This window comes from Ovis aries, chromosome 2 (genome assembly GCF_016772045.2).
Source record: "Ovis aries strain OAR_USU_Benz2616 breed Rambouillet chromosome 2, ARS-UI_Ramb_v3.0, whole genome shotgun sequence".
Lineage (NCBI taxonomy): Eukaryota > Metazoa > Chordata > Mammalia > Artiodactyla > Bovidae > Ovis > Ovis aries.
This window is the reverse complement of record NC_056055.1, coordinates 62,527,150-62,671,328: the sequence shown is the minus strand read 5'-3', so window position 1 is coordinate 62,671,328 and position 144,179 is coordinate 62,527,150. Positions and strand designations below refer to the sequence as shown.

Here is a 144,179-nt window from a genome sequence, read left to right as displayed (position 1 = left end):
TGCCAAACTATTCACTTCAGGGATGATTCTTTTTGTCTAACACCATAGAATCACCAGAAGAAGACATAAAAGTGATCCTTATTTGTAGCTTTAAGAAAAAAAGATTTGCTGATATATTTCTATCTGTTTTGATTAAATATTCAAAAACTGTTGGCATGTGCATTTTAAAAGGTGATTTTTGTATCTCAATTTCTATATGTCAAATAAATATTTGGTTTCAGAGATAAGTTTTAGTTATAATTTACTTGCATGTTTTTTATGAACACTGAAATCCCTTTCCAATATTATCTTTCATGTTATCTGCAAAGTATAAGCATAAATTTAAATGGTTTTATTTTTTACATTCCTTTCAGAGATTTTTAAAAGATTGTTATACATTTCATTTTTAAACCTTACAACGTCTTATGTATGATCTCACGTATTCCAACATACTCAGAACATTTCACAAATTTATCATATATATATTAACATAAATATCACTCTTATACAGTTCTCATCCACTGTTAACTGATACAAAATCCCCCAATCTCAGTCCTAAGGATTTGCAGTAAATGTTTCTATAATATTTAAAGCCAGCCAAATTATTTACGCTAAAGTATACTTACTGAGCGACTTCACTTTCACTTTTCACTTTCATGCATTGGAGAAGGAAATGGCAACCCACTCCAGTGTTCTTGCCTGGAGAATCCCAGGGACGGGGGAGCCTGGTGGGCTGCTGTCTCTGGGGTCACACAGAGTCAGACACGACTGAAGTGACTTAGCAGCAGCAGCAGCATGCCTAACTTCAGCTTTTTAGAACATAACATAGTAAAACCCTTATTTTCATTATAGTCTTTTAATTTTTTTTTTCATTTTAAACTGCTGAGATTCATGTGATCTGTTATTTTGTTAATGCTTTCATAAATTACATGCTTCCATCCCTTTTCCTCTAACATCAGGTCTGGGTTGATTACATTTTTCAACTGTTTTCTTTCTTTTAGTGTTTGGTCAAAAACATTGGTCCTACTTTCTCCATGAGTTTTGAAGCACCACTGATCTTTTATATTTCCAAGCAGAGCCTGGTTTTCCATGTGTTCTCTTTCTCCTTTCCTCTGTGACAGCTAACTTCTCCATATTGTTTCTCCTTTGGTTCCTTGTTCTTCTCTTAGCTTTCCTGTCACCCCTCATTCCAAACTTAGCACCAGCTCTTTGTAAAACCATTGCTCTTTCAGTGAGAGAATTTCATAGAGTTTCTCTGAACTGAATTACAAACTCAATTGTCCCCCTTCTTGTTTCTTTAATTCAGCATCTCTTTTAATACAACATGCTCATGAGCAATTTGTATATAGCCCATTTTTACCTCAGAATTTATAGACAAATTCAATATTAATGTTTATAGAGAAAATTTTTAATGTGAAATTTTCCATAGCCTACCAACCTAACTCAGCAGATTTCACTTCTGAGCATCTTTCTACAACTTTGACTCAATATTTCACATGATATTAGTCAGAGTGTTCTCTTAATTAAGGAGTATGCTTTTATTTCTTTATGCTACCTTGAAATATTTTTACTGTGTGGCATGGTATTTACCATGATGGTCTATCAATTTGTTATACATTAATTTACTTATTATATCTCTTAATGATAACTGTTAAAGTTTATTAAGTAATTACATTGCATAAGCAAAGTGAAAGTTGCTCAGTTGTGTCTGACTCAGAGCGACCCCATGGACTGTAGTCCACCAGGCTCCTCTGTCCATGGAATTCTCTTGGCCAGAATACTGGAATGGGTAGCTATTCCCTTCTCTGGGGTACATTGCATAAACATTGTTCCTTAAACTCTGTACTTATTAACTCAATTATTGCTCATGACAAACCTACGAGATATATGTTATCATTATCCTCATTTTAAACATATTGATTTTCCCCTCGACTTCCCTGGTGGCTCAGATGGCAAAGCGTCTATCTACAATGTGGGAGACCTGGGTTCTATCCCTGGGTCGGGAAGATCCCCTGGAGAAAGAAATGGCAATCCACTCCAGTACTATTGCCTGGAAAATCCTATGGACAGAGGAGCCTGGTAGGCTACAGCCCATGGGGTCGCAAAGAGTCGGACACGACTGAGCGACTTTACCTTTACCTCTGACTTATCTTTTCTCCTTTATTCTACCTTTGTTTCCTATATCCCTAATGAACCAATTGCCTAAACCTAATTTTGGTCCTCTTAGATCCTTCATTTCCCACTTCCACCATATTCAGTCATTAAACATTGCCATTTCCACCTCTGAAATAGCTCAGGGCTGTCCAAACATTTCAGTTGTTACTACCACAACACTGGAGTAGGCTACTCTATCTGACGACAGGTACACAATGCATTCCAGCCAAAGGATGCAGCCTTCTTATCTACTCAACCCTCGTATCACAGTTCAAGAGTTATGTCTTTAATGAAACTTTCTCTGCCTCTCCTGGACATGTTAATAGAGCATTTCTCTGTGCTCCACCAGAATAACTACTGCTCTCCTCATAAGTACAACAAAGCATTTTTTTCAGTAAATCCATAGTTTCCAAAGGTCTTTGTCAGATAATCTATTAGACTATTGCACACAAAGTCTTAGCTTATCTTATCTTAACTACACAAAGTCTTATCCACACTACTCTTATCATACTGGATGTTGACTTTCCTTCCTTCTGGAGCCAATTTATTCAAGGAAACAGGATTTAAATCTCAAAAATTGCAACACTATAGTGGCAAGGATAATAACCAATAGCTATGGCATTTAGAAGTGTCATTAAAGTCAACCAAATAGGAATAACCACTCCTTAGATCAGTGACTATCCATAGGACAGCCTGGCAGTACTTATGGTTAAATGGTATATCTTAGCAAAAAGTCAAATGTATTCATCCCTTGGGCACCTGAATCCATCAGGAAGCATTAAAATCAATAAATTTCAAATTGCAAATAAATGAGTAAATACAAAAATAAATGTCTGTGAATGCTTACAGGTGTGAAAGTTCTCAAAAAGTAAATGAAGACTTTCTTTATGTGGAACAGATTCCTAAAAGAGTGAAATATCATAATAAATTGTATTTTTTTAATATTCTTTGTTTACATCCAGAACACTGCTTCTGGTGACACATTATACACACTATACATTATTTCTTAAATCTTTTAATAGATTTGTCTTTGTCTCAGGTCCCAATAATAACCTTCCCTAATCATAAATGAGAAAATTCTGAGAGTAATGTAAGTTCATTCTCTCTCACCTCAGGTGTCTCTCAACCTTATTACTGTCCTTTAAAGCCCAATACATTTGTTCTTCGCATTGTAAGCTCACCACAGCATCTTTAGGCGCCAGACCATACCTAGATAAAATTCACAGACCATTTAGCCTGCAAAGTGGAATTATCTCCAAGTTCTTTAAGTAGCTTTGGTTTTCTGTCTCTTATTCAGTCACCAGATAAAATTAGTCCCTCCACTGACCTGAATGAAACATGGTGTGGGATCCCTAACTCTTGAAATTTAAATGGATTCAAATATATCCCTTGACTTATCTTCCCACCTGAATCAAGAACACTACAACATAATATCTTATTGAGAAACTGCTTATCCCTGTGAAAGAAAATTAAAGTGTTCCTTACAAATTTAATGTTAATATTTTTCTGGTCTTCACTCATCTTCTTAGGGTTGTTATAAGAAATTCAATCATAAGGAAAAAAAAAACACTTTTTCTTAATATTTTCCCATTTATTTTCTTATTCTCTTCTTTATCCAATCCTACGGTAAAGGCTCTCTTTTTCCCTTTCCTCTTCCTGTCCTTCAATTCTCTTCTTTTCTTCTTCATTTTTAGATTTCTTTTCCTTAATCTAGTCCCTATTTGCTTCAGACACCTTAAACTTCAAATGGTTCCTATAACTGAATCTAGGCTCAGCACATCTGAACTGACTGGTTTTATCTTGCATGTTCTTCATTGCTCTTCTCTCCCTCTCCTGATTTTCCTTTACCATGTGCTGGAAGTAACTGCCTATATCCTGCGGAAGCCGAGTCTACTCCCTATAGTACTCCACACCCAGCATGCATGCTGATGCAGCCCAGCATCCATCACTCATTGGTGATGTTTACCACAGAGCAATCACATACATAAAATCTCTTGTTCCAGAGCTCATGTTCAAATCCACACTCTTTTGTTAGTAGTATACACTTCCTTCCTTTTCAGCAATCACATCAGCAGGAATAACTTTTTTTCACATTTACTCAAATTTAATGGCCTCAAAAATTTTAAAGCCCATGAGGACAGAAATGATGTTGACTACACTGTCTGTAGACACCAATACATCTTATGATATCAGACACAGATACTAAAATTACATTTACATATATATATATATATATATATCACATATATTTGTTGAAAAAAATGAATGAATCTAGTAAGGGTTGTGGCAAGAATCAAATGAGATTTTTGCAGATAGTGATAATGTTAATTGATGATTACTGAGTTGGAATGATGATTAACATTCCAACGCTGTATTAGAAGGACTTTTTGCATTATCTCATTTAGTCCACCCAGTAACTCTATGGAGGTTATTATTAACTCTATGGAGGATATTATAATTTCCTCTGCTGCAAAAATAAAGAAGCTATGGTACATACAAGTTAAGTCAACTGTCCTATATCACACAGACAGTGGGTGACAAACAGAGAGCCTCACTATGGAGTTTCTACTCTTAACTGTCTACACTAGACTATTTCCTGACCTTAGTATTTAGTGTTCTACTTCACAAAATACTATGGCTTTCCAGGTCGGCATTACTGGTTAAAAAAACAAAAACCCTCCTGCCAATGTAGGAGATGACGTAAGAGTAGTGGGTTCAATCCCTGGGTTGGGAAGATCCTTTGTGGGAGGCCCAATCCAATATTCTTGCCTGGAGGACCTATGGACAGAGGAGCCTGGTGGGTTACAGCCCATGGGGTTGCAAAGAGTTGGACACAACTGAAGAGACTTAGCACACATGCACACAAAATACTAGATAAGTAATACTTTCAGAATTATCCTTATCACAAATCGGATGAGCTTATAAATACCTTTCTATATATACTATATATCATATATATAATTTAAGAATAGCAATATGGATATAGATGAATAAGCATTTCAAAATATTTTAGGAGATAATGACTAATAGTAGATAAATCTATTTACTACTATTTTCCATATTAGCAAAGACTAAAGAGAGAAAATAATATGTCTAAGATCAGGTAACTTGCTAATGGCAGAAAGATTTCCAACTTACAAGTATTTTGTTATTTCTTCATTATCAGTGAGTCATCACTACTAATGAAGATTTATATCTGTTGTATGTATATATACATTCATTCAATTTGAACTGATTATAAGTTGTTTCTACTATAACTCAATGAATGGTCTGAAGAAGTATCATCAAACAGGAATTTTAAAGATAATTTATTGGATGTTGGTTTTAGAACATATTTATTACACTTCAGTTTACACAATTTATTACACAACTTAAATGTATATACATGTTTTTTGTCTATTATTCCAGAAGCAGTAAGGAAATAGTATTGATTTACCATGATACAATATGAAAAACATTTAAGTGAATTGTTTTTTTTTGTTAACTATAGGCACTTGTACTTGCATAATTACAGCTACATATAAACATCTTTTACAGAGTATACAATACAGGAAAACTCCAACTCCAAAATGGCATTTAAATTCTTGATATTAAAACCTCCTGTAACGTATTTTGCTTTACACACTAGAGAAAAATTGCTTGTGACGTCACCTTGCCCCAGGAGACACTGTTTTTTCCTATTTTGTCTTTAAAATGTCTCTTTTTCTGGTTGTGAGTAAAAGAATTTTAAATTTACCTCTTTTTTTTTTTTTTTTAATGGTTGAGAGTGAGAAGTAGATTTTCTAAAGCAATAATGTTTAACTTTGAGGCAGAGTAACTTTGAGAGCCTTGAGTAATTCACTCTGACATTCCTGGCTCTCTGAAAAGTGCCGAGGGCAGGAAGAGGTACCATATTGTCTTACAGAGTATACTGCATTGTTTTCTTTGTCATCACTAGAGATGAATCTCTAGAATGTTACGAAAGAAGTACACAACAAAAATTTTGCAAATTAGAATTTTTTTTTTTCCTGAGATCTCAATGAGATGTGACATAAAAAAAAATCAGGGCAATATACAAGCAAAAGTATGATTGTCTTTGACTTGTTAGAAGTCACTTGATTTTTTAAAATTTTATTTCCCAGAACCCCATTTCTAAGACTTAATTATATGTATTTATACCAAGCAGATGGTTAGGAAGTGCCATCTACCGATCACTTTACTTTCTAAGTTGGAGCCTCCATAATGCCCTTTCATACATCAAACGATAATTAAAACAAAGCACATGGGAAACAAAGCTAAGTATTACTTCAATGGCTTGAACATTTATGGTTAGTACAGTTGATATTTTCCTTTTTGTTTTCAGAAGCTTAAATACTGTAAATAGAATCCTGCAGCAAGCTGTGTTTCAACTGTATAACAGAGGCCTAGACTCAGGAATTTTAACAATTTCACTTCAAAGGAAAGCAGACTAGTCAGTAGCTCAATTTTTGTTCTTTTGAAGCAATCAATAATAGACTTGCCAGTTTACAAAATGTGCACATATGTATAGTGTATCAACATTGTTAAATAAAAGGTTACTGCATTAAATAAAATGACCTTGCTACCTTTTAGTTTCAGTCTTAGAGAGCAAACTTGTTTTAATTAGCAGTCAGCAAGCAGACTGTAACTTCACTGAAGGAGCATTGAAGAATCACTGCCTATTAACAACCCAGCGGTAAGTAAGCCAGCACAAATACTTATAACCAAATAGTGTGCATTTCAGGAGTGGAGAGGATTAGCTATTGGGCACACAACACAGTGGAGGAAATTGCTTTATTCCCAGTACTGCTGGGTACCAGGAGGCAATCACTGTGCCTCTAGCCCATTAACAGCATTCAGAGTGTTGCTTCCCATAGAAGGGGTTATTGGCTAACCACTGGGTGACCAATTAAATGCTATGAATAAGTCCCAAACCCAGCAGCATGGGGCCTGTTTGTGGCACAGTGGTATCATTACTAAAGTGAAAAACTTGATGAGAAAGGAACATATTTAATTATAGAACTATACAAATGGCTAATTAGGACCATAAAGTGAAATGAATGACTTTCCAGTGGATTTTTGAATGTTACTGATAACTGCTTAGCTTCTTTGGAGACCATGAAAGTGATCTACAGCTAGAGCTTGCATGTCATGGTAATGGATGGATCTTCATTACAGGAAGCTTTTTTGACCTGGTTGCTCAAGGTAGCATGGGTTCTAAAGACAATCCTTGATTCCTTTCACTGCAAGGGTTCCTTCTCTCTAACCCCCTGGTCTCTCATGAGTTCTGCTTGCTTTCACAATAATTCTTGTGGGCTTAAATGCAGAAACATTATCTGAGATAGTCACTCCATATCAGTTGGAAAACTGAATTGCAAAAGGGTGTCACTAATTTCTGGAAAACACTGATCCATGCCTAGTTTAGTTTTTAAACTCTGGGATTAACCTGAAATCTGATGTCATACTTTCCTAATCTAGACATCTCATTTGCTAAAAAATATATGGAGGCTTTAAATTGAAGAAGTAAAATTTTAAAGGCTGGCTCTAACTTGTGTCAGAGTTCATATTCTTTAAAAAGGAACACTGAATATTGATCAGCAACCATAAAAACAGAAATAAATATGATTGACTTCCAGCTATCATATGTCAGAGCAAGTATTTGTTTTTGAGTGTATGCTAATTTGGTAAGTACATGTTTAATGAAACCTTTTTTTTTTCATTTTTTTTTCATTTTTTTCATTTATCAAACATTTAGTAAGCACCTCTTCTGTGTATACTAACTATTCACAGAATAGTCATACTAAATAACTATACTACAGATGTGTAGAAACATGGCCTTTATTTAGAGTAAGAAACAGTGGATGCCAGCAAAGGATTATACACTTCTAGTCATTTAAGTATTCAACAGACATACTGCCAGTCACTTAATATTAAATGCCTGCCTTTGTTTTAATTTTATAGCTTCATTTCATCTTTATTAAAAATACTATTGTTCTTTTAAAAAAGTAAATAAGTGAAGCAGTATATGCAGTGAAAATTAAAATCTTATCACCCCAATCTGTTTCTCCAAAGTGTGTTAGTCATTCTTACATTGTTAAGTGTTTAGTAAGTACCTTCCTGATAATAAGGATTTACTGGAAAATACTGAGACTAGATGAGTTTATAACCAATCTGGCTAGGATTTTAAATGAAGGTGTCTATACTTGTAAATATATTTTATATTCCTAGATTATTTCATTAAACATTAATGGAAGCTTCATACATGTATACAAAATCTAAGAATGCTTGGAATATGGAAGTGATAAGAATACTTATCAGCTCTACCTTCACTGATGACAAATATACTTGTCCTGAACATGCTGACTGATTGCCTAATCAGAATTAATATAAATATTATTTCACTTTTAACCTAATCACTGAAATGAGTTGGAGGTTTCTAAAGCTGCTAGGGACCTCAGAAGATCATCTGATGTGGACTTATCTATTCAGGCAGGATATACTCTATCCATCCAAGGAAACTATGGCTCTTCACATTCAAAATATCTTCAGTCCATGATCTTTCTTCCAGCCTCATTTTCATCTTGATCACACCTATGGCCAAAAATAGATTCCACCTCTTACCTCCACTTTCTCTTGCTAATATTTAAGCCTATTTGTCTACATCTGCCCTGGTATTGATTAGAGACCTCTGAAAACATTCCTCACCTGTTAAAATAAGGCAAAACCAAGAGCACTTACTGAAAATTTTTTTTAAGTTTTTTTTGCCCTCTGAAAGTTGTATTTCAAGTGATTGTTATTTTTTGCTTTTTCCTTCACTATCTTTTCCCTTTAAACTGCAGATTTAAAAACATACAGAATGTATAAATGATACATATAAATTACTTATACCTGATATTTACTACTATTCTTAAAATCATATTGCTTTATAAATACATGTCGTGTTTTTCATGGCACATTTATCTAAGTAGTATCTCTCCATTTTATTCAGTGACTCTTTTCTTGGTTGTTCCTATTTCTAAATATATTAAATTTATCCCTATTGGGTTTATTTCTATCCCATTATTGGTTAGGTCATTTTTAATTTCTCTATATCAGATAATACAACCACACCAAACTTCTTCATATTCAACTTACAAATAGCATTTTCAACTTTACTACCTAAAGGTAGTAATAAAGGTACAAATAAAAGTATTAAAAACATATCACTTAGTTTTATTAAAGATTTTCCTATACTTGTAAGCTAATAAGGGAAAAAAACTAAGGGTAAAACAAATATAGAGGTTTTTTATATGATATTTTTTTATTTCCTGAAGAAATTCAGATTGGATTACAAAGGCTTTTCTGAATCATGTATATATTCTGAATGTATTCTTGAGAAGTGAGGAAGAAAGAATTATTTTACACAACAAATAACAAATCTTGCCAAATCTTATATCACAGGCTGCTGCCCTCAGTATTCGCTCTCTCTCTACCAGGATAAAACTCTAGTCTCAAACAACTCTCCTGTTTTGCTTTCCTTTCTCTTTCTAGTTCTACTCTCTTACCTGTCCCAGTTACCCCCTCACTATATACTCAGACAGTCATAGAAAGATTTAAAAGTCATCAAACAAAAATATAAGAGACAAACAGAGAAGGGGAATGCTTTTGGATATTTATAGCTTAATATCTTTATTATGTCACATTAATGTAAATAATAAATTATAGTTTACACATTTGAAGGAATAGTATCTGACATTAAATTAATAAAAATGATGACTATAAAACCATACTGATAAATATTTATGGAATAACGTCAACTGAAAAAAATGACAGATTTTTAAATCAAAAATTTTGCCAAGAAAAGTACTGTAAAATAAATGAATACATATGTAGTGTTAGGTTTAAAAATGTCCATGACAGGTGAATGAATAAACAAATTGCGCTTACAGCCATACTCTGTAGTATTGCTGAGCAATACATAAGAATATACACATATTCATACATATGGGACTATGGAGAAAGAAGGGTGATAAATAAAATGAAACCAGAAGTTTGATTAATACACAAAATTATACTTCAGCCTCTAAAGTTTTTAGCAGGTAGTATAAACTGTAAACGTGATCAGTTCTACAACTCAGTGTATGCATCAGACATAACAAATTAGTTTCTTAAGAGAACTGCTAATCCTAAAATTGGGACAAGAGAAAAAATTTGGCTTTGGGTTATATTTGATATTCCATTAAAAATCCAAGAATACCCTCAATAGCATACAATTTTTAAATACAAGGATATATTTTATATGAAAAATTTTCCAAGTTTCCTCAATATATGCCAAGCACAATTCAGTAAAGAGTATTAAAAGTGGTGGGAAAAGAGACCTGGTATTTGATGAAGTGAGAGAAATAAACAATGAGGTCCACATAGGCAGCAGAGGGCTAGTACAGTTTAATATAAAGCCACATTTTAATGCTTCCAGAGGAACAATTATATATTATACTCCCTAGGTAATCAACTAGATTTCGTAGACTATTAAGATCAGTTCTATTTTTGGACAAGTATCAGAGATGATATATTATTCTATATTGAGTTAGGTTAGATCAACATCCTTTTTTGAAAACAGTCTAATTTAACGATATCTTATCCTTAGCCAAGTGAATAACTAACTTTAAGCAGCTATATATAACGGCTATAACTACACAAGTATTTATAAGATAATCTAGGGTCTTATTTTTGCAAGACTAAAATATGGGAATGTGTTAGTTTGATATAAGTACTTGCTATTGACAAGTAGATGCCAAGGCAGGATCAGATGTGTATAAGGTGTACTGGAAGAAATGTCACTTATTGAGAAAACAGGGGAAGTCAAGAAGGCATAGAGAGCCTTCAGAATGACACAGATCTAGCACACGTGCCGTGGAGATAACACATGAAGATTACGTTAGGTAGGAAGAATTTTAGACTAAAGCACAGTACAAGACAGCAACTTTGGTCAGGTCAATGGAAAATCAAAGAACCAAAGTCAGTTGAAGGGGTCTCAGATCTTGCATAAATAGGCCTGTACTAGTATTTTCGCTGTGCTCAGACACTGATTGGGTGTATATCCTTAGTTCCAAAGCAGCCATGTATTCAAAATCTTAGCAAGGGGACCATCAATCAATTATGCTCCCTGTAGCAGGAAATATGAGTGGGACATTTTCATGGCTACTACAGAAGCTTTGTGATGAATGTGGAATAATTGTATTTCCTGTAATTTAGTAGCTACAATAATCCATGTGTTCAGCCTGAATTAACACTGTGGAATTAACATGGGTGGTGAAATAAACTTCTTAGGAGAAGCTTTAAATATTTCCAAATTTTAAATATTCCAGATTCGCATCCTGAGAATTTACTGGAAGAAAACCTTAATTTTCTGCAGAATGATATAATTTTATTCCAATCCCTATTGAATCTTAGGGAGAAAATGAGAAATACAGAAAAAAATCACAAAGCACACAGGTGAGCAAGGAACTCTGAGTGTAAGTAGAAGCAACAATCATTAGAAAAAAAGTATTGAAAGAAAATTAAGATATTAGAATATCAAAAAATAAGATATAAAATAATTGCATGTAATATGCCTAAAATATACCAAAAATTACTGACAATATCTACAAGCTACAAGAGACCATTAGAAATATAAAAGAAGACTTGAAAAATGAGAAGAAAATGGTACCTCTAAAACTGGAAAATAATTTTAAAAACTCAATTAATAGACTAAAATTGGAATCAACAAACTATGGTCCACTGGCCAGCTGCCTATTTTGATAAATAAATTTTATTGGAATGCAGTTAGGCCAAATTGTTTAGTATCACCTCTAGTTACTTTCAAGTTCCAATGGTAGAATAAAATGATTGCCACTGAAACCATATGGCCCCAAAATCCAAAAGATTTATAACCTGGCCTTTTAAGAAAAAATTTGCTGACTCTTGAATTAAACACAATTAGCCTCATCTACATAAAGAATTTGTTAATTGGAAGAGAGAGTAAAAGAAACTACCCTGCATGTAACACAAAGAGATGGACTATATATTAAAGGGAAGTTAAGAGACAGAGATGATGAAAAGAAAATATGATACATAAGATACTTAAAATTACAATGATAAAAAAGTATAGAGAAGAGGCTCTATTCAAAAAGAAAGAGGCTGATTTTTTTTAACAATTGCTAAAAGAAAACAATCTTTAGCTCTAAGACTTCCAAGAAATCACAAGAAAACATATTACAGATGATGAAGAAAAAATTTCAAGTCAGCCAAAGAGAAATGAGTGATCAACTTACAAAGGAATGAGAATTAAACAGATGGCAGGTATCTCAGTAACAATAATTAAAACCATAAGACAATGTAATAAGCTTCCATGTGATGAGAGAAAATATTTATAAATATAGAATTTTATACAAAGAAAAATAAATTTTCAGTAGGGACAAAATAAAGACTAAAGAATATACTTCAGTCCAGAAACTGGATATTTGATAGAAAAGAACACGAAACAAAGACTTTGGCTAATACAGAAAGTGAAAGTGAAGTTGCTCAGTCATGTCAGATTCTTTGCGACCCCATGGACTGTAGCCCACCAGGCTCCTCCATCCGTGGAATTTTCTAAGCAAGAGTACTGGAGTGGGTTGCCATTTCCTTCTCCAGGGGATCTTCCCGACCCGGGGATCAAACCCGGGTCTCCTGCATTGCAGGCAGATGCTTTACCATTTGAGCCATAACTCTAAACAAACACTGACTCCAATTAAAAAAAAAAAAACTTTTAATACATATAGGAGTTAAGAATCAGGATAAAACTTTACTTGCAATAAGAGCATATAATAGTATTTAGTATAATAGGGGCAAATAGGTATTAAAGTATTGTAAGATCTTTGATTATTAAGAAGAAGACAGATACTGTTTAACTTCAGATTTGTTTGAGTACATAAGTAAAAAACAACTAAACCATAAATTAATGGCATGTACTAACTTCAAAATAAATAGGGGAAAATGGAATGGAAGAAATAAATTCATGACTTAGTGAAAAAATAGAAAAAAAGATTAAAATTAGTTGAAAGCACATAATACAATAGAAGTGATCAGTCCAAATATCCATTAAATGTAAATGGACTAAATTCTCCAGTTGAAAGATAGATGTTTAGAATGAAATTAAAAAAAAAAATTCTTAGCATATACCATGTATGCTATTTACACTTAAAATCAATTAAGAAGAAAATCTGAAATCCAAAGGATTGAAAAAGATAGTGGAAATATGTATCCACAAGAAGGCTATCATAGTTTTTTTGATGTCACTGGAAAATATATGTATATTTTCAGGTAAAAATCAATATTGAAAATTAAAAGGCCAATCCATGAAGATAGATTGCAATTGAATATGCAATATGGCAATTATGAACTTGTAATTATCTAATAACATAGCTACAAAATGTATTTTAAAAATATTAACACTAAAGCTAAACTGACAAAGTTACAGTCTATGTAAAATTTTAAGCATATATCTCTATGTATACCACAGAGCAGGTTAACCAAAATTCCATAATGATATTATTTGAAGCACACAGTTTAAAAGTCAACATGCCCATAATAAGTACTGAACTTACCAGTTGGAGAATAAACATTATCTCCAAGGACATTGCAAAAATTAAGTGTGTATTTGACTTAAAGCTATCCTTAGCAAATTTCAGAGACTTGAAATTAGTCAAACTAGGTTAGGTACATTTATTCAAAAACAAAAAGCTTGGAAAACAGAATCTATTTGGAAATGTACATACATACTTCCAAAAAACTGAAAGGTCAAAGGGAAAATTATAATGAAAAACTGCAAATATTTTAAATTGAAAATACTTTATATCAATACATATATGATGAGGTCTTTGGGAAATTATATGGAGAATTTTATATTTTCTAATGTATACTCAAATGATTATAATAGAAAAGGCCAACTCAGAGTTAGTGTAAGAATTAACAAAGGCAAGTCATACTTTGAGCTTTCTCGCTCAAAGTGCATATGAATTCTTTGCAGGCTAAACCAAATGACAAAAAGGTAGGGAAATTTTTTTTTTTTTTTTACCTCTCCAAGATATTCCATTCTAAGGACTGATAGTAAGAAGAGAAAATAACTGTAATAAAATTCTGGTTGATTTTATCATATAAATATAGAAAAGGCCTATTCAGTATAAAATATAACCAAGCTTTGTTAATAAATAATTTTGGTAAGCAATTCACCTGTTTACAACCATTTTGGGCAATACGATAGTTACTAACCAAATGCAGCTATTTAGATTCGATTTTAAATGAATTAAAGTAAAATTCATTTTACAATATGGTTTCTTTCCCTTTCCAGCCACCAGCAACTAAGAAACTAAAGTTTTAATCTAATTTGAATTTAATTATTTTAAAATTAAATTTAAATAACCTCATATGACTAGTGGCTTCTATATTGGACAACTCAGATATAAATCATTTCACCATAACTGAAAGTTCTACTGTACAGTACTGGTCTACAACAGAAGTTAGAAATTTTTTTCTGTAAAGGTCAGAAAGTACACATATTTGGCTTGCAGACCTTTTGGTTTTTGTCACAACTGTCCAATTCTGCCTTTGTAACACAAAAGCAGCAGTAGACAATACAAAAAATGAATGAGTGTGGCTGTGTTAAAATAAATTTTATTTCCAAAAACTACAGCCAGCTCACAGACAAGTTTGCCAACCTCTAGTCTTAGGCGAATATCAATCAGAGGAAAACAATCTTCTCAGCTGTCAGTAGACAGAGTAAGGATCTATTCTTGTCTAATGCAGTGAAAAAAAATGAGTTCCCAATTTGTGTGCTAGGGTGAAATACACCACTGGTATTCAAAAAAACACTGTAAGCTGTTCTACAAACAAACAAAAGCAAAAAAACTCAGAAATGGATACATTAAAGAAAAAATAGAATTTCAAGAAAAAGGACTTGAAAAACTCTAAATCACCTCATTAATCTCCCTCGTGTTTGCATATTCTCTTTTCTCCAAATCCAAACCAAAACCCATTGCATCATTACAGGAATCTTAATTATAGCCCTCTACGGCAACCCACTCCAGCATTCTTCCTTAGGAAATCCCATGGACAGAGTCTGAGCCTACTGTGTTACAGCCCATAGGGTCACAGTCGGACACGACTTAGCAACTGGGCACATTAGCTTCTCTTTTAGCTACATTAGCTACCTGCTTTTCAATAAACCTGTGTCTTCTCTATTTAATGGCTGTATATAACATATTTGGCTAATGTTAGCTTGAAAATGTTTAGATTTACCTTTGCTACACAGTGATGGATGAGGAAAGGTGGACAAGACAAAAATTACTTTATCCACTAGAAAAAGTCCATGCACAGGTAAACATTAATGGTGAGGCAGGTCCCTGAGCTGCACTGAGGAGTTACTACTCCTCATAGACTGGAACTATTAGAAAACAACAAAACCTTGAAAGGCATACGTGGACAGAGCCTATGAGTGAGTGTCCAGTGGGGTAAAAGATATGTACGGTAACTGTCCTGAAGGCTCTCCAGTCTTGTTCTTTGGGGCCTAAATATGTCATTTTTTCAGATGCTGATGAGAAAGCTTATTCTGATAGTCTATGCTCTTGACATTTTTCTTAAATATTGAATCTGCCCCCACTGCAAAGATTTGATAAGCCAGATTATCTTTGGAGAGTCCCATTTTATTTTCCTTAACTTGTATTCTGGCTCTTATTCCGCCTTGTTTAACTTAACAAGAAGAACTTAGTTCTCTTTATCTGAAAACTAATAATGGAATGATTAACTCTTTATTGATTATTATTACTTATATAAACTACAAAGCAAGATTTCCTTGCTTCCCTCTAACTACTTTCACTTACTTCTTTCACTTACTGATAATGATTCTCTACCTGAATAAAATGGGCAAGCAAACATAGCACTATTCTCAATATTTCATATAACAAATTTCTCAGCAAAGCCCAGGTTCTAAGCTAAGCAAATAATGATTCTTCACTGTAAAACAACAAATAGCTCACTAGACATTAGTTAATTTGCTAATAGCTGTCTGCTACTCATAGCCTTAGATCCTTTTAATTTTCCTTTTACTACAAACAGCACCAGATGCACAAAATATTTTGGCTGTATTTGTACTGAAATATTATTCAATAGTGAAAAAATGTATCAAAATTGCTATCTTTGAGTAATAAAACTGACTTTTTCCTTTCTTTCAAGTACTTTTTACATTTCACTACTTAGAGCATGTAACTTGGATGACTGGGAAAAATTAAAATAGTCCTAATTTTTAAAAATGGTCAAAAGTCAAATGCTGAATTTTCAAACAATATTTGTATGTTGATATAATTAGTTTTCTAATATCACCTTTAAAACATGTGAATTGCACCAGAAGAAAAGGGCCTATTTTTACAAGAATGGCAGACATTGGCATGTAGTTCTGAACCTATAAAAAATCTCATTTTATTTTCACTTTTATAATCACAGTACAAATATAGAAAAATTAAAACTTTTTTCAGAATATATAAGTATATATTTACATATAATGCACTATTAAATATATATATATGTAAGTATACGTGTGTGTGTGTGTGTGTGTGTGCATATACATAAAATCAAGATTCAGGAACCAAAACTTGGAATCAAGATTTCTGAGAAAAATATCAACAACCTCAGACATGCAGATGACTCCACTATAATGGTAGAAAGTGAAAAGGAACTAAAGAGCCTCTTGATGAAAGTGAAAGAGGAAAGTGAAAAAGCTGACTTAAAACTCAACATTCAAAAAACAAAGATCATGGCATCCAATACCATCACTTCAAGGCAAACAGATGGAGAAACAATGGAAACAGCAACAGACTTTATTTTCGTGGGCTCCAAAATCACTACAGATGGTGACTGCAGCCATGAAATTAAAAGACACTTGCTCCTTGGAAGAAAAGTTATGACCAACCTAGACAGCATATTAAAAAGCAGAGACATTACTTTGCTGACTAAGGTTCATCTAGTCAAAGCTATGGTTTTCTCAGTAGTCATGTATGGATGTGAGAATTGGGCCATAAAGAAAGCTGAGTGCCAAAGAATTGATGCTTTTGAACTGTGGTTTTGGAGAAGACTCTTGAGAGTCCGTTGGACTGCAAGGAAATCAAACCAGTCAATCCTAAAGGAAATCAACACTGAATATTCATTGAAAGGGATGACTGATGCTGAAGCTGAACCTCCTATACTTTGATACGAAGACTTGACTCACTGGAAAAGAACCTGATGCTGGGGAAAGATTGAAGGCAGGAGAAGGGGATGACAGAGAATGAGACGGTGGGATGACAGAGGATGAGATGGTTGGATGGCATCACCGCTTCTGGGAGTTGGTGATGGACAGGGAAACCTGGCATGCTGCAGTCCATGGCACTCTGTCAGACACAACTGAGCAACTGAACTGACTGACTGATTTCTTTACTTAACAAATATGTACCTGGTACTTTCAATTGTCAGGAACTCTTCTAAGTATTTTAATGAATATCAAACCAATTCATTCTCACTTAAGGCCCTTTGCTGCTGCTGCTGCTGCTAAGTCGTTTCAGTCGTGTCAGACTCTGTGTGACCCCATAGATGAGAGCACATGAGGCTCCCCCATCCCTGGGATTCTCCAGGCAAGAACACTGAAGTGGGTTGCCATTTCCTTCTCCAATGCTTGAAAGTGAAAAGTCAAAGGGAAGTCGCTCAGTCGTGTCTGACTCTTAGCGACCCCATGGACTGTGGCCCACCAGGCTCCTAGGCAGATACTATTAAACCCACTTTTGCAAATGAAGAAAGTGAAGCATAGAAAGGGTCTATGTAACAGGCCCATGGTCAAATAGCTAGGAAATGGAAGGATACACAAGAAACAGATACAAATGATAAGCTGAAGGGGATAGGATGGAGCACAGTGGGAGTAGATGGAGCAGGCAGAGGTAAGAGAAAGGTCTCTATGTGTACCCGCCTACATTTTTTGTTTTCAAACTGTGTGGATGAATTATATATTTGGACAAACAAAAGATAGAATTTTTAAAACCATCTAGCATTTTTTCGTTGTTTTCAGTGGAATGTATTTAGCTTGCCATACTGTAGGAAAGAGGAAATTCCAAGGCTAATTTATAAATCATTTTTATTTCAGCCTTTACTTTCTGACACAGAGATGAAAAGAATCTTCTCATTTAAATAAAATACTCTTTCCTATACCATTTTAAGTTAGAAAACGGTGATAGCTTTTGTGTTTGAGGAAGCTCTGGGAGTTGCTGATGAACAGGGAAGCCTGGCATGCTGCAGTCCATGGGGTCACAAAGAGTCGGACACTACTGAGCAGCTGAACTGAACTGATACATAAAATACAAGGAACGTTTCATGTAAAATATATCCTAATTTATTGATTTCTCTTTAAGAATATATATACAAATGACTGTGTATGTGTAGAAATATAAATATATGTGTATGTATGTATACATATATATACATACACATATTTATATATATGCATAAAGAGAAATTAATGTTTCCTACATTCTTTTTGTTTTAAAAAAGCAACAAATTTATAGAATTTTTTATTAATTTTTATTGGCATACAATTGTTTTACAATTTTGTATTAGTTTCTGACATGCAGCAAACTGAATCAGCTATATATATGTGTGTATATATATATGTGTATATATATACTCTCCTTTTTGGATTTCCTTCCCATTTAGGCCACCACAGAGCACTCAATAGAGTTCTCTGTGCTATACAGTAGGTTCTCGTTAGGTATTTAGTTTATACATAGTAGTGTGCACATGTCAATCCCGTTTTCCCAATTCATCCCACCTCTCTTCCTCCCCTGCTATCTATACATCTGTTCTCTATGTCTGTGTCTCTATTTCTGCTTTGCAAATGAGTTCATCAGCATCATTTTTCTAGATTTCACATATAAGTGATTTTATACATGTGTTTTCTCTTTCTGACTCATTTCACTCGGTATTGCCGTCTCTAGGTCTATCCACATCTCTGCAAACTGCAGTTGCATTTCTTTTTATGGCCGAGTGATATCCCATTGTACATATGTACCACACCTTCATCCATTCTTCTGTTGCTGGACATTTAGGTTTCTGCCATATTCTGGCTATTGTAAATAAAGCTTCAGTGAACTTTGGGGTGCATGTATCTATGGAAATTATGGTTTTCTCTGGGTTTATGTCCGGGTGTGGGATTGCTGGGTCATATGGTAGTTCTATTTTTAGTTTTTTAATGAATCTCCATGCTATTCTCCATAGTGGCTATATCAATTTACATTTTGAATAACAGTGTAAGAGGGCTGGTTCCCTTTTCTCCACATCCTCTCTAGTATCATTGTTTGTAGATTTTTTGATGATAGCCATTCTGACTGGTGTGAGGTGTTACCTCATTACAGTTTTGATTTGCATTTCTCTAATAATAAGTGACATTAAATGTCTTTTGATGTGTTTGTTGGCCGTCTGAAGTCTTCTTTGGAGAAATGTCTGATTAGGCCTTTTGCTCATTTTTTGATTGGATTCTTTTTTAACATTATGCTACATGAGCTATTTTTATATTTTGGAGGATAATCTCTTATCAGTTGCTTCATTTACATAATATTTTCAATAGCAAGTTGCTCTAGAGCAGCATTCTTAAAAATTAAAGGATTTTTTTCTTAATTTAGTACTTTTTCATCCACAATATACTACTCTGAAACTCTATCTTATTAGAAGCCCCTGTAATGGAAGTGGTTTCCTGCACAAACTTCTGTGTACTTACTTAAGTGTATCTACACGTGGTATAAGAGGAAAAAATTGTAAAAAGCACAAGACATCTTCCCTCATAGAGTGTTATCTCATGCTTATTAGTAGCTAATGCAAAATTTCAACTTTGCCTTTAAATACTACAGAGTTAAAAAAAAAAAGAAAAAAAAAAAGAGAGAGAGAGAGAGAGAATATCCTTCAGTTCCTAAATATGTGGTCCACACGTTTTTACTTTCAAAAACATCACCATTTCTTTTCCAAACTTCCCAAAGCAAAATATATATTCTTGAGAGCCAATAAAGGCAAACTCTCCTAATTTTAATGGATACTGTAGTATCAAATAAAGTCTACAAAAAAGTATTCACATAAAGACAGACATACTAATTAAAACAGGAAGAAAAGTTAGATTTTATAAACCTTTAAATACTGAGCTATATGATGAATTCTTCAATAGATAAGTGGGGTTTCATCTTCACTGGCTCAACGATGGCAACACTGAATCCATAATTTTCTTATCAATGAAGAGATGATACTGAGTGCTCTCTACATTCTTAAAAGATATCTGGATCACCTCAGGTAGCACTGAAAAGTCTTAAATAATCCCCTTGATAAATGCACTTTTCTTAAAATTGAAGAAGCAGCAGAATCAGGACTAAGATATGAGCAGGAGAAAGAGGAACTATGAATCCGAAGACAGATGGCCCAGGAGGGCTAGATTCTAGTAGGGGGAATAATCTGCAAGAGAATAGAAGGAAATGTGAATAAGTAACAATGCTTCTGTCACTCTGATACTAACCAAACATTATGGCTCTCTCCAAGCCCTTGTTTATCAAAGACATTCTGCCTGCTTGTTTGAATCACTTTTCAGGCATTAGCCTGTGTGACCTCACTTCTCCTTACTTCATTATTTTAAGGTAATTTTATAAATTTTTTATGTTATCAAATGTTACAGACTGAACTATGTCCCCATAAAATTCATGTTAAAGCCCTAACCCTCACTACCTCATAATACATCTTTGTTTGCAGATAAGGTCTTTATAGGTCTTAAAGTTAAAATGAGGTCATTAGAGTAAGCACCTACCCCACTATGACCAGAGTTCTCATAAGAAGAAGAAATGTGGACATAGGCATGTATAGAAAGATAATATGTCAAAACTCGGGGAGAAGATGGCCGTTAATATCCCAAGGAACAGATCCTCCCCTCATAGCTCTCAACCTTGATCTCAGGCTTCCAGTCTCCAGAACTGTTAAGTTAAGCAGTCTGTGGTACTTTATTATGGCAGCCCTAGCAAACTGATATATCAAGTTTTCTAAATTGAGTAAAATTTACATGCCATTAGTTGTATGTCAAAGAGGGTCTATCTATCAGAATGCCTTGATTTCTGAAAGTGTTGGGGTTAGGTTAGAGTATGAGTAGCTCGGGGCAGAAGGCATGATTTTGCCCCCAGATGGACAACTGTATATGGCATTTGCTATGTGAACATGAGAGGTAAAAGATGACCAGGGGATAACAAAAATAAACCAGAAGGTTCACCATATGTTGCTATTACAAATCCAGGGAAAGCATCTTCTGTGAGACCCCAAAGGAGCAAATCTTAGTGAGAGAGTTGTCACTTGTTTCTATTATTGGGTAATATTGAAATGCAATTGTTCCCAATTTAAATGAAGTCAGGTCTTGGAAAATGGCTAGTAATGCAAAATAAACTTAAACCTAAAAGAATTTTTTTATAAAAAAGAGGGAAAGCAGACCATGCTGTATTCTAGTATGTTGAGAAAAAGGACTGTTTTATCCATGGGGTCGCAAAGAGTCAGACATAACAGGGCACACATGAGCACAAGCATGAACATCTTTTTTGTTGTATTTCATTTAAAATCAACATGAAAGTCTACAGAAAATGGAACGAAATATTTATTCATGAAATGAATCAAAAAGGTCACTGACAGAGTTCAAAGGAGTCAAATAGTGGATTATAACCATTAATTACCTCTTTCTCCATCCTTAACATTATAGAAATATTGATGCAAGAAATTTTTCTTACATTCTTACTTGTTACTTGTTGTGTATTGTTCTTACTATAACTTATAGAAGGTAACACATGGGACAATGTTGGTAATCTTTTTGCTTTTCAAAGCCAAGGAAGGTTTTCAGTACATGAAAATATAGGCTATCCACTTATACTTGTATTTCCAATAAACTAGAATAGGTCTTCAGTAAAAGTATGTCCCATGAAACATTTTGGACATATTTTAAAAAGACTTGTACCTTGTTTGACTGATTTAAATTTAATTTGGCACTCCATATTTTATCTGGCAACCCTATGTATAACCTCTATTTTGACTTTTAAGGCAATCACCTTTCACTAGTTCCTCATCAGAAGCCTCGCTAAATATGTTAGCTGAACTTTTCTAGCTTTACCTAAAATCTTAAAAAAAAAAAAAAAAAACCTCAAGAAACATTTGAATTAACAGAGTTTTACCTTACATCACCTGAATATTAAGTAGCATGTCACATGACAGCCAATTGATTATTATCAGTGGTAACCATGAATATTTCAATGAACACTTTAAATAATGTTATTCTGAAATTAATTCATATGATGTTTCTAAAGGTATGAATGTTAATTCCAAAACCATGTCAACTCAGTTCAGTTCAGTTCAGTTGCTCAGTCATGTCGGACTCTTTGCGACCCCATGAATCGCAGCAGGCCAGGCCTCCTTGTCCATCACCATCTCACGGAGTTCACTCAGACTCACATCTATCGAGTCCGTGATGCCATCCAGCCATCTCATCCTCGGTCGTCCCTTTCTCCTCCTGCCCCCAATCTCTCCCAGCATCAGAGTGTTTTCCAATGAGTCAACTCTTTGCATGAGGTGGCCAAAGTACTGGAGCTTCAGCTTTAGCATCATTCCTTCCAAAGAAATTCCAGGGTTGATCTCCTTCAGAATGGACTGGTTGGATCTCCTTGCAGTCCAAGGGACTCTCAAGAGTCTTCTCCAACACCACAGTTCAAAAGCATCAATTCTTTGGCGCTTAGCTTTCTTCACAGTCCAACTCTCATATCCATACATGACCACAGGAAAAACCATAGCCTTGACTAGACGGACCTTAGTCGGCAAAGTAATGTCTCTACTTTTGAATATACTATCTAGGTTGGTCATAACTTTTCTTCCAAGGAGTAAGCGTCTTTTAATTTCATGGCTGCAATCACTATCTGCAGTGATTTGGGAGCTCCAAAAAATAAAGTCTGACACTGTTTCTACTGTTTCCCCATCTATTTCCCATGAAATGATGGGACCAGATGCCATGATCTTCGTTTTCTGAATGTTGAGCTTTAAGCCAACTTTTTCACTCTCCTCTTTCACTTTCATCAAGAGGCTTTTGAGTTCCTCTTCACTTTCTGCCATAAGGGTGGTGTCATCTGCATATCTGAGGTTATTGATATTTCTCCCAGCAATCTTGATTCCACCTTGTCAACTAGCGATGTCAACTAGCCATGCAAAAATATGGATGCAAGCATGTGAATAATTAGACACAGTTTTATATTTTTAATCATAACCTTTAGGGTTCCAAAATGAAGTTGATATTTATATTGTCAAACTTCTACAAATTATAAATCTTTCATCTGTCTGTCTCAAATTAGCCTTTTCTTTAATCCCAAACATGGATCTCCCCATTGCAGGGGGAGAATTATCCTAAGCTAGAATTGATTTATATCATACATTTCTGTCTTCACTTTGGTGAGGACATAATTCTGCTTATTAATTTTTCTTTTTTATTATTTTGTATTTTCCAATTTTTCTACATATGTAAGCATGCACAGAATTTACGATTGGAAAAATAGCTTTGTTAATTTAAATAAATATCTTCAATACACCAAGTTAATCTATTTTTATATAACATCTCATTACTGGTTTAATTTGTGGCTTCTGAAACAAACAGGCAAATATATGATGATCCTTTTTAAGCAACTGAAAATGTCTGTAAATTTATCTATCTTCTTAGATTCTTCATTATTCTTTCTGTCAGGATTTCCACATTTCAACCATTTGGATACTCAGATTTCTGTTAAAATGTGATGCCCAAAACTAAACATTGTATATTCATTGTGCTCCAAGTAAATAAAAACAGCAAATAGTTGATAAATATTTTTTATCAATAACACAAATTAGCATAACTTACTTTTAATCCCTACACTCTGTTTTTCTGAAGAAGTTTAGCTTAAATTGTGAAATTTTAATTCAGGAAGTTATTAATGGAGACAGCTCTCCATTTTCTGAGACACCAAACTTGCCTATATGGAGGGCTGACTATAATAAGCCATTTTATATAAGGGACTGGAGAATTTACAGCTTTCAGTATTCTCAAGGAGGTAGGGGTGGGAAATTCCCCTGGAACCAATCGCCCTGCCCAACCCCCTAGATACCAAGGTATGACTAAACATAAAATGATTTTTATTTCAGTCTTTGTCATCAAATCTTCTATGTAACTACTTCTTTTCTATTCCTCAATTGTGTCTCAATGAAGGTGAAAGAGAGTGACCAAGCTGGTTTAAAACTCAATATTCAGAAAACTAAGATTATGGCATCCAGTCCCATCACTTAATAGCAAACAACTGGGGGAAAAATGGAAGCAGTGACAGATTTTTATCTTCTTGGGCTCCAAAACCACTGCAGACAGTGACTGCAGCCTTGAACTTAAAAGACACTTGCTCCTTGGAAGAAAATCTATGACAAACATAGCACATTTAAAAGCACAGACATCACTGTGTTGACAAAGGTCCATCTAGTCAAAGCTATGATTTTTCCAGTAGTCATGTGTGGATGTGAGAGTTGGACCATAAAGAAGGTTGAGCAGTGAAGAACTGAAGCTTTCAAACAGTGGTGCTGGAGCAGAATCTTGAGAGGCCCTTAGACAGCAAGGAGATCAAACTAGTCAATCCTAAAGGTGTGTGTATGTGTGTTAGTTGCTTAGTCATGTCTACTCTTTGCAGCCCCACAGACTACAGCCCACCAGCCCCTCTGTCCATGGGATTCTCCAGGAGTGGGTTGCCGTTTCCTTCTCCAAAAGAAACTATAGAAAGAAAGAAAGTGAAGTTGCTCAGTCATGTCCGACTCTTTGAGACTCCATGGACTGTAGCCTAACCCATCCATGGAATTTTCCAAGCAAGAGTATCCCATTTCCTTCTCAAAATCCTAAAGGTAATCAACCCTGAATATTCATTGGAAGGACTGATGCTGAAGCTGAACCTCCAATACTTTGGCCACCTGGTGTGAAGAATTGATTCATTGGAAAAGGCCCTGATGCTGGGAAAGATTGACAGCAGAAGGAGAAGGGGGCAACAGAGGGTGAGACGATTGGATGGTATCACCAACTCAATGCACACGAGTTTGAGCAAACTCTAGGAGATAGTGATGGACAGGGAAGACTGGCATGCTGCAGTCCACAGGATCACAAAGAGTCAGACACAGCTGAGTGACTGAACAACAACAGGATCAGCCAGAAACCCTAACTTGGTGGTGAGCTCCAATTATTAGAATGAATAATACATCCAAATTTAAAACTTCTCATGTCAGTTTCAAAGTTCTGTCTAGTTCTCAAGTACACTGAGGCAAGGAGGAAGGCCAGAACTGGAACTCTTTTCTTGTTTAGTCTCTCTGTTTCTTAGGCTGGTCAGCTTGATCGAGTGGCTCTTGTTAAGAACATTAGTTATTTCTAGTAGTATCCTGAATAGTTTCTTAATTTGGGAGATCCAACTTTTCACTTTCATGCACTGGAGAAGGAAATGGCAACCCACTCCAGTGTTCTTGCCTGGAGAATCCCAGGGACGGGGGAGCCTGGTGGGCTGCCGTCTGTGGGGTCACACAGAGTCAGACACGACTGAAGCGACTTAGCGGCAGCGGCAGCAGCTCTGGTTTACTACTTCCTACCCTCTTCTATCAGCAGAAGGCACTATAGCTTATTACTGCTGGGCTATCATCCCTGGTGGAAAGAGCTCTTAGGTGGAATCTAGCAAGACACTTCAGGCTCACATTCTTCCTTAAGTATCCATTTTGTCAACAGGAACTCAACTATCTTTATTAAACAGAACTTGGGGATATTGAAGAATCCTTGCATCCCTGGGATAAAGCCCACTTGGTCATGGTGTATGATCTTTTTAATGTGTTGTTGGATTCTGATTGCTAGAATTTTGTTGAGGATTTTTGCATCTATGTTCATCAGAGATATTGGCCTGTAGTTTTCTTTTTTTTGTGACATCTTTGTCAGGTTTTGGTATTAGGGTGATGGTGGCCTCATAGAATGAATTTGGAAGTTTACCTTCCTCTGCAATTTCTGGAAGAGTTTGAGGAGGATAGGTGTTAGCTCTTCTCGAAATTTTTGGTAGAATTCAGCTGTGAAGCCATCTGGACCTGGGCTTTTGTTTGCTGGAAGATTTCTGATTACAGTATCAATTTCTGTGCTTGTGATGGGTCTGTTAAGATTTTCTATTTCTTCCTGGTTCAGTTTTGGAAAATTGTACTTTTCTAAGAATTTGTCCATTTCTTCCACGTTGTCCATTTTATTGGCATACAACTGCTGATAGTAGTCTCTGATGATCCTTTGTATTTCTGTGTTGTCTGTTGTGATCTCTCCATTTTCATTTCTAATTTTATTGATTTGATTTTTCTCTCTTTGCTTCTTGATGAGTCTGGCTAATGGTTTGTCAATTTTATTTATCCTTTCAAAGAACCAGCTTTTGGCTTTGTTGATTTTTGCTATGGTCTCTTTTGTTTCTTTTGCATTTATTTCTGCCCTAATTTTTAAGATTTCTTTCCTTCTACTAACTCTGGGGTTCTCCAACTCTTCCTTTTCTAGTTGCTCTAGTTGTAGAGTTAGGTCAATGTAATTCACCACATTAACAAATTGAAAAATAAAAACCATATGATTATCTCAATAGATGCAGAGAAGGCCTTTGACAAAATTCAACATCCATTTATGATAAAAACTCTCCAGAAAGCAGGAATAGAAGGAACATACCTCAACATAATAAAAGCTATCTATGACAAACCCACAGCAAACATTATCCTCAATGGTGAAAAATTGAAAGCATTTCCCCTAAAGTCAGGAACAAGACAAGGGTGTCCACTTTCACCGCTACTATTCAACATAGTTCTGGAAGTTTTGGCCACAGCAATCAGAACAGAAAAAGAAATAAAAGGAATCCAAATTGGAAAAGAAGAAGTAAAACTGTCACTGTTTGCAGATGACATGATCCTCTACATGGAAAACCCTAAAGACTCCACCAGAAAATTACTAGAGCTCATCAATGAATATAGTAAAGTTGCAGGATATAAAATCAACACACAGAAATCCCTTGCATTCCTATACACGAATAATGAGAAAGTAGAAAAAGAAATTAAGGAAACAATTCCATTCACCATTGCAACGAAAAGAATAAAATACTTAGGAATATATCTACCTAAAGAAACTAAAGACCTATATATAGAAAACTATAAAACACTGATGAAAGAAATCAAAGAGGACACTAATAGATGGAGAAATATACCATGTTCATGGATTGGAAGAATCAATATAGTGAAAATGAGTATACTACCCAAAGCAATTTACAAATTCAATGCAATCCCTATCAAGCTACCAGCCACATTTTTCACAGAACTAGAACAAATAATTTCAAGATTTGTATGGAAATACAAAAAACCTCGAATAGCCAAAGCAATCTTGAGAAAGAAGAATGGAACTGGAGGAATCAACTTGCCTGACTTCAGGCTCTACTACAAAGCCACAGTCATCAAGACAGTATGGTACTGGCACAAAGACAGACATATAGATCAATGGAACAAAATAGAAAGCCCAGAGATAAATCCACACACATATGGACACCTTATCTTTGACAAAGGAGGCAAGAATATACAATGGAGTAAAGACAATCTCTTTAACAAGTGGTGCTGGGAAAACTGGGCAACCACTTGTAAAAGAATGAAACTAGATCACTTTCTAACACCCCACACAAAAATAAACTCAAAATGGATTAAAGATCTAAATGTAAGATCAGAAACTATAAAACTCCTAGAGGAGAACATAGGCAAAACACTCTCAGACATAAATCACAGCAGGATCCTCTATGATCCACCTCCCAGAATTCTGGAAATAAAAGCAAAAATAAACAAATGGGATCTAATTAAAATTAAAAGCTTCTGCACAACAAAGGAAAATATAAGCAAGGTGAAAAGACAGCCTTCTGAATGGGAGAAAATAATAGCAAATGAAGCAACTGACAAACAACTCATCTCAAAAATATACAAGCAACTTATGCAGCTCAATTCCAGAAAAATAAACGACCCAATCAAAAAATGGGCCAAAGAACTAAATAGACATTTCTCCAAAGAAGACATATGGATGGCTAACAAACACATGAAAAGATGCTCAACATCACTCATTATTAGAGAAATGCAAATCAAAACCACAATGAGGTACCACTTCACACCAGTCAGAATGGCTGCGATCCAAAAATCTGCAAGCAATAAATGCTGGAGAGGGTGTGGAGAAAGGGAACCCTCCTACACTGTTGGTGGGAATGCAAACTAGTACAGCCACTATGGCGAACAGTGTGGAGATTCCTTTAAAAATTGCAAATAGAACTACCTTATGACCCAGCAATCCCACTTCTGGGCATACACACCGAGGAAACCAGAATTGAAAGAGACACATGTACCCCAATGTTCATCGCAGCACTGTTTATAATAGCCAGGACATGGAAACAACCTAGATGTCCATCAGCAGATGAATGGATAAGAAAGCTGTGGTACATATACACAATGGAGTATTACTCAGCCATAAAAAAGAATTCATTTGAATCAGTTCTGATGAGATGGATGAAACTGGAGCCGATTATACAGAGTGAAGTAAGCCAGAAAGAAAAACACCAATACAGTATACTAACACATATATATGGAATTTAGGAAGATGGCAATGACGACCCTGTATGCAAGACAGGGAAAGAGACACAGATGTGTATAACGGACTTTTGGACTCAGAGGGAGAGGGAGAGGGTGGGATGATTTGGGAGAATGACATTCTAACATGTATACTATCAAGTGAATTGAATCGCCAGTCTATGTCTGACGCAGGATGCAGCATGCTTGGGGCTGGTGCATGGGGATGACCCAGAAAGATGTTATGGGGAGGGAGGTGGGAGGGGGGTTCATGTTTGGGAATGCATGTAAGAATTAAAGATTTTAAAATTTAAAAAATAAAAAACTAAAATTAAAAAAATAATAATAATAATAATATGGTCAGACAAGAGGTCAGCAAAACAAATTTGTATTGTTTTGAAAGGCTATTTTCACAACCTTAGTAAGGTAAATCTATGATTCCATCATTGTGTAAGTTTACTGAGAAAGAAAATGCAGGTAGTGTATGTATGTCATACATGAAGAGATAATTATACAACTTTATTTGGGGATATTTGATTTTGTACATAAGAACTGAATTATATATCCAGAATGTATAACTCAGATATAATTCAGATATAATGTATATTTCAAATATAATCTGACTGTATAAATCAGAATGTATAATGGGATGGGTGTATATATAATATGTGTATGTGAATGGGGGATGTGTGTAATAAAACACTTGCCTGATAAAAAAAAATAAATAAATAAATAAAATAAATAAGCTACAAGGATATATATACACACATAAAAAATAAATAAATAAACAGAACTTGGAGAATACATGCTACTCCACAGCTATTTCCTATTTTTGATCTCTTATCTTTCCTTTCTCTTTTTTTTTTTTCACTCAAGTATGCATAGGGGAATGTAAAGAGTTCTACTACCTTCAAGTCCAACTAGCAAAGAGTATATTAATCTTTATAAATGAATCTTTTGGACCATCTCCCACAAACACACAGATCTTGCTGGTGGAAACCTAGATCCTTGCTCTTCTTAACTTTGAGTCTACCCATAATTCTAAGATGATAGGAAAATACTCTCCCAGCACCCTATTATGTAATTTAGCACTATTTTAAATACTTTATTGGATTCTTTAATAACCTATATGTCAAAAATAATTTTCTTATAAAATGCAATGATGAAAGAGCTCATTCTATCTGCTCAGGACACATTTCCCCCAGCTAGTTATTTGCCTGTTAATAGGTTAGTTTATGGAATTTTCAAGACAAATTCATTCTCTACCTCCTCAAAGTTACCATCATATTAGTATATACCATTTTTATATTTTATGTTTATGTTTTTCATGTTACCTTTATGTCTTCAAAAAAATAAAGAGTTGTAAGATTGAAGACCATTCTGAAATATAAAGCATCCCCAAAAATACATTAGAAAGGGATCCTATCTCCCAAAAGCTTTCCATAATAACTGCTAAATGTTCTATCAACATGTAATGTTCTCCATATACATATCCTAACTTAATTTTCATAACAGATTTATGAAATAAAAACTATTGCTGTGGCCACTCTTTAAAAAGTAAAATAAGACTAAAAGAGATTAACAATATTTTAACAAATGCTTAAAATCACATTTGTCAGAAAGACTATGTTCTGTCTGACTCCAAAGTTTGGGACTTTTACTTATTTTATATCAGACTCTCCTGGAGCTCCTGCCCTAAAGCACTGCCAATGGTCCATAGCTCAGAGAGTCTTCACTCCCTTTTCCAGCAGATAGAAGCAAGAAACAGTGGTAAAAGAGGAACAGAAGTCCTAATCTCACCAACATTGTTTGGGGACATTTGAATTTCTTTAGTTCCTACAGTAACATGGTGTAATGTGGTGGGTAAATTCTATAACACCATTAGCACAGTAATAGGGTGCTATCTTTTATTTATTTGTTTATTTTTAAGTTATATTTGTTAAGGAAAAATTTACATATATTAAATTCACTCTTTTTAAGTTTACAGTTTGATGAATTGGTGCTATCTTTTAGATGTAACACATTTTAAACAAGCTTTTGCTATCTGGCTTGGAATCTACCCTAATTGCTTTGGGGGAAAGATCAGGTTAGAATAATTGACTCGTACATATATATAATCCATTCACAAATTGGAGTCTGCCTTTGATGTACTCTTGCTTATTTCTGTAAATTACACAAGATTTGTGTGCATGCTCATGTATGTTCCTTTGTATAGAGGGAAAAAAGGTAGATTATAAGTAACTTGAATTACATATTTGCAGGTATGATCAAGAATATGGGATCTGGAGTCAGGCTAGAATCAAGTTAGGGCTCAACCACGTATTAGCTCTGTGACCTTGGTCAAGTTCCTGAACCTATCCCTGCTCTAGCTAACAGCTCTTCCTTTTGAGACTGTTGTGAAGAGTAAATACAATGAGACAGAAATAATTTTAATGGTTCCTCATACACAGAAAATGCTTCGTAAACATTAGATAACCTTATTGTTGTGGCTGTTGTCACTGTTGTCACTGTTGTCAGGTAACCTTACTTTCTAAGAGAACAAGGAGAGGAGACCCAGGTATTTGTACCTATGCCTTGTAATGCTGTTTGCTTTTTTAGAATGTAACTTTCTTTATAGAATCAAGGAAACCTATACGTTATTTGCTTGCATATGTGAGCAATTTAGAGAGAAGCAATCCAACAAATTTGGTTTAAAAAGTCTAAAAATAGATATATGTCCTGAACTTTTACTTGAAAATGAATTAAGAAAAGGCAGGCCATCCCCAATATCTTGAAGACACAACTTGTTTCTTACTTCTGAGAGACTGAAGAAAAACATTCCAGCTGTATGACCAATCTCATTTCTTAATTCTCACTGAAATAAACTGAGTATATCTGTAAAAACACATCATTTTAGTAAGAATATTAGGAAGCCTGTAACAAAGTGGGAAGTCAAGGTTATATATTAAATGCATCTAAATTTTGGAATCTAGTAAACAAAATGTAGACTTCCATCACTATCTCTTCAAAGATACATTAAAGAATATTATAAAAATACTATACAACAGAAACTATGATTACTTTTCCACATTAAAATGAAAAATCAAATCAAGCTGAAATGGTGCATTAGCTCTCAACAGGAATGTATTACTATACCACTTCTTTTTAAAGAGATTATTTTCTAGTTATATAGTACTACAACTAGGAAAACAAAAGAATATAATTGAATGTAAGCATATTTATTTGATGACAGCAGTACACTAAGCAACAATATATTTTTCTTTGTTTTTGATTGTTTAAATAATGTACCCTACACCTTGTTCTTTTCTCTCTGACCCTTTATCCCTTCCTGGTGATTTAACTGAATGCTGATAATGCCAGTAAGTAACTTATGAGAATGGTTTGTTGTCATATTTTATAAATACCAGGCACTGCCATATGAAAACAGAATGCCCAAGTCTGGTTTCAATCCCAACATTCCATCTGTTGTTTAAATAGAAAGAAGTGGTCATTGGTACATCAATCTGTAGCATATTTCAATAAATGTAAAGAGAAAATCATCGGATGGTTAGTTGGACTAGAAATAAGAAGCAGTATTAAGAAGTGCTATCTTAGCTATTCTATAGCACACATACACATGTGTGCATACATATAAATGTATGTATATAGATTCTTTTCCAGATTCTTTATATGTATGTATATACATACACACATATGTATATATATATGTACACATGAATTAATCACTCCGCTGTACACCTGAAATTAACACATTGTAAATCAACATCAATTTTTTAGAAAAAAAGAAGTGCTATCTTTTTCAATTACATTCATAAAAATAGCCTAATTCTCTTGGTTACATAACCAATCCCAAAATTATCGTTTATAAAAAGTTTGTATTTATGCAGACTATTTTTGATGTGTTTAAAAGAAATCCAAAATTCATCTGGTTTCTTATATGATAGGTCTTACTATTTATTTATAAGGTTTTTATGCTTTAAAAACTTAAAACATCATTCTAGCACTTACTATCCTATACAATATTCTGATGTATAAATCTACATACAACTATGACAACAAATTGAACAACCTAGAGGAAATGGATACATTTATAGAAACACACAACCTATCAAGACTGAATCATGCACAGAAATTCTGAATAAACCAGTAACCAGTAAAGAGGTTGAAAGCAATAATCAAAACCTCTCAACAAACAAAAGTTCAATACCACATTGATTCACTGGTAAATTTTTCCAAACATTCAAAAGAGAATAACGATATGTTTCTTACTCTTACAAAAAATAGAAAAGAAGGAAACTCTTGCAAACTCGTTTCATGAGGCTAACTTTACCCTGATACCAAAACAAGACAAAGACATCAAAAAAATAAAGTTACAAGCCAATATCCCCGATGAATAGATTTAAAAATCCTCAACAAAATATTAGTAAACTGAATTCAACAATACATAAAAAGGTTCATACACATTATCAAGTGGGACTTAATTCAGAGATGCAAGCATGATTCAACAGCCACAAACTAGTCAATATGATACTTCAAATTAATAAAATGAAGGATAAAATCATATGATTATCTCCATAGATCCAGGAAAAGCATTCAACAAAATTAATCATTCATTTAAGATAAAAACTCTCAACAAAACAAGCATAAGGGAATACACCTTAACATAATAAAGGCCATATATGACAATCCCACAGCTAACATCATGCTCAATTGCAAAGAGCTGAAAGCTTTTCCCCCCAGACCAGGAACAAATCAAAAATACCCACTCCTGCCACTTCTATTCAACATAGTATTGGAAGTCCTAGCCAGTGAAATTAGGCAAGAAAAAGAAATAAAAGGCATCCAGATTGGAAAGGGAAAAGTGAAATTGTCAGTATAGTATATTATATACAGAAAATCTTAAAATTTCATTAAAAACTGTTAGAACTAAGAAACAAATTCAATAAAATTATATAACATAAAATAAATGTGTAAAAATCTATTGTTTTGATATACTGTAATAAATATCAAAATGAAAAATTAATAATCCCATTTAAAACTGCATTAAAATGAATAAAATATTATTCATTATAATAAAATATCATTATATTATTCAATATAATAAAATATCTAGGAATAAATTTAGCCAAGGAGATGAAAGACCTGTTTATTGAAAACTGCAAGATGTTAATACAAGACATTGAAGAAAACACAAATAAATGGAAAGATATTCCATGCCCATGCACTAGAAGAATATTGTTAAAATTTCCATAGTACTCAAAACAATATACAAATATATGGTAATTAAAATGCTATGATATTAGTATAAAAGAGACACATAGGTAAGTGGAAAAGAATAGAGAGCCCTGAAATAAGCCCGTGAATCTGGGAAATGCGATTCTAAACAACGAGATATCACCTCACACCTTTTGGAATGACTATTATCAAATGATAAGAAATAAGTTTTGATGAGGATGCGGGGAAAAGGAACTCTCCTAAATTATTGGTGGGGAATGTAAATTAAAGCACTCTTCCCACATCCATCATACCACATGATTCAGCACTTCCATTTCTGCGTGAGGAAATGGCAACCCACTCCAGTACTCTTGACTAGAAAATTCCATGGATGGAGGAGCCTGGTGGGCTACAGTCCATGGGGTCACAAAAGAGTCGGACACGACTGAGCAACTTCATGACGATAAAAACACTAACTCAAAAAGATATCTGCACTTCCATGTTCATTGCAGCAGTATTCAACAAATGAAACAACAGAGAAGATGAGACATATGTGTTATGTATGGATGTGAGAGTTGGACTGTGAAGAACGTTGAGCACCGAAGAATTGATGCTTTTGAACTGTGGTGTTGGAGAAGACTCTTGAGAGTCCCTTGGCCTGCAAGGAGATCCAATCAGTCCATTCTGATGGAGATCAGCCCTGGGATTTCTTTGGAAGGAATGATGCTAAAGCTGAAGCTCCAGTACTTTGGCCACCTCATGCAAAGAGTTGACTCATTGGAAAAGACTCCAACGTAGGAGGGATTGGGGGCAGGAGGAGAAGGGGGCAACGAAGGATGAGATGGCTGGATGGCATCACTGACTCGATGGACGTGAGTCTGAGTGAACTCCAGGAGTTGGTGATGGACAGGGAGGCCTGGCGTGCTGAGATTCATGGGGTCGCAAAGAGTCGGACATGACTGGGCAACTGAACTGAACTGAACTGATACACATACAAAGAGATATGACCAGGCAACTAAACATAAATACACACACACACATACACACACATTGTTGTTGTTGCTTTTTAGTCACTAAGTCGTGTCTGACTTTGCAACCTCATGGACTATAGCCCGCCAGGCTCCTGCACAGAGCTGTATACACAGAAACACACATACAATACTTCATAGATCTTTGAAAATTTAAAACATAGTTTCACACTACTCAATTTTTACTTTATTTATACACCTTAGCACTTTAGCATATCATGGTAAGATCATGATAATGATAGTAATGGTTTGTCTACAGCTTACCTGAATTGACAAAAACTATCCTAAGCAGGCTACATACAACTCACAGAAACTCCTTAAGGTTTCCATTTCTGATATCCACATTTACAAATGAAGAAACTAGGGCAGAAGAGTGTTGACAAACTTGCCCAAGATGACACAGTTGTAAACTCTAAAGCTGGGATACAAATCCAGGCAATATTATTTCCAATGACTCTCTTGACCATTATCTTACACTACCTCCTTTCCAATGCTATTGTACTACTATTATCAGAAGTTTGCAGATGAAAATAACTGAGCTTAGAGAAGGGAAGAGATTTGCCTAAGGTCACAGGGTTAATTGTGCCAGGAAGGAGACTGAACCCAAAGGATACACTCTTTTTAAAAATACACACACACATATATATATATATATATATATTTATTTATTTATTTATTTATTTATTTATTTATTTTAATTGGAGGTTAATTACCTTACAATATTGTATTGGTTTTGCCATACATCAACATGAATCCACCACGGGTGTACACGTGTTCCCCATCCTGAACCCCCCTCCCACTGCCCTCCTCGTACCATCCCTCTGGGTCATCCCAGTGCACCAGCCCCAAGCATCCTGTACACTGCAATACAAATTCATTTGTCACCTTCCTTAACATGGGGCTGGAGTTTCATTAATTCCTAGCCACTAAGTTGTATAATGTATTACCTTTGCGTCAATGGAGAAGTTATTTTGCATCTCTTTGCCTCAGTTTCTCAGTAAGGTAAAAGCAGGGCTCCTGTCCTCTGTCCAAACAATCAAACAAATATTAATTCAAGTGTCACATGGCCATTGTGAAAATAAGTCTGGCCTCATATACACCAAACTGACAATATACCTATTTCTGAGTGTGTCCTGGCTACATGAGGTAAAAAGTTAAAAAAAAAAAAAAGGACTGGTCTTAAGTATATACTAAATAATTAAAATACTACAAAGTGGACTCAAGAATTTCACTAGTGAATATTTTCCAATTATCTATTTCAGACGAAACTTTAAGTATGAGACTACTGCTAGAGATCATTCAGCATCTCTAGATTATGTGAAGTTATCTGTGTGCCCTAAAAGTTCAGTTTTCTTTGATTCTTTTAGTATCAAACTCTGGACAAGTAAAATTGGATGAAAGACTTGGATCCTAATGTGAGAACAAATACCAGTGATTCATTCTCTGAGGATGATGGAACAGGGAAGGAGAGGAAGAACTTTGCATTTCATAAGGAATTCACTGGAATGCCATCTTTAATCCCCTTGCCCCTCAAAAGGATATAAATGGACCTCAATTAAACAGCCACTAATACTTGCTTTCAGAGAAGACAATGGCACCCCACTCCAGTATTCTTGCCTGGAGAATCCTAGGGACAGGGGAGCCCAGTGGGCTGCTGTCTATGGGGTCGCACAGAGTTGGACACGACTGAAGCGACTTAGCAGCAGCAGCAGCAATACGTGCTTTGAGATCTGTAAAGGAAGACAGCTGATGCCCCAGTCCAGAGTTGCCATTGATCCTAATGCTTAAATTTATGATTTTTTTTATGCTGAATGATGCCAGTGGTGAATGTATAGCTACTCACTTATTTTCTTTTGCCTCAGCCTCCTCTTGTTTGCCATTGAGGGACATGAAACATTTCATAGATAATGATTCTAAGGGCCAGCAAGGGCAGTCAAGTACAAGGTTACAAAGAAAATTGAGCCAATCCTTTATGTCAAAGTAATTTCACATTTTTCTGTATTGACCTAACAATTTTAATATAGAATTGAACAGTTTCACATTGATAGGACTTTCTTTTTTACATCACTAATAGTATTATGAAAACCTACATGCTATTTTGTAAAGAGACTTAAACTTCTTCATAACAAAACAACGCAGCCGCAAACCTAGTCATGAGAAGTAAACCTAGGTAAATAAACTGTAGTTGTGACTACATGTCATGGTGATTTGAGCTTACTTTCATTAGCTACTATTTAACTACAAGTAAAAATCTCCTAAAAACAATGTCTGTCAATATGGAAAGACCAAATGTTAAGTGCAACAGCTTTGCCCATATCCATAAATATAATGGAACTTTCATGCTTATGTATATACCTTATAACGCTTTATATTATCACGCTATGGGATTGTAAAACTGATTTCACAGCAAGTGGCTTATTAAGACTCCGGCCGTCACACAGCATTCCTGTGCACTGGATTTTCAATTTTGTTGTCGCTCTTGATTCCCTTTTGCATATGTATTTGCTGGGAAAACCAATTACCAGCTGGCACATGGTTATTTTTACATTTTGTATGGAGGGCTTCCAGCTGATAATTATGACATTACAGGAAGACTCCGATGCTTTGCATGAAGACTCTTTGGCAGAGGCCGTCAGAAGCGTTTCCATTTGACTCTACACCTCCTAACTGATACACATTTATAAATTATTTATAGATAACTCTCTTAGATATCAGGGAAGAATTTCCTTTCTTTCAAATGGGGTCCCACAAACATAATGTCCACAAAACAATGAAATGGTTTTTTGGGGTTTTTTTTTTTCCATTTCTTCAGTTCATTGGCAGACTAATATCTATTTTAAATATTCTAGTTCAAGGTAACTCAGGACAAATTGGCATAACCATTGCGTATCAGAAAGGTCATACAGTCCTGTGGTGTGTGTGTGACCGAGGCTTTCAGACCTGTCAGGTGGCATCTATGTGACAGCATCTAGTCATTTTTTTTTATTAGCTCCCTTGCTTTAATGCCTCTGAGGGAGGTTTTAAGAGAGAGGCAGAGAGAAAAGGGGAGACTGAAAGCAAAGGTAATAGTACAAAATTACTATAATTACAATTATGTAGCAGTAATAAATCCAGAATTGCAGTGTAACACACCAGAGTAGAGTCAGGCCTTAAAACACATTAGAATTAGAATTAATAGGCTATACTTTTGTTAGTTTATCAACCTCCAACCCAGAATGCACCTCAGTTCCTAGAAAAACACCATGTTGTGCTCCTGCTGTCCTCCCAACACGCACACCTCTTTTCAGTTACCTTAATCATGCTATTTGAAATGTAGAGTGTATAAAATGCTATTTTCTTAACTGTCACCAATGTTTTCCTCTTGACTCACCTCAGTAACAGGAAGTGCATTTTCCCCCTAAATACATAAGTATTGTGGTGGTTAATTTTTTTTTAATATAAGAGAAGGGTGGTTATTACAGGCCCACAAAACTAATATTGCTTAAATATAATATACATTTTAGGCATATTAATACTTTTAAAGTGGGCTGTGAAGAAATGTTTTTAAACAGCTTAATTAAAATTCAGACAATTTTGCCAACTTGTTTCCCAGTTTAAATGATAAAAATAAAATGCTGTGTGGTTGATATGAGAATTAGTCCCTTGAGAATGAAGGAAGGACTCAGTAGAAATCTGTGTGCTTTCAGACTGTATTTTCTTGCTCAACCCAGTGAACATGAAGCATGCATAATTTGGCACCACTGTCTCTGTATTTGCATCCAGCACACATACATTAAGCTAATTAATCATGTTGTGTCCTACGCCCAACAAATAAATTAACTGTTCTATTAACTGATGACAAAAGTGCTATTTTTAAAACAATATCTGCACTAAAAATTTTGGTTTGATTCTATTTCTGTTTTAGGTGAGAATTTATTGACAATGGATGCTTTCTGAGAATGACTCTCTTCCTACTCAACATAATTTTCTTGGTTAATATGACAAAAAGAAAAGGCATGTGCTGAATAATCTGAATCTATGCAAACAGATCGTTCAAACAATTAATAAACCTATTCTCCATAAGGAAAAACACAGTGGTCAAAGTGTCTTTATTTAAAGAAGTTTTTTATAAGTTCGTAACAGTAAAAATTAGAAGCATATGGAAGTAATGGGTAAAGGTATCACAATGGAATAGTTCTTCATAATTTCTGATATTAACGTGACTCCTAAAGTAACTGAATGCTTTCTGAATGTTTTTACTGACTTGTGTCAGTGAAATGTGGATGGCCTTAATGCTGACTCTCATTATAAGGACACCAACGCTCATTAGGAGGACACATCTTTAATCCTCTTGCTGTTCTTGACCCTGATTCTGAAGATTAGCATTCTGCAAAAATGAATCATTAGGTCATTCTGGCAAGTTTTATCTTGACTGACTTAGAGTGGGGTTCTGATCAGTATAGTACAAGAGTAAAATATTCCCTGTTCTTTCTGATAGTTTTCTTCTCTCATTTTCCGTTAAGGAAACAATCCTATGGGTATGGAAGATTTTTCAGAGGTCAGTGTTTGAAAGTTTTCTCTAAAACCAAGCTAATGGAACAAAATAATGGGAAACCAATCAAGACTGAGACCTAATTTAAAGTCATTTTGCCAAATTCAGGCATAGTCTTTCATCTACAGCACTGCACACCCTACCTTCATTTTTCTTTGCAATTAACTTCTGTGGATTCACAAAACATTAAGTATCAAAACACCTAAAAGTAAGCACTTTAAATAAATCTGGAAGAATCTCAAGATTACTATAGACATTGCCAACTTGGATAATACATTTTTCCCAAATGGTGGTGCTTGGAACATAGGAGAAAGCTTTGAGTTAAGAGAATGTGTTCTGCATACTAAGATGAGAAACATGAAGCAGGTATGCAATTATCAGTTAAGAAAGTGGTTAGAGGATGGAGAATCTAACTTGATGGGCTAGAATTAAGATAAGGAAATTAGTTCATTGTATAACTGGAGAAATAACGTTTTAAACTGAAAAAAAATGTGATTATTACACTTCAATTTTGTAGCTGCAGTCATTTAAGTTAAATTGAAGTTTTTAAACTCAAGACATAACAAAACAGTGCTTTCCTCTGTCCTCTCTTCACTTTCTTAAAGATAGTATATGCAAATAGAGTCACCTTATTTCCAATCCCAGATAAATTTAGAAGATCACCAAAACTGATTGTTTAAAAACCAAGAAAGAAATAAAGAAATGAATGAAGGGGAAAAAAGGGGGGAAAGAAAGGGGAGAAGAAAGGAGGAGAGGGAAGGAAGATCCTTAGATAGATATTTTAAAAGGAAAATAATTAAATCTTATCAAACAGCAACCACAAAAATATATTGCAAACAAAAGGACAGGAAAATCAAGCAAAAAGTAAGTATAAAATTTTTACTTTCTCAAGCTTATGTCTAGTCTTTTATTAATAAAAAACTTACTTTCATCTCTTTTTCTCCTAATTCTTTACTTCTTGAAAACTTCTGACAGGAAACTACTGTTGTAAATTTGAAGCTGATGATATATCCATTTTTCTTATCCAGGAAGAAGTCCTAATTTTTTCTGGGCCTCTAAAGGAGCTGAGAGCTCTGTCCCCTACAATAAAGACACATATTACTTGTAAGAATAAATAGTCCTTAAGTTACAAAATTTTTTAATTGACTCAGGGAAAATGAAAGATAATGATATGTACAGATATTCATGCATCATCTTTTTTTGTATTTAAAAATGGAAGTGATGCGACAACTATATTTTTTTGAAATGTATGTGAATATGCAAATACAGAATGTGTCACTTTATAGGGTTTTAATAGAAATATTGTCCAGCTCTTTCTCTTAGTCTGCAAGTCATCTTGATTCTCTGATCAAAATGAATCAGCCATTCTGGATGGCTGCAAGCTCAGGTGGACTGCCACTGCTGTCGCCTAGTGTCATATAGCTGTGTTACATGTCACATGACAAGGTCACTGCCCAGGATGTGCTGCTTCCCTGCTCATCAGCACTCAAGCAGCACACATCAGCTAGTCTGGCCTATGCGGAAAAAAAAGGTGATGCCACAGTCATCTTCTGGGAGGCAGGCAAGAGTGGAATGGGGTGTGAGAAAAGGATGCTACAAGACACAATCAAATGATTTTGTGTTTTTAGTGGACGCTAAGACAGCACAGTATCAATATCTTGGTAACTCTACATGGTGACAAGAGTGTAATCAGAACAATCCTTTGAAATCAAACAACTGGGAAATAATTCCCCCATACTTGTCCTCTCAACCATGTTCATGTCTTTTCATTTTACGTAAAGTGTAATTCATATAAATGAGAATGAACCATAATCTCAGAATTTTCTTAGCCTTATAAATTAACCTCAATGGAAAGATATTGCTTATGAAATCGGGTTGCATGAGTCCATCTGTGAGGTGAAGGACAGGGTCCTTTCTTGAAGAGAGGTAAGCCTCTTACTTTCTAGGAGTTTGAGCTTGTGCAGAGGGAAGAGAAAGAAAGAAAGCATAAGTAACACTGTTCAGAGAAAAATTGGTTTTGATTTGAGACTTTCCATCTGAAAAAGTATATCATCAGCTTTAAAGTAATAATGAAGAAAGTCTGACTTACTTTCTTACAGCATTACTTTACCATGTCAGATATTTTTAATCAAATGCCATTGATTTATTTAAAACAAAGTTGAGATGTATTTTTAAGATTAGTAGATCATAAAAGTCAAGAAAAAGAGGGAGAAGGAATATTTCACTAACTTTATGTCAGAGCAGCACAAAATGCTTTTTAATTATTAATTTAAAAGATGTTGTCTGAAGAAAAAGTTTTCCCCCCAAACCCCACTTCCTCCTTTATTTTTGTACATACCGAAAAGTCCAAAATTAAAGTGGAAATTAAATAAAACCAAAGTTCATGATCTCTCATGTTGACCACAGATCTGCGTCTCAGTTTCTATTCACTATTTCAATGTTAAAATCAAAGACAACAAATAAACACAGTTAATTTTGCTCTCAACTTTGAGAAAAATTTTCAACACACACTTAAACATAAGGTAGAAAACTGGGTATATGTACTATTTGGTACCAGTAACTTGAATTTTTTGTGAGATAAAATGTGAGAGTGAAATGAAGCTATAAATATGGAAGAAGGTAAAGAATGCTAAAAAAAAAAAAAAAAGCTTGCCTCAGAACAGAAGCACCAATTAAAAAGTTAACATTTCAGCCAAATCATCAGTTTAAGAGTACATTTTTTTGTTTTTTTTTTCTCCCTCAGAACATATTTTGACATATTGCCAAATAACTATGTTTTTTTTTCCTACTGAATTGACCAAATTAACTGATGGCTTTCATTTACAAAATTTCAACCCAAGGATGGAGAAAGTTTCAAATTTGCAGGTGGATTGTTTCTACTGTCTGCTAAACAAATGTGTTGAACATCTTGCAATTTGTCCATCATGTGCAGACTGGGTGTTCTTTCTCTTTCAGACTTTAATTGCTTCTTGAGCTAAATATAAAACTAAGTCAGCCTTACTATTGTTGTGCACTGTTAACATACCACCTTAATAAATTAGTTTTGGGATGGAAATCCTGGAAGAAAACCATACAGATTACTGCTTTTGTTGAAACTGTTGTTATTGTTGTTTTTAAGTATACTGCCTCAATTCTGTTTCCTTTGTCCTTTACCTGCCATTGAAATGTGCTGTCACTCAAAAAGCTGGTTCCTCCTCCTGTCTCTGCCTTCATGTTCCTATGTGAATATCTCAGCTAAAGAGGCAGATACCAAGTTGCTACATTCTCTTGCTCACTGGAAGTTTTAAGTTTTTGCACTTTGACATGGTCTAAGATTTACAATGGAGCAAAATCAAGAACATAGAAATAAAATAAAGTTTATTTATAGGAAATAAAATGCATATGAAATTTACACAGAAATATTACCCAAGGATCTGAGTTGACACTTCTTATAAAAACTAGAATGGAATAATATGGGTAGCTGCCCCTGAGGTCCTTTACAATTAGTCAGTCAATCAATATGTATGTTTGAAGCTCTAGCAGGTAGGAGGTATCATGCTAGGCTTGAGAAGAAAGAGACTGGGGTATTCATCTCCGACCACAAGATTTCAAGGAAAAACATGGAAAGTAGGATGTGAAGAGACAGAAGATGAATTTTCATGATCTAACACTTTCTCTTTCCTAGTCACATGGCTTTGGTAAAACTGCTTATCCCTTTCAAACCTAAATCTCCTCATCTATAAATGAAAGAAACATTCTACCTTCCAGTCATTTTGTGGGGATCAGTAAGATAATGCATATGCATAATGTTTTGAAAATGATGCAACCCTATTCTAATCAAAAGTATTATTTTTAAAAAGTTGATATTTTGGGCCAGATTATTCTTCGCTGTGGGTCTGTTCTGTGCCTTATAGGATATATAGCAGCATCAATGGCCTGTACCCACTAGAAGACAGTTGCAGTCCCATCCCTAGGTTGTGATAAAGAGAATGGCAAATTGCCAAATGTCTTCTGAGGGGTGGTGTGCAGGGAAGATTTTCCCATTGCTTGAAAACATTATATACATGTTCAAGAACTAAAAATTCAGACATAAAACATCTAGTGTCTACAGATGTCACTGACACACACATGGTAAACAAACACCTACCTAAGAAGAGGACCTGTTTGGCATTAATGTTTGAGGGGGCTCCTTCAGACATGTTTTGCATGGTCATACAGACGGACTACTTTTTCCCTGAACAACCAATACTATCTCCATCCAATATAGTGTGACCTCTTTGGCACTTTCTCCTATTATAGTGGTCTCACTGCTGCTGCTGCTAAGTTGCTTCGGTCGTGTCTGACTCTGTGTAACCCCATAGACGGCAGCCCACCAGGCTCCCTAATCCCTGGGATTCTCCAGGCAAGAACACTGGAGTGGGTTGCCATTTCCTTCTCCAATGCATGAAAGTGAAAAGTGAAAGGGAAGTCGCTCAGTCATGTCCGACTCTTAGCGATCCCATGGACTGCAGTTAAAAGGAATATTTATTTATTTTCTAAGTGATCATAGAAATTAAACACTAAACTCATTTATATCAGCTTTATTAAAATATCTTTGAAATGGATAATCCAGTGAAATGGATCAAAAGGAGAGTTTATGTTAGACGAACCAACTGGGAAAAGATAAAATGAAACGAGGAGACAAGAGCTAAACCCAACCTTGAAGTTTTGTTATACTGATACACCATTTATTAACTGTGACCTTAGGTCAGACACTCACAATTCTAAGCCACTGTTTGCCCAGTTGTGAAAATAACAAAATAATGCGATCTTCATAAAATATGTTGTAGCTATGTGAAGCTCTCAGAAAAAGGCTCTGTAACATTATACAAACTCAATATATGTTACTTTTTCCTTCATTTAATAAAAATAAGCACATTTTAGTTTTCTGCAGTTCATAATTGTTCAAAACATATTTCACTTGACCTCCAAACAAAAAATTAATGAGCCATGTATTAATATATTCATTTTACACTGAAGCTCAAAGAAGTTCACGAACTTGCCCAAAGTCACACAAAGATGTGACTGAGACAAAAAATTCAAATGGCCATCTTCTGGCTTCAATACTCACTGATTTCTCCTACATCATTCCTCATTTTATGACGTCTTAACTATTTGCCTTCTCTGCACCTCATTTTTTTTTTCTGTTTGAGAATATAAAAATTAGACATTGTCAAAAAATTTTCCAATCTAAAGAATTTTTCCGTTATCTCTACTTGGTATAATCTCATGTATACCGAGGTCAAAGATGGGATCACATTTATTTGGGGCCAATAATAAGCCAAATGCCAAGTGATTTCATTTATCATTTACTTTTATCTAAACATCTCTTAAAGGCATCCCTGGTGGGTCAGACAATAGAGAATCTGCGGGAGACCTGGATTCTATCCCTGGGTTGAGAAGATCCCCTGGAAGAGGGAATGGCAACCCAGTCCATTATCCTTGCCTAGAGAATCCTTGTGGACAGAGGACCCTGGAAGGCTACAGTCCATCGGGTCACAACGAGCTGCACATGACTGAGCGACTAAGCACCTAATTCGAAATTAGTTTTCAACTGTACATCAGACAGTTTCCTCCCATGAAAAAATGATGGTTACTCAGGAGTTAAATTTTTCTCATGCTTTTGCAATTATGACAATTTGTGTATTTCTGGTTTAATGTGTGACTATCCCAAGGGATGCAAGGTGCCATTAGTGAATGCAGAGCTATTGCTGAAGAAATGCTAAATAAAATTAAGGTCTTTGGATTTACTAACCCCAAACACAGCCTTATTCCCTAGGCATGTGACTGTGGAAAGGCCTGTGCATATGAGCCTTAAACTCAAGAGACCACAGCATTGTACTACAAAGAAGATCGCCATTTAGTAACATCTGGTCTTTTTGTTAAGCTGAAAAAGGTAGTAAAGATGAAGGGAAATGCATTTATTATAACTATGCTATAATTAATTTGAGAAAGATGACACAGCAGTAATGATTGCCATTTCTGAAAGTAGGCTATAAATGAAGATCTTATATTCTATAACATCTTATGTAAGGATCAATGAACGTTGATCATGAAAGACAGAGGTCATACTGAACATTGTTAAGTGTGTGTATTAGTTGGTGCAATGTTGAAATTTGCCATTTGATAGTGTCTTCTATTAAAGTTCTGAGGTAAAATGGTAAACTCTAGCTCACAACAGAAAAGCTGAGGAGACTCTAAAATCTTACCCTGCTGCACCCCTTCTCTGCAATAGACATGGGGGAGAAGTGGAATGAAATGATTTCAGTGAGGTGGGGGGTTCCTCCTCTACTGTCTTCCCTCCAGGGAGACTTCTCAGATTCAAGGTTCAAGACAGAGATCACGTGGTCCTGTCTCAGAATCAGGGTCCACTGCCCAGAGACACCTTGTATCTTTGTCTCTATCCTTCTCTCAGCTGGGGATTCAGATGCCTCACCTCTTCAAGAATAATCCTGCCCAGTTCCTAAATAATCTTAAACAGTTAACACCCTCAAGCTTCAGTACTTGCCAGTAAAAAAGAAAGAAGGATTTTTTTAAAAAACAAAAAACTCAATCATACTTTCCAGAGGCAAGGTCTGGTGTCTCAGCAATTAATTTTTTTTCACAGGAAATACCAGCCATGTTTCAAAACCAGTCTCTCTGCCAATCAGACTCAGATACTATATCACAGATGTAGCCCATCATCTCAGAAAATTCACTGGTTCAAAACTCTTCATTCCCCCTATATTAGTTTCATTTATATCTTCTTGTGATTGTTAAGTGCATTGTTTTACTCTACATCCTGAGTCAACTCTAGTTAAATTCTGAGTACCTTTCCTAATTCTTGTTCACTCTTCATTTATGGGCTGGATTCTTCCCTCTCTTTATATTTATTAGTAGGAAAAATGCTCTAAATATATGAAGAAATGCTCTAAATATATGAGGACATGCTCCAAAGTATGTCAGCATTATGATAAGTCCTTTATCCCTGTCTTTAATATTTCCATTCTACATAATGCCAGTTCAGTTCAGTCGTTCAGTCATGTCCAACACTTTGCAGTCACATGAACCACAGCACACCAGGCCTCCCTGTCCATCACCAACTCCCGGAGTTCACGCAAATCCATGTCCATTGAGTCGGTGATGACATCCAACCATCTCATCCTCTGTCGTCCCCTTCTTGTCCTGCCCTCAATCTTTTCCAGCAACAGGGTCTTTTCAAATGAGTCAGCTTTTCGCATCAGGTGGCCAAAGTACTGGAGAATCAGCTTCAACATCAGTCCTTCCAATGAACATCCAGAACTGATCTCCTTTAGGATGGACTGGTTGGATCTCCTTGCAGTCCAAGGGACTCTCAAGAGTCTTCTCCAACACCGCAGTTCAAAAGCATCAATTCTTTGGCACTCAGCTTTCTTCACAGTCCAACTCTCACATCCATACATGACCACTGGAAAAACCACAGCCTTGACTAGATGGACCCTTGTTGACAAAGTAATGTCTTTTGCTTTTTAATATGCTATCTAGGTTGGTCATAACTTTCCTTCCAAGGAGTAAGCGTCTTTTAGTTTCATGGCTACAATCACCATCTGCAGTGATTTTGGAGCCCAAAAAATAAAGTCAGCCACTGTTTCCACTGTTTCCCCATCTATTTCCCATGAAGTGAAGGGACTGGATGCCATGATCTTCATTTTCTGAATGTTGAGCTTTAAGCCAACTTTTTCACTCTCCTCTTTCACTTTCATTAAGAGGCTCTTTAGTTCTTCACTTTCTGCCATAGGAGTGGTGTGATCTACATACCTGCGGTTATTGATATTTCTCCCGACAATCTCGATTCCAGCTTGTGCTTCATCCAGCCCAGTGTTTCTCATGATGTACTGTGCATATAAGTTAAATAAGCAGGGTGACAATATACAGCCTTGACATACTCCTTTCCTGATTTGGAACCAGTCTGTTGTTGCATGTCCAGTTCTAACTGTTGCTTCCTGACCTGCATACAGGTTTCTCAAGAAGCAGGTCAGATGGTCTGGTATTCCCATCTCTTCCAGAATTTTCCACAGTTTATTGTGATCCACACAGTCAAAGGCTTTGGCATAGTCAATAAACCAGAAGTAGATGTTTTTCTGGAACTCTCTTGCTTTTTCGATGATCCAGCGGATGTTGGCAATTTGATCTCTGGTTCCTCTGACTTTTCTAAAACCAGCTTGAACATTTGAATGTTCACAGTTCACATATTGCTGAAGCCTCACTCGGAGAATTTTGAGCACTGCTTTGCTAGCATGTGAGACGAGTGCAATTGTGCAGTAGTTTGAGCATTCTTTGGCATTTCCGTTCTTTGGGACTGGAATGAAGACGGACATTTTCCAGTCCTGTGGCCACTGCTGAGTTTTCCAAATTTGCTGACATATTGAGTGTAGCACTTTCATAACATTGTCTTTCTGGATTTGAAATAGCTCCACTGGAATTCTATCATCTCCACTAGCTTTGTTTGTAGTGATGCTTTCTAAGGCCCACTTGACTTCACATTCCAGGGTGTTTGGCTCTATGTGAGTGATCACACCATTGTGATTATCTGGATCGTGAAGATTTTTTTTGTACTGTTCTTCTGTGTATTCTTGCCACCTCTTCTTAATATCTTCTGCTTCTGTTAGGTCCATACAATTTCTGTCTTTTATTGAGCCCATCTTTGCATGAATTGTTCCCTTGGTATCTCTAATTTTCTTGAAGAGATCTCTAGTCTTTCCCATTCTATTGTTTTCCTCTATTTATTTGCCTTGATCGCTGAGGAAGGCTTTCTTGTCTCTCTGCTATTCTTTGGAACTCTTCATTCCGCTGCTTATATCTTTCCTTTTCTCCTTTGCTTTTCGCTTCTCTTCTTTTCACAGCTATTTGTGAGGCCTCCTCAGACAACCATAATGTCTCATATTATGAGACAGTCATAATGTCTCCCTAATGTCTCATATTACTGAATTTCAGACAACAGCAATAGAAACTCATAGGATCACTGGGTTGGATTGATGCTAACAGCCATGTAGAGGCATCTATTACCCAAGTCGGAGAAGAAACATTTTACAAATGCTTTATTGTTATATCTATTGATTTCTTTATTGTTGTATCTATTGATTTCACATCTTTTAACTGAACTCATCTACACATCACCATAACACCTCTCACCCCTTACTAAGCAGGCTTCTATTACAGAGGGTCTGCAAGAATAAAGTTCTGTTGATATTTATCCATGGAGATAAGGGTCCCAGCTGGTACCTGTATAAACACTATGAGATTCTGACATTTCATGATTCAATTAGGGTTGAAAGATTTCCAAATACATCTCATTTTCCCAACATATGGCACTAGGCACAACAATAGACACAAACCTCTGTTGCCTCCAATTTCAACAGTCATGCATAAAATAAGGTAAGCAGCTAAGTTACAGAATGCCTAGATGGAAATATACAGGAGGGAGAAAAACCTTCTAATTTATAACATCTTCACTATGTCCCAATTTTATCCATATCTTCCCTTATCTACTCCTACCTAGTTCGAATCTGCATCATCTCTCCTCTGGATCACTGGGGTATTTTCTGAACTCTTTCCTGTTCTTCCTCTGCTTCTCCTACACAGCATCCACACTGATCTCTGAAACACAGAAATCAGATAACATTACCATCCTCCACTACTTAAAAATCTCTTTAAATTCCCCTGCACACTTCAAGTGGAATACAAACTTCTTATCTTGGCTTGCGTGGTGGTATTCAATTCAACTCCTACATCATATTGCCGGCTTACTCACTCTGTTACCCACACTGGTCTCCTTTCCCCTTCTCTTAGCCGGTTCACACTGCATCAGGGCCTTCGTACCACCTGTTCTTCATGTCTTGATGTTTTTTATCTCAGTACTCCTAGAGCTGCTCCTTCTAGTTATTCAGATCTCAATTCACTTATCCTATTTAGATCAACCTTCCATGACCACCCAATGGACAAATGTGATAACCAGATCATTTTCTATCATGTCACCTCTGCCTAGCATTTATCATAGAAAAAATGTGCTTGGTCTCTCTTCACTTAGCGGATTTTTATCTCATAGGAGTGAGGCTTTTTGTCTGTTCTATTGACTGGTGCATATCTTAAATACAGTAAACACTTAGGAAACAACCTGAATAAATAAATAAATGAATCCTAAGTTAGAAAGAGGCTAAAGATCCACTGAGCTACAAGTGAGAACATCCAGACCTTAAATAAGTATGCGAAGCACAATGAGAAAAGTTATTTTGGGAAAACAAACAAAGGAAACCCTCTAATGACTTTAGGGATAAAATATAATAATAATACAGTTTAAGGACTGCTTGCTGATGCCCTGCCTAACTGCCAAGTAAGAGAGCTGCTGGGAAAGTCTTACAATAGTTCTCTAAATATTGGATTACAACTCTCCCCCATCTTCACCCCAGATCTCGCCACAATTCTGCCTGAGTCTGCAATGCACTTCAACATTAGACCACCCAGCTGCCCTTACTAAGCCCAGTTTTTGCTTCTAAGTTTCTGTTCATGTTATTCTAACTTGACTTTAGACAGGGGAACTCTGAATCACTCCTCTCTGCCAGTCCCAAATTGCTAAAAATCTCAGCATGTTTTTCAATACAGAACCCACAGAATGTCAACACCTCAAGTAATATTATGTAAATATTCTAATTTAACTTCCTGCCTTTCTGGCAGTCCAGCTGATTCCAGAATTAAGTGTTTCAAATGTCCTGAAGAATTGAGAGCCCCCCAGGACATGAACATCCCCAAAAACCAAATGTCTCAAAAAGAAAAAATAAAAACTAGATGTCTCATGAAAATATTAATGGCCACATATTCCATGGCATATTAATTAGATCATGGCTTATAAAAAATATGCATGGTCAATAGGAATATATTATTGTATAGTACAGTGTGGTTACACGAATCTAGACATGTGTCAAAATTAATAAAACTGTACAAAGGAAAATATATTATATAATTTCTTAAATAAAAATTAACTATATAAACATACATTATGCGTGTGTTGCAAAACATCCAAATAGGAGAAAGAGATACATATAAAGGAAAATCTAAAAGCCTAGAAAGATGGCAATGACGACCCTGTATGCAAGACAGGAAAAAAGACACAGATGTATATAACGGGCTTTTGGACTCAGAGGAAGAGGGAGAGGGTGGGATGATTTGGGAGAATGGCATTCTAACATGTATACTATCATGTAAGAATTGAATCGCCAGTCTATGTCTGACGCAGGATACAGCATGCTTGGGGCTGGTGCAGGGGGATGACCCAGAGAGATGTTATGGGGAGGGAGGTGGGAGGGGGGTTCATGTTTGGGAACGCATGTAAGAATTAGAGATTTTAAAATTAAAAAAATTAAAAAAAAAATAAAATAAAAGCCTCTTCCTTCCTCTAAATTCTGCTTTCAGTTGGTAGCTGTTAATGAGATTAAATAGTTCCAGAAAAAGTTCCAAGGTATATGCATTCTCAAGTGTCTCTGTCTCTCTCTATAGCTAGCTAGCTAGCTAGCTAGATATATGTATATAGAAATGCATGTCTATAATCTATGAATCTCCATATATACAAAAAATCTGGACAAATGGTATCATGCAGTATTGTTACGTAATTTGCTCTTTTAAAAACACAGCTTCACAGTCATCTTGTCATATCAACATAGTCAGAAGTAACATTGTTTTATTTTTACAACTACATGATATTCTAATGCACAGATGACATGATTTATTTAGGTGTGCCTTGTTGATAAGCATTTAGATTTTTTCTAAATGTGTTATTTTGTGTTTGTTTTACTGTTTTAAGTAAGACTGAAGTGAATGTTCTTTATACACATTTTTCTGGCATACTTGGATGAGTATTTTTGCAAAAACAATCCGAGATGAGTTACTAAGTAAAAGAGTATACCCATTTTAAGTTTTTGTAGACACTGCTAAATTTCTCTCTGTCAAATGAAAACAAATCTAACAGAAGTAAGGAGAGGCTCTAATCAGAAAGACTGGGGCGGTGGAGTGAAGCGGCCTATTATAGTAGGAAGATCACTGCAACTATAAGAACTGCCAGCATCTCAAAGGTTGGACGGAAAGGCAGTTTTATTTTACAGAGAGGAATAAACAAACTATTAAGAATCAGGCGCTTGGGAGTGGGCTGAACAGGTGATGTAATGGGACAGTTGATCAGGAAAAGTTTTTCCCTGAGGTCAGATGATTCTTGAGAGAGGCCTTAAGGACAGGTTGTTCCACCTAAGCTCCAGTGCTAAAGGGTGGGCCAAAGTTCAGGGGCCTGGAGAAGGAAGGCAACCTGGCTAAAGCCTGGTCAAGTTGAGTTAGCAGGTATTTTTGTACAGATTGGTGACTGGAGACAAAGAGTCCAGCCACTTATTTATGAGATCAAAAATAAAAAACAAAGCAAAACAAGAATTTGGACGACCTATGTCTTGTGGTAAATAGAGTGGTCATCTTTAGGTCTCGTCTAAGTCATGAGGGAAAGAGTGGATTTTGCAATAAGCCATTTCTGGGAATGCAAAAGGATGGCAGGGGGAGTTTGGGGCCATTGTTGTTTTCCAGGGCCATAGTGCTTAAGTAAAGCTAACCACTGCCCCCTCTAAAAATGATTGCTTTGATTTATTCTCCTTAGTGATGTGTCTATTCAATGTGCCCTGGCCAACACTCAATAGGAAAGGCTTTTTAATCTTCTCAATGTGAAAGAAAAAAAAATGTTATTTCACTCTTGCTTTAATACACAAATCTCTCATTGTGTGTCCCCACCTCATCCCTAACCCCTGAAAAACCATTACTCTCTTCTCTATCTCCATGATTTTGCTTTATTTCAAGAACGTTATGTAAAAGTAATGATACGGTATATAATCTTTAATAGGTGCCTTTTTCACTCAGCATAATACCTGCAGATCCAAGTCGTTGAATATATCACTAATCTCTTTGTTTTTACTGCTGAGTAATATTCCAGAGTACTCATGTAACACATTTTCTTTAATCATTCATCCAGTGAAGAATATTTGCATTTCCAATTTTTGGCTATTCCAAATAAAGCTTCCATAAACATTTGTATACAGGTTTTTGTATAAACATAAGTTTTCATTTCTCTGGGATAAATTCCCAAGTGTGTAATTGCTGGAATGTATAGAATTTGCATGTTTAGTTTTATAGGAAACTGCCAAATTATTTTCCAGCGTAGCTGTAACATCTTAAATTCTTGCCAGTAACGTATGAATGATTCAGTATTTCATCATCCTCACCAGCATTTGATGTTTTTAATAGTTTTTATTTTAAACAGAATTTCAGTCATTCTAATATCATTATCACTAGGTATGATTATCATTACACCTAAATTTTCATTTTGTTTTTAATTTTAATTTCCCTATTGACTAACTATGTTGAGTTTCTTTTCATGTGCTTTTTTGTATATCTCCTTCAGTGAAATGCCTGTTGAAAACTTGATCATTTTCTAACTGGATTTTTTTAATTGTTCAGTTTTGAGAATTCATTTTATTCTAGATGCAAGTCTTTGTCAAATATGTGGTGTGAAAATATTTTTACCTCACCTCTCTTGCTTGCAGTTTATCCTTTTAAAAAAGCAAATTTTAACTTCTGTGAGGTCCAATTTATTAATTTTTCCCTTTGAGTATCAGGCTTTTAATGATAGGTTTAAGAACTATTTACCTAATCCTAGACAGCAAAGATTTTCTCTTATGTTTCCTTCTAAAAGTTTTGTAGTTTTACATTTTCCCTGTGATCCATTTTGAGTTAATCTTTATGTAAGATGTGAAGTTTAGATCAAGTTACTTTTTTGAATTTTTTTTCTGCTTATAGTTGTCCAATTGCTCTAGCACCATTTGTTAAAAGGCTGTTCTTCCACTGAATTACTTTTGCACTTATTTGAAAGATTAATTTGGGGAGTATTGATATCTTTGCTAATGTGAATTTTCAAGCTGATGAGCCCACTATGTCTCTTCATTTCAGACTTTAGTTTCCTTCATGAGCATTTTGTAATTTTCAGCAGAGAGATTCTTAATCTGTTTTGTTATATCTAATTAAAGTATGTCTCTTTATTTGGAGCACGTGTATTTTTAACTTCAGTTATTAACCTAAGTAACAATGTTCATTATTAGCATGCAGAAACTCAATTGATACCTTCTGTACTGGCTTTAAGGGTATTTTTTCCAGCTTTATTGAGATATAATTAGAAAAACTATCTGCACATAATTAATGTACACAATTTGATGTGTTTGGACATATGCATACATAAATGTTACTACCACCACAATGAAGGTAATAAATATCTCCTTCACTTCCAAAAGTTTCCTTATGTCCCTTTGTTTTCTGTTTGACCTGTGATAAAAAATATTTAGCAGGATATTTAACTTCTTAACAAAATTTTAAGTGCATAATACTTAATTGTTAACTACATTGTTAAGTACAGGCACTTCGTTGTACAGCAGATCTCTAGAACTCACTCATGTTGTATTAACTCTATACCATTTCAACAACTTTCTATACCTTCCTCCCTCCCATGCTCTGGTAAACACCATCCTACCATCCTATTGTCTATTTCTATGCATATGATATGAGAGGAATCATGCAGTGCTTGTCCTTCTGAAATCAATTTTACTGAACTCACTTATTAATCCTAGGAAATCTTTTGTAGATTCAAATTTTTGCGTACACAACCGTGGCACCTGTAATTTGGCACACTTTTATTTCTTCCTTTCCAATGTGCCTTTTATTTCTCTTTTCTATTGTGTTATAATTTCTATACTATGCCAAGTAAGTGTGATCAATGTAGATATCCCCAATCTTCTTCCTCATGATCAAGGGAAAGTTTTCAGCATTTCAACCTTAAGTGTGGAAATAACTTCAGTTTTTTCTTTTAACATCTTTTAATCAATTTGAGGAAGTTCTTTTATTTCACTGAGAGTTTTCATAATGAATGGATGCTGAATTTTGTCAAATTATTTTTTGTATCAGTTATATTAATTTTTCTTCTTTAGACCAATGAAATGATGGGCTACACTGATTAATAACTTTTGAGCACCACATCCTTGCATACTTGGGATAAATCTCTCTTGGTCTTGATGTGAAAGTCTTTTTATACTTTGCTGGATTTAATTTCCTAATACTTTGCTGATATTTTAAAAATTAATCTCATGGGAGACATTCATCTCTTTCATTTTCTGGGTTTGGTATTAGGGTAATACTGGCATCAAATGAGTCTAACTCAAAGTTCCAAAGCTACTCTGTTATATAATTTTGCTGACTTTGAGAAGACTATGTCGTTTGCTAAATGAAAAATTTATAGTTTGGCAATGCCTCAGGATATGTTACATTTTATTTTACCAGTGCTGTTTTCATTCTAACTGGCATTTGCAGAATTTTTCTAGTTTCTTCTTGTGAGTTTATTTTTCTCACACCTTGTCAACAATCATGTTATGATAGTGTATGCGCTGTTGACCTGTTGCTCTATTTAACACCAGAAAATTATATTTCAGTACTGAATGAAGTGCTATCCTAGAAATCTGCTATATGAATGCATGACAAAATTACCAAACAAATGTGGCATTTTTGTTAAGTATATCTGAGAGCAGTATTTTTTATGATATCAATTTCATTAAAATATTTTTGGCATCCTACCTCACAAAAATAATCAGGGACAATGATAAAGTAGGCAATGTACATATGTGCTTGAATGCTTTATGTAAAACATTTAAATGTATTTGATAAGTGGGCAGATCATTGAACATGGAAACACAACATTTAGTTCACATCCTGGCTCTGCCACTTATTAGCTATGACTTTGAACAAATCATCCAACTTCTTATATTGATATAGGACAGATATTACCACTGATCTTATCTAAGGGAGATTTAAATAAGATAATTTTTGGAATTAATGCTATGCAAATTTTTACTATAACTACGTGTATTTCATTGTACCATTAACTGGCTTTAGTATATATTTTATGGAAGGGATATACAGCGCTGATGGTGATGTACATCAAATGATTTTGAAATATGCTCAACCTGTAGTAGAATCTTCAAATATCTCAAGCTGAGGGTCTCAGAGGCTGTGAGTAAATGAACTCTGAAAGAAAAACAATGTTTTCCATGGAAGAAGAATACTGAAAAACACTTCTGGAAAAAAGAGGGGGTAAAATGAGATGATTTTCTGAGTTAAAAAAATTTCAAAATGCTATAACTCCCATTTAATAATTCACTATGCATATTAGTTAGCAAATTCTCTGGGAAGTCCTGAAATAAAGAAGCTGGTAGAGCTTAATTTAATCCAGCATTTAGCACTTCTTTATGCATGAAGTTCCTCTTAAAAAAAAAAAAAAATATAAACAACTAATTTTCTCCATAAAACACTGTAGGAAATCCGTGGCTACTCAGAGAAAAGCAAAGCAAAGAAAACAACACAAGGAAATGATACTTGTGGAAAAAAAATATTGTTTTCTTAGTAAACTTTTGTAAAACCTAGATTAAGTAAATGAAGCTCAAAGAATTTAAGACATATAGAAAAGACAGAGGAGCCATATGTATTTATTCAAATCATATATACTTTTTGCAACATTTTAATTTATTGCATTTTTGAACTTTCATGAACATTCATGAACTTTCATGACTATATATCATATTAGCTAGGCTCAGTTCAGCTGCTCAGTCATGTCCAACTCTTTGCAACCCTGTGGACTGCAGCGTGCCAGGCTTCCCTGCCCATCACCAACTCCCAGAGCTTGCTCAAACTCATGTCCACCCAGTCGGTGATGTCATTCAACCATGACATCCTCTGTTGTCCCCTTCTCCTGCTGCCTTCAATCTTTCCCAGCATCAGGGTCTTTTCCAAGGAGTCTGTTCTTCGCATCAGGTAGCCAAAGTATTGGAGTTTCAGCTTCAGCATCAGTCCTTCCAATGAACATTCAGGACTGATTTCCTTTAGGATTGAACAGTTTGATCTTCTTGCAGTCCAAGGGATTCTCAAGAGTTTTCTCCAACACCACAGTTCGAAAGCATCAATTCTTCGACACTAAGCTTTCTTAATGGTCTAACTCGGACACAACTGAAGCGACTTAGCCATGTTGGACTCTTTGCAACCCCATGGACGATAGCCCACGAGGCTTCTCTGTCCATGGGATTCTCTAGGTAAGAATACTGGAATGGGTTGCCGGGCCCTCCTCTAGGGGATTTTTCCAACCCAGGGATTGAACAGGTAACTGTTCTGACTCGTGCATTAGCAGGTGGGTTCTTTGCCACTATCACTACCTGGGAAGTGCTATATATACATATGTAGATTTACATATTTAAATTTATAAAAAAAATATATAACATAAAATATATTAATATATTATTCTAAGTATATAACTTATAAGGAAACATTATAAAAGCTAAAATACAAGATGAAAGTGAAAGTGAAGTGAAGGTTGCTCAGTCATGTCCGACTCTTTGTGACCCCATAGACTATACAGTCCATGGAATTCTCCAGGCCAGAATACTGGAGTAGGTAGCCATTCCCTTCTCCAGGGGATCTTCCCAACCCAAGGAATGAACCCAGGTTTCCTTCATTGCAGGCAGATTCTTTACAGCTGAGCCACTAGGGAAGCCATAGAATATTTAAGATGGATATGTGCATTTGACATAAACTAGAGACATAAAATATAAAAGGTAAAATCATGTGATGCACTTCTCAGGTGAATCTACTTTTTCTCTTACCCTAAGAATTGTACATGCACGGATGCTCAGTTGCTTGCATCTCCTGGAACAAAATCCTCAGTTCAACAGAACTCTCTTTAAAGAGAGGGTTTTAAAACTACATGAAGATTTAACTTAGAATTTTAGTAAAGCCTGCTTTTCTCTGTTCATTTTATTGTTCACTAATCATGATAAAGAATTGAACATGGTTCAAAATTGGGAAAGGAACATGACAAGGCTGTATACATAACCCTATTTATTTATCTTCTGTGCAGATTACAGCATGAAAAATTCCAGGCTGGATGAATCACAAGCTGGAATCAAGATTGTTGAGAGAAATATCAACAGCCTCAGATATGCATCCCATCCAATGACAGAAAGTGAAGATGAACTAAAGAGCCTCATGATGAGAATAAAACAGGAGAGTAAAAAAGCTGACTTAAAACTCAGCATTCAAAAAGCTAAGATCATGACATCCGCTCCTATCACTTCATGGCAAATAGAAGGGGGAAAAGCGGGAACAATGACAGATTTTATTTTCTTGGGCTCCAAAATTATTGTGAACAGTGACTGCAGTCATGAATTTAAAAGATGTATGCTCCTTGGAAATAAAGCTGTGACAAACCTAGATAGCATATTAAAAAGCAAAGACATCACTTTGCTGACAAAAGTCCCAAAGGACCACACCATCAAAGTCAACGGTAACTTCTTGTAGTACCAGCAGTACCTAATAGTACCAGCAGTTTTTTGTTTTGTTTTGTTTTACAGCAACCACACATGTAATAGGTAATATTCAGAGGCTTGCCATGTTTCCCACAGACTTATTCATATGTTAAGAAAATCTGAAATGAATTTTGCACTGAATTTGAAAACTGTAATATTTGCAATCAACACCACAGCTAATGATACAAAGCATTTACATCATATATTCAGTGAACATATGCTGATACAACTATCTGCTGAGCAAAACCAAAAAAAAAAAAAAAGAAACAAAAAGCAAAACAAAAAAATATACAGTTATAAATTTCCGCCTACATTTGGCCCACACAGACCTCAGAGTAAAGAAGTATGAGTTTGCTGTCCCTATGCACCTATGACTTGATTACCATCACACCACTAACCACCCTGCCACTCTGCCAACTGCACCAAGCATGAACCTCCCATCAGGCTAAAGAAGACTCCACTGGTCAGTTGTAAACACACACACACACACTAATTAGAATCATGAATCTATTTCTTATAGTAAAGACTAACTTTGTTAGACTCAACAAAGATTTGTGTATAACACATATAATGTCCTTTATTGGCTACTTAAAGAGTTGTGAAGCATAATTTTTTATCTTTCACATAGCTTAATGCATTTCACTGATAATGTATTAGTAATGATCACTTGTTATGAATGGTAGTATAAATAATACAGCTGCAACACATATGTGATTTTCATGGCATATACTATTCTAATTCTAATTTGAACTCTAACTATCTAATCTAGCTATATCAGAATGCCAATAAATCAAGCTAGCATTATTAGAAAAATAATCTCGAATGCCCCATAATTTACTTTAAACTCATATCTATAAGCCTGATGATAATTATATTAATGACAATAATAAATTCCCCTTGGCATATTAATGAAGACATGCCATAGTTGAGAATCACTGATTCAGAAAACATGTTTTTAAAAAAATAGTGAGTGACACAGACATAGAAAACAAGTTTCCGGTTACCAAAAGCAGAAGGGAGTTGGGGAGGGAAAAATTAGAAGTATGGAATTCACAGATAGAAATTACTATACATAAGAAACAAGGATTTATTATATAATGCAGGAAAACATATTCAATATTTTCAATAATCTATAATGGAAAATAAGCTAAAATATACAAAAAATATATACATGTGCTGTGCTGTGCTTAGTCACTCAGTCAAGTCCAAATCTTTGCAACCTCATGGACCCCATAAATATACATACATATATATATACATACATATATATATTTTACATAATATATATACACATAACTGAGTGACTTCACTGTATGAAACTAACTCAATATTGTAAATCAACTATAATTTTTAAGGGAATTAAATGCAAAAAGGGGGAATTTGGGAATGAAGATGGTAGAGTAAGAGGACGTGGCACTCACCTTCCCCAAAGAACATATCAAAAGTACATTTACATGAGGAATAATCCCCAATGAAAACTGAAAACTAACTGGAAACTGGCAGGAGGATTACTATACATCCAAAGCTGTAAGGAAAATACACACATAATTGGATAGAAAGAAAAAAAGAAAGTGAAGTCACTCAGTCGTGTCTGACTCTTTGTGACCCCATGGACTGTAGCCTACCAGGCTCCTCTGTCCATGGGATTTTCCAGGCAAGTGGGTTCCATTTCCTTCTCCAGGGGATCTTCCCGACCCAGGGATTGAACCCAGGTCTCCCACATTGCAGGCAGATGCTTTACCGTTAAGAAGGGAAAAAAAGTGGTCAGGTCAGGGCATGTGCCCCTAGGAGGGGACTCAGAGAAAAAGAGATTATAAAAGTGGACACCCACCATGGACAGTGAGTGGTGGATCAAGCCAGAGAGTGGGCACCCAAGACCTGGGACCCTATGTGGAGGGCAAGCCACCCTGGCTAGTTGGTGGTCTTCTGGGTCAGATGGGAAGACTGGAGAAGCTGGACTCCACTCATGAGGGGCACAGTTGTGCTGACTATACCCTAAGGAAGCTGCTAGAACAGATATCCCATTACTCATGACTGGCTTGCCACATGCTCCAGCCCAAGTTGAGTGAATGTGCAAGAAACAGAAAACTCAGACTGACCCATAAAATATCATAAGAGGCAGCGTGGTATAATTCTCACTTGTTCCTTGATATGTCTTCTTCAGGAAGTCAGCTGCCAAGTCATTTACTGCCTATGGAGAGGTCCATATGACAAGGAGCTGAGAATTTCTACCAATAACAATTTGAGTGGACTTGGAATTAAGATTCTCTAGCCAGAGAAGGCAGTGGCATCCCACTCCAGTACTCTTACCTGGAAAATCCCTTGGATGGAGGAGCCTGGGAGGCTGCAGTCCATGGGATGGCAAAGAGTCGGACATGACTGAGCGACTTCACTTTCACTTTTCACTTTCATGCATTGGAGAAGGAAATGGCAACCCACTCCAGTTTTCTTGCCTGGAGAATCCCAGGGACGGGGGAGCCTGGTGGGTGCCATGTATGGGGTCGCACAGAGTCAGACACGACTGAAGCAACTTAGCAGCAGCAGCAGCCCCAGGAAAAGTTAAAAGTGCTTGAAACCTCAACCAATATCTTGGGTGCAACTTCATGAGATACTCTTAAAGCAGAACCATTCAGCTAAGACAACTTGGATTTCTTATATTCATGAACTTCATTAAATAATAAATTCTTGTGTTTTTAAGCTGCTAAATGTTAGATTAATTTGTTATATGACAATAGATTATTAATGCAGATCTTGGTACCCAATGCTGCTGAGAAAATAATATATATATACATATATATACACACAGATATACATAAATATGGAAGTGGCTTTGAACCAAGCAGTGGAAAGGTTTTGAAAAGAGGGTCTGTGAAAGCTTAAAGTGCCTTGGACACAACCATTCATAGAATTATGAACCGGGGGGCAGATGATCTTGCTGAGGAGACTTTCAACCAGACACTGCTGATGTTGCCATCTGGTTTCTTCTTGCTGCTAATGGTGAAATGTAAGAGGCAATGCAGAAGCTAAAGGAAGAACTGTTCAACAAAAAGAAGCCAGCCCTGGCTATTTTGAAAATTCTGTCTCTGCAGATGGCAAACAATGTTAAAATCAAGAAAGGTCTTCTGAGTGGAGGTCAAATTCAGAAAACTCTCAGGATATCATGGTCTAAAGATGATATTGAAGTTGTGACTATAAATCCTTTGTTAAGACTTTAGAAATATCAAACGTGACACCTTAGACTCCATTCTTTTAAATAAGAAGCTTTCTAACAGTATAACTAACAGATCTCAATCAATCAAGATTTAGGAAGCTTGATTTTAAATGTATTATTCTTTAGCAGAAGCCCAAGTCAGAGAAGGGTTTAAGCTCTTGCATAACTAAGGCAACTATAAGCAAGGTGAAAACACAACCCTTAGAATGTGAGAAAATAATAGCAAATTAAACAACTGAAAAAGAATTAATCTCCAAAATATACAAGCATACAAGCAGCTCATGCATTTCAATACCAGAAAAACAAACAACCCAATCAAAAAGTGGGCAGAAGACCTAAACAGACATTTCTCCAAAGAAGATATACAGATGGCTAATAAACACATGAAAAGATGCTCAAAATTGCTTATTATTAGAGAAATGCAAATCAAAACTACAATGTGGCACTGCCTCACACTGGTCAGAATGGCCATCATCAAAAAATCTACAAACAACAAATGCTGGAGAGGGTCTGGAAAAGGGGAATGCTCTTACATTGTGGGAATGCAAACTCATACAACCACTGTGGAGAATAATACAGACATTCCTTAAAAAACTAGGAATAAAACTACCATATGACCCAGTAATCCCATTACTGGGCATATACTTTGAGGAGCTGACTGTGACTTAGATCATGAATTCGGTGTGGCAAAATTCAGACTTAAATTGAAGAAAGTAGGGAAAACCACTAAACTATTCAGGTATCAGTTTAGTTACTCAGTTGTGTCCAACTCTTTGCAACCCCATGGCCTACAGCATGCCAGGCTTTCCTGTCCATCCGCAACTCCTAGAGCTTGCTCAAACTCATGTCCATGGAGTCGGTGATGCCATCCAATCATTTCATCCTATGTCATCCCCTTCTCCTCCTGCCTTCAATCTTTCCCAGCATCATGGTCTTTTGCAATGAATTAGTTCTTCAAATCGGGGGCCAAAGAATTGAAGCTTCAGCTTCAGCATCAGTCTTTCCAATGAATATTCAGGACTGATTTCCTTTAGGATTGACTGATTTGGTCTCCTTGCGGTCCAAGGGACTCTCAAGAGTCTTCTCCAACACCACAGTTCGAAAGCATCAAATCTTTGGTGCTCAGTTTTCTACATAGACTGATTCTACATCCATACATGACTACTGGAAAAATCATAGCTTTGACTAGATGGACCTTAGTCAGCAAAGTAGTGTCTCTGCCTTTTAATAGGCTGTCTAGCTGGGGCATAGCTTTCCTTCCAAGGAGCAAGTGTCTTTTAATTTCATGGCTGAAGTCACCATCTGCAGTGATTTAGAAGCCCCCAAAAATAAAGTCTCTCACTGCTTCCATTGTCTCCCCATCTATTTATCATGAAGTGATGGGACTGGATGCCATGATCTTAGTTTTCTGACTGCTGAGTTTTAAGCCAACTTTTCCACTTTCCTCTTTCACTTTCAGCAAGGAGCTCTTTAATTCTTCTTAGCCTTCTGCCATAAGGGCCATATCATCTGTGTATCTGAGATTATTAACATTTCTCCCAGCAATCGTGATTCCAGCTTCTGCTTCATCTGGCCTGGCATTTCACATGATGTACTCTGTATATAAGCTAAATAAGCAGGGTGACAATATACAGCCTCGATGTACTCCTTTCCCGATTTGGAACCAGTCTGTTGTTCCATGTCCAGTTCTAACTGTTGCATTTTGACTTGCATACAGATTTCTTAGGAGGCAGGTGAGGTGGTCTGATAGTCCCATCTCTCTAGGAATTTTTCACAGTTTGTTGTGATCCAGACAGACCATTCAGGTATGATCTAAAGCAAATCCCTTATGATTATATAGTGGAAGTGACAAATAGATTCAAGGGATTAGATCTGATAGAGTGCCTGAAGAACTATGGACAGAGGTTCATAGCATTGTACAGACAGCCACTTTAATGGCCTCTAACAATTCTTGCTACTCTACTCAAGTGTTAACTGCCTTAATTACTTATTTGTAATGAATATATGGTGATGGTGACAGTGTGTGACTCAGAGACTAGATTATAAAAGACAGAATGATGTCACCCTCTTTCAAATGGTTCACTTTTAAAGGAAGCCGGATGTGATATTATAATCTGTCCTACACAGAGACTCATATGGCAAAGAACTGAGATAGCAACTGCCAACAGCCACAAGTAAGCTTGGAAACAGACACTTCAGCATTGGACAAAGGTTCTGATTGATGACTTTTGTTCAAGCCAAAAGGTTTGAATAGAACTTCATGAGCGACCCTGAGTCAAAACGAGCTGTCTTAGCTATTCTTAAAATCTTGACCATTAGAAAAACTCTCTGAGATGAAAAAGAAAATGTTGATATTAAACAGGAAGGAAGGTACTTAGTACTTTAAGGTAGTAAGCTTTGAGAAAAAGTTTTGTGTAGTAGTATATAACTAACACAACATGAAACTGAATAGAGCAAATCTGAGCAAAGATATATAGTAGAAATAAATATTGCATGCAATCTAATGTCCCATTTACCTTGAGAACTATTGTATGTGGTTAGCCAAATGAGAGCTAGCATTTGAAGACAGTACTGAACTCTTTCAGTCACAGGCATTACCTCATAATACAGCAAATATTTTCAGCCACTACATTTTCTATACACTGTTGAGTTAAGTCAGTTGCCTATTCTTTCTTGGCCCCTGTTTCTACTAATAACTATATTCCAATAAATAAATTTCTAACGTAATGGCCAGCAAAATTTTTACAAGTTAAACTTTTAAAACTATCCTCTGTAAAATGGTCAGAGATCAGCAGGAAATTAAGGAAAGGAAGGAATCTTTTGATAATACTGTAATTCTACAGCCCAAGGAAGAAACCAATACAATGAAAGACACATCACAGTGCAAAAGAAAGCATACTACAATAAATGATTTATTATATAAATCCAAGTGGGAAACTCAAGTTCTGATTCCCAGTTTAGTTCAATGTTAGGAGTCCATAAAATTGTGCCAGAATCTCATCCGGACAAAATCTCCTTAAAGTTCATGTACTTTCTCTTTTCAATCAGACTAGCAACAGAGAGGAAACATTTTTTTCCATAGCATTTCAACATTGTTGCTACTAGTCCTGGCCATATTCCAGGAATGGAAAGTTGAAAGGAAAATGTTAACCACAGTTTTTGAACTTTACTATCTGAGTTTTGGTCCCAGTTCTTAACAGAGTGTTAAAAGAATTTCATTTTGGTATCTTGTTTCTTGTTCTCATTAATGTGTCATAAAGGTGAGCAACAGGTCCAAAGATTAATAGCAAAGGCAATTATAAATTCAGGGGAAAAATCCCTTTTACTAGTAGTATATAGATTTCAATATAAAAAGTTTCAGCCACAGTCTAAAGAAGAGCTGGAAAGAGGCAATGAGAATTGAAGCTTTTCCTTACTTGGGTAATTTTATGTAGTTTGTTTTTCATGCATACTGTCATCAAGTAAGGCCATGCACTGAGAGTTTCTTTCTTTTTTTAAAAAATAAATTTATTTATTTTAATTGGAGGCTAATTACTTTACAATATTGTATTGGTTTTGCCATACATCAACATGAATCCACCACAGGTATACACATGTTCCCCATCCTGAACCCCCCTCCCTCCTCCCTCCCCATACCATCCCTCTGGGTCGTCCCAGTGCACCAGCCCCGAGCATCCTGTATCATGCATCAAACCTGGACTGGTGATTCGTTTCATACATGATATTATACATGTTTCAATGTCATTCTCCCAAATCATCCCACCCTCTCCCTCTCCCACAGAGTCCAAAAGACTGTTCTATACATCTGTGTCTCTTTTGCTGACTCGCATACAGGATTATCGTTACCATCTTTCTAAATTCCATATATATGCGTTAGTATACTGTATTTGTGTTTTTCTTTCTGGCTTACTTCACTCTGTATAATAGGCTCCAGTTTCATCCACCTCATTAGAATTGATTCAAATGTATTCTTTTTAATGGCTGAGTAATACTCTATTGTGTATATGTACCACAGCTTTCTTATCCATTCATCTGCTGATGGACATCTAGGTTGCTTCCATGTCCTGGCTATTATAAACAGTGCTGAGATGAACATTGGGGTACACGTGTCTCTTTCAATTCTGGTTTCCTCAGTGTGTATACCCAGCAGTGGGATTGCTCAGTGACTACCTTTTCTGAAAGTCTCTGAGACCTACTCATGTATCTTTCAAAGTAACTTGTATCTGAAAGACACTAGCTGCAGGTAACTATTCTACTACACACAGTTGTTTCCTTGATATTATAACCTTGATCGTAACCATGATGTTATCACAAGCATTTGTTTCATTGTCCCAGTCAAGCCCTTAAATGAAGATGAATCCTTGCATTTTACAGAATCATACAAGACCACACATTTACAGAAGTTTCGGTCACCCACATAGATTTTCCTTGTAAAAGAATATTTGTTTTCAACTGTAACATTAAATCAATGCAGATACTGTATCATAAAGCCAAATGGAAGGATGTCAGCTTGCAAGTTAAAGATTATAGGTAAACTTGAATGTGATGTCTCAAAGCAACTATTAATAGCATGATTGATTGTAGTGACAATAAATCACCAGTCTGTGCAAAACCATCTTGATGATCTTTTTATTTTCAGAAAATGCCAGAATTTAATGACAGCAGGATATATCTTATTGTTGATTAAATGTCTTCTGCATGTGGATCTGAGCTTTCAGAGGTCTAACATTTTATGACAGAATATATTAATGAAGGCAAGCATGCAGATAGTTCAGGTAGTGAAAAGCTTATGTTCAAGAAACCAATCACAGAGTTTGAAAAGGTCCCTACCTTCCACTCTCTTCTACCTCTATAGTACCACTCTAATCCCAAGGCTACCTTACTGATCAAGCCAGTCTCAATACATGAGGTTGAACTAAAATGTCAATCCTTGGAATGACCATCCCAAGCTAAAGTCTTGGGCTGCATTGTTTTTGAGTTTTTACCCTCTTCTTTTAGGATCTCCCCTACAAGGCTGAATTGACCATAATTATTAGAAAATAAAAAAAGAAGCAACTCCTAAGGGTTGTCTCATTTCTCTGTGTATACTTGGCTTGAATTCTTTGCCTTTTGCACACACAAATTGCTCACCTGAGCAGGTCTGAGAAGGTCTAACATTTTCACAGTGATACTCCAAACTTAAAATAGTTTTGCTCAAGATATTTATGAATTTGCTATTCTGAAGGGTTCTAGAAGCCTATTAAAATATGAATATTAACCTCAGAGTAAAAACTAAAATCTAGTTCCTAGAGCAGGGCATTTAATTTTTAATTGATTTCTCCTAATCAGCCAAGAAACCATCAAAGAGGAGAAACCAAAATGTGTAGACTTGCATAAAACTGTCTGAACTAGGTAGCTGAATAACTAGGCCACCTCAGATCCTGTCTGTGTGCACTGCCTTGGCCAAGAAATTGTTTTAGAACATCAGTTCCCTCATATCTAAAGCAAAGGCTGATCTAGACTAGCGGTTCTCAGATTTTAGCATGTATTAGAATCAAGCAGGATGCCTGTTAAAGATTCAGATTCTTAGGACCAACCAATAGGAATCTGGATTAAATGGGTCTGGGGTAAAGTCCAAAAATCTTGAAATGACATATTGATAAATGCTGGGATATAGCTTTTGTGAGGCTCTTTTCAAAATGAACAACCTTTCTTTAAACAGAAAAAGAACATATATTAGGAACAGCCCCTCAGCTCTATTTTCAGTCACCACATTATTCTAGGCCAGGTGTTTCTCTGCCATGGGGTAGAGCTTGAGATTATAGGTGATTTTGAGTCCTAAACAGGATCTTTCCAGCAACATAGAACATACCATGGAAGTTATTCTAAGCTTCCCAGGTGGCACAATGGTAAAGAATCCATCTGCCAATGCAAAAGATGTGGGTTAGATCCCTGGATCAGGAGGATCCCTTGATGTAGGAAATGGGAACGAGTTCCAGTATTCTTGCCTGGAAACTTCCAGGGACAGAAGAGCCTGACAGGCTATAGTCCATGGGGTTACAAAGAGTTGGACACCACTGAGCACGCAGCACAGCAGAATTAGCACTTCATTGTCAAATCAGCCAATCTGTCATCATGTATCTTTTCTTTTGGATAGGTCATGGCTCAGGTGTGAACCTAATTACTTTTGAAATGGTTAAAATGAAGTGTGTTTTACTGATATCTTTAGGCAGCATGGATTTTCTTTCAAGTTTTAATGCTTTAGAGACAAGGTGAAGTTCAGCTTTAGTGAGCAAATGAGAGGCCTTGAGATATTTTATGGGAACTAACAGGAACAAACAAAAGTTACCAGAATAACTGTAGCTATCAATATTACTTCTTTTTTCTATTTCTTCATTGTGCATGTGTTCTCAGTCATGTTTGAGTCTTTGTAAGCCCCTGGACTGTATAGCCTACCAGACTCCTCTATCCATGGAATTTTTCAGGCAGGAATACTAGAGTGAGTTGCCAGGGGAATCTTTCCAACCCAGGCATTGAACCTGTGTCTCTTTTGTCTCCTGCACTGGCAGGGGGATTCTTTACCACTGCACCACCTGGGAAGCCCACCCATTTCTTCATTAGGTTATTGCATAAATTTTTGCTATTTAAATGGCAACCAGGTGCATTACCTAAACATGCTCATTGGGAGAATAAAGAAATTCTTACCAAGTGATATCGTTGTAACAGTGTTACAGAAATGTTAAAGTCATGTGAAATACATGGATCTTCCTGGACTAAAGTTATCCAGGAACCTAAGGAGAGAGAGACATATAGATTGCCTAAATTTCCTCAAAGATAATCAGATGAAAGATAGCTAAGACACTAAGATTTGGTACTTCAAAAATAGTTTCATCATATTTTTATAGAATCTAAATTTTAAAATTTCCATTGTGACTAAAACTTTGTTTCTTTGTCAAAAGATCTGTCTTTTGGTCTCTGCCACTTACTAGAGGAATAGCCTTGGGAAAGTCTTTCAACCTTGTAAAGCTTACTTTTTTCAGCTATAAAATGGAACTAATGAAGCATTTTACAAAAGGCTATTATGAGAATTAGAGATAATGTACACTGCCAATATTAGTTCAGTCGCTCAGTCGTGTCCGACTCTTTGTGACCCCATGAATCGCAGCACGCCAGGCCTCCTTGTCAATCACCATCTCGCGGAGTTCACCCAGACTCACATCCATCGAGTCCGTGATGCCATCCAGCCATCTCATCCTCGGTCGCACCCTTCTCCTCCTGCCCCCAATCCCTCCCAGCATCAGAGTCTTTTCCAATGAGTCAACTCTTCACTTGAGGTGGCCAAAGTACTGGAGCTTCAGCTTTAGCATCATTCCTTCCAAAGAAATCCCAGGGTTGATCTCCTTCAGAATGGACTGGTTGGATCTCCTTGTAGTCCAAGGGATTCTCAAGAGTCTTCTCCAACACCACAGTTCAAAAGCATCAATTCTTCTGCGCTCAGCCTTCTTCACAGTCCAACTCTCACATCCATACATGACCACAGGAAAAACCATAGCCTTGACTAGACGGACCTTAGTTGGCAAGGTAATGTCTCTGCTTTTGAATATACTGTCTAGGTTGGTCATAACTTTTCTTCCAGGGAGTAAGCGTCTTTTAATTTCATGGCTGCAGTCACCATCTGAAGTGATTTGGGAGCCCAAAAAAATTAAGTCTGACACTGTTTCCACTGTTTCGCCATCTATTTCCCATGAAGTGATGGGACCGGATGCATGATTTTCGTTTTCTGAATGTTGAGCTTTAAGCCAACTTTTTCACTCTTCTCTTTCACTTTCATTAAGAGGCTTTTTAGCTCCTCTTCACTTTCTGCCATAAGGGTGGTGTCATCTGCATATCTGAGGTTATTGATATTTCTTCCGGCAATCTTGATTCCAGCTTGTGCTTCTTCCAGTCCAGCGTTTCTCATGATGTACTCTGCATGTAAGTTAAAGAAGCAGGGTGACATACTCCTTGACATACTCCTTTTCCTATTTGGAAGCAGTCTGTTGTTCCATGTCCAGTTCTAACTGTTGCTTCCTGACCTGCATACAGATTTCTCAAAATGCAGGTTAGGTGGTCTGGTATTCCCATCTTTTTCAGAGTTTTCCACAGTTTATTGTGATCCACACAGTCAAAGGCTTTGGCATAGTCAATAAAGCAGAAATAGATGTTTTTCTGGAACCCTCTTGCTTTTTCCATGATCCAGCGGATGTTGGCAATTTGATCTCTGTTCCTCTGCCGTTTCTAAAACCAGCTTGAACATCAGGGAGTTCATGGTTCACGTATTGCTGAAGCCTGGCTTGGAGAATTTTAAGCATTACTGTACTAGCATGTGAGATGAGTGCAATTGTGCGGTAGTTTGAGCATTCTTTTGCATTGCCTTTCTTTGGGGTTGGAATTAAAACTGACCTGCAATATAAATAAAATATAATCCTAGTCACTATCATTACACCTGATATTTGGGTGATATAAATAGAAGTCAAAATTTCTTACACATTGGCAAAAGGCAAGAAAGTGACAGCAAAGGTTTACATATTTTAATGTAGCAGCCTGGGTTTTCCAACTAAAATCATTAATAACCAAGGTAACAATAATAAGTTCCATAGTCTAAAGTGCAAGTGTTTTTTTTTTTTTTAATCCAATTCAAAGTCATAGTAGAGATTCAACTTTGAGTTCACACTAGGAGTCCTTCAACACAGAAACAAATTTAAATGAAATAAATCTCTTCTCTAGAGGAGAATCTAACCCGTTAGCTAGATAGACAAATAGATAGATAAACATACATAGATAGAAAAAGAGGTAAGCAGTGTGTACCTTTTTTGGAAATAAAAATATATTGAAGTGTACATTTATTGTGTGTTAGTAGCTCAGTCGTATTCGACTCTTTGCGACCCTGTGGACTGTATGCTGCTAGGCTCCTCTGTCCATGACATTCCCAGGCAAGAATACTGGAATGAGTTGCCATTTCCTTCTCTACTGGATATTCCCAACCCAGGGATTGAACCTCGGTTTCCTGCACTGCAAGCAGTCTCTTGCATTGCAAGCATTCTTTACCGCCTAAACCACCAGGAAAGCCCCATAAATATATCACAACTCAATAATTACATCTGCACGGAATTCACATCATCTCTGGCCTACATGGTCCATCCTTCACTCACACTGGCATCAGGATCTGGAAGAAGGAAGTAAGGATCAATGTTGTATAGAAACGAGGACAGTGAGGGGCAAAGAGAAAAAGGCACATTCTAAGAGAAATAAAGGCAGTGCAACAAAGATGTAATTGTGCCTCTAGCAATCAGTGTTAGTGAAGGTTTGGTCAAATAAGATTTGAACAGATTGCTACTTACACAGACTATACTGACAATTTATAGTGGTCTCACAGAAAGCTTGCTGGTAAGGACAGAGAGAATTGTTGTTTGTGATTAACTTAAAGCAAAGATAAAGCTAGGCCTCTGTTAAGTACATGCTAGAATCTGAACAACATTTCTGTCAACTAGAAAAGGCTAGCCTACTGACTGACTCTGGTTGGAGAGCTAAGACTGGCGCTGGTTGAGACACATAGAGTGCTAGATCACAGGCCAAGTAGAAGAAAGGAAAAAAAAAATTATACTGAAAAAAAAAAGTACTTTCCATGAATGGCTTTGTGCTCTGAAGGAGGAGTAAAAATGAATTAGAATTCTCTAAATATTGAGATTCAATTGTCATAATATGCTTAAGGGCATTATTGTGGAGTTGAGTGCATGGAGGCAGATGAAGGATTTGACCCAATGCCCTTATCCTGCAGTCCTCCAACTCCAATCTAATGAACACATACTCATAATTATTTCTCAAATAGTTTTTATCTAATTTTAAAGTGGATAATTTATACCACTTGTATAAAAATGTATTAAGTTTCATTAAAATATTCAGCATTAGTAGAACTTTGAGCAGAATATATTTCTTACAGTTTCACAAAGTCATACATATTTATAATATTAAAACTCTTCAGTTGCTTTAATAATAGAATATCTGTCCCATAGATCTGAATACTAATTTTAATATGCTCCTGTAGAAGAAAGCTATATGCACAAGAAAATGCATTTGCATTTTATACTTTCTTGTTTGGGGGCTTATTTCTTTTTTATTACACTTTCTTTTAATTAAACTTTGCTTTTAAGCAAAATGCTTTTCTTCTCCTTTTTTTTTTTTTAGTCTCTTATTTTTTGTTTCTTTTTGTAAGTTAAAAATACAAGAGTTTGGAAGGTATTTACCACACTCTTTTAAGGAACTCAGGGAAGAATCTCATCTTACCCTTCCAGTAGTGTGTTTCACATTATTTTGACTGGTTTTGTTTCAGTTCAAGGCTTGCCTAGTGGGTCATTCATTTTTGAGACTATACACATTTGGGACAAAGAGCACTACATGATGGTACATTGCTAGTCTCTTGTGGAATCTTTGAAAAGAGAAGAGGCAAAAGATCAAACTGGGATAGGCCATTTCTAGTCCAGGCTGCCTTCCACAATTCAGTCATCTCAGAGAACTTTAGAAAGGGATGAATTAAATAGTCATAACACAGTGACTCTGAAATCAAAGGAGCCATGATCCATCTATCACCTATCCATCTATCTTCAGAATCAGAATTTAAGTGGCTGATGCACAGAACTCTGAAAAGTGAGCAAGTATACACACATAATGGTTCCCATCAGCCTGGGAAATAGCCTACATTTTTGAGAGAGGAATATGGCCTAGAACCCAGGAGCATTAGCTCCTCCCTTCCTCAAAGTGCTATGAAATCTCTAACTCCCAATAAGAATGCAGAGTCAGATTAAATATATGCCTCTAAAACAATCCATAAACTAATGCTGAGATCTGTTATTTCTGATCTCCAAGGAATTCAGACATCCAGAAACTTGAAACTGAGAATCTTCTGTGGCCTTGTGAAGTTGGAGTATAGTGGTATCTTCTGTCAGATGGATGTCTAAAATAGAAAGATATCAACCTGGGATGGCTGAATTCCAGACTCCATATATTACAGTTAATCTTAAACTGATTTAACATTAAGCTGGTGTTAAGTCAGTGGTCTGAATCTGAAAATTAGGCAGACTTGGAGATTTTGCTCTAAATCTGAATTATTTCCTCAAGCATTAAATTTGGAGAGTGGGTTGTCATGTTGCTACTGACACAGTGAAGTCTGGTGAAGCTGACACTGGCCTGGGAATCTAGTGATAATTCTTCCCTTCCTTCAGTTCAGTTCAGTTCAGTCGCTCAGTTGTGTCCGACTCTTTGCAACCCCATGAATCGCAGCACACCAGGCCTCCCTGTCCATCACCAGCTCCCGGAGTTCACTCAGATGCACGTTCATCAAGCCAGTGATGCCATCCAGACATCTCATCCTCGGTCGTCCCCTTCTCTTCCTGCCCCCAATCCCTCCCAGCATCAGAGTCTTTTCCAATGAGTCAACTCTTCACATGAGGTGGCCAAAGTATTGGAGTTTCAGCTTTAGCATCATTCCTTCCAAAGAAATCTCAGGTCTGATCTCCTTCAGAATGGACTGGTTGGATCTCCTTGTAGTCCAAGGGATTCTCAAGAGTCTTCTCCAACACCATGGTTCAAAAGCATCAATTCTTCAGCGCTCAGCTTTCTTCACAGTCCAACTCTCACATCCATACATGACTACTGTAAAAACCATAGCCTTGACTAGACGGACCTTAGTCAGCAAAGTAATGTCTCAGCTTTTGAATATGCTATCTAGGTTGGTCATAACTTTTCTTCCAAGGAGTAAGCGTCTTTTAATTTCATGGCTGCAGTCACCATCCTAATGACAAACTCGCTGAACATCTGGGGGTTTTTGTTTGCTTTTTTTTTTAATGAAAATGTGGATAATAATTGTCACTATAAGTTAAAATGGATTATTTTTTCAAACTGGGTTGAGGCCCAAAGACTCCTAACCTTTCAAAATGAGATGCTAAAACACCTAGATGGGACTTAAAGCAGTAGGGACAGACAGTGAGGTTTCCCAATCCATCTGCCCAATATGCTACTGGAGATCAGTGGAGAAATAACTGCAGAAAGAATGAAGAGATGCAGCCAAAGCAAAAACAACACCCAGTTGTGGATGGGACTGGTAATAGAAGCAAGGTTCGATGCTGTAAAGAGCAATATTGCATAGGAACCTGTAATGTTAATCCATGAATCAAGGCAAATCGGAAGTTGTCAACAGGAGATGGCAAGAGTGAACATCGACATTCTAGGAATCAGTGAACTAAGATGGACTGGAATGGGTGAATTTAACTCAGATGACCATTATATCTACTACTCTAAGCAGGAATCCCTTAGAAGAAATGGCATAGCCATCATGGTCAACAAAAGAGTCTGAAATGCAGTACTTGGATGCAATCTCAAAAGCGACAGAATGATTTCTGTTCATTTCCAAGGAAAACCATTCAATATTATGGTAATCCAAGTCTATGCCCCGAACAGTAATGCTGAAGAAGCTGAAGTTGAACAGTTCTATGAAGACCTACAAGACCTATTATAACTAATGCCCCAAAACAATGTTCTTCTCATTATAGGGGACTGGAATGCAAAAGTAGGAAGTCAAGAAACACCTGGAGTAACAGGCAAATTTGGCCTTGGAGTACAGAATGAAGCAGGGCAAAGGCTTATAGAGTTCTGCCAAGAGAACACACTGGTCATATTAAACACCCTCTTCCAACAACACAAGAGAAGACTCTACCCATGGACATCACCAAATGGTCAACAGCAAAATGAGACTTATTATATTCTTTGCAGCAAAGATGGAGAAGCTCTATACAGTCAGCAAAAACAAGACCAGAAGCTGACTGTGCCTCAGATCATGAATGCCTTATTGCCAAATTCAGATTTAAATTGAAGAAAGTGGAGAAAACCACTAGACCACTCAGGTATGACCTAAATCAAATCCCTTATGACTATACAGTAGAAGTGAGAAATAGATTTAAGGGACTAGATCTGATAGACAGAGTGCCTGATGAACTATGGAAGGAGATTCGTGACATTGTACAGGAGACAGGAATAAAGACTATCCCCAAGAAAAAGAAATGCTAAAATGCAAAATGGCTGTCAGAGGAGACTTTACAAGTAGCTGTGAAAAGAAGGGAAGCATAAAGCAAAGGAGAAAAGGAAAGATATACCCATGTGAATGCAGAGTTCCAAAGAATATCAAGGAGAGATAAGAAAGCCTTCCTCAATGATTAAGGCAAAGAAATAGAGGAAAACAGCAGAATGGGAAAGACTAGAGATCTCTTCAAGAAAATTAGAGATACCAGGGGAACATTTCATGCAAAGATGGGCTCAATAAAGGACAGAAATGGTAGTAACCTAACAGAAGCAGAAGATATTAAGAAGAGGTGGCATGAATACACAAAAGAACTGTTCAAAAAATATCTTCACGACCAAGATAATCATGATGGTGTGATCACTCACCTAGAGTCAGACATCCTGGAATGTGAAGTCAAGTGGGACTTAAAAAGCATCACTACGAACAAAGCTAGTAGAGGTGATGGAATTCCAGTTGAGCTATTTCAAATCCTGAAAGATGATGCTGTGAAAGTGCTGCACTCAATATGCCAACAAATTTGGAAAACTCAGCAGTGGCCACAGGACTGGAAAAGGTTTTCATTCCAATCCCAAAGAAAGGCGATGCCAAAGAATACTCAATCTACCTCACAATTGTACTCATCTCACATGCTAGTAAAGTAATGCTCAAAATCCTCCAAGCCAGGCTTCAGCAATACATGAACTGTGAACTTCTAGATGTTCAAGCTGGTTTAGAAAAGGCAGAGGAACCAGATCAAATTGCCAACATCCACTGGATCATCAAAAAAGAAAGAGAGTTCCAGAAAAGCATCTACTTCTGCTTTATTGACTATGCCAAAGCCTTTGACTGTGTGGATCACAATAAACTGTGGAAAATTCTGAAAGAGATGGGAATACCAGACCACCTGACCTGCTTCTTGAGAAATCCGTATGCAGGTCAGGAAGTTACAGTTAGAACTGGACATGGAACTCCAGACTGGTTCCTAATAGGAAAAGGAGTACTTCAAGGCTGTATACTGTCCCTCTGCTTATTTAACTTGTATGCAGAGTACATCATGAGAAACGCTGGGCTAGAAGAAGCACAAGCTGGAATCAAGATTGCTGGGAGAAATATCAATAACCTCAGATATGCAGAGGACACCACCCTTATGGCAGAAAGTGAAGAAGAACTAAAGAGCCTCTTGATGAAAGTGAAAGAGGAGAGTGAAAAAGTTGGCTTAAAGCTCAACATTCAGAAAACGAAGATCATGGCACCTGGTCCCATCATTTCATGGCAAATAGATGGGGCAACAGTGGAAACAGTGTCAGACTTTATTTTGGGGGGCTCCAAAATCACTGCAGATGGTGACTGCAGCCATGAAATTTAAGATTCCTTGGAAGGAAAGTTGTGACCAACCTAGATAGCATATTAAAAAGCAGAGACATTACTTTGCCAACAAAGGTCTGTCTAGTCAAGGTTATGGTTGTTCCAGTGATCATGGATGGATGTGAGAGTTGGACTATAAAGAAAGCTGAGCACCGAAGAATTGATGGTTTTGAACTGTGGTGTTGGAGAAGACTCTTGAGAGTCCCTTGGACTGCAAGGAGATCCAACCAGTCCATCTTGGAGGAGATAAGTCCTGAGTGTTCATTGGTAGGACTGATGTTAAAGCTGAAGCTCCAGTTATTTGGCTACCTGATACGAAGAGCCGACTCATTTGAAAAGACCCTGATGCTGGGAAAGATTGAGGGCAGGAGGAGAAGGAATGACAGAGGATGAGATGGTTGGATGGCATCAGTGACTCAATGGACATGGACTGGGTGGACTCCGGGAACTGGTGATGGACAGGGAGACCTGGTGTGCTGCAGTTCATGGGGTTGCAAAGAGTTGGACATGACTGAGTGAGTGAACTGAACTGAATCCATCTGCCCTCTTGAAATCTTTGCCAAAGTTTTTAAGATATAAAGGATTAAGTTGGTCACCCCAGAGGTATTGGAGATTAGAGGGAGGGTTTCCTTAGGCGCAGTTGTTAATATGAGAGGATTTCCTGCACTCCTATGGAAAGTAGGATGGGATGGATACTTTAATTTTACTTCAAGGTTACTGAGAGGGTCTTCAAGGAGACTATAGAATGGGTGTGACTCATGTGCCCTCTAATTTGGGGGAATATTATTGACTTGGATCTGGCTCCTTCCTGACAGAAGTGCAAAAGACTATAGTTGGAGTTGTTTAGGCTGCAGAATGAAACAAGGCTGGTGGTGAAGTCAAAGGTACTTGGTTACTAATCTCTTTAGAATATTTCATCTACCAGGGTGAACAGACCTCGGCAAAAAAATGTCAGGATGTATATACTGAACACCTAGATGCAAAAAAGGAATGATAAATCATCAACTGGAGTGGAAATATACACTTCCTTCATAGAAACTGAAAGTGATAATTTCCCAAGTTAGAGGAACTGTGAATCACACATAAAAGTGCCCTATGAGAGAAAATATGAGCTTTAAGCATCTGCCATTACCAGAGGAAATCAACATCAAATGGGTACCTGCCAGACATGTAAGCTTTTCCTGTTCCCTAGACTCCCTCTCTTCTACAACAATGGAAATGACCTGAACCAACTGATTGAGTAAACTCTGGACTTGGAATTAAGAAGTACACAAGCTATTTTCATCTTATTTTGGATTATAATACTAACTTCACATTCGTGTGACCATATTATAACGAACAGTAATTAGAATTTTTAAAATTTATGAGTAACAAGGAAACCTGCGGGGCTTGCTCTAGGTTTCATCCAGAGGCTAGAAAAGGACTGGCCCTTCAAAGTGTGTTTGAATGGCTGATATAGGGAAATAATAAACCTGTCTGATTATCATAGAACTACTTCTGAGTGGTTACAAGGATAAAATAAGATAATGAATGTAAAAGCAGAGTTGCCCTATAAAATGCATGTTAAGGGACAAGTGCCTGTTGAGGAAGTGGGGCTGTTTATTACCCTTAGGATCCCATTCATCATGGACTATTTTGGTAACATGTTTGCATGAATCCTTTGAAATACATAAGGCAAAAGAGACAATGGCTACCATACACAATAAATATTCCCTAACATTTGATCAGGCTCCTCACCCCAGGGCTGTGGAGGATGGTGGTTTGAATGGTTTCTGTAATTGGGTTGGAGAAAATGAAGGTGTGCATCTCCACTGGCTTCCTGAGCGTGGGAGTGGCTGGCTTTGGTTGGGAGACATTTCACCCTCCTGTTGTTGAGAGTTGCTAGTGCATGGTGAATAGGAAGACTTTCAAAGTCAGATCTATTGTTTTTAGTTTTTCAGCAGGCATGGACTGCTCTCATTGGCTCTTCCTTCTCTGCCTCATATATGACACTGCATCAGACCCAAAGGTGTTTTCTTTCACCTTCTAGTCCAAGAGACATCAACAAGGGTATGGAGAAAATATATGTCTAACCTTTGTTAACCCATGATTTTCTAGAACTGATTCTAATACCTAGATGGCCTAAGCAAGTCTCCTCTTGCTCACCAACTACTCCATGAACATTTCCACATTGCCAGTGTATTCTGCTTTGCTGACAATGGCCTTCTCAGACAGAGAAGAACTGTTCTTAGTTATGAGCACACAGGTAACTTCAAACAAAGTTTTGTGGGAAAAGTTTCCTTGAAAAAATGTTAAGCTCAGTATCTCTACAGACAAGGCCTGTGGTAAAGGAAAGAGTCCAGAGGGTAAAAAGACTTCTTTCTTATAAACTTTTTAAAACCAAATATAAGATTAGAGGGGCTTCCTTGATAGCTCAGGTGGTAAAGAATCTGCCTGCCATGCAGCAGACTCAAGTTCAGTCCCTGAGCCAAGAAGATCCCCTGGAGAAGGGCATGGCAACCTACTCCAGCATTTGTGCATGGAGAAGTCTACGGACAGAGGAGCCTGGCGGGCTACAGTCCATAGTGTCGCAGAGAGTGGGACACGACTGAATAACTAACACTTTCACTTGCACAAGATTAGAACCATGTGGCAGTTCACAAGGGGGCCACATCCATCTGTGTCCAGAAGAGGCCAATGAGCTTTAATTGTTCTGAAAATGGAGGAGCCCGGGTGTCCAAAAGAATAGGGACTGCAGTGGACACAGACATCTAAGAGTGAATTCAGGTATCATCACCTCCTACAATGAAATCGTGCTCATTAATTCACGTTTGTTATCAGTTTCCTTGCCTTTGAGATGAATGCCCATCCTGGAGCTGTCCTGAGATGTCAATGACATGGAGTCAAGATCAAAATGACCAGTGTAGCGCCTGGTCCACTATAGGCAACCAGTGTGCATTTGCCTAATTAATTATATAATAAAAGACTCAGAATCATGACTGGCACAGAGCAGGCAATAAGAAATGTTCTTTCTCCTCCTCTTTTTGTAGAGCATTCAATAAATTAGAATAAAAAAGCACTGCATCTTCAGGGAACACTTTATGAAGGAAAAGATGTGTAAACATTTTTTCATGGTCAACTGGAAAATGAATGCACTTTGAACTTATGATTTGGTATTTTTACCAGCTTGAGTAAATTAACCTATATTGGTATTTTTCCTTCATCTGTAAAACAAGAGGTAAGAATTCATTTTTCCCCCAAAATTGAATCATCTGTATCAAAATATCTAACAGTGGTTGGCAGAAAATCCTCAGTGCAAATTTTCTTTCCCTTGTTCCTTTCTTATGCTGAATAAGGCGGATGGAAACAAGATGATCTTTGAAGTACAATACCATTTTAAAAATATTTTTGGTAATAAGATTATCAGTTGGCCTATAGATTCACCTCAATTCTTCTTAGTATACTATCAATCAAAAAGTAAAACCTAGAGGGGAAGTAAAAGTTCAAAAAGCAGATACGTCTACAGGGAAAATGATAATCCAGACAGATAAAGCCCTGCACTGAGACATACGGTATCAAAGCTATTTTTAATTGGTTCTCCATAAAAATAAAAGACCATATCAGAATTGTAAATTGCTGATGTAGTGAAATCATTACTCAATATACATGATGATAATGCCTTAAAATATTTCTTTTCTATAATGCTAAGTCACTGTCAAACTACTCAGCATTAGGGATAAAGGTAGGGCCCAGGGTTTATGGATACTCTCACAATTGGACATTTTTCCAAGTGGTAAGCAAGCTGGTCCAGTCCAGACTTTCCAAGAACAGAGAATTTTGTTATTATCATGGAAATTTGCCCTATAGAGATGAAGGTGGGGAAAAGATGTTATCTTTGGCTGGAATTTGTCAATAAGCAGGCTAAATTCAAACAGAAAGCTCATAGATCTACTTCAAATCTGCTTTACAACTGAATTAGAGTCACTGTGATTTATTCTAAGCCAACCACACTTCAGTCCAATTTGGCTAACTCCAATGCACACCTATAAAATACTCTTCCTTAGAAAAGAAAAATAGTGAAAGGCTTTCAAAAAGCATATACGAGGAAATCCTTACAACTGTGTCCGACTCTTTGCGACCCCGTGGACTGTAGCCTGCCAGGCTCCTCTGTCCATGGTATTCTCCAGGCAAGAATACTGGAATGGGTTGCCATTTCCTTCTCCAGCAGATCTTCCCAGCCCAGGGATCAAACCCAGGTCTTATTGGATGCCGACGTTTGAACCTCTGAGCCACCAGGGAAGCCCATTTAATATATTAATCCACTCCTATTAAAGACAGTCCTTAGAGTTAGTTCTCAAAGATATGTGCTCAAATGCTGACTAGATTTTTGTTTTGCTTCTCATGACTATTCTCCAATTGAGGATTTTTTTTAGGAAAGAAAATGTTGAATATATGTAGAAACTAAGGTCTGCCTTCCTTCTTTATTTCATCAAGTTAGCTTATATGTGATTTTCCTAGAATGGATGGAGAGGTATGAACATTCTAATATTTATTATACAGATTTTCTTCAGATTTCAGCAGCCTCAGAGTTTGAAATGGAAGAAACCAAACAGCTGGTTCTTTATTTTCATTTAAGTAAACATAATTTAAATCCTTTAAGTTTCTATACTATATGTAACAGAAAGAAAAATTATTAGGGAAAAAATTTATATATCTTCAATATGTCTTTTACAAGGAGATTCAGATCATAGAGACAAATTTTTAGCCAACAGTAATTTCAGTATACTGTGTGCTGTGCTGGTGATGGTTGGTGTTTAGTTGCTAAGTTGTGCCCAACTCTTTTTCGACCCCAAACACTGTAGCCCTCCAGGCTCCTTTGTTCATAGGATTTCTCAGGCAAGAATACAGTGCACTGTGGAAGATAATATTAATTAATTAATTAATATGCAAAAATAAAATAGAGATGATAAGTCAGTAAAGTTGCCCTGAATAAGAAATGGAGACATCCAGAAGGACTTAGAACAGGATAGCTGACATGGGTAGACTGGCAGCTGAATGGGGCCAGTGGAGGGGAGACTGAAAAGAAACAAAAATATGGTGGCTTCTGAGTAAGAGGAGAGACCATTAAAATGATGTCAGATGGGAGTTTTCCAAGGCTGGGAAGGTGAAATTTTATGAGTTGAAGACTATGGCCTCTTTCTGTTCTCTTTCTCCTGTATGAAATCTTTAGGAAAAAAAAATTTTTTTTTTCTCTATTGCCCCAAAGAGTATAGTTTCTTTGAATCGAAGTTCTGAGCTTTACTATAATACAGGGGCAGATCTCTTATAGCAGGGCCACATTTATTAAAATACTATATGGATGAAATGAGGGTCTTCCGTCATAGCTCAGTTGGTAAAGAAATCCGCCCTCAATATAGGAGACCCCGGTTTGATTTCCGGGTTGGGAAGATCCGCTGGAGAAGGGATAGGCTACCCACTCTGCATTCTTGGGTTCTCCTATGGCTCAGCAGATAAAGAATCTGCCTGCAATGTGGGAGATCTGGGTTCAATCCCTGGGTTGGGAAGATCCTCTGGAGAAGGGAAAGGCTACCCACTCCAGTATTCTGGCCTGAAGAATTCAGGACTGTATAGTTCATGGATCACAAAGAGTGGGAATGACTGAGTGACTTTCACTTTCACTTTTCATATGGATGAAAGTGAAAGTATTAGTCCCTCAGTATTGTCCTCCTCTTTGTGACCCCATGGACTGTAGCCTGCAAGTCTCCTCTGTCCATGGAATTCTCCAGGCAATAATACTGGAGTGGGTTGCCATTCCCTTCTCCAGGGGATCTTTCCCAGACTCAAGGATCAAAGCGAGGTCTCCTGCACTGGCAGGCAGATTGTTTACAGTCTGAGCCACAAGGGAAGCCAGCTTTACATTGTTGTGGTTCAGTTGCTCAGTCATCTCTGACTCTTTGTGACCCCATGGACTGCAGCATGCCAGGCTTCTCTGCCCTTCACCATCTCCCAGAGCTTGCTCAAACTCATGTCCACCAAGTTGGTGATTCCATTCAACCAGCTCATCCTCTGTCATCCCTTTCTCCTGCCTTCAATCTTTCCTAGCCTCAGGGTCGTTTGTAATAAGTTGACTCTTCAAATTAGATGGCCAAAGTATTGGAGTTTCAACTTTAGCATCAGTCCTTCAGTGAATATTCAGGATTTATTTCCTTTAGGATTGATTGTTTTGATCTCCTTGCTGTTCAAGGGACTCTCAAGAGTCTTCTCCAACACCACAGTTCAAAAGCATAAGTTCTTTGGCACTCAGACTTCTTTATGGTCCAACTCTCACATCCATATATGACTACTGGAAAAACCACAGCTACAACTAGATAGACCTTTGTTGGCAAAGTAATATCTCTGCTTTGTAATATGCTGTCTAGGTTGGTCATAGCTTTTCTTCCAAGGAGCAAGCGTCTTTTAATTCCATGGCTGCAGTCACCATCTGCAGTGATTTTGGAGCCCAAGAAAATAAAATCTATCACTGTTTCCATTGTTTCCCATCTATTTGTCATGAAATGATGGGACTGGGTGCCATGATCTTAGTTTTTTGAATGTTGAGTTTTAAGCCAGCTTTTTCACTCTCCTCTTTCACTTTCATCAAGAGGCTCTTTAGTTCTTCTTCTCTTTCTGCCATAAGGGTGGTGTTATCTGCATATCTGAGGTTATTGATGTTTCTCCCAGCAATCATGATTGCAGCTTCTGCTTCATCCAGCCCAGCATTTCACATGATGTACTCTGCATATAAGTTAAATAAGCAGGGTGACCATAAACAGCTTTGATATACTCCTTTCCCAATTTAGAACCAGTCCGTTGTTCCATGTCCCATTCTAACTGTTGCTTCTTGGCCTGCATACAAGTTTCTCAGGAGGCAGGTAAGGTGATGCAGTATTCCCATCCCTTTAAGAAGTTTCACTGTTTTTTGTGATCCATTTGCAAAGCTTTAGCATAGTCAATGAAGAAGAAGTCCATGTTTCTCTTGAATTTTCTTGCTTTTTCTATAATGCAACAGGTGTTGGCAATTTGATCTCTGGTCTCTCTGCCTTTTCTAAATCCATCCTGATCATCTGGAAGTTCTTACTTCACATACTGTTGAAGCCTCGCTTGGAGAATTTTGAGCATTACTTTGCTAGTGTGTGCTGCTGCTGCTGCTAAGTCACTTCAGTGGTGTCTGACTCTTTGTGATCCCATAGACGGCAGCCTACCAGGCTCCTCCATCCCTGGGATTCTCCAGGCAAGAACACTGGAGTGTGTGAGATGAGTGCAATTGTGGGGTAGTTTGTACATTCTTTGGCATTGCCTTTCTTTGAGATTGGAATGGAAACTGACCTTTTCCGGTCCTGTGGCCACTGCTGAGTTTTCCAGCGTTAGGTAGAGTAGTAATATTAAATCTTGTTTTAATCACATAAATGTCTATTTTATTTGTCCTCATTCATCCGTATAATGAAATTTTTTAAATTTATTTGCAGTAATTCCTTTTTTAAAATGAAAAAAATTACCTCATTGATATAATAGACCTTTTTGGTTTTTTCCCAAGTTTTTAAATTGATATCCTTAACTGCTCTTATTAGCATCTGCAAGTCCCATTGAGAAGGCCTCAATGAAGCTTTCTAAACCAAGTTTTCTCTTTCAAAAAAGTTCATAAGTTAACTTGACTTTTATTTTGTACTACACAGATAATCATTTGAAAAGAATATTCAACTCTTACTAAAATCAGGAACTATGCTCAAGAGGGAACATCACAAAGAATTTTGGTGATTTCAGCTGGAATTCTATACATCAGTTGTAATTTCAACAAATTCAGTTTGATAGTTACTTGTCTATTACACTGTATATTTTACACATATATGTATAAATATACATGCATATATGACATCTGCTATGCAATGAGCATCAGTGGTGGAAAGGTATAGATTTTGAATCTGCAGACACTATTGCTTGAGAAGCACATTGTTAATAAATTTCAAAGTATCTTCGAAAATAATTTGCCTGTGACAGGCAGTCTATTTTCCAATATATATCACCAAACCTTTCCTCTCCCTGACTATCAACTTCTAGGAATCCAAAATTCTTCCCCAGCACCAATCACATGGTCATTTCTCTTTTCTTCTCAATCCCTCTCAAAGTAAAACACTTTTCTTCTTAAAGCAAAGGGAAATCTTCAAAAGGCAATGATATTTGATAAAAATAACACAAGCTAAGTAAGAATTGCTAGACGGAGAAAAAGGGAGGAATGTTCCTGCCAGAGGGAAAAGCAGGTACAAAGAATCTGAGTGATGACGAACACGGACTGTTGAGAGTGTAGCTGAAGTCTGCTGGGAGTGATAGAAGACAAAACTAAAACAATAGATTTGAGGAGAAGCTTAATGGCCTCGTATAGACAACTAAAGAAAAATGAAATCATCCTGTAGATCAGAAGCCAATGAAATGTTTAAAAAGGAAAATAACATGATCAGATCATTTATTGGAAAGGTTTCGGGCTAAGAAAGGATGAAAGAGGATGCATCCTGAGACACAGACAGAATAGAGAAGTTTCTGAAATAGTTCAGATGATCTGTAGTAAGATATTAATAGGAGCTGTTGGAATAGGAAACAAATTAAAGGGTACCAACAATAAAAAATTGCTAAGAATTGGTGAATGACTAGATGCGGAGGTTGATAGAGAGGTTGCAGAGAATGGCTTGAGCTTTGGCTAACAAAGATGTCAGAAGTGGAAGAGAGTTTACAAGAGTTTGCATATGGTAGATGATTAGATGTCGGACACGACTGAAGTGACTTAGCAGCAGCAGCAGCTGATGATTAGATGAAGGTTCCATAAAAAGATACACTATATTTGCATTACTTCTGATTCAATTCTTATATAAACGTCCTACTCTTCAAAGTTCTTATAAAAATTTATCTTTAAAATATGCAAGTTCTAAAATCATTGTTTACAACTAGAAGAAGGAAAAACATAGCTTTCCTAATTGGCAAAATCCATTATATAAGGGGAAAAAAACAAAATCACTAAAAATTTTAAATAATGAGAAAATAAACTTGAAATAAAAACTAGTAAAAAAACAGACTAATTTTTCTTCCATTAAAAAAATAGATTTGCCAACTCATATCTTCATAATATGGCTATAATTTTGATTTCACACCATGACTCAAATATGAATATTCTGTTTACCCTAAAATGCTGATTTACTTTCTATTTTCTATTTAAAATGTGAAAATAGATTTGTTCTAAATATAAACTGACTAATATGTTAAACACTAATGGTTTGTTAGATACTATTAGTCTTGAGCTATCCTACCAGTGTTTTTCAAGAAAATTTTTATCATCCAAATTGGTTTTGCTTGTATGGTCAAATATAATATCTCATTTCCTATTATTTAGAACTGAAGAAGAACATTGCTCACATTTTTTAAATAAGCAATCTATAAACGAATAATTATAACAATCATTATTCCAGTTTCACATCAGTTAGTATTCTGGTCCTACTAAAAAGTTCATTCTCTATGAGAACTAAGAGTTGTTTGGGACAATTACTAAGTAATAATTGTTTAGAAAAAAAAACCTATGAGACTTTGCAATCAGCTATTTGGTTGGGGTTTGGGAAGTGGAGGTGAAGCCATTGGTTTTTTAGACTGTGTGATTTCAGATTAGATTCCTGGGTCCCAAAGATGCCCTGGAGAATGAAAATACAACTCATTCCAGTATTCTTGCCCAGGAAATCCCATGGACAGAGGAACCAGGCGGACTACAGTCCATGGAGTTGCAAAGAGTTGGACACGATTTAGCAGCTAAACAACTTTACATGCAGACACACAGTAAATAATAATCAATTTAAATCCTTCTTTTTATAAAATTTAGTCCTTTCCAATTTTTGTTCTCTTAACCTTGTAAAGCTATCAAAAACTTTGTTCTTATTCTCAGACTTTTAGCCAGGAATCAGCTTGAAATCAATAAATGTCCTCAAGGGAAAAGTGGGCACCCCCCGAGGACAGGAATATGTCTCTCTGATTTTTTTTATTCCATATATTTCTTCATCCTGTATTAGCTCTCAAATGTCTTTAAATCGATTTGTAAAATAAATCTGTTCAATTGCTCCAAGAGGATTCACCTGAAACATGAGAAGGAACCATCCTAGGGTTTGATTCAGGATCAAGGTATTTTTCTGCCTTTATCACTGAATTCCCTTGCCCAGAACTGTTTTTTCTGAAAAATTCTAAAGGTTTGGAGTTACTAAATCAAACCTTCCTAGCAGCAATTTTATATTCGGAGAATGCTTTTTTAATTTGTTCATCATCATTAGCTTTGTATCTCTAGTTTTTACCATATTTGAGGGTAGGATAAAGGTTACCACTTTGTTATTCACATGGTTCACAGATGGGACCTTATACTGAGAGGATACTGAAAATCCCCCATCTTAAGAGTATTTTACAAGTGGCCAAAATAGCTCAGTTAGGAGAGCATTAGACTGAAGAGTACATCAGTTTACTCAAAGACCCACAGCTGGCACAACATACTAAAGGGGATATTCTGAGTTGCAAATAAGGAACTCACTGTCTGCAAGTTCTCTGTTCTCCTGATCGGTTAGCTAGCTAGGCATAACTGGCTTCTCAGATCTCAGTTGTCATAATACTAGCTGAACTGCTCTTGCTGCACACACAGACACAGACTGACAGTCATTATCTGATGCACTTTCACATATATATGCCTTTATCCTGTCATGATTTAAATATATTTTTGATTAATGATTAATCATATTTTAATATTTTACAGAAGATTCTAATAACCAGGTGGTGCTAGTGGTAAAAATCCTGCCTGCCAATGGAGGAGACATAAGAGACATAGGTTTGATCTCTGGGTCTGGAAGATCCCCTGGAGGAGGAAACAGAAACCCACTCCAGTATGTTTGCCTGGGGAATCCCACGGACAGAGGACCCTGGTGGGCTACATTCCATAGATTTGGACACAACTGAAGTGGCTTAGCATATGCATGCACACTCATATACGACAGAACTTTAACACTGCAATATGGCACAGCTACTTTATCTAATGTAAGCTTTTTCCAATTAAAACTTCATTGGAAATCTTCCAAGATGTATTTACTATCAGTGACTATTCAGTAAAGCACTCTACCCCACTACAATCAAAATTTTAGATAACATCTGTCTCTACTCCGTCCTGTAAATGTCTGTGAAAAACCCATGAGAATGATAGTGTCAAAAAGACTAATATGAAACCTATGAAAGAAAGAGTTATGGTTGCTGAGGTGATAGTTACATGAGAAGATACATCAAGTCTATAAGTTTGAAATCTAGGAAGTCAATAATGATGGAAAATTAATTCTGGTTTGTGATGTGTTTGGTATGCAAAGAAAGAATAGATATACAAATTGAAACAAGTAATGACTGAGAAGAGAAGCAAGATGCATCAGAAATATGGAAATGGAGCCACTGTATATTTTTATTATTAAATAAAACATATCATTTAAAAGAAAAATTTAGTGTACCATGTGTGCCCAATCATTCAGTTGTGTCTGACTCTGCGACCCCATGGACTGTAGTGTGCCAGGCTCCTCTGTCTATAGAATTTTCCAGACAAGAATGGTGGAGTGGGTTACCATTTCCTAAATAAAACATATTTTTTTTAAATTTAGTGTACCTTAATATGTTTATACAGTTAAAGTAACAACACAGATTATAACTGAAGTAGGGTGACTACATGAAAATAAGTTAAATGAGTTTAGAGAAATTATGTATCAGGACTCGGGCTGAAATCTTTTCTGATGAGAAGTGCGAAACTAGGAAATCAGAATAGCTAGCTTCACATATTCAAAGCTGGCTTCTTTCAAAATATTAAGAAAAACCAACATTTGCATTAATTTTAAAAAATAACTGAACTTTATACAATTGCACATTTAAAACTGAAAATAAATTATGGACTAGTATAAATATTGCATGCTACACTCAATATGTCACCAAATTTGGAAAACTCAGCAGTGGCCACAGGACTGGAAAACATCAGTTTTCATTCCTATCTCAAAGAAGGGCAGTGCTAAACAATGTTTCAGCTACCTTACAATTGTGCTCATTTTGCTAGTAAGGTTATGCTCAAAACCCTTCAGTCTAGATTTCAGCATTATGTGAACCAAGAAATTACAGATGTACGAGCTGGGTTTAGAAAAGACACAGGAACTAGAGATCAAATTGCCAACATTCACTGCATCATAGAGAAAGCAAGGGAAATCCAGGAAAACATCTATTTCTACTTCATTGACTACATGAAAGCCTTTGACTGTGTGGATCACAATAAACTGGAAAATTATTAAAGCAGTGGGAATACCAGACCACCTTACTTGTCTCCTGAGAAACCTGTATGCAGATCATGAAGCAAGAGTTAGAACCTTACATGGAACAACTTACTGGTTCAAAATTGGGAAAGGAATAAGACAAGGCTGTATGTTGTCACCCTGCTTATTTAACTTCTATGCAGAGTACATCATGCAAAATGCCAGGCTGAATGAATCCCAAGCTGGAATCAAGATTGTGGGGGGAAATATTAACAACCTCAGATATGCAGATGATACCACTCTAGTGGCAGAAAGTGAAGAGGAAATAAAGAGCCTCTTGACAAGGGTGAATGAGGAGAGTGGAAAACCTGGCTTAAAACAGAACATTCAAAAAATGAAGATCATGGCATCTGGTCCCATCACTTTAAGGCAAAGAGATGGGGAAAAAGTGGAAGCAGTGACAGATTTTATTTTCTTGGACTCCAAAATCACTACAGATGGTGACTACAGCCATGAAATTAAAAGACGCTTGCTTCTTGGAAGGAAAGTTATGACAAACCTTGACAGCAATTATTAAAAGCCAGAGACATCACTTTGATTCTAAAGATCCATATAGTCAAAGAATTGATGCTTTTGAACTGTGGTGTTGGAGAAGACTCTTGAGAGTCCCTTGGACTGCAAGGAGATCCAACCAGTCCATTCTGAAGGAGATCAGCCCTGGGATTTCTTTGGAAGGAATGATGCTAAAGCTGAAACTCCAGTACTTTAGCCACCTCATGCAAAGAGTTGACTCATTGGAAAAGACTCTAATGCTGGGAGGGATTGGGGACAGGAGGAGAAGGGGACAACAGAGGATGAGGTGGCTGGATGGCATCACTGACTCAATGGACGTGAGTCTGAGTGAACTCCGGGAGTTGGTGATGGACAGGTAGGCCTGGCGTGCTGCGATTCATGGAGTCACAAAGAGTCGGACACGACTGAGTGACTGAACTGAACTGAACTGATGGTTTTTTTCAGTAGTCATGTATGAATATGAGTGTTGGACCATAAAGGAGACTGAGTACCAAAGAATTTATGCCTTCATATTGTGGTGCTGGAGAAGACTCTTAAGAATCCCTTGAAAAAAAAAAAAAAAAGAATCCCTTGGACTGTAAGATCAAACCAGTCACTCCTAAAGGAAATCAGCCCTGAATAGTCTTTGGAAAGACTGATTGCTGAAGCTGATGCTCCAATATTTTGGCCACCTGATGTGAAAAACCAACTCAATGAAAACAGTTATGATGATGGGAAAGACTGAAGGCAGGAAGTGAAGGGGATGGCAGAGTATAGGATGGTTGGATGGCATCACCACCTTGATGGACATGAGTTTGAGGAAGCTCTGGAAACTGGTGACATACAGGGACGCTTGCTGTAGTCCATGAGGTCGCAAAGAGTTAGACAAGACTTAGCAACTGAACAACCGCAATATTAATATTAATTAAATTACAGTGATATAGACCACTACTCTATACATTTGGTATAAGGAGATCATTAAATTAGATATAGCAAAACAATGCAATTTTTTAAATTAATTACAATAATTCTTGGGGTTGGAAACAAAGGTGCATAAATGCTTCTGTCTGTAAAGGACCTCTATCTCCCCCCTTAATTCCATATGCATCCTTTTTTATTGAAGTATATTTGTTTTAGAGTATTGTGCTGCTGCTGCTGCTGCTGCTAAGTCACTTCAGTTGTGTCTGACTCTGTGCGACCCCATAGATGGCAGCCCACCAGGCTCCTCCGTCCATGGGATTTTCCAGGCAAGAGTACTGGAGTGGGTGCCATCGCCTTCTCCAATGCATGAAAGTGAAAAGTGAAAGTGAAGTCGCTCAGTCGTGTCCGACTCTGTGCAACCCCATAGACAGCAGCCCACCAGGCTCCTCCGTCCATGGGATTTTCCAGGCAGGAGCACTGGAGTGGGTGCCATCGCCGTCTCCGAATGTTGTGCTAGTTTCAGGTATACAGCAAAGTGATTCAGTTATATATACAATATATATATATTCTTTTTAGAGTCTTTCCATATGTATCATTTTTTTCTGCTATTTAAATTTACAGTCCCTAAGAAATATATTTTCAAGAAATGCATTTTCAAAACTAATTTGACTTGTATTCATTATTACTGTTAATTGGAAAAGGATGTCTTTTATGTAGAAATTGTGTATACTACTGATACTTTACATGTTGTAGATTTGTCTGAAAGTTGTGATATATTCCATCCCAACACTTCATACCTTCTCTGACAAATAAACGCTGGTGTAAATACCTTTAAAAAAAAGAGTCTGGGGCCAAAAAGGCAAGTATCCCATATGGAATAGAAGCTACCAAGCAAGAATATGGGGAGGCAGAGTGGATACAACAAAGAAAGTAAAAGTACAGAATTGGCAAAGCTGGAGAATATATTACTAATAAGACACACATTTCCCAGAAAATTTTGTAGTCTGCGTAGACTATAAATAATGTGTGATCACAGGAATTCTCAGAGAGTAAACCTATTGCTTCTAAGTAGAAGTATGAATGTGTTGTGGAAAGGGAAGGGACTTAATCTCAAGTTAAATGACACAGTTCTGCCACCAAGGATTAGTATGACCTTGGAAGGCTATCCAGTCTCTCTGAGTTTCAACAACCTCCTCTATACATTAACAATTTAAAGGATCTCTGAGATATTTCCTAGCCTGAAAATGATGTCTACTATGATGAGGAAATACTCAAGGTAAAAGTTAAATGACTCCAAGAAGAGGCTGAAAGCAAATCTATCCTAAGCAAAAAGGCAGGAATCCAAGCAACGGGATCTGAGAGAGGAGCAAGAGTCTGTGTGCATTTGGGGCCTGCGATAGCATTATTCCTTCCTTTCACCTGCAAGAAACCCTGCAGCACTGTCTCTTCTCTTGGTGGTGTGAGCAGAAGGTGGTTTAAGGCCTAGTTTTCACAGATTACAGTCCTCCCTTTTGATCACTGAGACTTACAAGGTATCAACTGTGTTTTTGTTACTCCCTGACTATTTTTCTTTTCTTTTTTTTAGTTATTCTATATGGAATCCTATAGGATCTTCCCTAGGTGATTGTATTTAACTTGCATTTATGCTTTTACTTTTGAAGGAATATCTGAGTAATTTACAAACTAGTAACACATTGATTTTGACTCTTACCAAATATGTGCAAGGGGAAATTTAAGTCCTCATCATAACTCACTCTTCTATACTATATTAACAAAGTAAATATTATATAAATATGATAGGTTGATGGGGAAAAGGAGACCTTTTTAAGAAATAAATTATTATTTGTGATAACTTTAATAAGGTCAAGTGACTTAATTAGCTTGATTTTACCTTACTGAAAAACTTCAATTTTTTTAACTTATCATTTTACATTAGAGTATAGATGATTAACAATGCTGTAAAAGCATCAGGCGGACAGCAAAGGGACTCAGACATACATATACATGTATCCATTCTCCTCCAAACTCCCCTTCCATCCAAGCTTCCACACAACACTGGTTAGAAAAATAAATAAATAAAAACCTTAGATTAACTTCCTTGGCTTATTCTTTTTATGAATACAAGGGAGATAAAACAGGGAAATGGAGTGTTTGTCAATGAGCTGAGGATCTACTGCAAGGAGGAAATAGGCTCCAGGCAAGAACAACAGATCCCAAGATGATAATCTTGTTGCTCAAACATTCTAAAGTATCAAGGAACAGAGTCAGGCCAAATAATATGTATTTTTATAATTTATACACTTATTTGCATAAAGCCTTACAAAGGTGTAGAATTTACCTCACAGTAAACAATCAGCTAAACTGTTAAAAAAGTAAAATGTCAATTAAAACCCACCTAGAACAGAGGCAATATGTTCAGGACCATAGTTGTAGGCATGCCAAAATGAGGGATGAGAATGTTTAGTGTTAGAAGGTTGCGAGCACTTTCTGGTTATTGTTCAATCTCTCCACGCCTCAGTTTGCGCATTCACAAAGGGGGGTTACTTATAGTACCTAATTTTATAAGAAAATATAAACTTTAAAATTAATTAATGCACATAATGTTCTTAAGACAGTGCCAAGCACATTGAATCAACAAATTTCAGTTAATAAGATCAGTAAGTACTGCTGCTGTTGTTGTTATATACATCACAGATATCTTGGCCAAGAACGGAAGAACATGCAGTCTAGTTGAGAGATTAGGTATTTTGGCTATGGTCTTCACAGAAAAGAGATGACACAGTGAAGCAGTTTAATGGAGGAGAGTTGAACAAAGGGACTTTTTTATTTACAAAGTTAGGGAGAATTTTTAAAAAGAAACCAACAAAAGACAGCACTCTACCCCAAGGCTAACCATGTTAGGGAATCTTAAAGAAGGCAGAGCACTGAAGAATTGATGCCTTTGAGCTGTGGTGCTAGAGGAGATTCTTGAGAGTCCCTTGGAAAGCAAGGAGATCAAAGCAGTCAATCTTAAAAGAAATCAACCCTGAATACTCTTTGGAAGGACTGATGCTGAAGCTGATGCTCCAATATTTTGGCCACTTGATGTGAAGAGCTGACTCATTGGAAAAGACGATGATGCTGGAAAAGATCAAAGGCAGAAGGAGAAGAAGGCGACAGAGGATGAGACGGTTGGATGGCATCACCGATTTAATGATCATGAACTTGGAGGAGATGGTAATGGACACAGAAGCCTGGTGTGTTGCAGTCCATGGGGCTGCAAAGAGTCAGACACTACTTGGCAACTGAACAACAACCAATTGCTAAAAAGTGACAAGAAAGGAAAATAGTTACGAGAACCCAGAATGAATGGCTATAAGGGAGAAGAAGATTGGCTGACCCTTAGTAAAGCAATGGAGACAGACCATAGCAATCTGACAAAATTCAGATGAGTAACTATCACAATCATCCATTTTTCCCATCCTCCAAATCCACTGGCCATACACAGTTCAGTTCAGTCACTCATTTGTGTCTGCCTCTTTGCAACCCCATGGACTGTAGCATGCCAGACTTGCCTGTCCAGCACTAACTCCCGGAGCTTGCTCAAATTCAGGTCCATCCAGTCGGAACTGGATGTCAAAAGTGAGGGGACAATTTTATACTATCTATAGAGATCATCTTCCCGGGCACAAAGAAAGATAGAGAAGGACAGAGGAACAAATGGGAACTATCCAGCACAACTGTGCAGATGAAAGGAAAGAAAAGTTGAATACATGGACCATTTTGGAGGATTTATCCCAACTCTCACTCCACCTCAGAATAGGGATTAAGTTTAGGTAGAAAATAGGACTGACTGACATATGAAAATTACTGAAGAAAAACAGATCCCAAGTTTTACCCTGCTCCCAAAGTAAAAACAACAACAAAAAACAAACTTTTTCTAAAAAATCATATAAATTAAAAATTTAACATTTGAAAAACTTAATTCACTTTTAGAGTTTATACTCTGGGTAAAACTTTGTATTTATATTCCAAGCTTCACCTTTCAAGCATAATGGTTTATTTATGTTAAAATTTTAATATTTCTGGCTGGACAGTCTACTTAACCGGGCTTTAATATTTTAAATCTCTATATGAAAGAAAAGTCTGAAGTGATGATGAGGATTAAGAGGGAAGAACGGAAAAAGTGGATGGGGCACAAAATGGTGAGTATAGAACGTCACTTTACCTTATTCACAACTTCCCTAAGGTCAATTTATTTCTACCCTAATAAAAAACAAAAGACTCTTTATCTTACACTTACTATAAGTAGGTAACTGATGAGGTGAAACAGACATCTAAGATAAGAATGAGCTTCTAAAAATCTAGCCAGGTGGACAGACAGAACACACGCAAGAGCTCTGAAGAGAGAACCATTATTTTCATTTGTATCAGTGAATTCCTTCTTATTTCTTGAATACATTTATGAGCATCTCATATTTTTTCTAATATAAACATGTCTCTATGTGTCTTTAATATTTTGATTTATATTTTATTCAGCTGTACTTTCATTTTTATTCATACTTTCCTTTGTTTCTCTTTTTTTAACTCATTTTAGTTCTTACTTCACTTTTTACTTCATTTATGCACACTACATTATTAATAATGACAACACTTCAGTCCCTGAGTCTCCCTCTGAACTGCCTCATTGGACATATCCCAGCAAAGAAGCAAGGCATTCATCATGGCTCTTTCTAGAGTTTGTTGACTCCTGACTTTTCATTTCCAGTTTTACTCAAAGTCATTTCAGTTCAGTTCAGTCAATCAGTAGTGTCCGACTCTTTGCAACCCCATGGACTGTAGCACACCAGGCTTCCCTGCCCATCACCAACTCCCAGAGCTTGCTCAAACTCATGCCCACCCAGTCGGTGATGCCATTCAACCATCTCATCTTCTGTTGTCCCCTTCTCCTCCTGCCTTCAGTCTTTCCCAGCATCAGGGCTTCTTCCAAGGAGTCAGTTCTTTGCATCAGGGAGCCAAAGTATTGGAGTTTCAGCTTCAGCATGAGTCCTTCCAAAAAATATTCAGGACTGATTTCCTTTAGGATTGACTGGCTTGATCTCCTTGCTGTTCAAGGGGCTCTCAAGTCTTCTCCAACACCACACTTCAAAAGCATCAGTTCTTTAGCACTCATCTTTCTTTATGGTCCAACTCTCACACCCATACATGACCACTGGAAAAACCATTGCTTTGACTGTATGGACCTTTGTCAGCAAAGTAATGGCTCTGCTTTTCAATATGCTGTCTAGGTTGGTCATAGCTTATCTTCCAAGGAGCAAGCGTTTTTTAATTTCATGGCTGCAGTCACCATCTGCAGTGATTTTGGAGCTCAAGAAAAAGTCTGTTACTGTTCCCATTGTTTCCCCATCTACAAATTGGATTAGGTGAATATAGGGTTTTTTAACTTCAAAGTAGCTGTATTTCTTCTTCTTTGATCTTTTTTAAACTATTTGGTAGGCTTATTGTATTGTGCTCATGGGATGAGGTCCATACAATCTCAGCTTTCTAGATCACAAATATTTGGCCACAAGATCTCTCTTTATACTCTTACAAATTACAGAAGACCTTAAAAAGTTTTTATTTTTATGAGTTATAGCTATCAATACTCACCTAATTAATTCTGTTTACACTCTAGAGCCAGGAAATGATTAGAAGGAAGACCTTCCTGCAGAATTTCTAGTAACAAAACAGGTTTTTCTGTTGTTTTCTTCCTTCCATCACTGTTAGTCAAGGCATGATGCACGAATGGGTCATTAGTAAGCTGAACATGAGTTTAAATCTGATTTTAAAAATCTTACTAATGAACTTTAAAATTTTACAAAGTTGTTGCTAATTGATTCCTGAGACCAGTATATCTTTCAGGGGAAGATATTGTTTATAATAATATCAAGCTCTATGTGAATGAGCCAAAATGCCATATTTTTTAATATTTACATAACCTGAAAATCTAAAATAACCCCTATTCTATGTCTGATTAGGGACACCAAATTTTCCCATTGACATATCTTAAGCTAACTACAGTCTCCCACACATTACTTAAATACTGCCATCTTTCATATATTATACACCTTGCACATCAACTCTACATTCGAAAAACTAGCTATCATCAGAGCACAACAGTAAACATTCCAGGTCTTCTTAGGGCATAGACATAGAACTAACAAATAGTTTTTTTTGCCACTTTTTTTTTGGGGGGGGCGGTGTTGAAACACATCACAGGATCAACCAGAATCAAGGAGGGGGGTTGCATATAAACACATGTGTACTCAGAGCCATAGTTTATTTAAAGAGTGCCTAATCACAAAGAAAAAACTTTCCTGTACAACTAGCCATACGTGGATGAGTATTAAATAATTGTCTAAAAAAATGTGTCTGTGTTTTAGGTTTTAAAGTATTTCTTCAGAAAGCCCTGCTTTGCTAGTACTCAAAGTCATGATGCTAAACTTATGGCTGGATACCAGAACAAATTTTCTGCAGAAAGAGAATAACAATAAAGATTTCAAATTACACTGTGCAAGTCAATAAGAGCAGTTAAAAGTTGCAGCAGTGTAAATTTTAGTAAGGCTCATTCCTAAATCTCATTCACGAGCCTTGCAGAGAACTGTAAAGAGAACTTGCAGAACTGTTGATGTAGATAACTTTCCACACTATAGTGACCTAAAATAGAGTGAAATTCAATCTCTATAGATAATCCTATACACGATGCTATATTTAAAATAGATAATCAACAAAGAGCTACGATAGCATAGGCAACTCTGCTCAGTAGTATGTAGCAGCCTTGATAGAAAAAGACTTTGAAAAAGAATAGATACAATACATGAGTAACTGACTCACTTTGCTGTACACTTGAAACTACTATAAGGCTGTTGCTGCTGCTAAGCCACTTCAGTCGTGTCCGACCCTGTGTGACCCTATAGACGGCAGCCCACCAGGCTCCTACTCAACTACATTTCAATAGAAAATCAAAAGCCAAAAAATATAATACATATCCCTCCTGTCCTTTTCCTTATGTAAATCTTTGAGTAATGTGGCAATTAAATTTAGTTCCCAAAAATATATTCTCAGTGAGCATCAAGAAAGAATATATAATTTTTAAGCTAAGAAAAGAGTAGCCCCCAAACACAGAATCTATCAGGATCTTATATCAAAGACTCAAATGACTTTTAGATATATAAGAATAATCACTAAATTAAATATGTAAGGAAAGAACACAGGGATCAGGCTTATCTCCTATTGTATTTAAAATAAAACACTCTGAAGGAAATCTGTATACAAATAAAAATTTTATTGTTAAGAGAGACCAAAGCATTAAACAGTAAAACATTACACAAAAATGTTTGGAGTTTTCTACTCCACTAACCATCACAAATTAACTGGATAATTCAAACGTTTGAAAAATATTTGAGTGACAATTATAAGAAGTCATTCAAATTCAATACAATTGAAAACATATGTTATTTTTTTTTAATTTACAAACAATTTCACTTATATCACCTACATAATCCTTATAACTACCCAGTGAAGTAGATACAGTGAAGTAGATACTGACATTTTAGTTTCAGTGATCAAATGATATGCTCTTCTAATTGACTGAACTCTTACTTTATCTAATTTAGTGTCATTTTCTATTATGAAAGCTCACAGAAGACAAAAAAAGATACAAAATTTGTACTGAATCAGTAATGTATTATGTGAAGTTACTGGGACGATCTTGGACCATGAAGGCATATATAGCTTACATGATAATAAGTTGCCAGCACTCCAGCCAAATCCTACCCAAAGTTTCACATGGCAATAACTGAATAAAGTACAGTGGTGACAGTCCCTCATTCCAGATGGAACACATATTCTTCAAGGGAAGATGTCAGTTCAGTTCAGTTCAGACACTCAGTCGTGTCCAACCCTTTGTGACCCCATGAATCGGAGCACGCCAGGCCTCCCTGTCCATCACCAACTCCCGGAGTTCACTCAGACTCACGTCTATCAAGTCAGTGATGCCATCCAACCATCTCATCCTCTGTCGTCCCCTTCTCCTCCTGCCCCTAGTCCCTCCCAGCATCAGAGACTATTCCAATGAGTCAACTCTTTGCATGAAGTGGCCAAGTATTAGAGTTTCAGCTTTAGCATCAGTCCTTCCAATGAACACCAAGGACTAATTTCCTTTAGAATGGACTGGTTGGATCTCCTTGCAGTCCAAGGGACTCGCAAGAGTCTTCTCCAACACCACAGTTCAAAAACATCAATTCTTCAGTGCTCAGTTTTCTTCATAGTACAACTCTCACTTCTGTACATAACCACTGGAAAAAACATAGCCTTGAATAGATGGACCTTTGTTGGCAAAGTAATATCTCTGCATATTAATATGCTATCTAGGTTGGTCATAACTTTCCTTTCAAGGAGTAAGCGTTTTTTCATTTCATGGCTGCAATCACCATCTGCAGTGATTTTGGAGCCCAAAAAAATAAAGTCTGACACTGTTTCCATTGTTGCCCCATCTATTTGCCATGAAGTGATGGGACCGGGTGCTATGATCTTAGTTTTCTGAATGCTGAGCTTTAGGCCAACTTTTTCACTCTCCACTTTCACTTTCATCAAGAGGCTCTTTAGTTCTTCTTTGCTTTCTGCCATAAAGGTGGTGCCATCTGCATCTCAAGTTATTGATATTTCTCCCAGCAATCTTGATTCCAGCTTGTACTTCATCCAGCCCAGCATTTCTCATGATGTACTCTGCATATAAGTTAAATAATATTTGGTTCTAGGGTGACAATATACAGCCTTGACGTACTCCTTTTCCTATTTGGAACCAGTCTGTTGTTCCATGTCCAGTTCTAACTGTTGCTTCCTGACTTGCATACAGGTTTCTCAAGAGGCAGGTCAGGTGGTCTGGAATTCCCATCTCTTGTAGAATTTTTCAGTTTATTGTGATCCACACAGTCAAAGGCTTTGGCATAGTCAATAAAGCAGAAATAAATGGTTTTCTGGAACTCTCTTGATCTTTTGATGATCCAGCAGATGTTGACAATTTGATCTCTGGTTTCTCTGCCTTTTCTAAAACCAGCTTGAACATCTGGATGTTCAAGCTTCACTTATTGCTGAAGCCTGGCCTGGAGAATTTTAAGCATTATTTTACTAGCATGAGTAACATGAGTACAATTGTGTGGTAGTTTGAGCATTCTTTGTCATTTCCTTTCTTTGGGATTGGAATGAACACTGACCTTTTCCAGTCCTATAGCCACTGCTGAGTTTTCCAAATTTGCTGGCATATTGAGTGCAGCACTTTCATAGCATCATCTTTCAGGATTTGAAATAGCTCAACTGGAATTCCATCATCTTCACTAGCTTTGTTTGTAGTGATGTTTCCTAAGGCCCACTTGACTTCACATTCTAGGATGTCTGGTTCTAGATAAGTGAGCACACCATCGTGATTATCTGGGTCATGAAGATCTTTTTTGTGCAGTTCTTCTGTGTATTCTTGCCACCTCTTCTTAGTATCTTCTGCTTCTGTCAGGTCCATACCATTTCTGTCCTTTATTGAGCTCATTTTTGCATGAAATGTTCCCTTGGCATCTTTAATTTTCTTGAAGAGATCTCTAGTCTTTTGCATTCTATTGTTTTCCTCTATTTCTTTGCACTGATCACTGAGGAAGGCTTTCTTATCTCTCCTTGCTCTTCTTTGAAACTCTGCATTCAAATGTGTGTATCTTTCCATTTCTCCTTTGCTTCTCACTTCTCTTCTTTTCACAGCTATTTGTAAGGCCTCCTCAGACAGTCATTTTGCTTTATTGCATTTCTTTTTCTTGGGGATGGTCTTGATCCCTGTCTCCTGTACGGTAATAGATGGCTAATAAACCCATGAAAAGATGCTCAACATCACACATTATTAGAAAAATGTAAGTCAAAACTACAATGATGTACCACCTCATACCATCAGAATGGCCATCATCAAAAAATCTACAAACAATAAATGCTGGAGAGGGTTTGGAGAAGAGGGAACTCTCTTGCACTGTTGGTGGGAATGCAAATTGATAATAGCCACTATGGAAACCAGTATGGAGGTTCCTTAAAAAACTAGGAATAAAACTTTATATGACCCAACAAGGGATTCCCTGGTGGCTCAGATGGTAAAGCGTCTGCCTGCAATGCGGGAGACCCGGGTTCAGTTCCCGGGTTGGGAAGATTCCCTGGAGAAGGAAATGGCAACCCACTCCAGTACTCTTGCCTAGAAAATTCCATGGATGGAGGAGCCTTGTGGGTCCCAGCCTGGTGGGACCCACCCTCCTGGTGGGTCCCAGTCCATGGGGTCGCAAAGAGTTGGATATGACTGAGCGACTTCACTTCACTTCACTTCATGACCCAACAATGCCGCTACTGAATATAAACTCTGAGGAAACCATAATTGAAAAAGACAAATGTACCCCAATGTTCATCGCAACACTATTTACAACTAGGACAGGCATTTCAGTGGAATATAATAATTCATGATATAAAATTTTTTCTGAATTAGTTTTTCTTCCCCAATCAAGAATATCATATATTTGACTAAACAAGGTTCCTTATACAAATACTATGTGGTAAATTTCTTCCAGATCTCAACAACAACAAAATATCTGCTTCTAGAGACATTGTGACATGCTTTATTCTACTAATTCCCAAGTCTTTTTGTTTTTCCCTTTCCCATGGTTGCCGAAAAGTTTAGTTTGTTTTATGAAATTGTAGTAGGTTTTTAGAAACATAGATTATTGGAATTTCTTTTTTTATATCCTCCCCTTATCCTTCATTGACTGAGCTGTCAACAAAAACAAACCAAAAAAAATCTTGTATTAATTTTTTGATTAACTTTTTAATTTTTAAATAAATTTTTGTGTGCCATATAAATTTTATGTTTCATTGTAATGTTAACTCTTCTTATAAGTAAATAATTTTTACATATCTCTTTGTACATTTTTCTGAGGGACAGTATTGATATCAAAATAACTTTTTTGACTAATTCTTGACAATCACTTATTTGTCAAATTACTTTTTCCTGAGTATTTGAGGTTTGGAGTTATAAAAAAGATATGCATTATTTCTCACTTATAATTCATTTTCTCTGTGTTATTAAGTCAGTCACTAAAGTTTCTCCTGTTTTTCCACTTGTCATATAGAGTCAAGGATGTCTATTTCTCAGCATTATTGAGTAAATCCAGTGAGATAGTATATGTGACACCATTTTATAAACTATGAAGTGATAGCCTAAATTTTTATATTCTTTCATCACATAATAAAGCACAGGAAAGCTAACTTTTGATAAATTTATATTCAGGATTAATTGGAATTTAATATTAATGGAACATGAGATTTAAATGTCTTCTTGAAATGAGCATATATGGTTTAAGTAAATCCCATAAATTACTTAATGGCTATCAATCACATAAATAAAGCAAGCTTTACATGGGCTGTGTTATCAGATCAGCCTCAAAAAGCAATGAATAAATATTTGTCAACTTCATTCATTTACTTTCCTTTTACTCTTCTCTTACCAAACTATACTTACAATGGATAGTATTTTGGATATGTACTTTGCTTTTTTATGTATATAGTTCCTATCATATTTTTCAAATGTTCATTAATTTTGTCTAACATCAACGTTGTCTATCTTCAATCACCAGTCTTTACAGGCAGAGAATCCATTCACACAATTGCCAAAAACATCACTTCATAATGATCCAAGCATAAACTGACACATTTATGAATTCTGTTAGTAATCACATACAAAAGTGAACATTTTCATGGTAAAAGTATATCCATCCTTGCTCCTCTTTGTAGTAGTATAAATCTAGAGAATTGAGACCTAATCTACTGATGTAACTAAAATATATGCAAGTGGAAACATATAGCAATTTTAATGTATGTTTTGCTACATTACTTTCAACTAAAAGTAATCTTTAAAAAATGCATTTTACTATCCAGATGGGAAAGTAGAAATGGAAAATAGGAAAGATATTTCACTTGGTTCTGGAAGGAAAGCACATCAATTAACAGATTTTAAATTATTGGCCTGCTTTCACAAATAATGTATTTTGAGGCAGTGTGTATATGTAGAAAGGAAGTTTCATAGTATCTGTTACTATTCCTTTAAGAGCTGTAACTTCAGTAAAAAAGTAATGAGTTGAAAGAATTAGAAAGACATCAGGAGCCTTCTAACAATTAGAAGAATCTGTTAATTAGCACAGAATATGAATCTTAAGCTGCCTTGCTCATCAAATCATTTATTTTAATGAAATAATGCGGATCAGAAACCTTGCTAACATAAAAAAAAATAATTATAAGAAAAATATTTAAATAAGCCAAAGCCTTCTATAGCAATATGGCCCAAGACTACAAGATGTTGGAACACTTAAAACTGGAGTTATCATGTCATGTACCTTCCTCTTAGGGATTCTGTCAGGATTTATTAACTGGAATTTGCTTCATGAGTATTAAAGAAGAGGATGGAGTAGTCCACCATTCCAAAATGGTGCAAATGGCTCATTAAGTTTATCATTTTAAAAGCTCAGAGAAAATAGGAGTGGCTCAGAGTTGGTCTAAATAAGAACCATGGGACTTCACTATTCATAATGATAAAGAAATGACAAAATTCTATGAGCAGTCATTCAGAGTTCATTGATTGATATTTCACCAGATTTTAAAGTATCAAATACAAAAGATAAAAGAAACATCCGTGAGTGTAATGGAGACACAGAAGAATATACAGTAGAGAAATGGTATGTGTGCTTGCATAGATACAAACATCATTTATGGCTTATCTAGTTTCATCATCTTTTGAGAATTCATTTCATGTGCCCAGTCAGTGTAATTTTTCTTAGTGTCTCTAAAACTCCAGTAATTTGTCCTTCCATTAGGAGACCCTTCTGTGTGTTCCACTGTGTGTATTTAGTTTTTTAAGTGAATTTTTTCCTATCTAATGTGCACTGCAAAATGCTGGCTGCCTACTTTACTTAAAAGCAGAATGGTTGTGAAGTCTTATTACTGTCTAATCTGAGAAGACACTATGATATGAATCTAAAGCAAGAGAGAGACAGAGAAAGAGAGATGAAGAGGAAAAGATCAGATATTAGGAACAATAGACACAGTGCCTAGAGTCTAGGATACATTCAGAAGTCCAAGAAAACGTTTTAATTTCCTTCAAAATTGGGGGAAAATGAATTTCTGGTTTGAAGAAAACGTACTATATCTTTGTGCCAGTACTGTCATACTCTTTTTATTAATTCATTAATTTTTAATGGAGAAAAAGATCTATGAAGGCAGAAGTGCCTAAGGTCCACAAAAAAAAAAAAAAAAAACAATGCAGCCCTGAAAAAGACAAAGAAAGAGAAAGGGAGAAAAAGAATCTGTTGACTTCTGTGAACAGAATTACTGCCTGGTTAAGGTATGAGAAGAACTGCAGTGTGATACTCTTCTTCATGTAACAATATCAAATGTCCCCTATCCCCAGGAGTTCAGGGGATGTTTCTGGTTTTCATTTTTCTACCATCATATAACTTAACTTGGTTACTCTAAACTAATCAGTTTAGGCTTTAAACCTAGATGCCTGAACAAAGACCTAAGTTCAAATGTGTTCCTAAATAACAATTGTTAATTATTGTGTCGAGTTTCTGATGTAATACCTCATTTATTTGTCTTAATAACCCCATGAGACAATGAGTAATGTTAGTAAACTTTCAAATATGAGAACTGAAGTATAAAGACATTAAAAGGATCTATAGATTCCCAGCATATTAGGCCTCAAATGGCTTACAGGATTAGAGGGAAAGAATCAAAAATCCATCTTATTACCCACATACTTGTTCAGATTCTCAAACGCATGTTCTTTCAGATTTATAAAACTTTTTTTAACCTACAACTATTTCCCACCTAAGGCTTCTTATAAAAATAGACGTTTACTAGTAAAGAAGAGTTAATAACATTTTAATTTCAAACTGCTATTGTTACATATTAAATCTATTAAAAAAGCCATTCCTGGGAAAATTGGTATAACACCTTTAAAAACCAGCTTGGTAGTATCTGGTAAAGATAGATATATGCACATACCAAGACCCAATAATCCCATTCCTACTTGTATATTCCTAGAAAGAAATTTGTGTATATGTGTACTAAAATATTCAAGAATATTCAGAACTGGAAACATCTTATATATTCATCAAAGTATAAAGTACAAATAAAATGTACTATATTCACATTCATACAAAGGAATACCCCACAGCAATCAAAATGAACTAATTATATGCCCACATAAAACCATGGATGAGTTTTACAAATATATTGTTGGATTGCAAGGAGATCAAACCAGTCAATCTCAAAGGAAATCAACCCTAGATATTCACTGGAAGGACTGATGCTGAAACTGAAACTCTAACACTTTGGCCATCTGATGCTAAGAACCAACTCACTGAAAAAGACCCTGATGCTGGGAAAGATTGAAGGCAGGAGGAGAAGGGGACGACAGGGAATGAGATGGTTGGATGGCATCACCAATTCAATAGACATAAGTTTGAGCAAACTCCAAGAGATGGTAAAGAACAAGGAAGCCTGGTGCTACAATCCATGGGGTTGCAAAGAGTTGGATATGAACGAGCAACTGAACAACTGTTGAGTGAAAGAGACCCAATACAAAAGGATGCAGACTACTGTATGATTTCATCTGCAGAAAGTTCAGGAAAAGCCAAAATGAAACTACAGTTCTAGAAGTTGAGACCACTGTCCAGCTGGTTATCTTCGGCAATGATAGGATAGGTTGTGATTGCAGTGGATCGCCAGAATGACTCCTAGGTTTTAGCAACAATCTACTTTCTTTGACCTGAGACTGATTTTAGTACTGTATTCACTTTGTGATAATTTATTAAGCTGTGGTTTATGTACTTTTATATGTATGTCATATTTTGGTAAACATTTTTTTTTAAAAACCTAAGGTAAAAATTCCTGCAACTTAATTCCTACATAGCTTTTAATATATTGTGTTAATACTCTTTGCAAATAAAATATAATAGATTGGAATTTTTCTTATGAGACTTGCTAACTTGAGGAAATTATTAAAGAAGAAGCAAGTGTGAATTATTCTGACATACTTTGTGGGAATAACTCATATGGTTATAGTACAGAGACAAATTTCTGAGATGATAAATGATGACATAGAGAATTAATTTAATTGTTATGAGGATAAAATCAACGCAGTAGATTAACACATCTCCTAAATTTAAAAATCTATGTATGTCCCCCTGTAAGGATTTAGTTATATTTTCTGAAGTCGCAGTCTGATTTAAGCATAGAATATTCTAAGGTAGAAACTTACTAAATTGATAGCTCCTAACCTGTTTTTCTTAAACACTGTGTGTTAAAGTTATATGAGAAAAATATTATAACAATAATTTTAGAATTTAAAAATGAAAGGAGAGCTTAAACCTAGAAAAATCATATTTGACAAATATTTATAGCTTGGTAACTCTAAATAACGTCTTCTATATTCTTTCTGACATGTTTTGGTCTAAAATGGATTAGATAAATGATAAAATCCATGCTGGGCTCTGCTTTCGTCTGCATGCTGCTGAGCAATCATCAAAGTTATCTAGTAATTTAAGGGACTGATCTATTATTATCTCCTAATGATTAGGTCAAATCAGTCAGGTTGGAATCCTCATTAGCAATGACAAGGGTCTCTGTGCCACTGCTTCTTAATAACTTACAATACAGCGATGCTGTGATATTTAATAAACTTATAAGCTATACATGAGTGGTAAACCTCCTTTCTTTCCATCATGAACAGCCTGCTATGCTCAGCAAAGCACTTTTTAAAAAGCCCTTGCCTGGCAGCCATATCTATGTTTGACATAAAGGACAAGCATTTCATCACCACCTGCACAGGAGATTCACAATGAACTACTGAGGGAAAAAAACAGAAGTATAATTAGCCTACTATTAAACTATACAGGATTACCTTTAGGCTCCCAGATGACCTGCCACTTCTGAGAAATCCTTGCATACAAGAAGGCTTATAGATACTCTTGCCAAATGCTAGTTATGTTTATGAAAAAGTACAGAAGGTAAGTCAAACTTTCAGTTCACAGTTGATCCACCTACCAGCTCTTAACTGAGGTCCTCATTCTCATTGTGGATTCTATTTCCATATCCCACAGAAACCCATTATCTCATCATTATTTATCATATCAAACACCTCCTTTTAATTTTAACTTCAATAGATTTTTTTTTTAAGTTGGGGGGGAGCTACCCTCCTCTTCCCACTTTCCTTCTATCTATTTTTATAAAGATATTTACAACCTTTGGGAGAAAAGGAAACTGTTTACACATATAATTGCAGCTAAAAAAGCTAAAAATCAGATTACTAATTCAGTGTAAACTGTTTGATCCATAGCATTGCTAGAAATTTAATTACTTGTCAAAAAAGTAAAAATACTTCTACAGTTCTGGGTCCATTAAGCAAGTAAGGTCTGCTAGTGAGACATTAAAAAAAAAAATGAAGCTTTGATGAAATCAGAATTTTAATTGATAGATACTCAAATAAAGAAAATGAATAATCATCAAAATAAATCCCACAATGGTTGATGTCTTTTTAAAAAATATTTTAATGGAAAAATCAGTTGTTAACTTGCATAGAGAGGGGAGATTGTGCTTCATTTTCTTTAAGGCTAAAGTGTTTATCCTAGAATTTTTGTCATGGAATCCATGGTTTTAAAAAAACACACCATTACTTACATGAGACACAAAAACTGGATACACACAAAATGGATCACAGAACTAAATGTAAGAGGTAAAACTATAAAACTCTTAAAAGAAAATGTATGACATGGGTTGGAAAAGCCTTTTTAAATAGCACATCAAAAGCACAAACAACAAAAGAAGAAAACAGATCAATTAGAATTCATCAAAATTAAAAATGTCTTTGCTTAAAAGTGACACTATTAAAGTGAAAAGAAAACCTACAGAATTGAGAAAATATGCACAAATTATATGTCTGATAAGGGATTTGTCCCCACAATGTATAAACAACTCAAACTTAATGAAATAATAAACATGTCAATTTTTTTAAATGAGCAAAAGATTCAAATAGACATTTCTCCCAGGAAGACATAAATAGGCACACGGAAAGATGGTCAGCATTACTAACCATTAGGGAAACATGAAATACTACTTCATACCCACTAGGCTGCCTATAACCAAAAAAAAAAAAAAAAAAAAGATAGTAACAAGTAATGGTGAGAATATGAGAAATTGGAACCTTCAAATACTGAAGGAGTGAATGTAAAGTTGCAGCTGCCGTAAAATATTGTTCGACATAAACATGGAAATATCATATGACCAGTAATCCCACTCCTGGGTAAATTCACAGAAGAAATGAAACACACCTCCACACAAAAATTAACACAGATGATCACAGCAACATTATTCACAATAGCAAAGAGTTAGAATAACTCATATGGCATCAACTGGTGAATGATAAATAAAATGAGATATAGCCACCTGATACAATCTTATTCAGAACTAAAAGAAAATGAAGTCCTGAACCATGCTAAACCATGGATGACTCTTGAAAATATTATGCTAAAACTGAAAGAAGCTCACATCACACAAGACCACATAATTCCATTTATATGAAATGTACAGTATAGACAAATCTATAGAGACAGAAAGATTATTGATTGATTAAGATGTGTGCAGGGGTAGTGGAAAAGGGAGGCTGGGAATGTACTGCTAATGGGTGTGGCCTTTCTTTCTGAGGTGATAAAAATGGTCTTAAATTGACTGCCGTCATAGCTGCACAACTCCATGAATATGCAAAAATCATTAAATTATACACCTTAAGTGGGAGAACTCAATAGTATGTGAATTACAGCTCAATAAAATTATTTTTAAAATTTAAAACTCCTGTTGGTCAAGTACATATGGAAACAATGATGTAGAACAAGGATCATGACAGATATATACACAAGGTGCTCTAGGAGCAGAGCAGAGGAAAACTGAACTGTTCTGTGTCACTGACTTAGTTCTTATTTACCTCCATGTGTCACCATGTGTGTGCCTGCCAGAGTATATGTGTAAAACATGCATACATATATAACAGAATGGCCCGGTTTAGTCTCATATATGCTTGGTCTGTGGAGTAATAACAATACTTTAAAAATGCAGATGTTTATATTCATGGTTCATCACAGAGTGTAAGGAATGGTGTGCTGGAGTTGGCTCATATTCATTCCAGAGAACTGACTGTAAGCATCACTTTCCAATTCCATGTACACATTAGAACCCTGAAATTGGCCATGCTGGGAGCATTTACACCATGGAAATCAGCAAATGCTACAAGTCAGGGCTCTTCCATCCCAGACTGCTGGTTGTTGAACATTTACCAACATACCACTAGTTCTAAAAGCCCCTTTGAAAAATAACTCACAAAGTTTCATACTTGAGATGCAGATATATTCATAAATAGCTAGAAAACTGAAGTCATTCAGAAGCCGAATTGCCTGGGGGGCACCATCAAGTCTCTGAGAAAAGATGTCATAAGGGACCATAGCATGATGATTCCCTTTAGCAACAAAAGCTGAGAATCAGGAAGAATCAAGCATTCTAGGTAAAACTCAAAGGCACATCAGCACCTCGGAAGAAAATCACTTTGAAGAAAGCTAAAAAGTGCTAGATATAAAATTTTGGAATAAATCGGTGCTCAAATAACCCTGATATTGGGACCTTTTTAAGATACAAAGGGCAATCACTTCAGAAAAGACTGCCCAGTACTCCAAGAGCTGGGATGAACTGCAGGGACCGGAAGCTGCTGAACCGACAATTAGGGTGGTAGCAGGTGAAGATTACTCAGAATAAGATGACAAATAGGATTGTCTGGTGAAGCAGGGCACCTGAATGAGTAGACGCCAGAGCAGCAGTGTAGCACTGGAGAAATGTCTGGGAGAAGGAAAAACCTTAACTAATACGTGAATTCAGAATACCCTGAGATACTCGAGGGTTGCTGCTGCTGCTGCTGCTGCTGCTGCTAAGTCGCTTCAGTCGTGTCCAACTCTGTGCGACCCCATAGATGGCAGCCCACCAGGCTCCTTTGTCCACAGGATTCTCCAGGCAAGAATACTGGAGTGGGTTGCCATTTTCTTCTCCAATGTATGAAAGTGAAAAGTGAAAGTGAAGTCGCTCAGTCGTGTCTGACTCAGTGACCCCATGGACTGCGAGGGTTAGGGAATCTCTAAAGAGAATCTAAGCAACCACAGTGTATGTGTGTGGCTCTGGGGGAGGTAGCTATCACCACAATAAATTGATCCTATGTCTATGGTAAAATTCATGCCGTAATTACTTATTTTCCTAACTTGACACCATAATATACTGTCAGTACCTTAGAGAAAATTTTCTTTCATTTCATCTTAGCTCCTATGGCATTCAGAGGGCACAGTATGATCATTTGATGTTTGTTAATAATAGTATGTACTAATAACTACTCTGTGTAGCATTTGCCATGTGCCAGGCATTGCTAAAAGAATTTTACATACACTCACTTGCAGTTTACCAGAAGGTATTAATATTCTTTCTGTCTTCCAATGTAAAAATAAACTGAGACACAGAGAAAAATAAGTAATTTATTCATGATCTTATATGTACCAGAAAGACAGACAGACAAGACAGACAGGAAGTCATGCAGAGAACATAGTTGACTATCCAGGTTTTGTCACTTTTTGATAATGTGTTCTTGTTTCAAACTATGAATGGAAGACTTATTTAATAGATCATGGAAATCAATTTAGTGGATTACACCTAGAATTTTCTGAAAAAAGTAAAATAGATAAGCGTGCATGTGTAGCAAATGTGAGTTGTTTTGTAAAATCTCTTTTTACAGTTGTGGAAGTATGTAGGGAGGTGCTTTAGGTCATAATACAAAATATTTTTCCTACTGTTGTTTGATGTCAAAATTTGAGAAACTTTGATCTAGGGCATTTCATCTTAATAGCCTCTGACCTTTAGTTTCTCTAAAGGTTTCACAGGAACCTTATCGTGAGTATGCAGTTTTCAACAGAGTAGGTATTCTAAAAGAGATAAATTTCACTTTAGAGGCTCGAAGCTTTTCTAATAGAATTAAAACAATAGGGAAAATAATTTAAATTATGAACTATTAGGGAGGTAACACCATGATCTGACTTTTCTTCTCAGAAGAGGTGTTACAGATGTTATGATGAATATGTAAGATTTTTTAAATTGCTGAGAGCTGTGTCCAAATCATTGTGGCTCTGATAATATTGAATAGAAAACACTCCCCATGAGATTACCTCAGATTGAATTTATTATTGAAGTTATTACTGGATCACAAGACTTCATTTCCACACCAAGAATGGGATAATAATATCACTATTAGTGAATGATTAAATTAGCTCTCTTCTTTTAAGCAGGCTCCCAGTTCTGGGGAAAAGCCTCTTCTGTCTACCTCCACCTCAAAAAAGAGAAAATCCAAGAACTCCTGACATCTTTCAGGGAAAAAAAGAAATCACCCAAGCAGAAGGCTCAAACCAGTGCAAGGAGGATATGACTGTTGTTTAACTTTGTTTTGGATAAAAAGATGTAAAGCATTATATGATTGCCATTGTCATTTGTTTTCTGAAATTTCCTACCTGTTACTTACACTATGTAAAAGAACGAGAATTCAGAATAGCTCAAAGAAGGAATCAGTTCTTTTTGCATATTTCTTAAAAATCATATATATTTAAGTATATTCAAATTATATAAGCTATGGCAAACCTAGACAGCATATTAAAAAGCAGAGACATCACTGTTCCCACAAAGGTCCATCTAGTCAAATCTATAGTTCTTCCAGTAGTCATGTATAGATCTGAGAGTGGGACCATAAAGAAGGTTGAGTGCTAAAGAATTGATGCTTTTGAACTGTGGTGCTCAAGAAGACTCTTAAGAGTCCCTTGGACAGTAAGGAGATCACACCAGTCAATCCTAAAGGAAATCAACCCTGAATATTCACTGGAAGGACATATGCTGAAGATAAAGCCCCAATACTTTGGCCACCCGCTGTGAAGAGCTGACTCATTGGAAAAGACCCTGACTCTGGGAAAGACTGAGGGCAGGAGGAGAAGAGGGCGACAGAGGATGAGATGGTTGGATGGCATCACCGATTCAATGGACATGAGTTTGAGCAAACTCTGGGAGACTGTGAAGCACAGGGAAGCCTGGCATACTATAGTCCATGGGGTCGCAAAGAGTCAGACATGACTTAGCAATTGAACAACAACAACAAAAATATATAATTAAGTATTTGTAAGTTATATACTGCATATAAATCTTATTTATTTAACCATCTAACTTGTGGAATATTATTTCCACAAATTCAAAATGAATATTACCCCCTTTTTTAATCTCCTTCAGCATCTAGCAATTCTCAAAAATTTAAAACAGATTCCTAAAATAACAAATGCCTTCTAGTGAAATGTGTTGAGTCTTAAAAACTAGGATTCCACATATTAACTGTCTGTCTTGGCTAGAGATTTCACACATCTTATCTCATTTTGTTTCACAAAAAGTCCATAACATAAGTGTCATGACTCTGACTTTAGGAAAAGAGAATGAAAAGTTATTTGGCTAGTAAGTTGTTAACTTAAGATTCATACTGGGAGGGGAGTCTGGGGGAGAATGGATACATGTACATGTATTGCTGAGTCCCTTTGCTGTTCACCTGAAACTATCACCACATTGTTAATCAGCTATACCTCAATACAAAATAAAAAGTTTAAAGTTTGAAAAAAAGAATCAAAGAGAAAAACAAATTCATGCTGAAGTCTCTCTATGCCCAACTCTCTCCATTACATTTAAGAGCAGCTAAGCCATTGCTAAAAGGGAAAGATAAGCATTATATACCATCGCTTCACAAAGCATAACCTAGAGAAACTTTGCCCTGTTTTTAGAGTCAATGTATTATCGCAATGAGAGGGACTGCTCCATAAATAGGAGACATTTAGGCACTACAGCGACATTTTCTTTCATTATTGCATTTCATGTCATTTGCCACATGTTTGCCTCTAATCCCGTGCATGTTCCTGTACCTATGCAATATTCAGTGTGAAATTCTATGTCAGTATATTTAAACTTCCAAAAGTCAGTAGGTTCAGAGTTGTGATTCCCATAGCAACCATAATTCCACCCCTTTGTTTTTATATAGCATTTGTATAACTGGGGAAGTTGTTAAGTTTTATATCTTAATATAAATATGCAGTCATGTTGAGTGTCTTTTTATAGCTGCTCTGGGAACCACAATTTAGAATTTTCTGATTTTCTTTGCATTTCAATTCCCAATCAGATTATTGCAATTACCAGCATTCCTCTCATTTTATTGAAGCAGTGGAAATGGGAAAAAGGAATAGCAATTTTGTTATACATTCCCATAGCTTCTATTTTAAGACATTATTTAACTGCTACAAAATTTTAAAAGATGAAAGCATGTTTTAAAATAAAATGGTACAAATGAAAGAATACTATGGTAAAGAAGTGAATTTTATATATGTGCAATTCCCAAATATTTTGAAATGTTTCCTTTTGGTCACTAAGAAGTAAGTGTTAAAATATAGAGACCTATAAGGTTCTTAGGTCTCTTATTTGCAGGCACTGTTGTGCACTTTACAGGAGTGAAAAGAGTGTGTGTGGTTGCAGTGTATGTGTGTGTATATGTGTGTAATGCATTTCTCTTTCCATTCAATGGAAGAGTTAAGTAGAATTAATCTTGATAAACACATAGTATTTGCATGTGATTCAGTATCCTTATAAATCCTCTGGGACTACAATTTGAATGTGTGTTTAACACCAGGAATCTTTTATTTAATAAAAGCTTACCAAAATCTTGTATAGAAGTGTAGGTGTTTGGATTGAAGAAAGGAGTTTGAAGTCAGAATGGATATGCAAACAAATGTAGTAAAAAACTTAACTCATTAATACTACCCTCCTCTACAGCAGCCCCAGTTGGTTGTTTGCAGTATGTCTAAGACTCACAAGCCACAATTTAAAAACCATTAGTGTAGACAAACTTTTGCAATAAGAAATGAGCCAAATTACATGACCTGGTAATGTACTTATTTAGTGATTTCTAGATAGTATCTCTGAAGCCATATAGGTGGCAATGTTTATGATGACTGGTCTGTTTTTTTTTTTTTCCTCAAAAAACAACCAAAAATGTGTTTTGATAGTCAACAATATCTGTTGCCTTAAAATTGATTAAAAAAGATTATGTGACTTATAAAATCATATCCTTTTACTCTGAATTTTTTTGGTAAATATTCCTACCAGATTGAACTGACGAAATGGGGCTTTGGTGAAGTTTACAGAGAGATAAAACATTGTAGAGCTTTTTGGCTTTCCAAGGAAAAAGGAGGGTAAACTCCTAACATTCGATCAGTAAAGGACAAGACAGTTCTTTAGGTTCTGAGTAACAAATGTCTTTCTGTTGAAATCATTTACTGCCAAGACACGTTGGCAGTAATTCAGACTGGTGGAGTATCTCCCTGAAGGGACCAGAGCTGATGTTCAGCAACAGGACTCAAATCCCAGAATAAGTCAACATGGGTCCCATCTCTTTCCCCCAAAATCCATCACAGCCTCAGTATCAAGCAGTAGAGCTACCTGTAGGCCTCAAGCTTAACTTGAGAAACAAAATTTTATCCAGGTCATGAGGCAACATTAAAACAGTCAAAGATAGAGCCAATATCTGCTTAGGAAGAGCCTAAACTCCCAGTCACACAGCCTGGGTCATCCCAAGGTCAACCTGGATACACTGATAATCCCAAAAGTGAACTACCAACTCGGATTAATCAAGAAATGGTGCTACTCTTTGAAAATCTGTTCTAAAATGTTTTCAGCTAGATTGATTTGAGGTGTGCCCTATCTCTTCTCTGACAGTATGATCAATGTTACAGTAATTTCACGATATCTGAGTGCTGTTGGACAATGAAGCAAGACTATCTGGTTCAGTTAAGTTCGGTCACACAGTTGTGTCTGAATCTTTGCAACCCTTTGAACTGCAGCATGCCAGGCTTCCCTGACCATCACCAACTCCTGGAGCTTACTCAAATTCATGTCCATTGTGTCGGTGATGCCACCAACCATCTCATCATCTGTCATTCCCTTCTCCTTCTGCCTTCAATCATTCCCAACATCAGGATCTTTTCAAATGAGTTAGTTCTTCACTTCAGGTGGCCAAAGTATTGGAGTTTCAGCTTCAGCATCAGTCCTTCCAATGAATATTCAGGACTGCTTTTCTTTAAGATGGACTGCTTGGATCTCCTTGATGACCAAGGGAGTCTCAGGAGTCTTCTCCAATACCACAGTTCAAACACATCAATTCTTCAGCATTCAGCTTGCTTTATAGTCCAACTCTCACATCCATACATGACTACTGGAAAAACCACAGCCTTGACTAGACAGACCTTTGTTGGCAAAGTAATGCCTCTGTTTTTTAACATGCTGTCTAGGTTGGTCATAACTTTTCTTCCAAGAAGTAAGTGTCTTTTAATTTCATGGCTGCAGTCACCATCTGCCGTGACTTTGGATCCAGAAAAAATAAAGTCTGTCACTGTTTCTACTGTTTCCCCATCTATTTTCCATGAAGTGATGGGACCCGATGCTATGATTTTAGTTTTCTGAATATTGAGTTTTAAGCTAAGTTTTTCACACTCTTCATTCACTTTCATTAAGAGGCTCTTCAGTTCTTCTTCGTTTTCTGCCATGAGTGTGGTATCATCTGCATATCAGAGGATATTGATATTTCTCCTGGCAATCTAGATTCCAGTTTGTGCTTCATCTAGTCCAGCATTTCTCATGATGTACTCTGCATATAAGTTAAATTAGCAGGGTAACAATATACAGCCTTGACCTACTCTTTTCCTGATTTAGAACCAGTCTTTTGTTCCATGTCCAGTTCTAACTGTTGCTTCTTGACCTGCATACAGATTTCTCAGGAGGCAGGTCAGGTGCTCTGGCATTCCTATCTCTTCCAGAATTTTCCACAGTTTGTTATGATCCACACAATCAAAGGCTTTGGCATAGTCAATAAAGCAGAAATAGATGTTTTTCTGGAACTCTCTTGCTTTTTCAATAATCCAGCGGATGTTGGCAATTTGATCTCTGGTTTCTCTGCCTTTTCTAAATCCAGCTTGAACATCTGGAAGTTCACCCAGTTCATGTACTTTGAATCCTGTCTTGGAGAATTTTAAGCATTGTTTTAGCATGTGAGATGAGTCCAACTGTGCAGTAGTTTGAGCATTCTTTGGCATTTCCTTTCTTTGGGATTGGAATGAAAACTGACCTTTTCCAGTCCTGTGGCCACTGCTGAGTTTTCCAAATTTGTGGGCATATTGAGTGCAACACTTCCACAGCATCATCTTTTAGGATTTGAAATAGCTCAACTGGAATTCCATTACCTCCACTAGCTTTGTTTAAAGCAATGCTTCCTAAGGCACACTTGACTTCACATTCCAGGATGTCTGGCTCTAGGTGAGTGATCACACCATCATGATTATCTGCGTCATGAAGATCTTTTTTGTATAGTTCTTATGTATATTCTTGCCACCTCTTCTTAATATCTTCTGCTTCTGTTAGGTCCATACCATTTCTGTCCTTTATCATGCCTAGCTTTGCATGAAATATTCTTTTGGTACCTCTAATTTTCTTGAAGAGATCTCTAGTCTTTCCCATTCTACTGTCTTTCTCTATTTCTTTGCATTGATCACTGAGAAAGACTTTCTTATCTTTCCGTGCTATTCTTTTGAACTCTGCATTCAAATCGATATATCTTTCCTGTTCTCCTTTGCCTTTCACTTCTCTTCTTTACACAGCTATTTGTAAGGCCTCCTCAGATAACCATTTTGCCTTTTTTGCATTTCTTTTTCTTGGGATGGTCTTGATCACTGCCTCCTGTACAATATCACGAACCTCTGTCCATATTTCTTCAGGCACTCTATCAGATCTAATCCCTTGAATCTATTTCTCACTTCCACTGTAAAATGGTAAGGGATCTGATTTAGGTTATACCTGAATGGTCCAGGGGTTTTCCTTACTTTCTTCAATTTCAGTCTGAATTTGGCAACAAGGAGTTCATGATCTGTGCCACAGTCAGCTCCTGGTCTTGTTTTTACTGTATAGAGCTTCTCCATCTTTGGCTGCAAAGAATATAATCAATCTGATTTCAGGGTCGACCATCTGGTGATGTCCATGTGTACAGTCTTCTCTTGTGTTGTTGGAAGAAGGTGTTGGCTGTGACCAGTGCATTCTCTTGGCAAAACTCTACTAGCCTTTGCCCTGCTTCATTCTGTACTTCAAGGCCAAATCTGCCTGTTACTCCAGGTTTTTCTTGACTTCCTACTTTTGCATTCCAGTCCCCTATAATGAAAAGGACATCTTTTCTGGGTGTTAGTTTTAGAAGGTCTTGTAGGTCTTCATCAGTCAGTTCAGTCAGTTCAGTCACTCCGTCATGTCCGACTCTTTGTGACCCCATGAATCGCAGCACGCCAGGCCTCCCTGTCCATCACCAACTCCTGGAGTTCACTCAGATTCACGTCCATCGAGTCAGTGATGCCATCCATAGAATCGTTCAATTTCTTCAGCATTACTGGTTGGGGCATAGACTTGGATTACTGTGATATTGAATGGTTTGCCTTGGAAACAAACAGAGATCATTCTGTCATTTGAGATTGCATCCAAGTACTGCATTTCAGGTTCTTTTGTTGGCTATGATGGCTACTCCATTTCTTCTAAGGAATTCCTGCCCACACAAGTAGATATAATGGTCATCTGAGTTAAATTCCCCCATTCTAGTCCATTTTAGTTCGCTGATTCCTAAAATGCCAGGTTAACTCTTGCCATCTCCTGTTTGACCACCTCCAATTGCCTTGATTCATGGACCTAACATTCCAGGTTCCTATGCAATATTGCTCTTTACAGCATCAGATTTTACTTCCATCACCAGTCACATCCACAACTGGTTGTTGTTTTGCTTTGGCTCTGTCTCGTCATTCTTTCTGGAGTTATTTCTCCAGTGATCTCCAGCAGCATATTGGGCACCTACCGACCTGGGGAGTTCATCTTCCAGTGTCCTATATTTTTGCCTTTTAATACTGTTTATGCAGTTCTCAAGGCAAGAATACTGAAGTGGTTTGCCATTCCCTTCTCCAGTGGACCACGTTTGTCAGAACTCTTCACCATGACCTGTCTGTATTGGGTGGCCCTACATGGCACGGCTCATAGTTTCATGAAGTTAGACAAGGCTGCGGTCCATGTGATCAGATAGATTCAAACAAAACCTGACCATCATATCCTTTGTAATGGTTAATGTCCTATAAAATATGGTGTCAGCATTTCAAGGGACTATAATAAACACTATATTTACCTCTCCCATATTATAATACCCAGGAATACAGAGAAGAAATGCCCAAGGTAGGAAAATCTTCATTAAACTGGCCCTAGGTTTTGACATGCCTTACAACTGCTATTTGCAAAAGATGGCAATAACCACCACTGTCAAATATAACAGACAGCTGCAAGGAGTAGTAGTCACTTGGAAGACTCAGCATAAATGGATAATGTTATACCAATTTGTGAGAATTGGTGCTCTGAGACAGAAGATAATATTGCCACCAAAATATAGGCTGTCAAAAATGGGGGTCTTAGCCCCTAGAATGTGGCTTATCTGAGGATGAATTTGGTTCAGAGTGCAAACTCCTCTGTCTTCATGTTGCTTCATATTCCACATTGAGGCACAACTTAAACTGATTGAAAGACATAGGAATAATATTTTAATTCCAAGAAGTCTGAATAATAAAATTAAGGAAAATTTCTTTTTAATTTTTTTTTGAATTTTGTATTTTTTTAATTTTAATTTTTACTTTATTTTACTTTACAATACTGTATTAATGAAATAATAGAATGGAGTCTATCAAACAGAAACTCAGTAGCTCTTTCCCACTTAACCTGTATTTCTCTGTCATCTCTATGTTTGTACTTTTTCTGCCTTCTTCACATTTAAATCCCTAATGAGGAATAAGATAGAAGTAAAAATTTTGCACATTAAATGAGTGCTATCAAATTTATTGAGACTGGGATCAATTGTAGATTATAGGTACATTCTTGAGGACGATAGACATTTCAAAATCAAAAAGTTCATTGCTTTTTCTGTCTGCAACATTCTCCAGTCCAATATTCTAATTTTCTTCACTTTATTTTCTCTAGAGAATTTCTTTTCCCTCTTCCATTGAGATGTCTGGTATCTGTTAAGTCAGGAATATGTTAATTTACAGCAATCTCACTGTAGGGGTTTCCCAGGTGGCGCTAGCGGTAAAGAATCTGCCTGCAATGCAGAAGACACAGGCGCTGTAAACTCAAGATCCCCTGGAGGAGGAAATAGCAGCTCACTCCAGTTTTCTTGCCTGGAGAATCGCATGGACAGAGGAGCCTACGAGCTACAGTCCATGGGGTCACAAAGAGTCAGACAGACTGAGCGACTAAGCATACACAGACGCAATCTCACTGTTGCCCACTTTCGCTCAGTGATGCAAAGCGCGTTGGGGAGAAACCATCAAAAGTAAACAAAACCAGCCATATCACTTTAGATATCTCTTAGACACTATTTTCTAGTGCTCTGACTCTCACAGTGGTTTGATTTTTTTTTTTTTTACTTAGAGACTCAGCTGCAAATCCAGCAGGAAAGACCCTCCCAGGCAGATTATCTGACGTTTTCTATTATCTGTACTTAATGCTCCCCTCTGCTACTTTTGGTAACTGCCAGTGGACTTTTGTGGTGATATGTGTACTTTCATTGCCTAGCCTTTTTATTTACACGAATGTAGTCCTTTTACGTTGGAGAAGGCAATGGCACCCCACTCCAGTACTCTTGCCTGGAAAATCTCATGGACGGAGGAGCCTGGTAGGCTGCAGTCCATGGGGTCGCTAAGAGTCCAACACGACTGAGCGACTTCACTTTCACTTTTCGCTTTAATGCCTTGGAGAAGGCAATAGCACCCCACTCCAGTACTTTTGCCTGGAAAATCCCATGGACAGAGGAGCTTGGTGGGCTGCCATCTATGGGGTCACACAGAGTTGGACAGGACTGAAGCGATTTTAGCAGCAGCAGCAGCAGTCCTTTACATATAACAGGTCAAGAAGAAGTCTCTAATTTTAGGCATCTCCCTCAGTCTTTAGTATAACTAAAAAATTAACTAAACACTAAATTGACAGTTTCATTCATTCCACATTTATTCAAAAGATATTTAAAGACCTCATTTTTTCAAAACTATGTCTAAACTATTCAACATATTTTGGAAAAGATGGGCGGAATGACCCTCACCTCTAAGGTATTATAGTCCATGGTTCCTAAAGTGAGTTTAAAAATATGTATATATAATACATATTATATATGTATTATATACACACACCTGATATACATATAGAGAGAGAGAGAGGAAGGAAGGAAGAAAATATCTATGTCTATATTCCCTCACTTAATAGAAAGAAATGGTAAAGTTCAGAACATTCACTGGGCCACTCAAGCAGGTCCTTTTTTTTTCTACCTCTTCCTGTTGTTGATATGAAGATGATACCTTCATTAGATATATATCACTATGTAACAAATCTCTCCAAAACTTGACAGCTGAAAACAACAAAATATTTATATCTCATACAGATTCTGGGAGCCAAGAGTCTGGCTGCAGCTTTGGAGACAGTTTATGGCTCAGAGCCCCTCATGAGATTGCAGTCAGGAAGCAGGACAGAACTTCAGTCATCTGAAGCCATGGGGTGTCCGCTTCCAAGCCCCCTCATGTGGCTATTACCAGGAGGCCTGAGTTCCTTATTATGTAACTCTGCACAGGCCTATTCAATAACACCTGGATTCTCCAAAGTAAGTGATCTAAGACACAGTGTGACCAAGACGGAAGCTGCAGTATCTTTTATAACTTAATCCTGAAAGTGCCTTACCATTACTTCTGCTGTATTTATGGGTCACACAAACCAAACTTGGCACAACGTGGGAAGGAAGTAGACAAGGTTATGAATCTTAGGAGTCGGGGATCAATAGGGCTATCTTGAAGACTGACTACATAGTTTTGAGTGTTCTCTTTCTCTTCTCTCTCTGCTTGTTGATGCTTCAAGCTCCTACCGTCTAGCTTGACCACAAAAGGTAAAATGCCTGGATTTGTATGTGGATTTACAGAAAGGAGGCTGAGGTCTGAGGTTAATCTACATGCTTTAAATCAGTTTCAACAATACTCCGTACTTTCATTCTCACTTTTCTGTATAGCTCCCTTGATGAGAGGTTATTTAAAGGACAGGATTGGGCAATCTCAGATCTTCTGGTTTGGGGTTAAAAGTCGTCAAAACCATCAAAACTCTTGTCCTGCACTGTGTGTGTGTGTGTGTGTGTGTGTGTGTGTGTGTGTGTATAGGTGTCTCTGATAAGACAGTGAATAAACACATGAAAGGGGACTTCCCAGGTGGCACTAATGGCAAAGAGCCTGTCTTCCAGCACAGGAGACTTAAGGGATGCAGGTTTGATGCCTGGGTCAGGAAGATCCCCTGGAGGAGGGCACTGCAACCCACTCCAGTATTCTTGCTTGGAGAATCCCATGGACAGGGAAGCCTGCCAGGCTACAGAGCTGTACACGACTGAAGCAACTTAGCACACATTCTTAGGACATGAGATCTTAGAGATGGATGAGGGAATGCATTTTGAGGGACCTGTAGGCCATTGAAAACATTGGTTTTAATATGGGTGTACTGGGGAGACATTGCATAGTTTGTTTTGAGCAAAGGAGAGTAGATAAATTTAAACCAACAAAGAAATAAAGATATCATCTATATATAAGTAGGTTTTCTCAGGTAGCACTCATGATAAAGAACCCGCCTGCTAATGCAGGAGACCTGGATGGCATCACTGACTCGATGGATGTGAATCTGAGTGAACTCCGGGAGTTGGTGATGGACAGGGAGGCCTGGCGTGCTGCGATTCATGGGGTCACAAAGAGTCGGACACAACTGAGCGACTGAACTGAACTGAGAGATGTGGGTTTGATCCCGGGGTCAAGAAGATCCTCTGAAGGAGGGCATGGGAAGCCACTCCAGTATTTTTGCCTTGAGAACCCTATGGACTGAGGAGCCTGGCAGCTATAGTTCATGGGGTCACAAAGAGTCAGACACTACTGAAGCAATTTAACACACACACACACACACACACACACACACACACAAGTAAGCATAGGGCTATGTTTTGCTTGTATTTATGCCTGCAGTGTTTTCATGTCCAAATGGATGATATCTAGGCATAACCAACACTACCTCTCCCTCAGTTCCACTCTCAACATTTTACCCTTTAAAATTCAGCTCAGACATTAACAGCTGGCTCTCTGCAGAAAGAAAGCCCTGATGGTATCACGTGTAATTTCCATGATATAAATCCTCTCTTCATGACTGATTTCAAAGATGGCTGGGCTTACCAACTCACTCTTGAAGTTTTAACAGTTACCCCTGAGAGTATGTATGAGACAGTTCCAGGATGTTATTGTTTATATCCCACAGAGAAAACACCAAACATGACTTTTACTTACAGTAGATAATAAACAACCATTTAACATACTAAAGACAGTAACTATCAGTTTCCGAGTACCTATTATATGCCAAGCATATAGTTCATCCCTTATCTATCATTTCCTCACATGTCTTAAAATTACACATAGAGAAAGTCATCATGTTTTTCCATATTATAAATGAGTACACTGATGCTCCTGGAGGAAAAAGTTGCCCAAGTTCAGTAATTAGTGATACAGTCATGATTTGAACTGCAAACTGTTTATGAATTAAACAAATGAATATAAGATTCATTATACAGTTTCACATTTCTGCTTATTTTAGGTAATTCTACATGTCACAAATTTATGATAATATTTAAACTATCATATACTTCAAAAATTAGAATAAAGCACTGGTTAGACAAGTCTAGAATGAACCTTAAGCTCTAGTTGGGAAACTTACTTCATCTTTCAAGGGCTCATTTTCTTCATCTGTAAAATGGGGGTGATTTTATAACAATACATACATAGCAATAGAAGATGACTGGCAAACAGTAAGCTACCAAATAAATATTAACAATCACTTCACTGTTAAGTTTTCACCGGAAAATCTCGTGGACACAGGGCTGCAGTCCATGGTGTCCCAAAGAGTCAGGCATGACTGAGCGACCAACACATACTTACTTTTCACTGTTAAGCAGATTGGTAAACAAAAAATACATTTAGTTGATTTAATAATGATTTGTGTTAAGTGCCAAGGTCATGGATAATTATGTTGCTTAACAGATCATTATTTATAGTACAAATAATAATAATTGCTGCTACTAATTTTCCCAAAAGGCATATAACATCAAATCTTAACTCACCCTTTCCTAACTATTCTAAGGAAGCTTACAAGTACAGTCTACTGCTGTTTTTATATTGAGTTTGTTTCCTTTTTTCTTTTTTAATTAATTTTTATTGGAGTATAGTTGCTTTACAATATTGTGCTTGTAAGTTTGTTCTCTTAATTGTGTATGATTTTCTAGCATAGGAGATACATGAAAATTGCCATGTCCCTCTCATTCCTAGATTATGCCACACTATCAGTATCTGAAATACAAAGATTGCATTACACAAAGAATACGGGAGCGAACAGGGGAATGTTTTAACACAGTTATGATTACCATATTGGATCTCTTGCTGAAATCATTAGCTTGATAGCCACTGTTAACCAAAAAAATGATTTTTTCTATATTCTCTTCCATCCTTTCCTTTATTCAATGTTAGGTAAACTTCAGCTTAAAAATAAATAATTTTAGAGACTTTTTTAATAAGCCCATTCCCTAATCCTGTAATGGATTTCTTAATTTCCACAGGCAAAGCTTATTTTATCCAATTTGGTTTGGTTCCCCCATGTTATTCTCTCAGCTAAGATATAGTTTTCACAAAGAATGCTCTCTTCTTTTTTTCTTTTACTTTCCTTAATAAGAGTTTATGTTTTCTTGTGAATCTTACTTCCAAATTACCATTATGTCCACAATTCTTAGGGTTGTAGGATATGCGCAAATTTTTTTAGAGCAAATTCTGCTAATATTTAGCAAAACTGGTTATACCATAAGGGCTGATAATTTGTTAACAGCTCCTTAAAAATAATTCTGACAACTTTTGTCATGAATTCTACATTATTTTTCCCTTTGTGAGGACAACTTTGTATGCGAACAAGCCAGATAACCAACCTGACTCTGTACACAAATAACATTTTGGTTTGTGTAACAGTTTTCACATCTAAAAATATAGCTCAAACATATTTCCTGAGAGTTACCTGTTTTTCCAGATTTACGGTTCTCAAGACAAGCTTTGAAGGTGATTTATTATAAAATATATAAAAAATCAGAAACACAAAATGAGGTATTTTAAAAAAAAAAAAAAAAACCAAAAACAAAATCTCTGGGCTTTCTCTTAGATATGGCCTTCTTTCTCCTTACTTTACCACTTCAAACTCTATAATACATTACACTCTCCAAGTTCTTCTTATACTCTTTTTATAAAAACATTTAAATAAAACATCAGATTGCCTCTCGCCTGACTTGGAAGGCCCCAAGCCGATTAATCCCATTCGTATACTATCCCTTTTACAATATGTAGTCAGCTCCTTTGTTAATAGCCAGCTGAGAAGGAGTGATGATAAGCAGAAAGAAAAAAAAAAAAAAAAGAGAGAGAGATTTGCTTCCATTCCCTTCTGGAAAAGGAGAACTGTTTATTCAAGACATAACAATTTCTCTGCAATTCTCCAGTTTTGTTTGGAATTCTCTAGTTAGGCGCGTTTAAGACAAACACTATTTAATAGAATTTAGCTTTATTGAGACCTGGTTTTGAATGGGCAAGCTATCTAGAGGGGCACTTTTAGCACATGCCCCTGCCCTTCCGACTATCCCCGACACCATGGCTCTGTACTGGATGTGTGCTGTCACATTAATAAAGGACATCAAGTCTAATAGAGACGTGCTGGGCTTCTGCAGAGTGTGAATTATTAACTCGGGTGCAGGAGAGAGTATTAAACAAACCTGGGAGGCAGAAGGCACTGTTTAATGCTCTGTTTGTATCTGATTCTTTTCTGTTTTCATACACCAATAGAAACCAGGTAAGAATGCCAACAAGAAATTTCAAATAGATAAGAGAGAATTTTAAACTGTTGCCATCAGTCTCTGCCTCTGTCAGTGCACAAAGTAAACAACTTCAAATGAATTAGGCAAAACTGAGAAAGACAAAAGACACGGCAGAGAGGGAAATCAGCAGCAACACTGTTCCTCTATCCTCATTACCAAAGCTCAGTTAGCTAAGCCTTAAACTCATGTGAGACAGAGGTCCAACACCACCCTTTTATTTCTGTGCCACTTCATAAGAAATCTGAGCGCTTACGAGAGAGATTGGCCTGAAAATACAGACCAATTTTTTTTATCACATCACTTTTCTCTTGAAATACTTGTTTTTTATAAAATATCCCATCCTTATTGTAAAATTGAATAATCTAGAACAATACCACACAGAAGAGAACATTCTTACTAGGAAAACTAGGGCTAGTCCAGGTGTTTTAATTAAAAAGTTGTTTTAAACTAAGGACTCATATCTATCCAAATACTGTAAACATTTCAACTTTAAACATAAAAAAATGTACATGTGATTGCTAATTTCCACCCCCTTGATGTAGTACCAAAGTTTTTTCCTTCTTGTTTTAAAATAAGGGCCTACTCACAATATACCTTCCATGACTTTTCGGATCCAGGATCAGATATTTTTGAACTTGAATGAATATTCAAAAGCTGTGAGCATCCTTTATAATAAGTAGAACAGCTATTCTAAGTGATTACTACTTATGTCCCACTGGTTAAATATTTTGAACACTGTATTTGCTTGTAAAGCAATGTGAATGAACAATTTTCTAGATTTGTAAGTTTTCTCAACTATTTTATAGTTGTGTCATCCACAGTTAAACTGCATTTTTAGCAACGTACCTTTATCAAGTCTTTCCCAAAGAGTCACCTATTTTCAAAGGACCAACTATCTTTCTCTTTACACTTCTATTTGATCCATTTGTGAAATAGTAAACTAAATAATATGAGCAAAACAGTAAGTACAATCACTGACAAAGATTGAGGATAAACCATGGCTCTTGGTGGTGGATGCAAGCTCAGTCATGTCCAACTCTTTTGCTACCCCGTAGAATGTAGCCCATCAGGCTCCTCTGTCCATGGGGTTTTCCAGGCAAGAATACTGGAGTGGGTTTCCACTTCCTACTCCAGGTGCTCTTCCCAACCCAGGAATCGAACTAGCATCTGTTGCATCTTCTGCACTGGCAGGCAGATTCTTTACCACTAGTGCCACCTGGGATGGCTCTTGGTAAACATACAAATAAACTTAAATGCATTAGATGTCCTAGAAAGCACATACAAGATGCAAGAACTCAGTGAGTCATAGGCCACAATCTATACATCACAGAAGAATAAGAAAGCATTGATCAATCCAGTAGATTAGTTTCCTTGAAGTTAATTAAGAGAGTATACACTACATTGTCATAGTTGTTAATTGCAAAGATAAAACTTTATATATAATATCTCAGCACATAACAAAAGTTTATGAAATTATAAATCTGTTATAAATAAAAATTAAGTCAGGGCTCAACTCACCAGCTGCCTCAAAAATATTCACTTTGTTCACATGGGGAAACCAAATTGTAATTTGATTACTACCTAACTGTTGTTGTTCAGTCGCTCCGCTGTGTCCGACTCTGCAGCCCCCATGGACTGCAGCACATCCGGCCTCCTTGTCCCTGACTATCTCCTGGAGTTTGCCCAAGTTCATGTTCAGTGCTTCGGAGATGCCATCCAGCCATTTCATCCTCTGACGCCCATCCTCCTCCTGCCCTTGATATTTCCCAACATCAGGGACTTTTCCAATGAGTCATCTGTTTGCATCAGATGATCAAAATACTGGAGCTTCAGCTTCAGACTTGATCCTTCCAGTGAATATTCAGAGTTGATCTCCCTTAAGATTGACTGGTTTGATCTTGCTGTCCAAGGGACTTTCAGGAGTCTTCTCCAGAACCAAAGTTCAAAGGCATCCATTCTTTGGTGCTCTGCCTTCTTTATGGTGCAGCTCTCACAACTGTACATGACCACTGGGAAGTCCCAGGAAAATAAAGATCATTTATTTCATGCTCATTGGCACATATTTATATTTCTAGTGGAGAACTAAAATAACACGTCTATCTGAGTATAGTCCAGTGACCTCCAGTATAATGAGAAACCCTGATAAATCAGAATGCACCTATGGTAGAAAGAGTTCTAAGCTGACCTTTACCCCCAAGATTCTCAGCCCCAGAGGTAAGCATACTTTCCCCCAGGTATTCAATCAAGTGCTAATCTAGGTACTTCTCAGAAGGCATTTTGTAACCGTAATTAAGGTTCAAAATCAGTTGATCTTATAATAAAGAGATTATCCTTTTCAGGAAGATGTCATGAATATGACAGTTCAGGACTTGAAGGTCAAGGACAGAAGAGAACTGCGGTGCATAAGAAAAAGAAAGGGTAAAACAGAGAGGCAAAAAGTTTCTTGAGTGTGGTTGGATGGAAAATGGATTGGAGACCTTATGAGAGAGGAGATGAAAGAGTTGAAAATCAAAAGCTGGCAGGCAAAATGGAAAGCAAGGGTTGGGAACAATGGCTATTGCCAAATAGGAATTTTTGTTTGAAGTTGTTAATCAAGTTAAATTTTCTTTTCTACTACTCCATTAAATGTTCAGTAGAATTCTACATCCATTGCCACAACAAATTATCAGTGATTATCTAGGGGTATTGATAATAACATTACATTTATTTTCATATTTCTTCTCTGCTCAAATTTGCTTCAGTGAACATGCACTAACTTTGTAATCAGAAAGTATGACAAATATTATTTTATAAAAATCAATGTGGTTTAATTATGGCAGAGTTGAGCTGCTTTTCTGAGGATACAATGGAGTACTGAGTGCTGCTTTATGGTAGGCTAAGAAGAAAACAAAGGCTGCTCACCAACGATTATTTATATGTGGCTTACAGTTGTTCATGGGCATCAAATTAGCCTCTGGACTTCAAGTTTAGTAACTATTAATAATTAGTTACCAACTTTCCTATACTCTATTGAAATCATTAGCAGAAAATAAAATTGACATAATTCTGACAATATATTCATATAGAACCTATCAGTTCAGTTCTGTACAGTCACTCAGTCATGTACCATGGATTTCGGCATGCCAGGCTTCCCTGTCCATCACCAACTTCCATGGCTTGCTCAAACTCATGTCCATTGAGTCAGTGATGTCATCCAACCATCTCGTCCTCCATAGTCCCCTTCTCCTGCCTTCAATCTTTCTCGGTATCAGGGTATTTTCTAATGAGTCAGTTCTTCATATCAGGTGGCCAAAGTGTTGGAGTTTCAGCATCAGCATCAGTCTTTCCAATGAATATTCAGGACTTATTTCCTTTAGGATGGACTGGTTGGATCTCCTTGCAGTCCAAGGGACTCTCAAGAGTCTTCTCCAACACCACAGTTCAAAAGCATCAATTCTTAGGCGCTCAGTTTTCTGTACAGTCCAACTCTCACGTCCATACGTGATCACTGGAAAAACCATAGCCTTGACTAGATGGACCTTTGTTGGCAAAGTAATGTCTCTGCTTTTTAATATGCTGTCCAGGTTGGTCACAGCTTATCTTCCAAGGAGCAAGTGCCTTTTAATTTCATGGCTGCAGTCACTATCTGCAGTGATTTTGGAGCCCCAAAAAATAAAGTCTGTCACTGTTTCCATTGTTTCCCTATATATTTGCCATGATGTAATGGAACCAGATGCCGTGATCTTAGTTTTCTGAATGTTGAGTTTTAAGCCAACTTTTTCACTCTCTTTCACTTTCATCAAGAGGCTCTTCAGTTCCTCTTAGCTCTCTGCCATAAGAGTGGTGTCCTCTGCATATCTGAGGCTATTGATATTTCTCCTGGCAATCTTGATTCCAGTTTGTACTTCATCCAGCCTATAAAGAGATGATATCAGTGTGATACCCAGACTAACAGCATCAGCATCATCTGGGAACTGGAAAATGCAAACACTTAAGATCCACCCCAGATCTCCTGAATCAGAAACTCTGAGAGTAGGTCCAGAAATGTGTGTTTTAGTAAGCACACCAGGTGATTTTGATGCATGATCAAGTTTGATAACTGCTGCTAGAGAAGACGCAATCATTGCTACAACCTTACTGCCTGCTTCTGGTTGCATACCATTAGGACCATGTAAAAGTTGTCTGTCTTTATCACAATCTTTGTATGCCCACTGCATTACATATAATTCATTCCTTACACTATTTCTCTTGGGTTTTGTCTCTTCAAGAATATAGATGTGAAAATGTTATTGTTGTTCAGTAGCTAAGTGGTGTCCAACTCTTTGCAACTCCATGGATTGCAGCATGCCAGGCTTCCTTCTCCTTCACTTTAAAAACATCCCTTGTCCAGTGAATGATGGTGATGCCTTCTAACCATCTGATCCTCTGCCCTGCTCTTCTCCTTTTACCCAAAATCTTTCCCAGAATCAGGGTCTTTTTCCAATGAGTCAGCACTTCACATGAGGTGGCCAAAGTATTGGAGTTTCTGCTTCAGCATCAAGCAGTCCTCCCAGTGAATATTCAGGGTTGATTTCCTTTAGGAATGACTGGTTTGATCTTGCAGTCCAAGGGCCTCTTAAGAGCCTTCTCCAGTGCCACAATTTAAAAGTATCAATTCTTTGGCACTCAGCTTTCTTATAGTCCAACTCTCATATCCATACGTGACTACTGGAAAGACCATAGCTTTGACTATATGGAAATTTGTCAACAAAGTGATGTCTCTATATTTTAATACATTGTCTAGCTTTGTAATAGCTTTCCCTCCAAAAAGCAAGTGTCTTTTAATTTCATGCCTGTAGTAACCATCAGAGGAGATCTTAGGAGTCCAAGAAAATAAATTCTGTCACTGCTTCCACTTTTTCCTCATCTATTTGCCATGAAGTAATAGGACCAGATGTCATGATCTTCATTTTTTGAATGTTGAGTTTTAAGTCAGCTTTTTCATTCTCCTCTTTCACCTTCATCAAGAGGCTCTTTAGTTCCTTTTCATGTTCTGCCATTAGAGTGGTATCATCTGTCTATCTCAGGTTGTTGATTTTTCTCCCAGCAATCTTGTTTCAAGTTTATGATTCATCCAGCCTCACTTCTAACATGATGTACTCTGCATATAAGTTAAATAAACAGGGTGACAATATACAGCCTCAACATACTCCTTGCCCAATTTGGGTCTAGTCCATTGTTCCATCTAAGATTCTTTCTGTTGCTTCTTGACCTGAAAACAGATATCTCAGGAGATGTAAGGTGGTCCTGTATATCCTTCTCTTTAAGAATATTCTACAGTTTGTTGTGATCCACACAGTTAAAAGGCTTTAGCATAGCTAATGAAGCAGAGCAGACAATTTTTCTGGAACCCTTTTGCTTTCTCTATGATCTGACAAATGTCGGCAATTTGACCTGTGGTCCCTCTGCCTTATCAAAACCCAGTTTGTACATCTGGAAGTTATTGGTTCATGTACTGCTGAAGCCTAACTTAAAGGATTCTGAGAATAAACTTACTAGCGTGAGAAATGAGTTCATTTGTATGGTAGATGGAACATTCTTTGACACTGTTTTTATTTAGGATTGGAATGAAAACTATTATTTTTCCAATCCTGCAGTCACTGCTGAGCTTTCCAAATTTGCTGACATATTGAGTGCAGCACTTTAATAGCATCACCTTTTAGGACTTGAAATAGCTCAGCTGGAATTCCACCCGCGTCGCTAGCTTTGTTTATAGTGATGTTTCCTAAAGCCCATAGGACTTCACACTCTAGGATGCCTGGCTCCAGGTAAGTGACCACCCCATCATGGTTATCCAGGTAATAAAGATCCTTCTGTATAATTATTCTGTATATTCTTCCCACCTCTTCTTAATCTCTTCTACCTCTATTAGGTCCTTACCATTTCTATTCTTTATCATGCCCATCCTTGCATGAAATGTTCCCTGATATCTCCAATTTTCTTGAAGAGATCTCTAGTCTTCCCAATTCTATTGTTTTCCTCTACTTCTTTGCATCGTTCACTGAAGAAGGTCTTATCTCTCCCCGCTATTCTCTGGAGCTCTGTATTCAGTTGGGAATATCTTTTTCTTTCTCCCTTGCTTTTTGTGTAAAGCTTCCTCAGACAACTACTTTGTCTTCATGCATTTCTTTTTCTTTGGGATGGTTTTGGTCACTCCCTCTGTACAATGTTATGAACCTCTGTCCATAGTTCTTCAGGCACTTTGTTTACCAGATCTAATCCCTTGAATCTATTCATCACCTCCACTGTATAATCATAAGGGATTTGGTTTAGGTCATACCTGAATGGCCAAGTGGTTTTCCTTAATTTCTTTGATATAAGTCTGAATTTTGCAATAATGACTCACAATCTGAGCCAGTCAGCTCCAGGTATTGTTTTTCCTAACTGTATAGAACTTTTCCATTTTTGGCTGCAAAGAATGTAATCAATCTGATTTCAGTATTGATCTGGTGATGGCCATACATAGAGTCATCTCTTAGATTGTTGGAAAAGGGTATTTTCTGTGCCCAGCATGTTCTCTTGACAAAACTTTGTTTGCTTTGCCCTGTTTCATTTTGTACTCCAACGCCAAACTTGTCTGTTACTCAAGGTATCTCTTGACTTCCTATATTTGCATTCCAATCCCTTATGATGAAAAAGACATCTTTTTTTGTTGTTAATTCTGGAAAGCCTTGTAGGTCTTCATAGAACTGGTTAACTTCAGCTTTTGTGGCATCAGTGGTTGCAGCATAGACTTGGATTATTGTGATGTTGAATAGTCTGCATTGGAAACAAACAGATCATTCTGCATTTTTGAGATTGGACCCAAGTATGACATTATGGACTCTTTTGTTGACTATGAGGGCTACTCCATTTTCTCCATGAACTTCTTGCCCACAGTAGTAGATATAATGGTTATTTGAATTAAATTCACTCATAGAATAAACCTATTTAGAATTATATGTTCAAAGTGATATTTTTACAAGAGTCAATAATGTAGTAATATAATTTAATAATTTAAAGATTCAGAATATCTGATTACCCTTGTGATCACATGAATGTCTCAGTCTATTTTCTTGACACCTATGTGCAAGCAAGCAGCTTTTGAGAGGACAATGGCAATCCTTCTCTTAAGTAAAACCATGCATAAATATCATGGGATTTCTAAAGACACTTCATTTTCACTTGTTCATTCACACGGATCTGTTGCTATATTTCTGCAAAGATGAAGGCTACTGTAATAAAATATATTCTACCAGGACTGAAAATATCAGCTCATATCATGCCAAATGTCTTACGGACCCATTAATTATAAGGGAAAAAAAGGGTAGAAGATAAAATGTGTATGGAACATAAATGTTTAACTACCACATAGAGCTTGAATAATTAATGGAATGATACCCTTTAGTGCAGAGCACCATATCTTTAAAATATAAGAGAATATAAGTGCACTATTTCAATATTTAAGCCAAAGTAAGTGATGTAGTTTCTGCATGTGAACTATATGTCTGTGCAAAGGATTGAACAAATGCTTCATAATAATAAAATGGCTTTTAAATGTGAATTGGTCTCATAAGGCATAAGGATTTCCCTAACCAACACAATTTATTCAGAGTAAGATTAGCAAAGACAATTTCTGAAGCAATAATATTCATTACCTCCACATTTTATAATATTGCTAGTTCAGTGTATCTGAAGTGGTCCAGTGTGTTTAGATTGAACTTTCATCACGTCTAAACAGCTTAACTGATAGTTACTTGATAACTCTTTTATGAAGCAGTTTTTTTATTAATGCTTTCATATTTCTGGTTTATGATGCCATTAAAGTCATCATTTGTCACATTAGTAACAGAGAGATTCTTAAAATATCCCTAGCAGCAATTCAGGATGGCTTTTAATGTCAGCATAAATTCCTGTACTACTAAACTAGCTATTTGAAATATTAACAGCGTTGTTTGCAATTTCAAAATATATATGACAACGTAAGTATATAATGTAGATCCCTGGTTTAAGGGAACCCAGTTAGAAAACCTAAAGAAATGAAACTAAAGTAGTTTGGCATGACCTAACATTTCCAAAATCACTGCAGATGGTGACTGCAGCCATGAAATTAAAAGACGTTTATTCCTTGGAAGGAAAGTTATGACCAACCTAGATAGCATATTCAAAAGCAGAGACATTACTTTGCCAACTAAGGTCCATCTAGTCATGGCTATGGTTTTTCCAGTGGTCATGTATGGATGTGAGAGTTGGACTATAAAGAAAGCTGAGTGCTGAAGAATTGATGCTTTTGAACTGTGGTGTTGGAGAAGACTCTTGAGGGTCCCTTGGACTGCAAGGAGATCTAACCAGTCCATTCTAAAGGAGATAAGCCCTGGGATTTCTTTGGAAGGAATGATGCTGAAGCTGAAACTCCAGTACTTTGGCCACCTCATGCGAAGAGTTGACTCATTGGAAAAGACTCTGATGCTGGGAGGGATTGGGGGCAGGAGGAAGAGGGGATGACAGAGGATGAGATGGCTGGATGGCATCACTGACCTGATGGAGGTGAGTCTGAGTGAAATCCAGGAGATGGTGATGGACAGGGAGGCCTGGCGTGCTGTGATTCATGGGGTCACAAAGAGTCGGACACCACTGAGCGACTGAACTGAACTGAACTGAACTGAACATTTCCTTAATAACAAAGAAAATACATGGTTCCTCCTTTGGTTGTGGAACAGATCAGTAAAGTTTCTGCCATAGAATTATGTATTCTCCAAGGGCAAAACAATTTAAAATGGGAAGAGATAAGAAAAATGTAAATTGTCTAGAATGCTATTCCATAGTGAATCCATCTCAGCTCATAAACTCACAGCTGTGGTTTCCAATTTTTAGGAAGCTAAAACACTATCATACACTGTTGTTTTCTCTCCTCACACTGCATCCTGATTTGGGGACACTTTCTAGAAGGCCATGGATAAGACTTCAGAGATCTAAAATTAGGCTGGATTAGATGTGGTTTCGGAGAAGGCAATGGCACCCCACTTCAGTACTCTTGCCTGGAAAATCGCATGGACGGAGGAGCCTGGTGGGCTGCAGTCCATGGAGTCGCTAAGAGTCAGACACGACTGAGCGACTTCACTTCCACTTTTCACTTTCATGCACTGGAGAAGGAAATGGCAACCCACGCCAGTGTTCTTGCCTGGAGGATCCCAGGGACTGGGGAGCCTGGTGGGCTTCAGTCCATGGTCCACTAAGAGTCGGACATGACTGAGCGACTTCAATTCCACTTTTCAGTTTCATGCGTTGGAGAAGGAAATGGCAACCCACGCCAGTGTTCTTGCCTGGAGAATCCCAGGGACAGGGAGCCTGGCGGACTGTCGTCTATGGGGTTGCACAGAGTCGGACACAACTGAAGCGACTTAGCAGCAGATGTGGTTTGCTGCTGGTTTGCTGCCACCGGCTTGTGTACATATGTAACACCATCCTAACGCATTGTTAGCTGTTCTGCACTTGGAAACAAATGGAGTATTAATGTCATGAACCCCACTGCTGAGCTGCTTTGGAGGCAGGCTTCACATGATGTATAGTTCTGATGTATTTTCAAAATCATTGATATAATACAAAAGGGCTTCTTTATTCTTTCATGGATGTGTGAGGACAACATATCTCATCTTCTAAGAGGATTTACTCTTCACAGAGGGTTAGTTAGCGCTTATGCTTGGTAGATATCTAATGAAAAGTATCTCATGGGCCAATTCATTACCATAGTGCTCTGAGGTAGAATTATGTTTGTAAACTGGAGACCTAACAGGAAAACGCTCATTTGTTATTCCACTATCCTTCCTTGGATTGTAGAGTGCTACTCTTGAAATATCTATCATTGAATCACAAAGAGCATCACAGTAATATAAAAAAAAAGAACGCTGAATTAGAAATCAGAAAGCTCTTGTTTCCAAACCCAGCCATGCCCCTTAGTAGTTGCATACACTTAGAAAGAAAAAGAAAGTGAAGTTGCTCAGCTGTGTCCAACTCTTTGTGACCCCATGGACTGTAGCCTACCAGGCTTCTCCATCCATGGGATTTCTAGGCAAGAGTACTGGAGTGAGTTGCCATTTCCTTCTCCAGGGGATCTTCCCGACCCAGGGATCGAATCCGGGTCTCCCAGCTTGTAGGCAGATGCTTTATCGTCTGAGCCACCCGGGAAGTCATACACTTGGTCAACCTTTAAACCTTGCTGACCTTATTCTCTTCAATTTATAATTACTAGAAATATCTGTTTTATCTACTGCAAATTATAATTAATATAAAAATATTGGGAAATATAAGATATGTGAAAGCAGGGTTACTAATTAAACCATACTTGACATTTCAAAATGCTCATTTATTATACTGCTATTTTGTCTTGAAATTATTTGTCAATTGTGAAATTGATCTGTATATTATCATTATTAAAGCTTTTACTTTTTAAATGTGCTTTTGGACATGGTATTAAAATAGGAAAAGAGTGTCATGATCAAAATTTTCATGCCTGACTATACCAAGTTATTCCTCTTTCTGAAAGTGCTACATTGAAATAAACTGTTTATGGTCATCACTGTGAAAGGACTCTGAAATATTTTTTTGTTGAAGAATTCACTTATCCATTGGAAATGTATCATAATTCTCACTGGTATAAGCCTTAACTAGCTCTAGATGTTGAGTGGGCTCATGAGGAGTAAGGTTTTCATGACCAAGAGACCAAATAATTACTAGCAATTAAGAAGAGAAATGGTCATCACAATTTTTCACCCCATCTGTATCAATCAAGGTTCTTTGGTGAACAAGAACCAATAGGATGTGTGTATGTGTGTGTTGAAAGTGTACACACACACACACACACACACACACACACACACATATATAGGGAGAAGAAGAGAGAGCATATAATTTATCATGAGGCTCTGTTTCCTTGTCTTTAGTTTCTAGAGCTGCCTGCATTCCTTGGCTCATGGCCCTTTCATCCATCTTCATGGTCAGCAACGTGACATCTCTCTGTGCCTTCTTCTAGGCTCATATTCTCTCTGACCACAGCTGGGAAAGGTGCTCCCCTTTTAAGGACTCATGGTTAGACTGAGCCCATCCACATAATCCAAGATAATATTCCATCCAGAGGTTCTTAACCTTAATCACATCTGTAAAGTCTCTTCTGCCATGCAAAATAACATATTCAGTCAGTCACTATGGATAATATGTGGACATTTTTGAGGGTCATCATTCTGTCTACCTAATGTTATAAAATTATTTTAGAAATACATGTTGACAAGAAAAATCCTCTTACTTTCCCGCAGAGTGGCTTGTACACTATTAGCTCCTTCAACTGGGAAAAATAGAGAAAAAAACTTTGTGTTTCCATATGATACGTAGAACCAAGAACATATTCAAATTTAAAAAATAACAAAATTACAGCATTAACTATATATCCTAATCAATATGCTTTCTTAATTACTAACAAAGCAGCTTGTATTATAATTGAAGTCCATTTGTCTTCATTTTTAAATATATATTTTCTGCACAGTTGTGGCTTGATAATTAAAACACTGTGATCAGGGACCATCTCCTTGTAAATCAGAGTCATTATTGTCTGGTGAAGTTATTAACTTGGATTAATTGGGTCACAGTGGTATAAAAAAATGTGGATGACTTCCAGCTTTTAGGAAAGCACTGAGAAACTTGTTCTGTTATATTTAGAGTAATATAAACTTAAGCTCCATGAAGTCAGGTGCTGTACTTTATCTGGTTCACTTCTAGGGCAGTGCCTATTACAGAGTAAAAATTGAGTATTTAAATATTTTTGAAGTAACAGTTCAGTTCAGTCACTCAGTTGTGTCCGACTCTTTGCAACCCCATGAACTGCATCACGCCAGGCCTCCCTGTCCATCACCAACTCCCAGAGTCCACACAAAACCCATGTCCATTGAGTCGGTGATGCCATCCAGCCATCTCATCCTCTGTTGTTCCCTTCTCCTCCTGCCCTCAATCTTTCCCAGCATCAGAGTCTTTTCCAACGAGTCAGCTCCTCGCATCAGGTTGCCAAAGTATTGGAGTTTCAGCTTCAACATCAGTCCTACCAATGAACACCCAGGACTGATCTCCTTTAGGATGGATTGGTTGGATCTCCTTGCAGTCCAAGACTCTCAAGAGTCTTCTCCAACACCACAGTTTAAAAGCATCAATTCTTTGGTGCTCAGCTTTCTTTATAGTACAATTCTCACATCCATACATGACCACTGGAAAAACCATAGCCTTGACTAGACGGACCTTTGTTGGCAAAGTAATGTCTCTGCTTTTGAATATGCTATCTAGGTTGGTCATAACTTTCCTTCCAACAAGCAAGCATCTTTTAATTTCATGGCTGCAATCACCATCTGAAGTGATTTTGGAGCCCAGAAAAATAAAGTCAGCCACTGTTCCCACTGTTTCCCCATCTATTTGTCATGAACCAATGAACAACTAAATGAGTCACTATATTGACTGAGAGGTATAGAAGTATTTGCGAACCTAGAAAAAGTTAAGAAGAAAGGTAAAGCATTTGAATATTTCACGTTAATTCAGTTTGCAAGGTGATTTTTTTATTGCCCCTTACCTAAGAGCAGGGTGACCAATTTGGAAATTTTAATTCACAATAGATTTGAATCTGATGTACATACAGAACGAGTAGTTACTTAAGATCACTCATCATCTTTTTTTGCTTATTGACTACTGTTCTGATACATGCTAAAAAATAATCAGAATACCTTACCAGACTTCAGAAATAATTAAGCACATACATGTAACTGGATCAAATCAGAAGTTTCTCTGAAGCTCTTATGATAGATACTGAAAGAAACACAGTTTTCCCTTATGAAAGAGAGCTGTGCCATATGAGGGAAAGCTCTCTGAACTTCATGGAAACCAAATGCTTGCTAACTTTAAAAAAGCACTAACTTCTAAAGTGGACCAATCATACTCTCAAAAATAGGCTTACCAATTCCCAAAATTCCTCTTTATCTCAACACGACACCATCTATCCTTCTCACTAAAGCAAATTTTGTGAAGAGGAAATTCTTGGAAGAGTAGAACTAAATCCCACCAAATCTTAAGAGAACTTGAGGTAGAGATGCCCTGCAGCAAAGCTCTTTGCTTGGTACCAGCTGATTTTGAAGCAGCAGTTGCAATGATGTGGCCTTTTTCTTACTCAATAAGGTGTTTTACTAACTTTTCTTAATTACACTCTGACTGAATAACATGCCCCTTTAGTATTTGATTGTCTAAAGAATGAATATGACCATACACCAACATGATTCATTTAATGTGAAGTTCCATCAACGTATTAAGCACGTAAAAAACACAGTCATTCACCTAGCTTTTTACATCAGCCCCACAGTTAAGCAGTTAATGGCACCCCACGCCAGTACTCTTGCCTGGAAAATCCCATGGACAGAGGAGCCTGGTAGGCTGCGGCCCATGGGGTAGTGAAGAGTCGGACACAACTGAGTGACTTCCTTTTCACTTTTCACTTTCCACTTTCATGCATTGGAAAAGGAAATGGCAATCCACTCCAGTGTTCTTGCCTGGAGAATCCCAGGGATGAGGGAGCCTGGTGGGCTGCCGTCTATGGGGTCACACAGAGTCGGACATGACTGAAGTGAGTTAGCAGCAGTAGCAGCAGTGCCAAAATAAGGAGATAGTTGGAAAGGAGTTAAATAACTTGATAAACAGGGTTCAGAAACTAGGAATGAACTCAAGCTTGACGAACTAGGAATAAACTCAAGCTTATTAACCAAACTAAATGTCCTAAAAAGAGACTGGAAAAGAAATATTATAAAGAGGAAGGACAGTTTTCTGAGATGACAATTAGGCATGATTTGTCTTATGTGCCTAATGTATTTGGAATCTCTAGACATTATTATATTTAATATCAAGAGTGACATTCATCTATTGCATGTAGATAATCAGACAACATGGATGGTTTTTCTTTTAACTTTGCCTTATTGAGATGTTTTGTGCCTCCATACTGATTATACCATACGGAGTCCAGAATGTAAAGACACAAATATTTTTAAAAAAAATTTTTTTGTGTGTTTCTCCCAAGAGAAAAACTGCCATCATCAGCAAAGTAACTCTCTAGTTGCAGTCTAATCTATACCCTTATAGGCACAGAACACTAGCAAGGAAGAAAACATGGTGGAAATACTGAAATGGATATAGAAAAATATGAATGCATGAAAATAACTGTCCATATGTGGCTTTTTCATGACTTTTTTTTTTCTGTTATTTTACCCAACTGTGATTTTCTCTCTGATATGCTGGTAGTATTTACAAACATTTAAGATGAAGAAATGAACTCCTTCCTGAACATATCTTAATTTACTCTGAATGCACCAGCATAGAAGTATTTAGAAAATTCAAAGGGCAAGTTCTCACGAGAAACATATGAATTTTTTCTATATAAAACAATGTTATACTTTTTCTTTCTCTTGAATCAAGTAGTACTTCACTCATGCAGTCTAAATAAAACAGATCATAAATACTCATTGAAGTTTTGACTGGGAAAAATGCCTTGGGGTATATTATTTACACCAATGTGTATATATCACATTATGCATTTGCATAGAAGATAAACATACAATAATTTAAGAGTGTGCTATTGTCTCCTGCTACCCAATAGCCAATCATGTTTTCACCTAAACATTTCTGTTTATGCTCAAATACGCTTTCCAGTGTCTAGAATAATGCCTAACATATAGAAATTACTAAATATATACTTCTTAAGTAACTAAAATGGCATTTTTTCCCAAACAGAATTCTCTTTTGCTTGCCAGTGAATTTAATATTCTAAAAACACATTTTGAAATATTTTTATTTCAGTATTTGTCTCTTATTTCCTTCCTCCATAACCCCATTGCTATTAGCAGCAAGCGAGATATGATATCATACAAGTGATGGAGATGATTAAAATAGACTAAAGAGTCCCAGTAAGGTTAAGATGCTAGTCCTACAAACAACACATTTTTTTCTAATGGGCAAAGTTTGACCAAAAATTTCTTCAAAAATATACAGATGATGAATTAGCACATGAAAAAATGCTCAACATCACTGATCAAAAGGGAAAGGCAAGTCACAACCACAGTGAGCTACCACTTTACATCCATCAGGGGGGTCATTATTTTGAAACAGAAAGTAACTGGTGCTGGGAGGATATGGAGAAATTGTAACTCTTGTGAACCGATGGTAAGAAGATAAATGATTCAGCCACTGGAAAATAGTATGGCAGTTCCCCAAAAAAATTAAAAACAGATAGACAAAGTCTTTGACTATGTGGATCACAAAACACTATAGAAAATTCTTAAAGAGATGGGAATACCAGACTACCTGACCTACCTCCTGAGAAATCTGTATGCAGGTCAAGAAGCAACAGTTAGAAATGGACATGGAACAACAAACTAGTTCTAAATCGGGAAAGGAGTACATCAAGGCTGTATATTGTCACCCTGCTTATTCGACTTATATGCAGAGTACATCATGACAAATGGTGGACCAGATGAGCACAAGCTGGAATCAAGATTACCAGGAGAACTATCAATAACCTCAGATATGCAGATGACACGACCCTTATGGCAGAAAGAGAAGAAGAACTAAAGAGCCTCTTGATGAAAGTGTAAGAGGAGAATGAAAAGCTTGGCTTAAAGCTCAACATTCAGAAAACTAAGATCATGGCATCTGGTCCCATCAGTTCAGTTCAGTCGCGCATCGTGTACGACTCTTTGTGACCCCATGAACTGCATCACGCCAGGCCTCCCTGTCCATCATCAACTCCCGGAGTTTACTCAGACTCACGTCCATTGAGTCAGTGATGCCATCCAGCCATCTTATCCTCGGTCATCCCCTTCTCCTCCTGCCCCTAAACCCTCCCAGCATCAGAGTCTTTTCCAATGAGTCAACTCTTCGCATGAGGTGGCCAAAGTACTGGAGTTTCAGCGTCAGTATCATTCCCTCCAAAGAAATCCCAGGTCTGATCTCCTTCAGAATGGACTGGTTGGATCTCCTTGCAGTCCAAGGGACTCTCAAGAGTCTTCTCCAACACCACAGTTCAAAAGAATCAACTCTTTGGCACACAGCTTTCTTCACAATCCAGCTCTCACATCCATACATGACTACTGGAAAAACCATAGCCTTGACTAGACAGACTTCTGTTGGCAAAGTGATGTCTCTGCTTTTCAATATGCTATATAGGTTGGTCATAACTTTTCTTCCAAGGAGTAAGCGTCTTTTAATTTCATAGCTGCAGTCACCATCTGCAGTGATTTGGGAGCCCCCCCCAAAATGAAGTCTGACACTGTTTCCACTGTTTCCCCATCTATTTCCCATGAAGTGATGGGACCGGATGCCATGATGTTCGTTTTCTGAATGTTGAGCTTTAAGCCAAATTTTTCACTCTCCTCTTTCACTTTCATCAAGAGGCTTTTTAGCTCCTCTTCACTTTCTGCCATAAGGGTGGTGTCATCTGCATATCTGAGGTTATTGATATTTCTCCCAGCCATCTTGATTCCAGCTTGTGTTTCTTCCAGTCCAGCGTTTCCCATGATGTACTCTGTATTTAAGTTAAATAAGCGGGGTGACAATATACAGCCTTGATGTACTCCTTTTCCTATTTGGAACCAGTCTGTTGTTCCATGTCCAGTTCTAACTGTTGTTTCCTGACCTGGTCCCATCACTTCATGGCAAATATATGGGGAAACAGTTGAAACAGTAACTAATTTTATTTTTCTTGGGCCCCCAAATCACCACAGATGGTGACTATAGCCATGAAATTAACAGATGCTTGCTCCTTGGAAGAAAAGTTATGACCAACCTAGACAGGATATTAAAAAGCAGAGACATTACTTTACCAAGAAAGGTTCATTTAGTCTAGGTTAGGGCTTCCCTGGTGGCTCAGATGGTAAAGCGTCTGTCTATAATGCGAGAGACCTGGGTTCGATCCCTGGGTCAGGAAGATCCCCTGGAGAAGGAAATGGCAACCCACTCCAGTACTATTGCCTGGAAAATCCCAGGGACAGAGGAGCTTGGTAGGCTACAGTCTATGGGGTCGCAAAGAGTCGGACACAACTGAGCAACTTCACTAGTGACTTCACTATGGTTTTTCCAGTAGTCATGTATGGACGTCAGAGTTGGACTATAAAGAAAGCCGAATGCCGAAGAATTGATGCTTTTGAACTGTAGTGTTGGAGAAGACTCTTGAGAATCCCTTGGATTCAAGGAGATCCAACCAGTCCATCCTAAAGGAAATCAGTCCTGAATATTCATTGGAAGGACTGATGCTGAAGATGCAACTCCAATATTCTGGCCACCTGATGCAAAGAACTGACTCATTTGAAAAGACCCTGATGCTGGGAAATATTGACGGCGGGAGGAGAAGGGGACAACAGAGGATGAGATGGTTGGATGGCATCTCCTACTGGGAGGACATGAGTTTGGGTAAGCTCTGGGAGTTGGTGATGAACAGGGAGGCCTGGCATGCTGTGATTCATGGGGTCGCAAATAGTTGGACTGAACGACTGAACTGAACTGAACCATATAATCTGGTGATTCCTCCTCTAGGTATAAATTCAAAGAATTGAAAGCAGGGACTCAAACAAATATTTGTATACCGATGACCTATGTTCCTAAGAGGATTATGCACAAAAGCCAAAAGGTGGATACAATCCAAATGTCCATCAACCGACAAATGAAATTTTAAAAAGGTAATGTATATAGTTAACCCTTGAACTGCACTGGGGATAGAGGTGCTGCCCCTTGTATACTGTTATTTCTGCCTCAGTAACAAACAAACTGATAAATGACTCACCCAAGGGAAGGTGATGGACAGGGAGGTGATGGACAGGGAGGCCTGGCGTGCTGCAGTCCATGGTGTCACAAAGAGTTGGACATGACTGAGCAACTGAACTGAACTGAAGAGAAGGAAGCCAAAACAGTTTGGATAGAATCAGGACTCAAATTCTAATTTTTTATGTCATATATTGTGATCTCTAATCAAACATAAACTTTTCCCCATACTTAAAGATCTATAAAGTGAACATATAGGTATTATATTTACCGAAAAATATCTGTTTTTAAGTGGAGCCACATAGTTAGAACTCACGCTTTTCAAGAGCCAACTGTACATACAAAGGAATAATATTCAGCATAAATTTAAAAAAAGAGTGAGATTCTGATACATGCTATGAAACGGATGAACCTTAAAGACATTTTGTTAAGTGAAATAAGCCAGTCACAAAAGGACGTTGTATTAGTTCACTTACAGAAAGTACCTAGAGCAATCAAATTCATAGAGACAGAAAGTAGAATAGTGAGGACCAACTTAGAGAAGAGGGAATGGGGAGTTAATGTTTAATGACTTGGGGTTTCCCAGGTGGCACTAATGGTAAAAAAAAAAAAAAAAAAAAAAAAAAAAAAAAAAACCCTGTCAATGCAGGAGACATAAAAGATGCAGGTTTGATCCCAGGGTCAAAAAGATTCCCTGGAAAAGGGCATAGCAACCCACTCCAATATTCTTGCCTGGAGAATCCCATGGTTATAAGAGCCTGGCCAGCTACAGTCCATGGGGTCACAAAGAGTTTGACACAACTGAAGTGATTTAGCACACATGCACTGGTTCAGACTTGGCAAAATGAAAAACTTCTATGGATAGATATTGGTGATGATTACATAACAATGCGAAAATACTGACTGCCACTAAACAGTACAATTAAAATAATTAAAATGGTAAATTTTATGTTATGTACATTTTATCACAATACAAAGAAAAAAGATGCTGTTTTTTGGTAAGGGGACTGGTAAATTTTATTCACTAAATTAAAAATACATATATAAATAAACTCACTAAAGCCAAGAAAAGTCAGAGAGATTAAGAGAAAATATGTGCCATAGACATAACCCAGAAAATCAGTACCTCAAACATACAAAGAATTTATGTTTAACAATAAAAAATAAGCCTAAAATGTGCATAAGCTGTTAACAGAAAAAGTCACTATCACAGAAGATGCTCAAACTTCCCATAAATATATCAAAAGTTGAGTCACCTTAGGTTTGATCTCTATTCTGTGTCTCTATTTCTGTTTTGCAAATAAGATCATCTATACTGGTTTTCTAGAGTCCATATCTATGCCTTAATATGTGATAGTCATTTTTCTCTGACTTACTTCACTCTGTAGGACAGTCTCTAGGTCCATCCACATCTCTACAAATGATTCCATTCCTTTTTTTCTGGCTGAGTAATTTGCCACAGTACATGTGTACCACATCTTCTTAAATGTATGGATACAAAAGAGGAGAATGGGTAGGGAAAGGAAGGATGAATTGGGAGCTTGAGATTGACATATAGATACTATTGATACTGTGTATGAAACAGATAAATAATGAGAACCTATTGTATAGCTCAAGAAACCCTACTCAATGCTCTATGGTGACCTAAATGGAAAGGAAATCCTAAAAAGAGGGGATATATGTATACATATAGCCGATTCATTTTGTTGTATGGTAGAAACTAACACAACATTGGAAAGCAACTATACCCCAATAAAAATGGATTTACAAAAATAAAAATAAATAAACTAAAAGAGCACTAGATTAAAAAAAGCATTGATCCATCTTACATAAGAAAACAGACCGAAAAATATTTTTTTAAATGTTGTGTAACCTCAGGCATAATCAGTTAAAATTTTTCACTATTTCACATACAAATGATAATATTGTGAAGGAATTAAACTAGTATCTTTTTTCTTTTTCTGTTTTTATTGGTAAAATGTACATAACATAAAATTTATCATTAATCTTTGTTCAAAGAAATATTTTTTCTTGACATCCAAAGCCTAGCTTTGTAATTTTTTTCTAAACCATTAAAGAAAGCAGAGAGTTCTTCCTTTTACTCTTTCTTTTCCTCTTCTTCACTTCTAGAACAGTTTAGTCCAAAAGCCACTACTTGGGTTCAACAATGTAAGTATTTACGTGGACAGAGGGAGAGAGACACACAGCGTGCTGTGGAAGACGTCACAATCGGGTCCAGGTAAAGAGGGTGTCCATGTGGGAGGAGCAGGTTTGTATCATCTTAGTATTGTCACCAAGATCAGATGCTCACATGGTAGAGAGGGAGCCGAGGAAGGTAGTTAGCAATGGAGACTGTCCACTGTGGGGTACTAGAGTTTCAAGAGGTACAGAGGCTCTATGCTGGAGGACAATCTGGTATAAGATACTAGAGCCTGGATGTATCTGAAGAGGCATCGTTCTGTGGGTGTTTGAGCCTCAGGGAAGAATGCCCCTGAGGCTCCTGTGCAGGAGGAGGAGATGTCTTAGTGTAGAATATTAGACCCAGCTGCAATGAAGAGGGATAAGACAGTGATGGGAGTTCAATTACATATAGGAGAACTGAACAAATAAATAAATATATTAAGGACCGTGGCAGCAAGGT

General features: G+C 36.8%; 2 long non-coding RNA genes across 2 annotated transcripts; both read right to left on the bottom strand.

Annotated features, from left to right (window-relative positions):
• Positions 1-40,470: 40,470 nt before the first annotated feature.
• On the bottom strand, positions 40,471-49,591 carry LOC132659171 (uncharacterized). The gene is made up of 2 exons (XR_009599222.1): positions 49,138-49,591; positions 40,471-40,686 (listed from the first exon to the last, which is right to left on the bottom strand). It is a non-coding gene; the product is annotated as an uncharacterized LOC132659171 (long non-coding RNA).
• Positions 49,592-64,766: 15,175 nt separating this feature from the next.
• Positions 64,767-125,466, bottom strand: LOC132659170 (uncharacterized). The gene is made up of 2 exons (XR_009599221.1): positions 125,237-125,466; positions 64,767-69,687 (listed from the first exon to the last, which is right to left on the bottom strand). It is a non-coding gene; the product is annotated as an uncharacterized LOC132659170 (long non-coding RNA).
• Between the last annotated feature and the right edge of the window lie 18,713 nt (positions 125,467-144,179).